We start from the raw sequence: 143,767 nt of genomic DNA, 5'->3' as shown, positions 1-143,767 counted from the left end.
GAGTAAAGTAGAAGTACTCAGACCTTGTACTTGAGTAAAGTAGAAGTACTCAGGTCTTGTACTTGAGTAAAGTAGAAGTACTCAGATCTTGTACTTGAGTAAAGTAGAAGTACTCAGATCTTGTACTTGAGTAAAGTAGAAGTACTCAGTTCTTGTACTTGAGTAAAAGTAGAAGTACTCAGATCTTGTACTTGATTAAAAGTAGAAGTACTCAGGTCTTGTTCTTGAGTAAAGTAGAAGTACTCAGATCTTGTTCTTGAGTAAAGTAGAAGTACTCAGATCTTGTACTTGAGTAAAAGTAGAAGTACTCAGGTCTTGTACTTGAGTAAAAGTAGAAGTACTCAGGTCTTGTACTTGAGTAAAGTAGAAGTACTCAGATCTTGTACTTGAGTAAAGTAGAAGTACTCAGATCTTGTACTTGAGTAAAGTAGAAGTACTCAGGTCTTGTACTTGAGTAAAGTAGAAGTACTCAGGTCTTGTACTTGAGTAAAGTATAAGTACTCAGGTCTTGTACTTGAGTAAAGTAGAAGTACTCAGATCTTGTTCTTGAGTAAAGTAGAAGTACTCAGGTCTTGTACTTGAGTAAAGTAGAAGTACTCAGATCTTGTACTTGAGTAAAGTAGAAGTACTCAGGTCTTGTACTTGAGTAAAGTAGAAGTACTCAGATCTTGTACTTGAGTAAAGTAGCAGTAATCAGATCTTGTACTTGAGTAAAAGTAGAAGTACTCAGGTCATGTACTTGAGTAAAGTAGAAGTACCAGAGTGTAGGAATACTCTGTCACAGTGAAAGTATTCTAAATGTTCCTCCAGTGAAAGTAGAAAGTACTCTCATCTAAATGTACTTAAAGTAGCGACAGTAAAAGTAGTCATTGTCTGATTGGTCCATTTCAGAATAATATCTCTGATATGTTTTATAATGATTGATCATTAAAGTGTTCTCAGAGCTGGTAAAGGTGCAGCTAGTTTGAATGGCTTTGTATACTGCAGGGTAGCTGCTGGATTTACTGCAGGTGAACTACAGTCTGATTTAAGGGAGATTATATTTACCATCATTAATCCTAATCTGCCTAGCAACTAAAGGGATTCAATAAATGTAGTGGAGTAGAAGTAATAAGTAGCATTAAATGGAAATACTCAAGTAAAGTAACTCAAAAATGTACTTAGTTACTTCACAGATTTCTCTGCATTTTTGAAGTAAACTGGTGTGTGTGTTAGTGTCTCAGTGTGTGCTCCTATACAACAAACAATGGTGTCGGTATAAAAAGAGCAGCATGCAGAGAGTACAGTCATGCAGGAGGATGATGTGTGCCAGGGTTTTATGAGTCATGTTTTTATTAACTGGCAGAGATAAGGAAGCTTGTAAATGTATGTGCAGAAGAGCACAGAATCGTTTTACTGCATTATGTATACATGTGTGTGCTGTATAGTGTACAAAATCAGTGGACCGGGCTCAGATGAATTGATGCAGGAGTGCAGTGGCAACGCTCAGCCGCTGCTTCCATCAGCATTAACAAGACATGTCCGTGCTTGCTTGTTTTATAAAAAAGTAAATCTTACGGCTTTAAGGATCTACCGGAAAGAAGAGAAAGAATCCCCTCTGAGACAGAAAACTCCTGAAAAACAAACCCTCCATCTTTAACTCAGCGCCATGAAATGCCACCATTTGCATGTGAGGTGACTGAAATGAAGCTGTTAAGTGAAAGTGGATTATATCTGTACACAGTGACCTTTGGGCCCAGATAAGGGCCCATCAGCAGCCTCCCGCCCGGCGAGCTGTGTGTTTTTAATCTCCCATTGTTTTTCCCAGAGAGAGGGACATTTGCTGATAGACTGCCTTAACCCACTGCGGATCAATACTGCAGGAAGCCTTTGTGATGCATATCCAAGCAGCCCCCACCTATCTGTGTCTGCAGCAGCAGGCCAGAGGGGGTGGGTGAGGCGGTTGGGGGGGGGGGGGGTTTGGGGTGGTTGGGGATCTCAAGACTCCATCAAATCAGCCCTCACTTCCCAACACGGGCATTGTCTCGGCCACTGCATTTATTTCATTGTCTCTGGTTCTTTATGGGTATTTCTGATGGTGGACAATACGCACACAGCATCGACGCGCTTTATGAGCTGTGAAATGAATCAGGGGTTACCTCACCTCCCAGCCCCAGCCACCCCCCCCCCTCCCCCCTAGCTATAGTGGCATTTCTCAACATGTATTTTTTGTATTATTTCGACAGCAGCAGGGGGTTCTCTGGGTTATTGATAAGTAATGAAATGCAATGAGGGCAAAGGCAGCTTCTGTGCACGCCCAGTCATGTGTCGGAGATAAGCAGCATCCCGGCTGTAGACGTTACCGTAACGCTGCATCACAGAAAGGAAGCGATGCACAGGAGCCAAACGTGAACGAAGGAAACAAGTGGAAATTATGCATATTGAGAAATCATCTTGGAGGAAACCCCAAGAGAGGACAAAGTTGTAGACTTTAGTTTATGCAGTTTTCCATGACATATTAGTTGAGAATGAAAGGCTTGCTTTGGGGAAACTTATGATTTCTTGACCAAAATGTAGTCTACTGGAATGCCATCCATTCCCGGAGCTTCTTTAGAGGAAAATTATTAACAGCTGATTTAATTTCTGTACAAATAAAGTCCTTTTTTAACTATCGGTTGTCTCTGGATAACACTTAGCTAGGTGTTTACCCGATTTCTCTGCGGGCATAGAGAGGCCCTATTATGCTTTTGTTGTGGGGGTCTCCCTGTCCTGTAGTGTGTTATATAGGTTTTTGTGTGCATGTAAATGGTCTGCAGAGGCTAAAATCCCAGTGTGCATCCATTGGACTCCTTTTGTTTACTTCCAGAACATAGTGACATCACTATATAACACTTGTGCTTCTATTGGCTAGCCCTCCAACAGATTGTACGTGACCTTTCAGAGCAGGCTGGGCTCTGGTTTCAGACAGAGGGTGAAAAGAGGAGCTGCAGCACAGACAGTATGAGAAGAATAAAGAGCTTTCTGAACATTAAAGCATGGAGACATGTCCCAGGAGAGACACTACATACTGATATGACCCTGAAATGAGTTCATATTTGAGCATAATATGTCCTCTTTAAGTTGGCTGGAGTTTCTGGAGTGCTGCATTTCAATTCCTGTAATTCGTTTGACTGAAAATGAAAACATATACATGTGTTAAGGGTAGGAAATTGTTCCTTGCAGCACATATCTATAGATGGAGGCGGGGAAAGGAATCTAAATTGCATTTTTATTTTGCCTCCACCGTCCATCCTTCACTCCGACGGTGGGACTCTACATCATTTCTGTACACACACGTCTCCCGGAAAATGAATTCTGAAATTAAATTCAGGGACACACGTCCAGCGGCCAGTGTTAACAGATCAATCAGCTGGCCAAACAGTAGGGGGGGGGGGCTCGCCGGACGCCCCTACGGACCAATCAGAGATCACGGTCTGGCCCCAGTCTGAGTCGATAGCTTCGGTGCGGGGTCGCCCCGTCATACGGTCAAGGCAAGACACCCTGACAGACTGATGGACAGACAGCCGCAGTCCATCCCAGGGCTCCGTAGATTAAAGCCAGCTTCTGTGGGTCTATAGTGGAGGTGCGGTGATTGTGCCTGCAGGGCGTATAGGACCCCAGGGGGGGCTGGGCTTCACAGGAGGAGGGGGAGGAGCGAGGGATGCAGTGGACACCCAGCCTAGGGACCGTGACCCCTCTGACCTTGCCAGAAGGGCAGCAAATGTTTCCGAGCTGATTAGCGCTTCCCCTAGCAGAGAACCCTGCTCCCTGTTAACCCTTTGAATCGGGTAGAGGGCAGAGATGTTGGATTAGACCCAGGAAATATGTCAGTCACATATTTCCCAGTTTAAATAAAGGAGAGGTTTTGAAGATTTAAGGGGATAATGGTCATACAGCGTAGTCCCAGGCTCCTGAAACACTGCAACGTACAAGATACCTTAAGACATGAATAAATAAGGAAGGAAAATAGTCAATAAAATACAATGCAATGAAAAAAGCTACTCCTGTTTTACACACTGCGATAAAATAGCAACACACTGGAAGTAACCAGGGTTAATAAGGACTGTATTTAAGGTATTGTTTGATGTACTTTTACTTAGTCTCTTTCCATTTTATTATACTTGATCATACTGCTTCTTAGAGGAAATTATTGCACATTTAGAAACACACTTAATCAAAGAGTTGTACAAAAATCACAGAAAGACATTCAAGTAAAATATGGAAGAGACACAAAGGGAAACACAAGATGTAAAAACATGATTGGATGCTTTATCAGAATCCGGTTTATTGCCAGATATATTTAATCATTAAAATAATGTGCTTTGGTGTATAATGCCGTATACATATGTATACAATAAGAGGAATACAAAAATAATTAAAATACATTTTAAAAAGTAGTAAATACAACAATATTATTTTAGAAATGGTTAAAAATATTATACAAATAAAATAAAGGTTAAGATAAATATTTAAAACTTAAAAAATAACTGACATACTGAGGAATATAATGCTGTATAAATACAACACATAGAATACATGAATAATACAAAATACAGTTAAAAAAAGAAGTAAATATTTAAAGAAATTGTTAAAAATAATTGTAAAAATAACAAAAAATGTAGTCAAGAAATATACATATCAAAAAATGTTATAAATCAAATCATCACAAGAAAATGGTATTGAGGTCGGAAAGCTGTGTCGTTTGTATTTATCTCTAAACATATTCTATGAACTGTTATAAATGGAAACATAATTAGAAATGTGTACAAAGAGGAAAACACCCACACAAAAAAGTCAAAAGTGAAATATGTGTATATTAGAATTCATAGTGGAAAAGCGGTTCAGGTCATTTTGTGTTTTTTTACCTAAGGTTGTCAATACATATAGAATTCCCACATACAGAGTGAGCTCCTTACTGTAACAGCACTGGGTGAATTTACAAGCACTGACGCAATACTGTGAACCACCACAAGGGGGCGATAAGCAGCCATGGAATAACTGCAAAACAAAATGAGGCCTCCACAGAAAAACTCCTGCTGCCTCACGTCAGGACAGAGAAGGCCTCTTCCTGCTCATGCATGCCTTAATCAGCTCGTACAGTTGGCCTCGGCTCTGTACGCAATTTAAAAAGCATGCGATGCTACTGAGCGGCCGACACAAGACACTGTTCAACTTGTCCTCTTTTTGAGAGAGAGAGACACTGAAGCAGAGTCAACAGTATTGATCCGAATAAGAAATGATAAAGGGAGGGGAGGCAGAGAGCAGGTGGTGGTGGGATTTAGTCGCTCACCGGGTACGTATGGTCAACGCTGGCGAGCGGCGAGGGGACCGACACCTACTCCAAACAGATGCTCAAAGCAATGGGATGTGCCCCCATTGTGATCAGAGTGGACAGCTGAATTGTTTACCACCAAAGAGCCCTTTTTCTTCACAATGGGGCCCCCACTTCACTGACATACTGAGGATTTCTAAAGAAGGGGGGGGGGGGGGGGGGGGGGGGATTTTATAGGGTGAGCCTCTGTCCGTACCCCCTTTTTTCTTTCTCTGTGCTCAGATGGACCTCTCTCTGAGCGCCCCCACCCTCTATCTCCTCCACAAAAGCCCCCCTAAAGCTACCGCAGGGCAGGGGTTTAAATGTCACGCTTGGCCATCAGAGCGCCCAGCCCCCGGCTCGTGTCTCCAGGGGGACGCACGCCGAGAGACAGGGAGAGGGAAGCATGAGGGGAGGGAGACACTTGCCCTTGCCCCATTGTCCATAACGATAGGCATGAGCTGCTAACTGACTCCAAATCAAGTGTATCCTCTCGCCACGCGCCCCAGCCCTGTCCTGCTCGTGCTCCAACACAAAGGGCCTCTCTGTGTGTATATTTTTCTCTCCACCGTCCATAGGTGAATAGCAGCTTTGGTCATGGTATGTTTGACGGAGCAGCTTAAAAAGGAGGAGGCTGCGGAGTCTAAATTCAGCTGGCCACCGGGCCGAATGATAAACGCAGTTTGTCATCCAAAGACGCTCGAGATCCGTCCGCATGGCACTCCGTTGAGCTCTTACACGACAAAAATCGATGCTAACTTTTCCCGTTCTCTCACAGAAGGGGGACTTCAAAAATGGGAGAGCAAGAAGAAAAGGGGTGGGGGGGGCTGCCAAAGTGTCAAGTTGAAATACAAGTACAGGACGAAATATACGAGCTGCCGGCCAACTTTATCCCAGCTCAAGGTCCTGGCCCGTACTTAACCAACCCACAAGATTGAGTGTTTTATGTATCTATTTGTTCTAAATAGTGGCACACTTGACCTTGAGTTAGGATGTGTGTGCTTGCAGCCCCGGCCCGGGAATCATCCCTCCTGTCAGAGCGGGAAGGGAGTGACCTTGAACCAGCAAGGCGCAGGCGTAGCTGAGTGCACAAACTCATTTAACTCCCGGGTTTGTTATCGACATGCTGTAATCGTTAACATTATGGATGATGAATAACTACTGACTACCGTGTATACCTGTGCAATTCGTCCGCGTGCCATGCGGACCGGGTCCAGCAGTGGTGGCAGACGCGGCGTGCTGATGGTCAGGTGACTGAGGGGCCACATCACTTAGACTTGTTTTTCCACCCAATCATAGCGGCAACTCATCAAGAGCTGCCAGCAAAGCACAACGAGGTGCTTAAGGACATAGATCACTTCTGTGCTTTACTTTTTTTATACCTTCTATGTGTACTCGGAAACACTTAACCTCCAGCACCAGCTGTTCAGGCATCTGCAGTGGAGCTTTTCTGCTGGGTATTGATCGTTGTAAATGGCTGGATTTACTGTAGTTTCTGAAAACACACAGAAAATGGACAAAGAAATGACTATGGTCACTGCCAGGCATGCATTTTTTAAATGATAGGGTTTTAACACTAAAGCAAGTGAGTTAGTGGTTAAGGTTTCATGAAGGAATTTGTCAGAGGGGCACAGGACGGGCGCTAACATGTGCAGCAACTCTCTGTTGAAGTACACTCAGAGGGCTCGGGAATTAATCTCATCACCTTTTCAAGAACTAAAGTCTCCTTGTTTGAACTTCAAATGAACCGAAGGAACTGTAAACTTTTGCTAACTTAGTCTAGTAATCGATTGAGACGCCATTCTTGAAGTGGCTGGGAACTCAGTAAGCATTTTAACCAGAACAGCTGACCCTACCAGTGTCTTCAGGTCAAGCAAAAAAAAGAACAACGTTTAATTTATGTCGTCCTGATCCTCGCAAGACAACATTATATATTTATCCAAAAGGAGTGAGCATGAGGAAGGGCAAATGTTCAATTTTCACTTACCTGTCTTTAACCTTAATTACAGAAAGGCTGTGACAAATAATCAATAATGCGATATGTCATGATGTGCTCTCCTGTGATATGGCATCGATACTCTGCATGGGTGTCACTAAACGGTCTCTTGTGATGATGGTAATAATGGTTGTGGGTTGGGGGGGGGGTCTTTCTTTCTGTACTGCAGACAATATGAAACCTTCAGGTCAGTTCAGCCTTTAGATATGTGCTTGTTTTAAACCTCTTAGAAAATGAATTCACTTTAATAATGCTGCTACTTATTTCCATGCATTTCTACTGATCTGATTACCTTTTGTGCTTGCCTCTTTGTTTAGTATGTTCCTTTACGTATATTATCTTGCCTTTTATCTGCATTTTCCTATGCTGCAACAACGTAAATGTCGTGATGGGTGGCCAATAAATGAGGATTAAGATACCCTCACACATGTTTAAGACATGCACAAATAATGTGGTTTAAAAAGAAATCATTTCATCAACAAAGAAAAACTTAAAATGGCCTCTTTTTTGTCTCCCTAACTGAACAATCCAAAGACTGCCAGACTGTACTTGATCGACTTTCAAACTGATGTCATATTAGAAAATCCCACTGGTATAAACTGGTGTTAAACTCAGATGAAAGCTTTCCCTTTTAGCAGATTGATGCAAACAGCACAAACATTACACCGTACGACAAAGCTCAAACATCCAAGTGAAAGAACAAAACACAGTTCGGAGCGGAGGGGGGGATTTTTGTAACATTATGTATGGGGTTAAATAAGCAATAAATGTAAAGTTAGAGAACATCTTTGGAACTTTAAATCCAGTAAAGTTTCACACCCTAAACATCAGCACTGAGAGGATGAGGTTTGATATGAAAGGACTAAAAAACAAGGCATTGCACAAAACTAAAAGAGTAGAAATAAACAATTCTGAAACATAAACATATATAACGTATAATGTGAAATGTATCATCATATTCTGACTCTCCTACTGCTATATGTTGAAGTTACTGCACTATTGTATTCAAATGGATCCTATTCTGTTTCATTTTGCACTTTTCTTTTGCTTAATTTTCCTATTGTGTCTTATGTGCTGCAGATAATGTGTTGCATTGTTGGAGGAGTTCAGGACCTAAGATTTTCATTGCCGTCACTACACTGTAGCTGCTGTTGCACATGATAATAAAAACCTTTGTATCTTGCATCTTGAAAGTTCACATTAGTACTTGGTAACCTTTTTCGATTCCACTTCAATCAAGAGCGGAGAGTACGGTGGCCTACAGGTGCAAATGCGCTACAATGTCCAACTTCCAATCAGAGAAACGCGCCGCGCTTTCAATGCAAATGTAAAAACACAAAAATTCTAAAACACAAAATAAAATTTGACAACACATGAGCAGGGTTTACTGAAAGCGCTGCATGAACGAAACACTGCAAATCCTCATAATGGAAATGTCATGGGCCGGGTTTGCACCTTTCGCCACCGTAGCAGAGCACAAAAAACAATCAGAAATCCCTCCTGAAAATCATCATCAGATATCCAAAGTAGTTCTGAATGATGTTAGGTTGTGTTCATGAAGAAACCCAGTTTATAAAAGGAAGAAGAAGAAGAAATAGAACATGCATTTTAATGGCCTTAATGTTTGTGTTGCTGCATTACCAGGCTGGAGTTCAGACTTTAGTGTACCCTGAAAACTTCAAATCAGCTTGACCAAAACTAAATTAAAAAGCAGTCCATGGTGCATCACCTCAGGCTAACAAATAAAACGGCACTGATTCACAGCATCTGTCAGACAAACAAGCGATACACTAAACCCTAATCCAGGTCACCGCATCCTCCTGCCTACAAGTTTACTGTGGGGCTGGATCTACATTTCATATACACTAACTCTCAGCAGGTCTCCGGCTTGACCACACAGACGATCTGCCTTAGGCTAAAACAAAAAGTTTGGTAGATTTTCCTCTTTCTCTCACGGATGGCCTTGGGAGTTTGACTTCTGCCCTGCCAGTGTATTCCTCCTCTCCGGGCTTTCAGGGCTTTTCATCTCGCCAAGGTGCAAGGGCAGCCACTTCTCTCCCCTCCCGGCCCGTCCAGCCTGCACACACATATGTGCATTTCCATTTCAGCTATAGCGCGAGATTAGCAGCTCCACCACCCCAAGGCTGGCTTAAGACAGGAGGGCAGCAGTGTTGGTGGGATGCATGCGGGGGAGAAGATCCCCCAAGACTTGTTTGAGGCAGCTGTGGATCGTATGGATGAATCCTCAAACGTGGTGGTTGAGGATGAGCGGTGTTGTGAGGTGTCAATTTCTTGTCAACTTGATTGCCTCACATATAGCGCTGCGTGGTGAAGAAGGCACATTTTAAGAGGTCTGTACTTACAGGATTCTGTTGAAGTAAGCCATTTGTTTTCTTCAGTATGTCAAATAACACAGCTGCTTTAATCTTCCAAATAAATCCGTAAACATGGTTGGCATTGTTCTTCTTCTTTGAATTAGTACCGTGTAATCTCTCAAACCCAAGTCTTTTGCGTCCTTTTTTTCAAGGCACTATACTCTCTACCTTTGGTCGTCATCGTTTTTTAAACCAAGGACGAAGCATGGACCCCCCTCCTTACATTTAGTTGCATATTAAATCGGCCTACAATAGCTTTGAGAATGCCCTAATAATAATACATTTATTTTACAGGCACTTTTACAGGTGCTCAAAGTCGCTTTACAGAGGTACATAAAAAGACGACAGGTCGATAAAGTGAAAGTCACATTAAAATAGAGCAAGATAGCACGCCTACACCTACAAACTATAACCTGAAATGCATGCTATGTGCTATGTGTATATGTCATATGTGCTGCACAGCAATTTAGCATAGGTTAGTTGCATTGTTTTTGTGGACTGATTTAACTCTGCTGGTGTGATTTTAAATGTATGTTACTGTAAATCGTTTTTGTAACCTTTTGAACAATATCTTTTAAATACTTTAAATGAAAAACAATGAGTCTGCCTTTAGTAAGAAGCCGTGTTGTGGACCCATGAGTTCTTGCCAGTTTAAAGAGAAATGCAGTGGCACAAAATGTCCTTCATTCTGCATTTGATTGGTGCTTCATTGGCAACGTTTAGTCCCCGATGGGCTACATTTCTGAAATGTCTGTCGCTGTTGATACTACCTTCTGTTCTTCTATTGCTCATTCTGAATGAACTGGAACACACTCATCAGAAAACGAAACCAGCTTTAAACCGGATGGAAATGGAAAGCTGCTTTTAGTGACTCTAGGTTTAAAACATATACTGAAAAAATACTTCAAATAAAAGTAATTACATTTCCAAAATCATCTTCATCCTCCGTTTCCAAGATCCGTGTTGCTGTTACTTATCCACAGAACACTCTGTCCACAGCGATTCCTTTGAGCGTCATGAGCAACAATCCTTTAACGTGTACCTTTGTTGTAAAGTTGCAACAGAAGGCAATGAAAAAACAACAATAAAATGAGCAACAACACAATGAAAAGACATTAAGACAATGAACTGGGCGACACGATCCTTTATGTGACTTTCAGATCGTTGCTTTTTTCCCAGAGAATAAGTACAGTTCTACTTGAATGCAGAGAAAACCAAATGAGGAATGTTTCATAACCTATTATTGCTTTTCGTTTCATTGCAAAATCCTTGTCCTGTTCCAGAATCCATGTCCCTTTTACTGATCCAGCGACCTTGCATAACAACAGTGTAGAATCAGCAACACTACATTGAAAACTAACATAACATAGCACATTAGGAGAGGGTATATAGAGGCTTCCCTTGACATAGACTGACCCTTTCAGTTGCTTTCAGAATGATGCATTGTGGTGTTTTAAATGCAGACTTGGCCCTGTAAACAAAGCACTTGTCAGCCTTCAGCAGGCAGTACATGTAGACCAGTAAAACCACAATGCTATAGGACATGAGCCCATTTGACCACAACCCCCCAACAAGCCCATCAGACAGATCCGGCATCCTGTGGCAATATAGCGCCTGTTACAACTGACCCGTAACATGTGGCCCAACTACAGCTAAATTGTGGCTGAATTATTGATACAGTGGCGCTGGCCGCTTTGCAAGTGGGGGCATGAAAGGGAGCCAACATGGGAATGGTCTGCTAATTTTATATGGGAGCCTCAGGGCACATTCCTCCCAGTGAAGACCAAACATATTGACATATGTGTGTAGGGGGAGAAGCTGTATATGATATCAGCCTGGTGCTAGAGGAGAGAAATGGACAATGTGACTCTCCAGACAGACCGGACCTCCGTCTACTTGTGAATTTTTCTGTAAATATATTGAGAATTTGAGCATTAAGGTGATGCATGTGTTGTACTGCTTGGCAGGTTTGAGCTGAATGCTGGGTTTTACTTGACCTACACACACATATAGGACTGCCTGAATGGTCATGCATGGTACAAACGCTGTTGTTATGGTGCAATGACGTTAAATACGTTTGTTTCCATGGAAATATTTCAGATTTAGAATATTTTAACCACCATAAGGAAACAAATGAGGCTGCCCCCACAGTCATTATTGAGATCCCTTGTTGTGGACCCATGCATTATACTGTACACTACTACTAGGAGGGCAAATTAGGGGAGAAAACCTCAAAAAATCCCCAGCTAAATGGTGTGCTTCACATGTTTAACTCGACCTACACACACATATAGGAGTGCCTGACGTGTCATGCATGGTATAAACTATATTTCTATGGTGCTGATAAACATCAGTACAAAGCCATAGCTAGTGTGTTGCTATGGAGAGGAGCAGCACCGAGATATAAAAGGCTTTTGGACATTTCTGGAGAAATTAGCCAGCCAGCTCACTGATGGTCATCCACCTTGGCTTAAACACCTCCTTTCCTTTCCTTTCCTTTCCTTTCCTTTCCTTTCCTTTCCTTTCCTTTCCTTTCCTTTCCTTTCCTTTCCTTTCCTTTCCTTTCCTTTCCTTTCCTTTCCTTTCCTTTCCTTTCCTCTTCTCACCTTTCCTTTCATTTAATTTCCTTTCTCTTTGCTTCCTTTCCTTTCCTCTCTTTTTGTTTCCTCTCTTTCCTTGACTGTCCTTTCCTTTCCTTCCCCTTGCCCTCCCATTTCCTTTCCTTTCCTTGACTGTCCTTTCCTTTCCTTTCCTTTCTTTCCTTTCCTCTCCTTTCCTTTCCGTTCATTTGCTTTCCTTTCCTTGACTGTCCTTTCCCTTCCTTTCCTTTCCTTTCCTTTCCTTGACTGTCCTTTCCTTTCCTTTCCTGTCCTTTCCTTTCCTTTCCTTTCCTTTCCTGTCCTTTCCTTTCCTTTCCTTTCCTTTCCTGTCCTTTCCTTTCCTTTCCTGTCCTTTCCTTTCCTTTCCTTTCCTTTCCTTTCCTTTCCTTTCCTTTCCTTTCCTTTCCTTCCTTTCCTTTCCTTTCTTTCCCTTCTAGCTTCAGTGATGTTAATTAGCACATCAGACCCATGTGTCATACAGTATACGAGGAGAAGAAATTAGGAGACAAAACATTAAAAAAATGGTGTGTTTCACTTTCATTCGTCAGTGTGATATTGGAGAAATGGTGGGATAAATTCTGATGTATTGGGGGGGGGGGGGGGGGGGGGGGAGTGTTTAAGCCAAGGTGGTTGACCGTCAGTGAGCTGGCCGGCTAATTTCTCCAGAAGTGTCCAAAAGCCTTTGTGTCCTCGGCACACTTTTATTTCCACCTCTCTTGGAATTGTGATGACCATGCCTCGGGGCGACAGAGACACCTTGAGGAGGGCCCACCTTTAAATCCTCCGCTCTGCGACTTCAACCATGACCCCTCGCTGGAGGGATCCCCCAGGCCAGATTTAAACGAGCTCCCCCAGGTCCGCCGCGGCTCCTCTTTTCCCCGTCACGTTTCTCAGAAAGACCGGCCCTCCCTAATGGCTGACTGTAAAATGTATTTGAATTAAGGCAAAGAAGATTTGATATGAAATTGCACATATGTGGCTAAATGTGCCATGACATGTATGAGTAAACAGTGGGCCAGGAAGAGGGTGGGGGTGGGGGGGGGGAGTGACTGTATTTGGAAGACAGTAGGAATGCTGAGGGCCCTGCAACTCCCTTTTCCTTTCCTCTCTTTTTGTTTCCTTTCCTTTGTTTTTGTTTAGTTCAGTTTAGTTTTGTTTCCTTTACCGTCCTTTCCTTTTCCTTATTTTGTTTCCTTTCCTCTCATTTCCTTTCCTTTGTTTCCTTCCTTTCCTTTCCTTTCCTTTCCCTTCCTTTCCTTTCCTTCCCTTCCTTTCCTTTCCTTTCCTTCCCTTCCTTTCCTTTGTTTCCTTCCTTTCCCTTCCTTTCCTTTCCTTTTCCTTATTTTCCTTTCCTTTCCTTTCCTTTCCTTTCCTTCCCTTCCTTTCCTTTCCTTCCCTTCCTTTCCTTTCCCTTCCTTTCCTTTCCTTTCCTTTCCTTTCCTTTCCTTTCCTTTCCTTTCCTTTCCTTTCCTTTCCTTACCTTTCCTTTTCCTTATTTTCCTTTCCTCTCATTTCCTTTCCTTTCCTTTTCCTTATTTTCCTTTCCTTTCCTTTCATTTCCTTTCCTTTGTTTCCTTCCCTTCCTTTCCTTTCCTTCCCTTCCTTTCCTTTCCTTCCTTCCTTTCCTTTCCCTTTCCTCTCCTTTTCTTCTCCTTTTTACTCCTTCCCTTTCCTTCTTTCTCCCTCCTTGTTTTTTCTTCTATCCTAAAAACCAGTTTGATGTATTTACATGTCGTCGGGCTCGAGCCGTATTCCCCGTTTAATTCTAATCAATTCCTTTGACTCAAATCTTCTTCTTCTTTCACGTTAAATACTGGCGCTGACATTTTTTACAATCCTCCTCTTTCCCTCTTTTTTCTCTTTTGCTATTATGGAGGACGAGAGGCGAGAAAAGCATACAATATACAGGCTATTGATCCACGCCCATCACTGCAGAAAAAAAGTCAGTTCAGGAGGTGGGGGGAACGGAGGGGGGGACTGGACACGGCGATCGATAACCTACTCTATCAGCCGTTTCCATGGCAACCGGCCGAGCAAGGACAGAGGGCTGCTGCCATGCGTTTTGCACCTGTCTATTTCATCATACACCTATTGTGATAATGAAAGTGTCGGGGGGGAACGAACGGCGTGGGGCGCCGGTGCAGCATCAACTTCCACAATTAAAGAAATTGCATAAAGGTTAAAGGCATGCTGGGGAAAAAAGAGAGGTGAAAAATGGAGTGGAAGAGGGGGGCTGATTTCGGTGGCCTCCTCCTCTGGGTTGAAGGACGCTCGAAGGCAAACCAGGTTGCAGCAAGTCGGGTGCAAATCCGGATGCTATGGGTTCTGGGTTATTTCCAGAAAAAACATGCACTGAAATGGGCGGTTGTTTCCTTCAGTGGAGACGGGGGCCCTTTTGAGGTTGACCCCAATTTGGAGGTCGAGCAAGCATGATCAATGTGCCGACCATGAGCCAAGTGTAGGCACAAGTGCAGAGGAATATGAAAAGGAGTGGGAAGCTGTTGGTCGAGGTTAGCCGAAGCTCAAAACCCAGCGTGCCGAGCCAGACAGACTGTCAGGAGAACTTGACACCCAGACAGATCCCCGAATCTCTGTCTGTCTGAGCGTGGTGAGCATTGAACTTCCCAAAAAAAAACAAAAAAAAACCTTTGAACCCGGAGACTCGTGGGCTCCAGAGTGGTGGCGCTGGGCTGGGTCGGCTCCTTAAGTGAAGGGGATGGATATCATGATCTGGGGCCCGTGTTGATCATGTGCCGTATTGATCGCCGATCGAAACTACTGCTGAAAACGTAGGATTGAGCGGGAAGGAGCGAGAGAGTGAGTGGGAGGAAGGCGATCGGCTGTGGCTTCTCGATACGGTCAGTGGCTGCAGAGGAGGAAATGGCGGTTTTCGGGGAGTGTTGTACAACATGAGTGTCCATCTTGGATGTATTTCTATCAGGGTTCTCCCTCTGTGGTGAAGGATTCTAGTCAGTAGTGTAAAGAAATTAAGTAGACTTACTCAAGAACAATTTTGAGCGACTATTTTAATGATACTTTGTACTTTTACTCCATTACATTTAGTACCTTTAGTTGCTAGGCAGATTAGGATTAATGATGGTAAATATAATCTCCCTTAAATCAGACTGTAGTTCACCTGCAGTAAATCCAGCAGCTACCCTGCAGTATACAAAGCCATTCAAACTAGCTGCACCTTTACCAGCTCTGAGACACTTTAATGATCAATCATTATAAAACATATCAGAGATATTATTCTGAAATGGACCAATCAGACAATGACTACTTTTACTGTCGCTACTTTAAGTACATTTAGAGGAGAGTACTTTCTACTTTCACTGGAGGAACATTTAGAATACTTTTACTGTGACAGAGTATTCCTACACTCTGGTACTTCTACTTTACTCAAGTACAAGACCTGAGTACTTCTACTTTTACTCAAGTACAAGACCTGAGTACTTCTACTTTACTCAAGTACCAGATCTGAGTACTTCTACTTTACTCAAGTACAAGACCTGAGTACTTCTACTTTACTCAAGTACAAGATCTGAGTACTTCTACTTTTACTCAAGTACAAGATCTGAGTACTTCTACTTTACTCAAGTACAAGATCTGAGTACTTCTACTTTACTCAAGTACAAGATCTGAGTACTTCTACTTTACTCAAGTACAAGATCTGAGTACTTCTACTTTACTCAAGTACAATATCTGAGTACTTCTACTTTACTCAAGTACAAGATCTGAGTATTTCTACTTTACTCAAGTACAAGACCTGAGTACTTCTACTTTACTCAAGTACAAGATCTGAGTACTTCTACTTTACTCAAGTACAAGATCTGAGTACTTCTACTTTACTCAAGTACAAGATCTGAGTACTTCTACTTTACTCAAGAACAAGACCTGAGTACTTCTACTTTACTCAAGTACAAGATCTGAGTACTTTTACTTTACTCAAGTACAAGACCTGAGTACTTTTACTTTACTCAAGTACAAGATCTGAGTACTTCTACTTTTACTCAAGTACAAGACCTGAGTACTTTTACTTTACTCAAGTACAAGACCTGAGTACTTCTACTTTACTCAAGAACAAGATCTGTGTACTTCTACTTTTAATCAAGTACCAGATCTGAGTACTTCTACTTTTACTCAAGTACAAGATCTGAGTACTTCTACTCTAACTTAATTACTAGATCTGAGTACTTTTACTTTACTCAAGTACAAGACCTGAGTACTTCTACTCTAACTTAATTACTAGATCTGAGTACTTCTCCCACCTCTGACTCTAGTCTACGCAGACCTGACACCTCTCCACCCTTCACTGGATTCTCGGCCCCTCTGTGGACGACGCAGCGGTTGTCCTCTAACACCAGAGGCCCCTGTGTGTGTTTTGTGAGCTGTGACAGTGAGCTATTGACGGGCACGTGGCTCTGCAGTGTTGTTCAGGGGCCACTGGCCACTCCACTGACCTTTGACCCCCCCACATCCATCCACCGGCCTTATTGTCAGTGTGGAAGGAGGAAGAAGGAGGAGCAGGGAGTAGAGTGGGGGGGAATTGATGACCCTTGGGCTTCTTGGATTCTCCTTCCCCCACTGCCTCACCCCTCCCAAACCCCTCCATCCATCCCTCCCCCTTTCGCTTACACCCCCCCCCCCCCCCCCATACACACTCCACCTCATGCCGATCAATGACAGTTTCATGTGGCTTCTCTGGGCCTGCAGTGACGTGTGTCCTATTGATTTATCGACATTACTCCAGGCAAGCGAACCCAGAAGCCCCCTCTCTCAGTGGGCAGCCAGGCTCCAGCCCGACAGAGGCGTTCCACCCCCACCCCAACCCCCCTGCCCCTGCGCCGGGTGGGCCTATGCCAAGCCATCCAACTGTACCAGGCTCCTCTCTGGAAGCAGCGGCGCATTAGCTGCACACAGCCGAACAGCCTCTCTCTCTGCCCATCTAGTTTATGCCTGTCCCCGCCCCCCCCCCCCCCCCCCCACATGCACACACACTTCTTTTCTCCTGCACTCCATGGGACATGTAATGGGGACAATGAGCGAGACTACCCCGGCACTCACAACACATTTACTGTCGCCTCCGATTTCCAGAGGCGACTATTCCACTTTTATGGTCAAAAGGTTCTTTTCTTTGGTCCGTGTCAATGTCATGCCTCTGTGGCCATGGCCCGTCCTCGTGGCTATTCCTCTCATCTTCCTATCTGTTACAGGGGTGGGGGTGGTGGGGTGGGGGGGGAATCAGACAAGCCCATCCTTTTACACTCTGCCCCCACCACCCCCTACCCCCCCGAGGCTCTCCTGTGTCCAGTGAAAGGCCAGTGGATTCAGGGAGAGGAGGGGTAGAGGGCAGCTGGACACTCCCCGTGGCCTGGCTAGCCGCTGATGTGGGGGTCGTAAAGGAGGGGGAGTGGTGGGGGTGGTTGGGTTGGGGGGGGTCGTGATTCAACACCATTAAGATAGGACTGCAGCGATGGCAGCTGGCTCTAAAATAGGAGGAGAAGAGGTGGGGGGGGGGGGGGGGGGGGAGGCTCAGAGATCAGTGACCTGGCCACAGTGTCCAGCTGGGGGGTCACTTCACAGGCCCACCTCCAGCCACGTGCTGGATGACCATCTGGGGGATCTGCCAAGTCCCCCCACCCCCCACCCCTGCAGCAGAGGGAGCATCATCTTCTTAGTTACAAGGATGACTGACAACAAAAGTCAAGAAATCTGTCGATGGTGGGGGGGGGGGGGGGGGGGTGCACTGCAGCTGCCTGTTGTTTGGCATCAAGCGCGGTGGGCATCTGCTGTTTAATGCAATGCCGGGCAGAGTTTGCTCCAAACAATTGCTTTGCTTTCATCGATGGACTGCAGAGATCTTTCAGGCTCATGTAGTTTGGGCCACGCTGATGATTGGTACCTTTATATATTCATATTTGTTTTTCATGTTATGTTCAGAAAGGAAGAGAGAGGAAAAGAGGAATTTCCGGGGGTCAACATGACAACTTGAAATGTCTTTTTTTATCCACTACCCAACAGTATGACATTTATCTAAATTAGGAAACAGAAAAAGGTTTGTTTGATACGTCGATGAAAGTCTTTCTGTCAATCATTGATTATCCAAACTACACCTGATGCTGTCTCTCAATCCCTTCCCTCCTCTGAATATCTGCTGTACTGTAAGTGGACTCCCCTAAGGGTTAAAGGTGTTTCTAAATAGGATTCCTCCTCTAAAGTGCAGGAGAGCGCGAGGAGGGGGGGGTCACTCAGCAGTCCAGATGGACCACCAGATTCTCTTTTAGCTGAGCCGTTCAGTTTGATGGCCCTGATCGGGGAACAGATTAGCACTGGTTTGTTGTCAGTGCTAACCTTACCCCCCTCCTCCTCCTTCTCCTCCTCTTCCTCCTTTCTTCCTCCGTCACCTCCACCCACTCTCCTCCCCCATCCTTTCATCATCCACTCCTTCTCCCCGAGCCTTCTGTCTTAAACTGTTTAAGGTGATTTTTTCTTACCCTCCTCCCAATGTGGTCGGAGGGGGGATCAAGGGTTGCTGACCCCAGCCTGATTGTAAAGGTTGTCGGGGGGGGGGGACCTCCATAATAAATAGAGGTCCCCGCTAAACAGATCTGACCTTCTGGATGTTTCAACGAGCTTAAAAAATCTAAGGCCTTTATTTTTTGGGCCTGATTTTGTAATCCCTTTAACATTTATCATTGTTCCGCTAATGAAAGTGATCTCTGCGTTCATGTCTGATAGGTTTCTAATTAGATTCACATGTGGATATTATCCAAAGGATGAGCCAAGGGAGGATTGGAGTGCTGGAGTTATTGCTCAGAGAAACTACCAGAGTGCTCCACGATGTGCTGAGAGAAATTCATAAATGTGGCGGTGGGGTGGGGTGGGATTGCAATTGCGCACCAGTGTAATCTTTGGTCAGCACTTCTTCACGGCCGATACGACGATAGAGGAAAAGAAATCCTCTTCTGAAATTTGATTAATTGCTGTCTCTCCGCCTCTCAATCCAAACATTGGTGGAAATGGAGGCCGGTTGACAGGACAGATACATCAGCGGCCAGAGCTGCGAGCCCCTGGCAAGCAGAGGCATTTCTTATCCTGTAACAGGATATCCACATACAGCGAGGTGTGGAAAAGTGAGAACTGCATCGTCTTCATTTGGACATAACGAGGGAGAGGAGAGTGAGGGGTGGGGGGGGGGGAGTAGTGTAAGGAGGCGAAGGGAGGAGAGGAAGAGGGGAGGGAGTCAGCCAGCCAGCCAGCCAGGCAGGCAGGCAGCTCGCTAGGTTGGGCCGAGGCGTATCGATTGATTTCCCAATAGCCTCTGGTCCATGAGCGGCGAACCCTGGCCCCGGTTGCTAGGTGACCACATCATCCAAGATGGAGAGTGGGGTGATGAAGGGTGACAGCAGCTCTGAGGGTCAGCGGGGCCACTGGTCATTCTGCAGCCCCTCTGGGACGCTTCGGACATGCAGATAATGCGATGAAAACTGGACCTCCGCTCGCAGGGAGAGACCGGCGAAAAAGACGGAGAGGAAACACAGCGTCGGAGAGAAGGAGAGAGCCGACCGCCATCTTTGTTCCTCCTCGCCTGTGATCAATGCAGAGCCTGCGCATCGCGGCTTTGTGTATTATGTTTATGACACGCATTACGGCGAGGTGAAATTGGAAAGGGGTTGATGGGTTTTACGGTGGTCATAGTTCGTGGAGATTTTCCGCCAAAATTAGATTCCTTGAGAAATATTTATGACACCGATGTGATTTCAGAGGGGCCGTTGACCATATATGAAGATATTGATTGGACAAACAATGGGCTATTCAAATAGTCATTGCCCCAAAACACATTGCTTTCATTTGAAGATGAGGGAGTTTTTACAATCACGCGACCAAAGCAATTTACGTAAATGAACAATTCAGTAAATTGCAAAAAAAAAGGCTCATCGTTTGTCAAAATAAAAAAAGGCATAAATGACTTTTAAGGTCAGGAAAGAGCTTGCTCATATGTGCCCTTTCATATGAATGGAATAAAGTGCTTCATTCCCATTGATGACATATCCACGCATTCATAAAACTGACACCCAGGGTGACCAAGTGATTACAGCGAGTAGAACATTTTTACAGCTTTTTTATTAAAGTATGACTCATGACAAGACCATTCGTCGTAAAGAGAAATATATTTACGCTCCTATAATGTTCTCTTTTAAATGATGAACTAGTCAAAACCTTCAATCTAAGGGCAGAATAAATCCTTCCCTGAATGCAGGCTTCTCACAAACCGTCGGTGATCTCGCGCCGTGCAAAAAGAAAAATACTGTAAACATGAACTGACCATAATCTATAGCACATATTCCACAATGATACATGATACTGTAGCGCTCTTCTACATATCGATTGTTCCACTGTGCGAGTGAAAAATGATACGGAGGGCAGAAGAGAAGAAGAAGCAGCAGGAGGAGGAGGAGGTGGAGGAGGAAAAGAAGAAGAAGAAGGGTGGAGGGTGGGTGGGGGGGGGGGTTGGATATAAACAGGGAGACATTTGTAAAAGGATCTTCATCACACCGTAAGCTTTGCACTGAGAGAGAGAGAGAAGTTACCAGAAGGCAAAGAAAAGCAGCACAGAAGGGGGTGGGAGGTTTTGTGTGTGTGTGTGTGTGTGTGTGTGTGTGTGTGTCGGGGTTGAGGGTCACGGGGAGAAACCCATCCAGTCGGCCCTGAAAGGCCACCTTGCTTTCTGGCGTTTGCTTGTGTTCTTCCTGTATGAAGGATTTCCCTTTATCCTGTGCCATGCCTCTCATGTCCTCCTCAGAAGGAGCCCGAGCGTTTTCATGTCTGTTGGAGTTCCATATCCCGAGGAGGGAGGACTTATGTGTCTCTGAGAGCACTTGTGTGTGTTTTCCTCCCTCCTATCTATTAATAATATTGGGGAGGGAGAGAGACGGGGAGATAGAAGTGGATGTTTGCTTTGGTACAAGGCGAGATGTTTCTGTGTTTGCAGCCCTAAGCTGTGCGAGTATTCAGCTCTTAAATATTCCCGTCCCCGGTGAATTCAAACTATCTCTCGCCCTCGAGGGCTGCATGGACCTCCCTGGCCAAATATCAACATACCTTTAACAGCAACTGGCAACCGAGGTTTTCAAATGGAAAGATTTAAGGCCTGGACGGCTGGAGAAAGAGGAGATAAAAGAAAAACCCAAAATGTGTCCTAAAACATTTTCTTATGTTTGGCCTCGAGGACTCAAACATGGCAGTAACTGAAATCCTTGACAAGTCTGGCTGAGCTTGTTCCCTCTTCTGCCAAAAAATCTCCGTGTCATTTTCGATACGGATCTCCGCTTTGAGAAGCAAATCTGTTTGACAGTTCGATCCAGTTCAGCTGTGGACAGTTTCCATAATCAACGCTATCCTGTGGCCCCGACATCAGGAGGAAGATATTCACGATTCTGATATTTTTATGTAGTTTTACAGTATATCGGTATTGGTGACTTCTTACTCACACCAAAAGGAAAGATTACATTACCCTTGACTTCCATTTGTGTGGAATAGGTTTCATTTTACATTTGTTTTCTGGTTTTCAAAGAAATCTTCTTACTTTTCTGACCGTTTAAACCCTTAAAATCCTCTCAAATTCTCTCCTTCCAGCCCCAAATTCTTGGGTCTTCTAAGTTTGAGACCAATGTAACCCAAAGGAGTCCTGGTGTGTCCCACATACATGATCAAAACCTTGTTTTCGTTGCCTTCAAAAACAGTAAGAAAGGACTTTTTCAAACATGATTTATATGATCTCAACAACTATTTGGTTAAAGTGTTAAACTTCTCAACCCACAAAACACAACACGCTCCCTCCGCCCCTCTCACTCAAACCTCCTCCACATACCCAGAACCAGACTCAGGACCATGGGAGATCGGGCCTTCTGTGCTGCTGCCCCACGTCTGTGGAGGGCCATCCCTAACACCTTGAGGGCACCGCAATCCACTGACTGTTTTAAAAAAGGTCTTAAGACATTTCTTTTTAGCAAAGCTTTTGGTCCTCCTTTTTTAAAATCTTTTTTATTCTTAAAAATCTTGTTTTTATTCCCTTTCCCTTTTTTGTTTTGAACCTGTAGCACTTTGAGATCTTTGATGAAAAGGGCATTATAAATACAAAGCACTATTATTACTATTATTAATAATAAATCATTGTTCTGAATCAAGGATAAGAGTACATCCCTTCAGGCCTAATGTAAAGGTCGGACAGTGGTCACTAAAAGAAACCACGTCTGACTCTTTGTAAGAACACTTGTGCGTCAGATTGAAACCAAAAAGTCCTTTATGCAAAATCTGACACCTTTTGAATCAGTTACAAGATGACAAAAATTATGTATATGATCTGCTGCCTCGACAACTACTTGGTTGAGGTTAAAGGAAAAAAGCACGTCATGAAGTGTTGAGTATTTATTTGCGTCAGGGAGACGAATATCGTTCTTCTGGTGTAACGTTTGGGAAAGACGGTGGTAATGGTTAACCCACGGAAGCTCCCCTGCACAAGGTTCTGACGCACCTACTCTATTTGAGACTTGATTTCTTCTGAAACGGTTACAAATGACGAGTGTAAGATCTGCTGCCACGACCACTACTTGAGGTAAAGGGAATGAGGCGTTGAATCGTTGTAGAGGTATTCGTTGCTACGATCCGCGACTGTCTTTCTTCAGGCCAAAGGTCAGGGAAGGTCACGGTTAAAAGAAACCAGCCTTGATTGTACATAATGCCGAAGCCTACCAGAACTCCCACGGAGAACGTTTGGCTGCATCATACAGTACTCCCATCTTTGCTTCTGCCATTATTTGCATGGCCACAAGATGTCCTTGTCTGGTGCACAAGGTGTGTGTTTAAGGCATTGCACAGATGCTGCTGTTTTTTTTCTGTTGACGGCAGGCTTGCAGCAAAGAGAAACGCAAGGGGAATCAAACCTTTGCTGTCTCCTGTGAAACAGCCTCTCTCTGAGCGTCGCGTCCTCACTTCAATTCCTCGAGTCCTGCATCCAGTGATGTGTTTATTCCTCTGCATTCTACATCTGTGTTGTTTGTTCTCACGGGTGCTGTTTTAAAATGTGCTTTCTAAATAAAGCGACTTGACTAACTGACCACTGAGGGCCCCTGCACCCATGGCAGTGCTCCAGCTGTGTTGGAGTGTGTGTGTGTGTGTGTGTGTGTGTGTGTGTGTGTGTGTGTGTGTGTGTATGTGTGTGTGTGTTTAGCAGCGGAGAGCGAGGGGGGAGGTGGATGGAGATGGTATCAATCGCCAAGCCAGGCCATTGAATGTATTGATTAGTTACCTTTCTTATTAACATGCTGATTAAAGAGAGAAGGGAGAGAGAGGGAGAGGGGAGGCAGTGAAAGGGAGTCGGACGAGGCTGCACACACTCCCTCGCTTCGCCTCGGATGGACGCCACCGAGAGGAAGCGAGCAGCCGCGGCCGAGCAGGAGGAAAAAAGGATGCAGAGTGGATTTAACAGCCGAGCGGGGAAGGAAAATCAGGGAATAATTGGGAAGAGGAGGAGAGAGGGAAGCCAGATGCAAGAGACGAGGAGGAGGAGGAAGAAGAGGAGGAGGATGATGAGGAGGAGGAGGAGGGGGGGGGGTTTCAAAGAGGGTGGGGGGGCGACCTGACTGGAAAACCAAGGAAGCAAAAAGAGAGAAGCCCTGCTGCCTTTGATCCCCCACCGAGTTACACTGGCTGGAGAGACTGACACACACTTTTCCGGCTGTGAGACACACACACACACACACACACACACACACACACACACACACACACACACACACACACACACACACACACACACACACACACACACACATCTGCATCCTCACTTACACGCGCTGTGAGGCTGACAGGCCAAGGCAAAAGCATGCATTATCGTGAGAGAAAATAGCAGTGTGTGCGTGTGTGTGTGTGTGTGTGTGTGTGTGTGTGTGTGTGTGTGTGTGTGTGTGTGTGTGTGTGTGTGTGTGTATGTGTGTGTGCGTGTGATCAATATGTAGGTGCTTTTTAAACTGCACTTCTATCAGACAGCGACCGTGTTAAGCAGACGCGCGGTGAGGGATTTCTTGAAATGCACGCCAAGGTTTTCCGAGAAAGGCATCTTTTTATTCCGAGAGGGACCGGAAGGTGTGGAGGGCAAGGGAGGGGGGGGGGGGCAGGGAGGGGGGGGGGATGCAGACTTGTTTATTTGTATGTTTGTGTTGAAGCATTTGAGTGGGAGTGTCAGCAGGGTTTTTTTTTTGCATGGCGTAGAAGGAGGGATGTTGGATTGTTTGCAGCAGAGCAGAAATTGTGTGTTCTCTGAGAAAGTACTCTTTAATGAAATGCATTATGTCAACAAATGTCACATGACCGTATTAGGTGAGATGAAGCAATACTATTGAGTTCAAAATGTGTTCAAAACAATACAGTAATGTGAAATCTGTTGACATACGATTACCTAAATTTAACGTCTTAGTTTCATTACAGTCGTGTAATTTGGGGGCAGTCACCCTGCTGTGTTGATGTGGAGAGGGGGTGTGTGCCGCCTGCAGGGATGACACTACAGGCCTGAGAGTGCATGTGTGAGTGAAGGCCTTGTATTGAGCACATTTTAGTTCTTCTTCTAGAATGATGTGTGTGTGTTTTTAATGCAAACTCTCTTTAAATTGGCTCAAAGGATGTCTCACTCTGCTGCAGTTTGACGGTCTTAAATTACAAAATTGTGGCACTTCGATCAAAGCTACTCTTTCCTATTTATTTTCTGCTTTACTTGAAATTAACTGTCTTGTTAAATGATCGAAACATGGGATATTTCCCAAATTCATTTTTTCTGGAAAAAGGAGACAAAATATAAATCAAGAATTCACAATTTGAAGTAGAAATATTATTGTCTGTTTTTTAACAGGTGGAACAGGAGCTGAGTGAGACATCTCGTGTGAGTAATAATGATGATGTTTAAATTAGGCATATTGGCTACCACACGTTTAGTATCTACCTGATTGAGGGTAAAAAGAGTCTCATTTGTTTTGTTATGCAACAGTCTTGGGTGAGCAGCCGTGAAAAAAAAGATGTATTAATCCTAAGGAATTATTTGTATTGTTTGAGTGTTAAAAAGTAATATTTTAGATCAAATTAAATGCTAAATAAAAGAGAAATTTGACAAATCATCCTTAAATTAATACATATAAATAGAAGCTTATTGACTGCTACAGTTCAACAGCCTGCAGGAAAGGTGTCACTGTGAGAAAGGGACGTTTATCTTTCACATTTGAACCCCCTTTAACCTCTCAAAGCTCTTATGCAACTACTGGCTTCATTTACTCCTGGAGAATACTGATTTTCCAACTAGGTAACTTTGTAAAACTTCTAATAAGCCATGACTCCGAGCCAAAACAGAGACAGAGTAGGAAAAAGCAAAAAGAAATGAACTCAGATAAGTTGCAACTCATCGCCCTTTGCACCCCCTTGAGCTTCATTTTGCATAAATTAAAAAGCACTTTTCCTCCCCTGCGCGTCCCGAGCCACCATCATTTCATTTGCATAAAGAATGCGGAGCCAATTATAAAGACACATATTTACATTTTATATGAAAAATAGTTGTAGGGCAAATGGGAAGGCTGTTTAAAATGCACGGATCGATACTCAACTGACGCGCGTTCATGCCGGAAGCGCGCTCTCTCTCTCGCTCTCAGACACACACACATTTCTAAATGAGTAATAAATAATGGGGGGAAAAAACGCTTTTATTTGGATAAAAAAACAAAACATCCCTGCAGCAATATTTTACACAATTAAATATAATATATTCCAAATAATGTAGCGAAATATTCAGAATGATTTCCCCTCATGATTTTTGATTCTTGCAGGTGATTTAGCCTCCAGTTCTCGCTGTGGCGCTTCATTGGCTCATCTGCAGGAGGCGAATCCAGTGAATTCAAGGAGTGCATTTGCATTAATCCAGATATGATCGATAATAACATTATTCACGCTGCGAAGTCAAGTTCCACATCATGGCGTTCACGATCATTACTGCAACCAAACCTGCAAATAATAGAGGAAAAATAATCAGATTGTCATCCATTCACTGGCTCAAAGCTGCAGCTACAGGGCTGCACATTTGGAGGTTGTTTAATTTCATTTATACATTCATTTATTTATTTTTTAAAGAAAAGCATCTGTTTCCAGCATAATTTAACTGTGGAGAAAATGAGATAAAAAATCTGCTTTTTGAGGATTTTTCAGATATTATAATGACTAATAATGCTTTATTCTAATCTAAAATGTAGATATCCTATAATATAAAGTGTGAAGTGAATACCTTTAGTAGCTGTTAACAGTTAGCAGTGTGTGAGTGTGTCTGTATGTGTGTGCAGCAGGCCACACGCTGTTAATGCAGACACAATGAAGGCCTGCTGTGTTTACATCACGCCTTTAAAACAAATACAATTCATGCTAAAATAATCGCAATAATGATGTGTATTTTTATGATGCAAAACACTTTCTAAAAACCCCTTTTTTTACGTCATAATTGCGTAATATTTAACACAATCAATGCAGAGCGCGCGCGAGTCAAAATGTCTCATTTCTACATTTATTATTACCATCATTGTTATTAATATGCTCTGCTTTCTTTCTTTCAGATGTAATCGGGGCAAATTAATTCGGTTATCGATTATTCACATGGCGATCTGTGTAACGCGAGGTCTCGTGCTAATAATTGATGGTATCGATTGGTTAGAGATGGGAGGGAAATAGAAAGGGAGATGACAACAAGAAACAGGAAGAGGAAATCAGAACAGGGTCACACAAATATAATCATTACATATTAAGGGTTATAACAAAACAACAGCTTTTTAAAAACATTTTCCTTTAAGTTTTTTAATCGAAATATAGGCTATACATTTCTTGTAACTAATTTAGATAGTGACTACAGTCTCCATTGCAATATAAATGATAAATAATAGCCTGAATGGTTACAAATAAATAGATTAATGGTACTAATACTGGTAATCTTCAAGTTAAAATAAGGACAATAGTTGATAGTTACAAAATATGCATTTAAATGCCACGAAACTTTGCATTGGTGTTCTTAATACAGATATAGAAATACAAATGCTATAATATCCAGCGTTTTGTGTGGCTGTATAATGTGTTTATACATACAGTTAATGTAAGGATGTTTGTAAAATAATATTTAAAGAAAATCTGACGAATTTAATTTCAGAGTTTAGCTTCACACCAGCAGATTCAACACTGAAAAACTTCCCTTTTTTCTTTAAAGTTTTCTCCTTTAAAAATGCTGAAAACTAAATATATGAGAGTTAACACCTCAGGTTCCAAAGTCAGCCTCATTAAATACAAATCATGAGTAAATAAATACAACTTTAGAGGCTCTGCAAGCGACTGGATTTCCGCTTGACTTTTCCTTATAATGAAAGTTATATTTTTTAAAAAGTAAGAGGCGATGAGAAGGAGCTGAGAAAAAAAATGCTATTTTATTACATCTAGCAAGTTCACACCACATTGACTTTGTTAGGAAACTACACGTGGACAAGAGAGTTTTGCGCGTGCCTTGCTCACTAACAGGTGGAGGGAATTAAAGAGCAATATCGACAGTGTGTTAGCTGTGACATTCATGTTTTACATCATGAGTAAAAATAACCAACCTGCCATATTTCCAAAGTGATCACGGGGATTGTATTTTAAAAAAACGGTGGTTATGGATGACATTCAGAATGGATTATTCAAAGTGGTGTTTCGCTCAAACACGGTGATGGAAGTGACCGTAGTGATAAGTTAAACTACAGCAGTTCATAAAATATAGCATGTAAATGTGACCATGGAGCTCATTTTTAATACTGATGAAAAGCAAACACATTAACGCCATTTCCTGCAGTTTGGAGACGTAATGTAGGATTCACACCTACACTGTGCGCTGGATGTTCTTCCTGCTGACGTTGGTTTTCAGTGTGTGTATTTTGGTTAAATTAAGTTTTGTCCCAAAAGATGTTATATAAGATTAATATTTTTTTAAATTTTAGGCTACGATGTTTTTTTAACATGTTTGCTTTTCAAAATAAGAGCTCAAAATGCTGACTGTCCGATTCGTCCCGTATTCACTGTTCTGCTGATAATAAATACCGTGGTAAATGAAGTTGTGTCCTTCTCGTTTGTTTGTATGATACGTGTGTGTGGTGAAACTGTCCTGCTTACACACACACACACACACACACACACACACACACACACACACACACACACACACACACACACACACACACACACACACACACACACACACACACACACACACACACACACACAAATACAGAGTGAACATGTAGGATTTCAGTTTCAGATGTCATGTTTACCAGTCGTTACAGTGTGTGTGTGTGTGTGTGTGTGTGTGTGTGTGTGTGTGTGTGTGTGTGTGTGTGTGTGTGTGTGTGTTTCCCTGATTAAATAATTCATGGGATATCCAGATTAGATGGAAACAAAATGACCCATTTAGCGTCAGAACAGCAGCACCAGTCTGACATCAGAACAGGACGAGTATTGCTATATTTCTTCAGAGGTTAAACACCAATAATCATTATGTAATCAGTATAATTATACAACAGCTGGATTTGGAGAACCCTCACAGGTGATCAGAAACAGAGAGAAGCTGCTGATTTTCATCCTTCAGGTTTTATTTCTCTCCCAGATGGACGCTGCGTAAAACCCCGTAATGTGGATTATTTTCCACCTTTTTCTCTGCTGCAAACAACGAGTCAATATCTCATTCAAAACTGCATACCCGCGCGTGCACCCCATCCATTATGATTTACCAATAAGTGATCACGTTTACTCGGTGATTAAACAGCAGATTTGGGGGTTGTGTGTAAAGTACAGGATGAATAATGTGGCCCTGCACGTTTCTCCTCCTGTTTCCTGTTGCTGCTGCTGGCCTTCTGTGGACCAGCATGCACTGCACGTCCCTGGCTGCAGAAAACACCACTGCTTCTGCTTTTAGTTTTCCATTTTCTCCTAATAAAATATGAATTTATGAATCTTGACATGTCACTCGTTGACTGCAAACTCATCTGCTCGGAGCTCTCCCTCCTTCCTTTCCCCTTCTCCCTGCAGAAAGTACATTTAGCATTTATATTTTGGCTCATTCTGTTTATTCTCCAGCACATGCATGGTCATTTAAAGGTCACAGCAATGTCACCTGACCCCTGACCTCTTCGCTATTGGCTGCTTGTAATATTGGAGATGCAGGCTTTCGAGGCAGCCATACATGTCCCTCAGGATGAAAGCATCAGCTAAATGGTTAAAATCTAAACACGTTCAATATTGGCTTTAGATTAAAAGCTTATTCTGCACCCACCATATTGAAAGTCACTTTGCTGGAGAGATACAGCTAGAAATGTTGAGTATTCCTCGTTATATTTATAGCTGTGGTGGTGATGGAGGGGCCTCTTCACTGTGAGTCCCTCTGAGAGCATCAGCTAAATGGCTGAAATGTAAATGTTTTGGCTGTAATGTTGCTGATGCTGCTGCAGCTCGGAGGAAAGTGTCTCGGGATGGGAGCATGAGCTAAATGCTTAAAATGGAAATGGCCTCACTGGTTTTCGTTAAAGCTGCAGACACTTTGCACACTTTATAATTTCCTATAGCTTATAATCGGTATATTGTGTACTGTATACTCTAGAGATGTGATTTTCTATGTTGTTTTTATTTTTCATGTATGTGCATTTTTTGCGTGCACCTGTAACGAAACAATTTCCTAATATGTGATCAATAAAGTACCTTTCATCTGATCTAATCTAATATCAAATGGGCTTCTTGTGCAGTTCAAATAATCAGTTACACAGGTGGAAAGTGAATATATCTTTTGTATTAACCCCCCGTTACAGGAATTCAGGATTTTTCCAGCACTAGAGGAAACGCAGAGGTGTAAGACGCACTTTATTTAAGTATGGTAGAAATACTCTGTTACAAGTAAAAGTAGGCATTCAAAATGTTACTGTAAAAGTCCAAAACAAATCAATGTAAGTAGTAACACTAAAAGTGAGTGACATTATTTATTTTTAATTCCACTGATATTTTATTGGACCCATGCCAGAACCAAGCACACTCTTGACGCCCCTTGAGGATGCAGATTCCTTATTTGGGGTATGAGTGTTGTTCAGTGTCTGGGGGACGTTGTTTTATTATTCCAGTGCCACGGACACATTCACATTTCACGTCACTTTAAAGGACCATCAAGTATTGTGAATCTGAATTATGCAGAATGGTTTATTTTACCTCACTGGATTTGTTGTGATGATCATTTTCCAGCTCGATGTGGAGCTCGTGACTTCTCACACTGCAGGTACAGTATCTTTATCCATGTCAATTATATTACTGTATAACAACATGAACCTGCAAAGAAACTGATCCTGTCAACTAAATAATACTCAATAAATAATAATAATAATAATATGAGGATGTTGACCAACTCAGAACCCCCCCCCCCCTGCAGTGTTCAGAGTTGGGGGCCTTGCAGCAGCTCGAGTGTCAGCCTTCCTTCTCGGATTTTTCCGCCACAGAAGGTGAACTTTCACCCCGACCTCCAAAAGGACCTTTTTATTTTCGCTCTGTAGCCGTTGACCATTTTACCTCCAGCTACTCCTCGCCATCCACCCCTCACGCGCATCCCTCCGTGCTGCTGCAGCGCGAGGCGGATCGATAGGGCAGCATCTGCTCCGGGAAGCCGGCGGTCCCACACCGCGCAGCTCCACTGTTTCCAAACGCCAGAACTGCTCATCTCTGAAAATTAAACTGACAGACACGTATGATTAGTATGCGCTCCTGCTCCTGTCTGTGCGCGGCTCTCTGAGACACATGCAGACTACATGTATATTCACCCTTTCATTTCCCTGCTGAAACGTCATGGAGTACATTTACTCGAGTATTTCCATCTAATGCATCTTTACCCTTGTAATCTACTGCAAAATGGCAGCCAACATTGTATTGTTGACTCATTTATTTGCCACTTTTTGTTACTTTATATAGATCCACATTTCTAATACCAAATACAAATCAACACAAAAAACATCAACACACAATTAAGATATCTAACAGCGTGTATACAAATACAGTAAGCTCCACCTTTACAGCTGTTAGAGACACATTAATGCATCAATCTTCATTTAATATATATGATTCTTAAATGGGCTATCACACATAACGAGTTCTTTAATGTGGATACTAAAACGCAAGTAAGAATTTGACAGCAGGACATTTACTTGTAACACAATCTAGAATTTAGTATTTCTACTTTTACTGAAGTAGAATATCTGAGAACCTCTTCCACCACTCACAAATGTGCCCCAAACGCGAGCATACTAAAACGTGCACACAATACAGGCCTGCATGCACGCACACATGCACGCCCTCACAGGCCTAAGTGACCACACAGAGCCTTGCACACGCGTAACACACACGCCTAAATTAGACACACATCCAAGCGTACATATGGCACGCTTAATTGACACAAAATTACATTCATTGGACACTCTAGCACGTGCAAATGAGCACGCGCTGCCAGCAGGCCTGCAGTGTAATGTGTGCTCGTGCTGCAGTAGCCAGCAGGTCGAGGGTCCTCTGGAAAAAAGGGGTCGCATTGATCATGTAGAGGGGACTTTCCAGACTGAAGTGTTGGAGCTGTGAGTGCTGATTAAGAGCTGGGATCAACACGAGCGTCACTTGACAGCTTTTATTCCTGAAAGGTGGCACAAGAGGAGCAGGAAATTAAAAATATATGTATCTAGGATGTTTGGTGCAAAAAAAAACAACGAAATGCAGGATGTGGCCTGGTGTGGAGATGATGCACAGCAGAGTGGAAACGCATAGATTTTTTCTCTCTGGAGTCAATAAGTTAGTGAGGCGATTTACATAATTGCATATTCACCCTTAATTCGTTTTTTAAAATCCCCTCGGGGCCTCACAATCTATTCCTGCACTGGTATTGGAAACGAGAAATGAAAGTACAAGTTGATTTATAACTAAAAATAATGAAAACCGTACAAAAGAAATACAAAGGAACATGTTTGTTATGTCCCTTTTATCTGCATGGTAACGATCATTCCTCACAGTCTTAATATCAGTCCGAATAATCCATTCCTGCACTGATATGATCAATTATAAAATACAGTACAAGTTGATTTAATTCTAAACTATAATAAACATTCAAGAAAATCATGAAATTCCTGTATAGCTATCTACATTATCGACATCCCATTCTATCTCCATGGCACAGAGCATTCTTCACAGTCACAATAGCAGCACTTGTTACATGAAAAAAGGAACAAAACGACATTATGTGCAGCTAGTGAAACCATTAATCAGATACACAATGACCGGGATGTGCGCACATAATTCAGAAGTTGTGCATGCAATCAGCTGCCTTAACCTGCAGTGGGGTTATGAGCAAGGGAGCATCTCCACACCCCCCTCCCCCGGAGAGAAAGGGTTAATTGGAGTAGGAATTTCATCGCACATCTGTCAGATTTTTAAGGCCGTGACGCACTGAAAGCAGGGAGTCAATGTGAGCAAAGGGGGGAAGGAGGAGGGAAGGAGAAAGAGTTGGTGCTGAGATCGATGAAGTGGCAGGCAGAGGGAGGAGGAGGAGGAAAATCTCACGAGATAATGAAAGAGGAAAAAGAGGAGAGCTGCTAGTGTAGAGCAACAAAAAAAAACGAGGCTAGATTTTTTGGAGTGGGAAAACAAAGAGTGAGGACGAAGAGAGCGCGAGAGATTCGTCAGCTAAACCGCAGATGGGTTTTTTTTTTTTTGCACTCTGGCTTCGGTGAATGTAGGACCAATTGTGTGAATCTGCAGGGCTGCTCGGCGACACAATCGGAGACATGCACAGGACGGACAACAGCCGCGGACGCGCTCTCATAAGTGGATAAAAAAAGGTAGGATTTTCAAGCTACACATGTCGAGGTTCCCGTGTCTGTATCGCCGTCGTGTTTGGTAGTTACTTAACGCGTCGTTTGGATTCATTACATGTGGCGTAACAATGTGCAAACGCACCTTATAGGCAAACCTAATGCATGCGCGCTGCTTCTGTATTCATAACTCTGCATGAAAAGGAGAAATCTCATGTTCTAAAGTGATTAAAACACTGATGTGGGGTTTTTTCTCGCGTGTTTCGCTGGATGCGTGAGGTCAAATGTGCTAAAATGTTTCCACCGTTGTTGTTATTTGGGATGCACGAGCGTTAATTAGTGTTTATTACTGATGAAACAAACGTTACTGGGCTGTTTTCCTCCTCTGTAGCGATGGAAGTTTAAATGTAACAGCCTGTCTTGTCTCACGCAGGCACAAAAGCGAGGCATCTGCCGAGGAGCAGCTGAGCACCGAAGAGACAAGAGAGCGGAGTGCTGATGCACAAGTGCGAATGAAATCTCAGTAAAAGCTCCTGATGCTGTTGCAAACTGGTTTTCTGGGAGTTTGAGGGAGTTTGAAGACAGTACTTAACGTTATCAGATAATTAATTAGACACCCCATAAGCCCGGAAATCAATTAATTCACAAATCAATAAATCCATAGTCTGGTGTAACAAGAGAGCTTGCAGACTGTTAGCCCGGCTGTTAAACAACAATAACAAGAAGAGCAGCATTAGCAGGGGCCAGACATTTATTTGTCCAATTTGAAGATGGATGGGGGTCTAGGGGAGATGTCCCTCCACTCGGATCTGGCTCAGGACGGCAGGGCCATGCTGCACTCACGGGACCTCTCAGCTGCTTTCCCCAGGCCCTCCCTAGGGGGCCCCTCCATGTCTCTGGAGCCTGAGCCCCGTCCGCCGGGCTTTGACCACTCCATGTCGGCCCTGGGATACAGCGGTGACTCCCCGTCCAGCTCTGGAAGCACCTACACCACGCTGACCCCCCTGCAGCCCTTCGACGACAAGTTCCACCACCACCATCACCACCACCACCCCTGCCTGCCGGTCAGCAATGTCATCGGCAGCTTCACCCTGATGCGCGAGGACCGGGGCCTCAGTACCAACTTCTACAACCCCTATGGCAAAGACCTGGCCATGTCCCAGAGCCTGTCCCCACCCACCACGGGTTCAGGCCTGGCCACCTCCATGCACGGGTACGGCAGCCTGGGCAACAGCCCCAATGGAAACGGCGGGCAGATGCTGCACGCCGGATACGACGTCCACGGGGGCAGCCTCTTCTGCCGGACGTCAGATTTCGGGCGTGAAATGTCGCCGCCGGGTCTGGGCGGAGGTGACGTGTCGGTGGGGCATCAGCTGAACAAGATGGAGGCTCACCAGCACGCCCAGAGCCACCACCCGCACATCTACAGCCAGCACTACCAGCCCCACCATCACCCGAGCCAGCAGGCCTCCAAGATGGGCGAGCACCTGCACTCCACGTCCTCCGCCCTGTCCTCGCCCAACGAGAGCATGATGGGGGGCTCGCAGGGCGGCGGAGGCGGCGGCGGCGGCGGCGAGGAGATCAACACCCGGGACGTGGCCCAGAGGATCATCACCGAGCTGAAGAGGTACAGCATCCCCCAGGCCATCTTCGCCGAGAGGGTTCTGTGCAGGTCACAGGGCACGCTGTCCGACCTCCTGAGGAACCCCAAGCCCTGGGGCAAGCTCAAGTCCGGCCGGGAGACCTTTAAGAGGATGTCCCGCTGGCTGCAGGAGCCCGAGTTTCAAAGGATGGCTTCGCTCCGGCTGGAGGGTAAGATCTAGCTTTGCTCTATCTGCCTCACACACATGTACACACACTCATACAGAAACCACAACAACAAACACCTTGTTTTCCCCAAACACCTTCCTTCTCCACGTCTTCCCAAAAAAAAAATCCTCCTCTCCAGCAATCAGTATGCAGCTCAGGGTTGAGGAAAAGCATCACACTGATATTTCCCTTCCCCACACCACCGTGCATGTACCACCAGTCCGTCTATTGTCTTGGATACTGAGAACTTAGCAGCACATTGAGGACAGTTTGAGCCAGAAAGGGCCATATGTGCCATTCCTTTGTTTACCTAGCTCCCAAACAGCCTCTATTGATTTGTACAGTAGCAACAATAAAAAAAAGCCACAGACATTTGCCCTCCCCTTAAATGGACCATGAAGATCAGCGTGAGCAGCGGTTGGCAATTTAATCGCTTTTGAGCCCACGAAATAATTTGTGCAGATATGCCACTCTGGAGCGATTGATTAATCCTAGCAGTGATTTATATCTGCTCAGTGTGCGGCTGAAGTTGAGTTGGCAAGGTAGCTGATGCAAATTAGACTTGAGCTTTTGCCAGACGTCTTTTATCAACGTCGTCACCGAGGCAATTACTGCGAGGCTAAATACAAATGTTGTCCTGCTCCGTGTGTGTGTGTGAGGCTCCTCATACCTGGGAAACACGAGGTTACTGTTTAACTGGAGCAGCATCTAATCCTCAGTGCAGCATCGATCAGTCCACCAACAGGGAAATTAATTGACATTTATTTTCATAATCAATTAATAAAAGTCACTTATCCAACACAAATGCAAAAACATTAGTTCGCAGCTTCTCCTGGACTTGCGGCCTTTTTATTATTGGCAAATTCAACAGATTTTCGGGGGTTTCAAAATAATAATTTAGAGGGATTCAGATTTTTACTTTATTTGTAGGTTTATTGGAAGAAAAATCAAGAAAGAATCATGAGTGGCCGGCCTGGTTGAATTTATACAGATTTCACAGGGCTTTTTTTTGAAAGGCACATTGTAATCTGCTGCTTGACACTTAATATTCTTTGGGGATGTGGATGGAAGACACGACAGCACGCTGTACAGTGCCGTGTTACAGTGTTGTCCCTCCACAGGGACCGAGGGCCCATCTGATACACGGAGCACAGAAAGAGATCCAAGTGAACACAGTAATATGAGACGGGCATAGACATAGAGTGCGTGTGTGTGTGTGTGTGTGTGTGTATCTGCGAGTGGTCTGCTCACTGCAGGGGTCTGTGACGAGTACGTGTGTGTGAGCCTGCCCAGTTGATCAGTGCTTTTCGCTCTCTGTCAGCAGCTCGACTGATTAAGCCCAACAACACAATGGAGTTCATAGGTAATGATTGTGCACTCTTGCAATCCCTTCACAATTATTGATCTTTGATTGTTCGGCTCTGAGAGCACATGTGTACATCCTCCATTCAGCAAAACGTTACAGCAATCACAGGCAAAGCTCTTATCTAAAGATGAGTTATCTGTTTGTTCTGCAGTTTGACATAAATGCATCTAATCCTGCGAGGTGTGAGCGACCTGTATGCAAAACGCCTCTTCCTGTCACACCAACAAATATAAAAGAAGCTAATCTTCCTTCGTGATCAAACGGCTCTTTGTTCTTCCTGAGCAGATTTCTTCATCATCAATCATCCTTTCTCTAATTTCGCGGCATCTTTGTTTCCTCATCTTGGTTTGTTTTTTTACAAACACAAACATTATTTTAACGACTCCGAGTCTGAGAGAGCCGATCAATCAGGCTCATAAAAAATTAAAGGCCCTACACAGAGAAGTGTGCTAATGTTTGACAATGCTGCTCTCTCCCTCTCTCCCACACACTCTGAAATTGCATATTTAGTTCTTGGCAAAGCCACAATTTGGACAGCACGGCACTTTTCTACATAACCTACTTTCCGAAGGGGGTTGTTGTGTCCCCCCCACCCCCCCCCCCCCCCTGCATTCACTGGCCAACCCCCTTTTGTTTAATTACAAGCCGCTATTGATTTCCATGGGAAAGAGCAGCACGCCTTGCCCACACACACCTCGGCCGCAACGGCGAATCGAGACTGGAATTAGAATGCGTGGTGCCCCGTGCTCCCAGTCTGAAGATAGCTCAAGTGCTCTCTGCTTCACGCCTCAAGTTTTAAGATGATCCTCCTTAATGCAGCACTCGCTTAAATACAGAGAAGGCCCTTCAGTGTCAGCCAGCCGCACCGTGCTGTTTCCATAACTCTGAAACACACGGCGCTGCAGAGCCTGCACGGTAATCATTCGAACGAAGTCGCTGCCATTTTGTCTTTTCAAATTTCCAATGATTGTCTTCCTGCAGAGACATTTTGCTAAACACGGAGGAGGTGATCTCTGGGATTTATCCGCAGTATCTTGTTTGTGTGTGTGTGTGTGTGTGTGTGTGTGTGTGTGTGTGTGCTTTATGGATTACTGCACTGTATATGAGATGCATCTCCAGCCCAACCTCGGGCTGTGGAGGAGGCAATCAGGATTTAGTCGGAGAAGAAGGCAGGATAAAGACCACACCGCCATGCGCTGACACTTAAAGTCAAGGAGGGGGGGATCAGAGACTATAACTTTAAAGATGATGGCCGAAGCCCTTGACTAAAGGTCTAAATGAATAAGAAAGGTCAATGCGGTTTACGTGTCGGCTCCAGTGCCTGCACCACCCCCACAGTAATGAAAGCCACAAAGCCTCGTCCACCTCTCGCTGCGTACAGTTCACATTCTCCCAGCGAGGCTCAAAGGTCAACGCCGCTTCCATTTGCATATTGGGGGGATTGCAAACAGGCCCGACGTGGCCTTCGCCGCTCAACACCTCGCACAAACACGGTTGTTGTTTTTTTTTGTTGTGTTTTTTGTTTTTTTTATCTGGCTCTTGCAGCTTCCCCCCACTCCGGCGCTGAAGGGGTTAACCAGCCTCTGTGGGTCGAGGAGTCTGAGCTGCACAGATTTAATCAATAATTTCTATCAGCCCCTGGCCCAAGAAATCAGCAGGGGGTGGGCTGGGGGCTGTGGGGTGGGGGCGTTGTTTGGAGGGAGGGGGTTCTGGCTGGGAGGGGGGGGGGTGTAGGTTTAGACGCCGGGGGGTAGGGAAAGGGCTTTCGATCACGTTTCAGCAACACGAGACAGGGGCATACATCATGATTAGGGGCTGTTCCCACGATCATAAGAAGCCTATAGGGGAATATTTATGTCTGCAGGAGTAGCCCCGGCGCAAAGGATTTATAGCATGGTAATTGTGAGCCTTTTACACATGATTACAGCATAAGGAAGCATTTACTTAATGACCGGCGTTATGATCGTCAGGAAGGGAGAGAGCCGAGGGTGGGATGGAAGAGGAGGAGGAGAAGGAAGACACCCCGACTGCAACAAGCCATAAATCCGCGCTACAAGCAAGCTATCATGCACTATCATGTCATTCCTTTCATTACTACACGAGCTGAGAGTGCACCACTGTATACACCTTTTCCATAGACACCTCCCAACCCCCAGCCCAGAAATATTGATGTCGGGGATGGTGTAAGGCCCGTGAAAAATGTAGCATTTGGAGTGAAAAAGAATAATTTCACTTGTAGTGATATTGACATGCCGCTGACATCTAGGCCTGTTCGGATTTTAATGAGACGTGGTTCGATAACTCTCAGAAATGCAAACGAGCTGCGGATGCCTAAAAGCTAACGGGCACCTGTAATCTCCAGTTGACAAGAGTGCCTCGCCGAGTCAAAACACTTCCTTTGGATAATGATTGCACAGGAGAAAGGGGAAATCACAGCAAGATTTATTCATGTCCATTCGAGTGCTTAAGTTTCAGAAACTCAGCTGGACGTCAGAGCAATCAAAGGTGCAGGACACACACACACACACACACACACACACACACACACACACACACACACACACACACACACACACACACACACACACACATACACCGATGCTGTTGTGATGGCACTCGTGTTGGAAAAAGAACGGCAGTAAGGTCACACTTATTTCTGAAGCGCTCTGCTAATGAGAGGAATTTGCAGCTGTGAGTTTGAGGAGTGAGGAGCGGGTCAGACAGTAAACATCAGCCCCTCGCTGTGTGAGATGTTTCTCAATGGGAAGATTTAAGCCAATCAATCCAATGTGTCAGCGTGGTTTTTAGAGCAAAAGGCAGCTTCTGCGGTTTATATAATGTATGTTTGTGGCATGCGTGGGTGTGATTGTGCCTCTGTGTGTGTGAGGGGTTTTCCTGTATGGGATTTCAAGGTTGTTGCTAGCTGATATTTTTATTTAATCAAACCATTTCGGTCAATAATAGAGTACTATAGAGCTTGTTTACAAGTGAAGAAATCTGCCAGAGGAGCAGGATTACTATTTATTTCAGGTTTTCACATAAAGACAGTTTGTTTCAGGAGTTATTTTTTGCTGCAATCTGTTTTATTTCTGTTAAATAATTGAAAAAAGCTCATTTGAGTCGAAAACAGGATCAAATTATTCGAGTTTTCTTGCAGAGTTTTCCATAATTAGTTAGAAAATGTAATAAAAAAATCAAAAACAAATGACTAGTTCGCACGATGATTATTTTTTGTAATTATTATTATTATTATATATTTGAATTATAATTGTACATTCTTTTTTATATGAAGGCTTCAGACCCAGGGTTAAACCCACATTGTCTTTCTTCTGAGGGTTTGAAAGGTCAAATTTGGCCATTATTAGTCACAATTTAAATATAAACTAAATAAAAGACTCATTTTAATACAGAAAACAAAATAATGACCTCATATTAGTTTGAAAAAATAAAATAAAGTACATTTCTGTTTACAGATCCTGGGCTTAAAGGCCAGTGCAGTCCAGCGTACCTACCCACCCTTGTGTGTGTGTGTGTGTGTGTGTGTGTGTGTGTGTGTGTGTGTGTGTGTGTGTGTGTATTTGTGTTGTCTGCACATAGACCAATGCTTACACTTAGAAAAGCATTTGATGCCATCAGCAAAACAGTCGCTCAGCTGCACAGTGCTGATTGAAACGTCTTAAAAGTGTGCATTTAGGTAATTGCACGACTCCCCCCCAAATATGTTTTAGTCCACTTAAGGCTTCTAAACACCCTGCCGACTCTGCTTGTTTCACTCACCCCTGACGTAACCCGCCTTTAATAGAAAATAAATTAGTTCCCCCCTAAAGTGATTATTACTCACTCACTGCCGCCACATGTAAATGACTTTTATGAGAAACTAATGATGTTGAAGTGTCCACTAAGGGAACGGGAAGAGAGGTAGTGGAAGGAGATGGACACAGAAAGAGAGAGAGAGAGAAAGGGGGGAGGAAGAGAGGAGGGGTGGGGAGTTGGCTCGGTACACAAAGGCAGAGGTCGGTGTTGTGTTTCCTGTAAATACAGAATTACAGCGTGTTAGAGGTGCAGGGTTCAGCGATGGATATGCAGAACGGGAACATGCAGTCTGAATTCAAAATGGATCTGAGCTCAACCCACACACATCAGGCGGTTTCTCTTCCTCCCTGAACAAAACCGTCTTCTGTTTTTAAAAAAAACAACATTTCAGACTTTCCACGAGGAGATATTGATTATATAATTGGGCGGGCTGCTGCGGCTACAGCGGTGTTTAACCCGGACCCTGCGTTTGTTTTGTTTTGTGATGTGTGTAAGCAAGACTGGCATCAAAAACACAAATTACCAGAAGACTTTATCATCTTCATCACGGCTTAAAAAGTTATGATATGGCCAGTGTTGACACAGAGCTTCATTTTTCCTCTGTGGTATGAAAGAAAAACTGAGATACAGCACATAAAGAAAGGCAGTGTCCGGGTAAAACGTGGCAGATGTCTCTACTGAATTATTTTAATCGCAGGCACACTCTGATCTTTAGCGTATTGTTTTGAGTCGTTTTTGTTGTGCTTCTAAATTGCAGTTTAATATGGGTGCACTCTTGAGGACTGTAATCATTCTTAGCACACATGAGCTGCACACATTTCATTCCTGGTTCATGTGTCCTTTACTGTGCATCTCTTTATGTGTGGAAATGCTTTACTAATTGTTCTGGAAGACCTTATATCATTGGAAGAAAACACCAGCTTTAGCACTTGGTCTTCAGGCCAGATGCATATTAAAAAATGATGCATTCTTCCAAAAGCGAAAAAAAAGAAAAGAGGAGCGTAATGAAAAGCATGGAGAGCTTTGGCCTGGATGTACTTATCTGGTTTGTCCCAGCAGCCTTCAGCAGCTCACTGGCAGTGAGATGCGAGAGGTGGAACATCTTGATTCCTTTACTGCACAATGAAACAAGTTGCTGATTCATCTCTTTTAACTAATCAAAGTTGCTTAGCTAATCTGTTTTCTTTCAACAAATCCACTTTCCCTCGGCTTAATCCATTTGTCCTAGTTAGCCAGCCAATCTGTTAGCCACCCTTTTCCCCCCCTTTTTCCTTTATTTAACGTATCTTTTTATCCATGTGCCTGCAGCCTGCAAGCGGAAGGAGCAGGAGCAGAGCAAGCTGGAGCGAAACCAGGGCCCGAAGCGCACCAGGCTGGTGTTCACGGACCTGCAGCGGCGTACCCTGTTGGCCATCTTCAGGGAGAACCACCGCCCGACCAAAGAGCTGCAGATCACCATCTCCCAGCAGCTGGGCCTGGAGCTGTCGACCGTCAGCAACTTCTTCATGAACGCCCGCCGACGCAACGTCAACAAGTGGGCAGAAGAGGGCCGTCCCTCCTCCACGGGTTCCTCGGGCTCCAGCGTCTCCTCCTCCGCAGTGTCCTGCAGCACGGCATGATGACGTACCGCTGAGGTGGGGAGGGCGCCGAGGGAGCAAGGGGGCACATAGACTGGTCTAGGCAGAGATCAGCCGTCATAAATGTCCTCCTCGTTATCAGAAGGAGCGACGGAGCCAGCTACTATAGATGATTTTATGAAGATGAAGCATTTTTCCCAAACCAAAGTTGATCGTCCCCTTGGAATAGAAGGGGGCGATACCCAGAGTGATATGATGGCAGGATGTGAGGTCCTGCTTGTACAGTCAAGGGTGCAAAGATGATTTGACTCAAAGAAGAGTCACACCCTTACATAGACGCCATCTCATTGCATTATTTTGATTATCTAGATTAGAGATAATGAGGGTATTACAAATCAGGAGGATGCATATTTTGGTGTACCTTCTAATCTAAAGTCATCTCTCCAAACGTGAAGAATCAAGAGGTGCCGTTCTGCTCACATGTGGAGAGCTCCATTGTGTAATTTTCTTAATCAAAAGTGTCCACCATCATCCAAAGACAGTAATCCTCCCCCCAATGTTCTTATGGTCCTGTCTTTCCTCAAGAATCAAGGTGAACGAGGAAGGAAAAGGCTTTTTTGTTTTTGGTTTACTCCCCATTGTTTTCTGAAGAAACCTAATTCTCCTTCCTTAGCATGTGTTTCCATGGTGATGGTTCCCAGGACTGTATGGCATTGTTCCAAGTTTCGGAGCCTGGATTTATCCGGAAGGTTTCTGTAGCGTCCGCGACTCCCAGCCGTCAATCATTAACCGTCCACAGGAGCCTTTCCTGTGTTTTGTGAAGATGGTCCCGCCTTGAATGAATCAGAGTTTTCGAGGGGGTGCATCTCGCCGTGCGCCAGGACAGAATCAATAGACGCGAGTAGGACGCAGAAAGAGACTTGTTGGTGCAACCCGTCTAGCTTTAAGACTCTCACCGAGCTTCCCGATGAAAGCTCAACAGCCATTTTTTGACTCAAAATCAAGCCAAAAACAACCTTTGAACACAAAGGCTCCACGGGGAAGAGCTACACCTGACACAATGTATAGTGACACTGTAGTATTTTTTTCCACTCATTACCAAACAACTGTACACACCTCTACTCCATTACGAAGTCTTTTTTTTACAGATGTCTAGAAAATGGAGGAATGTGATTCTTTCAGCCCTTTTTGTACAGATTTCAAGCACATCGCTCTATTTATAGAAACACGATGGACGAGTGGGGCAGTTTGTTTCCGCCCTGCTGACGTACAAGGTCATTTTTTTGGTCCACAAAGGAAAGGCTTTAACATGCCTCCTTATAGCCAATAGATAAATCAAAACCAAGAACGTTTCAAATGCAATTGCTGATCTGATCAATGTATTTATTACTGCATTTGTGTATTTATTTTGTTCCCTTTTTATTTCCTCTCTCTATTTATTTGGTTATTTATTTATGCTATCTATATACTGTAAGTATTTATTTAACAATGCTCTGTATGTCTGTGTGAAACTGAAGACTTTTTCTGATGGGCACTTTTAGCTGTAGAATCCCATCGTAATACCAAAGATTAACATTGCCTCCCTGAATGTACGGCCTGAATCCCTAAACCCTGTACCCCGATCCCACCCTGACCCTAACCGGTTCAGCCCGACCCACCCAGTGATGTTGCGTATCTCTCTCTCTATCTTTAAGGCCAGGCCTTTGTTTTTGTTTCGTTTCGTAGAATAACGGGGGATTTCTTTACTCTTGCAAATGTCTCTGCGGTCAGCTCTTAACGCCAAGGCCAAAGCTTGTTTGAATGTTGTGATAATATTTATAATTATTAATACTATGAATAATACCAATAATGATAATAATAACAATGATGTGGCATCCCATTGGTTCACAGGTTGCTTGTAAAGTTGTGTTCAGACCAAATGCCATCTGGCGGAGTGTGTAAAGTGTCTGGGGATCCACTTAAAGCGCCGTCTGAAAGCCTCATTGAGTGCAAGTCCTTCAGGGTCACATGCAAACATGCATACTGTGTGTCTGCCTGGGGAAATGCATGGTTGTGACCCCCCCCCCCCCCCTTCCACGACATCTCCCTCATCTGCCCCCCCCCCCTCCCCGGTGCAGTGCAGACTCTCCTGTCCATGTCCAGCTCAGTGTGATCTCACCGTCCTTCACATGCCAAGCCCTTCTGCCAGTTGTCTCAGTTCCTAGACGGTCCTTAGGGTTCCTTCCTCGACCTGTTGGGTCTTTCAGGAGTGTTTCTCATCTTCTAGGGATGTAGGGAGTTCATCACCGGGGGATTTTAGGGTCTTAGGGTTCATTCCTGGACATTTGAGTCCTTCAGGCGTGTTCCTCTTCTTCTGGGGATCCTAGGTTTTGGTGGCCGGGGTTCCTAAGGTCTCAAAGTTTGCCCCGTGGCCTTCTAGGGTTGTTCCTTATTTTGTTGGTATTCTCCTTTGGATGTGAAGTCCCTTTTAGGCTTGTGGGATGTGTCCCTGGACCCTTATCGGCCTAAGAAGCCAGCCTAATCAGTGATTTTAGACCAGCCACAGCACCTTGCACAGGCACCAGTGATTTTACTTTCCAGTATTTTATGTTGTGGATGATTAAATCCGGAGAAAAACACCAAAGATCTGAATATCTGACACCTGTGTAAATGCTGCCGTGCCAAAGAGGGGCAAGGTTAGCTTGGCTTTTCCCTCCTTCCCTCCCTCTCCCCCTCTCTGTCTTTTAACGGTAGAAGGGGGCGGGTTGCCGGGCCCCCTTCACAGCGTGCACTTGAAAGACGGGCGGTCATGAAAGAGGCCATCGACTTTTTCGCTGACTTCAAAGGGGAGGCTTTTTTCATCCCGTCTCCTCTCTGGGTATCTGGTCTGGGGTCCGCTCTTGGCCAGACCTGTGGGCCTTAGGGGGCATTCAAAGGGGGCGGGGTGGGGGAGAGATCAGAGAGGAGGCTGAATCATCCAGAATGAGGATGGTGGTACTGGTGTTTGTGTAGGAAAGGTGGGAGGGGGGATGTAGGAGGGATAGGAGGTGTTGGAGCAGTAGGGCATGGAGCTGAATTAAACTTTAATGAGCAACAATTGTAAGCATGCTGAGAGCGAAGGGGGGCGGTGGCAGTGGTGTCTGTACAAGGGGGGGAGTAAAAAATAAAAGAGCTCTGAGGCTCCTCTGCCGACCCCTGCTCGCTACTGTCATTGTATCAAAGCTGAGGTGACACCTTTCAGGTCTCCCTTTGTCCATCTGACTGGGAGCCTAAAATGGAGACAGGGCTTTTTGTATTGAGCCACCTTCTGCTTCGTGTCAAGAAGGGAAGCTCTTCCCGTTCTGTACAGATACAGGCGGGAGGGAGGGAGGGAGGGAGGTGGAAGTGAACCAGTTTGCTGCTGCAGGTGATCAGCATTGCCATTTAAGCCTGCGGCACCCCCTAGTGGCTTTTCTAGAAAACTTGACCCTGAAACGAGTCTGGCAGCCGAGGCCATTGCAGAGCAATTGTGAGGGGAGCGTGAATAATGAAATAGAGGAACTGAAAGCAAATGTATACTTTCAAGAAGAAGAAAAAAGAGAAAAAGACCAAAAAAAAGAGGTAATTTTTTGATAATGTTTAAACCAAAAAAACAACCAAAGATTGATGGGTAACTGCTGAATCATTATGTATCATGGGTAGTTTTAGCAGTTCCCTATCAGAGCTACCGTAGCACTCAGAGGATTCAGAAAGCACCAGTGGGGTTCCGCGTGCTGAATATTTATGTTGCATAAAACAGTATTATGTTGAGCTGGAACTGAGAAACTGACATGAGGCAGTGTCTTCAGATGGAAGTCTTTTGACTCTGTAAACCCCAGTGTTCCCCTGTCTGTCCTTACCCTCCTCCCCATGTGTGTACATGAAGACTTTACCCATCTACCTCAACTGTGTGAGATGTTGTGTGGCAAAGATATTCCTTAACCAAAGAATCCATCCTGTCAGGGTGTCTGTCTATCTATCTATCGATCTATCTATCTATCTTGTCTGTCCATCCGTCTCTTTCTTCATGCCTTTTACTCCAAACCAAATGTGCTGGAATCAATCCGTAACAGGAGCCGAACGCGGCCCCCGTCCAGCCAAAGCTTTAAGTACAGTATGCTAGTGTCCCATCGATCCATGTTCTGTATATAAATAAAATCATTCTCAAGACCAAAAAAGAAGGAGGTGACAATCCAAGCAAGGAGGATCTTGCTGTAATCAACGTTGCCTATTCCTTGTTATCCGGAAAACTAGCATCATGTGACTTGCTGTAACAGAAAAAGCCCAAGAATTAAGCGCTCATCCAAAAATAAAAAAGGTCGGAGGAGACAGAAGCTATTTTTCCACATTTGTAAGCCACCCCTCCCACCCCTGTTTTTTCCAAAATGTCTAGTGTAGTTGAAATACTGTTCGATCCCACTGTTGTAAGTAGGAAATAATGAAATCCATACAAAAGCTTTAAACGGGGAAGAGCTGAGGGAAATATTATATTTGACTGAGTCTGAGTTTCCTCAGCTTGGACTCGACCCACCATGCTTTATCGTGCCATTCTTGTCCATGTGTTAGACTTACTAATGAATGTGGCTAACCAACCAAAGGCTTTCAAAAAAAAAAAAAAGATACACAACACTTTAAACGTCAATCATGGTGGGACATTTTGTATCAACAACTAAAGAAAATCCCTTTGAATACCTCATGTGAAAATTGTTTGTTGTGATGTTGCACTAAAAAAATAAAATGACTCATTTGTAACCCAACACTGCATTCTGTTGACTCTATGCTGACCTTCCTGGAGGGATTAGCGGGTGACCCTGCTCGGCTTTTAAAGGCCAATACTGACAATGATATTCTTTTGGTTTCCAATAAGCCTTTTACTGTATTTAATTAGGAAAGTAAATAACGGTAATAAAGTCCCCTCGTAAACCCTGCCTTTAAAGTATGCAGTCTAACATCTGCTTCTTTTAGCCGTCTATGGTCCTGAATAAAACCATCAAACCCTATGCATGTTATATTCCTCAACATCAAAATGCTATTTACTTGGGTTTAAAATTCTCAAATGTAAATTCAGCCTTAATTATTGGTATTTTTGGGTTCAAACAATGCTTCTCAACACAGGTGGTTTGTAAAATGCACTGTATGTATAAATACATGTCTCTAGGGTCACTACTGTCACTGGAGGTATGCTGTTTCTTGCTGTGAAGCCCTAACCGTGAAGTCTGTATGGTAATTCTGAGCCCCCAGAAGCAAGTTAGCTTAGCATAAAGAGCTGCAGTTAACGCTCTGTCATTAGACTGCAGCTCTTTATAGTTTAGTATGTTGTGTTGTTTAGTGCGGTTAATGAAAAGAGACATGCCACGTCATTAGTAAGCTTTTCTTTGTTGGCTAAACCAGATCCTGGAGTTAGCTTCACATTTGAACGACATTAGGAGAGAGGTATTCATCTCCTCTTTTAAATTCTAAAAAGCTTCAAATAACAGACGGTTTTAAATGACTCCTTGGACTTCTTTGAAAACAAATAGACTCAATGTTTGATGAGAGGGTCAGCGGGACAACAACAGCAACAAATCAAAAGGCTGTTCTTCTTCAAGACCATGTTACTAGCCTGCAGGCGGCATTATGACATGCTACACCATCAGCATGTGCACAGGACAGAGATATTTACCAGAGACGTAGGTATTGATTTTGGCTTTCCTTCTGTCGTAACATGTAAAAGCTAAATTGACCAACAAGCCAATTTTCCAAGGAGTCAATGGAATCCTTTCAGGCAGTTTTCATGGCAGATTTAACAGAGTGAAAACCCCTGAAACCGCCGGTGTGAAATCAGATGGCCGCCATCACGTCAGAAGACCGATGTGAAAGGGCAATATTACACAGTACATGTCTCTTTATTATTAAAGATTCAAACACATACAGTGAGGCACAAACAAACACAGAGTAAAGACAACGTTGATTGTTAAAACTGTAGTATTTAAAGATTACATGTTCTTGGCTTTTCCCCCTCAAAAAGGTCTGTTAAATGGAATTTCCCAAACCTGACCAAAGCTGCTATGATCATTATAACATTTTTTTAAATAGTGGATATATGAAACTAAGGCGGACGTAAATTAAACAGCCTGCAGCTACATGATGGGGTAGCAGCAGTACAGAGCGATGCCACACTGGTTCTGCTTGTTGCGTGCCATCCGGACGTAGCCCTGGTCTCCGAATGATTTTCCCCAGCTGGACAGAAAGGACACAGAGACGAGTTCATGAAAATAGGATCATGTTTCTATAATTGAAATCATTGTTGAGTGATAGGAATGTGATTGGAATAAATAATGAGCTTGAAATAATCAAATTAACTAGAGTAACAACTACTTGAAATGACAAGTTAAGTCCTATTGGTTCATTCAACCGATCAGAAGCCGGTGATGTAGCGCCAAATACACAGACACGCTTTTAACTACCTCCTTTTTATTGTGCTGTTCTTTAAAGGTCTCCTATTATGCTATATTTGAACAATATATGGTAGGGCAATATCTTTACAATGCATACATGTCTGTGAAGTGTTTTGCTCAAAATACCAAACAGATCCCCCACTGTAGCATGCCTCACCCACCTCTATTTCAGCCCTGTTCCTGAAGTGCTGATTCTGTGACTGGCGCTTTAAACTGCCACGGCCGGGGCCAGAGGATATTTTCAAACGACGGCTAAGACACATCCTCAACACCCTCCTTCTTAAAACTGAGTTTTTAGTATCTATTATTTACATTTGAGTATTAATTTAATAGGTTTTAACTTTGATTATTCAACACTTCTGTCAGCCACGTTTCCTTTTAAGTTGCTCTTTTAATCTCTTTATGTTTTATCCTCTATTATAATTATGAATAACTTTACATTGTCATTATTTGATTGTGTTTTTATATTGATTTGGTTTTTGTTTTCCTTTATCATACCTTTTACCTCCTTGTGTTTAGACACATTGAAACTGTTGCTGCACGAGTTCAAAAAGCATCTGATCTGAGCTGATTTGTTCTTGAAAGTGCTATAAATAAAGCTTTATGATTATTATTATGATGTAATGCTACGTCACCGAGTTACATGATGCTTATTTCAACAAACCATAATTATCCTTCCAAGCCAAACCCAACCCCAACATACGTGACTCTACATCAAAGATCTCTGCGACTCCGCTTTAACAACAAGCTGCTACACAAAAGGCTTTTATAAATCACAAAAAGACAATAATCTACAGGGAAAACGTTGGCGTTACAGGTGCTTCATGGGTTGTCATTTCTCTAAAGTTAAAGGGCCGATCTCACGGTTCAACAGACGTAGAAAGAGGATTAAAACAAGCTAAAACCTGATGAGGTAGGAAATGAAACTCCCTTTTCTCTAAGGATTTCCTGACGTCGTCTGATTTAGACCTTCATTGCAGTGCTGAGGTAATGTTTGCTCGAGAGGCAGCTGTTTGTGGAGTTTCTCAGTCAACCACTAAACTCGTGTCAGCAGAACACCCAAACCCTTTCTGCTTATCGACACCGTGTACTTTCCTGCACTTTATTGACTTCCCCGTTTCACTTCCCCCTCCATCACACAAGGAAGCAGATGGGGGAGGAACACACAAGAACTACCGTATGTAAGTAAGTCATAAACCGGTTATTAATATGAACTAAATGGGGATTTAGGGAGAGATCAGGGCAGTGAAAAACATCTCACCTGTTCTTGACCAGCCAGTAGTCATGTCCGTTCAGTGTGCCATAGCCCACGGCCAACACACCGTGGTTCACCTTCTGGGAGCAGCCGGAGTCATCATACACCCCTGAAACAGCAGGGGGCAGGAGTGTATCGCGGATTATTGAATTTAAGAAAGAAAACCAAATTGCTTTCCAACTTCCTCAGAGTCTAAACTGTTCAAAAACACAGGACAAACTGTTCTGTTTTCCACAGTTACTTTGGTTGTTGCCACATCTGCCACTTCTCCTAGAGGAGATGCAAAAAGGTACATTTATACTTTGTTACCAGGGGATAACTACTGATAGCTACCTGGGAAAACAAAAACAACCCTCTTCTGGGCTTGGTTTGTGTTGTGAGAGGAAAGTAAAGCAAATGTCACAGTGAAAGGTAAGCTTATAGGGAATCAAAACGAAACTGAGTTGGTGTGTTCATTCAATGTCCGTTGCATTGTGCATTAAGTTCATGGAGATCAGTTAAAAGAGTGCAGGCTGCAGGTCCTCGAGTACACCTGTACATTACTGCAGCAAGGTGACAAGTTTCACCACTATAGGAGCGCAAAAACAACATCTATAGAGGGTCTTAACTTGACTGTTTTGCAAGTATACGTGTTAGAAAATCACACCCCTCCTGTGACCTTTATGCGGCAACCTTTCCCTGAACATACCTGGATCTTTCTGCATCTATTTTCAGTCATTCTAGCAAAGAGAGGAGCCTGTGGAGCTCATGATGTGACACGTACCACTCCTGTAGAAGGCGAATGTGGGCCGCGTGGCGTCAATCGCTACCGAAATGGGTCCAATGGTGGCGAGCGCCTCCTTCAGGGACCCCTCGTCCCCCTCAGGCAGGAAGTTGTAGCTGGAGCAGTTAGCGGCGCGGTACAAAGGGTTGTAGTGGCACTGTTGGTCCTGAAGTCAGAGGACAAACTGGGGTTAAAACTGCTGATTCATACTGCATGGATTATACCTGAGCAACTCAACGATATCACCTGAAGTTGGCTAAACTCTGGTGACGTCCATGTATGTTAAAAGAAAACCAATATGCATCATCTAGCCAGAGCCAGCAATGTCCAATCATTTTCTTGAATCATTTTTTGGGTAGATTAGCACCACAACACCTCTGCATCAGTCTCCTTCCGTCTCCTCTTCCACACAAACAGATGAAGCCTGGAGGACAAACACCCGCTGTCCGCTCCGATTCATTTATCGTTGCTCCAAAGAGACATTAACAGCGGACCGCAGACGAGTGGAACCAGCGCTGCAGTCGACAGCCTGCAGGGGCGAGCTGAACTTCTTGCACGCCCACCTTGTTTTCTCATACAGGAATCTGTTGACTGTGTAGCTGAGTTTGCACTCATGAATGCTTCCACCCAAAACACCAAGTTCCAATGGTCTTTAAAGTTCATTTTCTTTGGGCTGAGGTCTGCATCAACTAGTCTATAGACCCCTGTGGTGTCGAGGAGGTTATTACTAACTGCTATATATACAATAATCATCACACACAGTCTGAGGTTAGGGACTACAAACTAACTCCTTTGCTCCTTTCCTACACACCATTTATTATTTTAAGTTCTGCCATCTCAGTAAAGGTGTTGTTATGTGCTTTTAAAAAGGTATACTTCCAAAGAGGTCCCCCCCCCACAACACCTGGGTTTGTAGGTGCTTCCAAGTGTGTATATTTGGGCTGTCCTTTAATTAATTAAGTGTAATGGCTTTTACAAATCACCTGTCCTTTGTACGGGTAGGAAGCCTCGGAGTCGATGCCCTGGTTGTCGATGATGTACTGGAAGGCTTGGCTCATGAAGCCCCCTTTGCAGCCATGGTTGCCGTATTTGCTGGAACAGTCCACCAGGTTCTGGGGGCTGAGGTCCAGCAGCTTCCCCGTGGTCTTGGCTAACTGGCCCTCCATGGCCCCTGCAGCACTGAAGGCCCAGCAGGAGCCACAGGAACCCTGGATGTTTGGCAGCACAACATGAGTTTGTAAAGACGGAGCCAGTGGCGTTTGAGAGGTTCAATTTAACTCTGCTCACTTTCCTTGTTTGTCTTTTATTTCTAACATGTTGCACAGAACACAAGTCTTCTCCAAAATCAATACCTGAATGATATTAATCTGCACAACAGCACTTCTTTCTCTTCACTTTCACACTAAACACAAATCTGATTGACGTAGTTTAGATAAAATAGACAGACAAATGAAGGTCAGCGTTATATCTATTTTCATTTGGGTTCAAATTAAAGCTGTATGCACATTTCTATGTTTTGTAACCAAGAGTTATTTGTGAAATCTAGGAACAGTAAACTAAAAAGCGACGTTATCTTTAATCTGAAGTAAGTGAAGATACTTGTAAAGTGTGATTGTTGTTTTATTGCTCGATTTCAATCTGACTTTTATTTGTTGTGTTTTTTATTACCTCTGTAAAGTGACTCTGAGCATCTGTACAAGCGCTCACACAATACATCTATTATACTTATCATTATTATACTGTACACAGGCACATTCATCTAAATGTTTTGCACATTTTGTAAAACAGTCATTTTTTATTCTGATATTATGCGCATCATTTATTTTCATATAAACATGCTCATATTCCTGCTGTACTTTAATACAGTTGTATATTTGCTATTTTTTTTACAACCTATCTCCCGTTACTGTGTTTATGTATGCACCATTATAGCAAAAGCAAATCTGGTGTATAATATGTCACTTAATTATGTGTTTTGACTGTAAATTCACCATTCAATGTAAACCAACTGCGGCAGGTGCTGAGCTATAGACCGTGTCTTGTCAATACGTGTCAGGCGGTATATCTCACACAACTTCCACACTAACAACAAAGTGGATGTGGCAAAAAGAATTGCAAAACTGGCAGTTGAGGTGACGACTTCCTTTAAAGTACAACAGCCGCTTCGAGAAGCTAAAGGAGGATCGTGTGGGAGGATGACAGTTCACAGTGAGACACAGAATTCTCAGTTATATGAATCGCTGATGGGAACCAGGGGGAGGTTTTTCCTCACCTGCATCTTGACGTTGGTCACACAGCCCTTGTCTCTCCAGTCCATGGTGTCGGGGAGGGTGGCGCCGGAAGCCCCTCTTAAGGCCGATGGTGCCCTCTGGATGTCGGTGGGAGGAGTGAGCGTGGCGAAAGACTGTAGGATCTCCTCTGCTGTCTGTCAGGAAGTTCATCAAATCAAATGTTATTTATATCGCCCAGTATCACAAATCAGACGTGTGGCGTTTACCTGTGCTGTCTGTGTTACGATGCATTCTTAAATGTTCTTAACGATGTTTGATTTCATTGTTTTTATTAGCATTTCCTGTATTGTAAACCTCTACAGTATGTTGCATTATTTTATTGACTTAAGGGTTACTTTACAACATATTTAAAGGGACTACAGATTAAAAGAAATAGCCTCTTGGATCATTTTCACACATTTACATACATACATGAATAAAGAACTATGTACAAATGATGAAAAATAAACAAACATTTGGTTATTAGAAAGTCACGCATCTGTTTGCAGCTGAGTTTTTAAGTATTTTGAGGGAAAGGAAAAGTTAGATTTTGGTTAATAATTGACACAAGTGATCAAAGTGTGTTTTATGTTTACTACAGCTTCTTTAGTTTAGCTTCTCAACTGTGATCAAGATCAGAGTTTAAATTCTATGAAGCTGGGACTTAAAATGTTAAATGTGTCACAGACCCTCAGCCACGTCATAGACTCTATGCATCACAGAAATGCACACAATAAAGGCATAAACAACATCTTGTTTTATTTCTGTGGATGCATCCAAAACCACCAAGACAAATTCCTCCTATGTGTTTTCCTACTTAATTGAATTCCCCTTTTGTTCTCCGGCTTTCCTGAGCTCTTTGGAAACGTTTCAGATTCTACGTTGTAAAACTCAAACATGGAGTAACTTTTAGAGCTGTGTTAGTGAGAGTTCAGTTCTACGGTACTTTTTGGTGTCAATTACTCCGATTCAGCTTGAATATATCGAAAGACCCTCGGACACGGATTGAGGCGAGGCAGGTTAAAGGACGCAAACCAAACACCACTTAGTTAATATTCCAGTATGCAGCGTGGATTCTTTAGACCCTCATTATGCACCCAGAACATACTGCAGGCTATTCTCCACACGCAGCATGTGCTGAATGCATCCTGCAGGAGCCGTGGATCAGTGGTCGAGCTACGAGCAGAAATCATCTCATTACTTCAGCGGAGACTCAAAGGCCTGAGCCGACGCAGAGTTTCACACGGAGGGAAGTTAGACCAGTGGAGGGGCCAAAGGGTGAAAAGACAAACCTCAGCGGGCAAATTTATAAATTTACATTCCGCCTGTGAGTATTTGTTTCCTGATTATAGGAACTTTTACGTGACTTCAGCTGAGACAATCAGTTAAAGCAGCTTTAATCGATATTGTTCGAATAACAAAGTGTCAAATAAGTGAAAAACTTTTGTCAACAGGCAGAAAGAGTAGACCCATACAAAAATAACCCCCGCACTCTGAGCCACTTGGAGGCTGTAGTGGTGTCTTCTCTTCTCTTGTCATTTTTGAAGGATGTTGAGTGAGTTAACCTCTTGAAAAAAAAAAGTAGGTGTAATGCCACTCGCACCAGGTGCACGATTCAAGAGAAGGCCACGAAAATAGCAAACATAGTACGGTGGCCAGCAAGTGCAAATGTGCCCGAAACGCGCTGCAGCTTCAGAAACGATGCAGATATAAGAACACATATGTGCCAAAAGACCTGCAGATGTAGAAACATCTTCGCCAACTTCACAACACATGCACAGGGAACGTAAAACGAGACGCTGCAGATACCAAGCACACAAAAACACCACGGAACAGCAAAACGTGATGCGCACAGCGGGACAGTGGCGGCTGGCAACTTTATAATCCCCAAAGCGCTCGAGTGAATGCGCGTCAGTCATCACGCTGGGGAAGATGTTTCTTCATTTGCATGTGTTTTCATTTGCCTTATTATATTTGCATCATTTTTTAAACTGTGAGATGTTTCTCCTGATGGAAGATGGAACTTCTCAGCCACCGTAACATTGTGCCAACTCAAAACCTAAATATAGCTAGTGGAGACACCGCACGGATCATTCTGACTCCTTACTAGGGGTTTCATTGCCGGCGATGATCCCTTTTAGAGCAGTGGTTCTCAATTGGTGGGTCGCAGATACGCAAAAACACGGAAAATAGTCAAACTTTTATTTTGAAGGTCGGAATTTGCAGTATAATTACTGCAGTTGTTCAAAACGTTCGGTCGTGATTGATTGACGAAAAAAAAGTGGGTCCTCGACTAGGAACTTGTTTATGAACCTCAACCGAGAAATCCACTCATGCACTAACAAAGTTGCAGAGGGGTTTCATTTATAAAATGGATTAAAAAAGCAGCAGTAGTTTTCCACAAAGCTCACTTAAACAGACACTGTGCATTTGATGTAGGACTGCACAATTTATCCAAATGTTTTTTTGCAAAAATTGCAGCAAGTGCAATATTTGTTAAAGGCTAAATATGTGAAATGAACTGAATGGAGTATTGTGGGGGTGCAGAGACGTCCCAGCGTACAGACGGTATTTTACAGACTTTGTTTGGTACAGATCCTTTAAAGAAAATACAAATCTCACCATGATAATAAATGTTTCAATGATGAAGTGAATAAAGTTTCAAAATCAGTCCCTCTAACATCTGAAAGCTGTTGTAATAATGTAAATAAAGGTAAAGTAAGGATTTCTATATCTGTTTCTTATTTGGTGCTTTCTGTTCCATTCATGGAATTATTGCAAAATACTGCTGGGCCTTCTTTGGAGTCCAGTTGCCTGCTAACTTCCAGCATATTCCACTTTTTTGTTCTGCTCAAAGACTGTCGGTCAACCCTGTCAGAGACTTTATGAGTCAGCCTATCACAACTACTTAACGAGCCTGTCCAACAACATCATCTCTGATCCAAAGCATGTTCTGAACAGCGAAGACTACCATCTAATCGGAGGTCCAGGATCCCGCGATTCAATAAAGTGAAGCACGCCTTTGTGCACCAGTCAATCCTCACAGTAAACTACACGCTAAAGGGTCTTAGAGCATGTTTCTCTCAGAGATTGTGCTGTTAAATGTTTGGTCTTGACATCTGTCCATGTTGATGTTGCAAATGGAGCTGCTGGGATGCAAGTCAAATGTCAGACTTGATCTGATCATTGAAGTTGTATCGTAAAAGATATATGTGAATAAGAGACGAGAAGTTCAGACCACTCATAACCTGCATCCCTCTGACCTCTAACCATTATAAAAACTGTTGTTTGATTAATGAATAAATGTGCAATCAACAAAACAATTCCCCCTTCACTATAAACTTTCTCACCAAGTCTCCCATGTGGTTCATGCTCAGATCGTAGGTGTGCAGCCCCATGGAGGTCTCCAGGTTGTGCATGCTAATGAGCTTCAAGTTTTCCTCCCACAATTCCCGGCGGTGCATATCCTCCACCTAAAAACAAAGACGTGCAGTGGGAGAGCGTAAGGTCAAACACTGAGTTGCATTATGGATTTTGCGCCTACAAACACATTTACATCCCTTTTTTTCTTTGGACTGTACCTCATTTCTGTACTGCTTCTCGTGTGTCTTCTTCCACAGCTCCCAGTGGCCGTCCAGCTGGCTTTCAAACATGGCCGACGCTCCGACACACAGGGAGACGAGCAGAAGGCTCCCCAACATCAGGCCTGCGCACACAGACACGCACACGCACGCACATGCACACACACACACACAAGTCAGGATGTTGCGTGACCTTTTTTCTTGCCAACACGCCGTGAGAACAAACCTTTGAGTCACAAACAGACGAGTGGTTTTCGCTTCTGAAAAACCTCACTCAGAGGATCGAAGGGTTTTTCAGTTATTGTTCCCACAGCGGGGGAAATGTACAACACACACGCACACACACACACACACACACACACACACACACACACACACACACACACACACACACACACACACACACACACACACACACACACACTTAACTTTTTGTATTTTATATCTTTCCTATTCTATTAAAACAAGTTTTCTTGGATTATTTATGCGTTTAAATCTATTTAAATGTCGTGTGTTTTATGCCTAAGCCTTAATGTCAATTCAAAAGCCAAACGCTAACAAACGTTATGAACTTAAGTAGATTTTAAACACGCTATTTGTTTATTCGAGGCCTTGACACATCACCTTTATACCTTCCAGGAATCATGTCATTTCATCTTTAAATTCTCACCTGAGGTTTGAACACAGCTAATTTTAGGGGCAGGTTAACGCATACCAGGAATTTGTCTTGGGTGTTTTTGGGGCATGCATAAAAACACTGATACAAAAACGATTTTAGGAAAATGGTAATATATTCTGTAAGCAATATTTACAGAATATGGTGGAAATGATGGTTGAAATGATGCTATATGAGGTCATCTAGCTCACAAATATCAAAGGGCTGCATATATAGCTTTTATGCTGGCATTTTTCAGCACTTAACAAGCAAGATAACCAATAAATATATTCATTTTAAATTGTGTGTTATCTTAAAAGTACTGTTTCCTATAAATGAAAGATCCCTCAGTTAGATTTAGTGGGTGTTTCTCTACGGTGTGCTGGTGTATATTCTATCTAAACTAATACAATCTAACAAAACATAAATCTGTGAAGCTCACGACGTGACAAATGTACGCATGGCTGTAGTTTACGCTGATGTTCTATCAGTAAGGCGACCCGATAACGCACACAGACTATTAATAGATCTAAACTTCTGCTGAATGCATCGTATGGACTTGTGGTGAAGCTGTTCCTGCAGGAGTAGTCGACGTATTGCTTCTCTTTATCTAAAGCTCTTGAAACCATCAGAAGAGCAGAACTGGAACTAACGAACAAGCAAGACATGTCATATAACCCATCGATGTCTGCTGTTGCTCAATCGAACGATGGAAGAGAATGTTGTTCAGCAGCTTCAGATGACGGGAAGTTTGTGCAGCTAGAGAGATGACTTAACATTTTAAAAAGGAAGTAAAAAGCAGTAAAAGTAGGTAAAAAAAAAAAGAGGATTTGTTTTAATCAGTAATGGGGTTCAGTATCGGTTCGTTTCATCTGATCTCCTGGAGAATGATGACTTTAGAATAAAGTTGAGAATAAAATTGAGATGAGTCTATTGTTAAGGTAGACCACAGTGTCACCTGACACCTGACTGACACACTTTCACAACTAATAGTTATAAAAGCAAAGTATTATATAGCCTTAAACATCCCGTCAATATTCACCATCATCCGAGACTCCTTTAAGCCACTAACATTAAGCTTCAAATAAGAATTATTCAAGGTCTTTTCATAATTAACTTAAGTGAAGTTGAAGTTGAATGCTACTTGTTAGTTAGTTCATCACTGGACCACAGAGAGAAAATGCCCTTTTGTTTATATCTATGCTAATTTCAGAAACACTCACTGCAAAAAGACATACATCAGGCCCAAAAAACGAGTTTTCGAGGAGGATACTGCAACAGAAATGTTAACCACGTTGTTTTTAAATACCCCAGAGCATAATAAGACAAGATGCTTAAATATGTTGGACCCACAGTCCCTGTAAATCACCACATACAGGCCTGTTACTGCAGTGTCACACCTGCAGCCTGAACACAAAATCAACTCCTGGTTAAACTGAGAAACCAAAAAGTTAAAGAAAAGAGAATTTACTTAATATATTTTAGAGATCATTTCATTAATATGAAAAAAACTCAGTAAATTATTAGTTTTTATAGAGTTTTAAGTGTGTCCAAGTTGCCCTAAGGAGCCCCTTTTATAATCGTATTCTAATTTCCAAATCAATAATTACAAAAATACATATTTCAGGTTTTTTTATATAAATGTGTTAAAGGGGAAACTGCTTCAAAAAGAACTTCCGTTTATAGTTACAAAATAAACATAGAGAATAACCTGAGCTTTAAAGTCATTTTGAATCACACTCAGCTTAATAATCTGACAGATATTACAATGGATCTGTTATTCATCAACAAAACCACACCTGCAGCACGAACACAAAGAAACTCCTCTCAAAACAGAAACGAAAGTAAAAGAAAAGCCAAGATGGTATACTATCCATTAATAATAAACGCATGATATTTTGCTAAAAGCTTTCAAACTCGTGGATAAAAAGTGTAAAACTCGCCTTGATCAGTGGGACTCATGGCTGCTCTTCTGTGTTGATTTCACTGACTGGTTTTCCTGGTTTGTTAGTTATGAAGAAAGCGTCACATGGTGTGTCGCTCCTCTTCCTCTTTAGAAACAGAAAGCTGCAACTCGGCGGTGTGTGAAGAAATCACCTGAGGAGACTGAGCAGAGATAGAACAGTAGAAGTGAAACTATAAGAAGGAAGAAAAGGTGATTTATTTATCTCGTTTCACCCCAAAAGCCTCAACCAAAGACGATGCAAGAGATGGCATGGGTTTTTTAAATTCTAAAACACATTACACATCTGTAAAAAAAAAGAAAACTTTTGAAGAAGTTTCGTTGGCGGCCTCTGGCGGCTAGGATGTGAACTACACCTCTCAAACAAACTTGAAGGATGAAACATGATTCAAAGAAGTGAGAGAGCAGTGAAAAGAAGAGAAACTCGATGTGAATTTAGTGATTTATTGACTTTTATCTTTAAAGCCTAAAAGCCATAACCGGAGAGAAAAGACTAGCGGGGTTAAGTGTTCAAACACATTAAGAACAACAACTTTTGTAAACAGTCTAATGACTCGTTAGTGGCCTCTAGTGGCTATGATGTGAACTACACATTTAAATACACATTTATTGGATCAGGATCGCTTTTATTACCAATACGAGGAATTTACTCTGGAAAAAATGGTGTACACAAAAGACAAATAGAAAAAAATAAAAGATATTTAAAAAAAAAAACTATTTTAGGACGGAAACATGATTCAGAGATGCAAAGGTTTTGTTGTCATTTGTAGTTGTAGCGTGTTAAGTTTGAGGCTCTTTCCACAGTGTACTTGGTGTGGCTGGGTGGTGTGTTTGATTGTAAAATTACACTAAATTGTTTAAATAGGTTGTAAGTCTGTGTAGGTTCGTTTCAATTGTTTTTCTTTCTTATTTCTAAATATTAAATAACGTCCCTTCACACTTCTTCTAACATCCCCTGTTGGTTGTACTACATTCACACATTTTCTTGAAGATATAAATGCTTTCTCTTATTATTATTTTTTAATTCAATGTCAATATACAATTATTTTAAAATGTATTTTTAGTGTATGTAGAAATAGTTCTTTATTTTATTGTTTTTTTTATCTATGTTGCTTTTTTTAAATTGATTTCTTTCATTATTTGTCCTATATTATGCTTTTGGGGGGTTTCCCTTCCCTGTAGTGAGTTATTTATATTTGTGTGCGTGTAATAGGTCTGCAAAAGCTAAAATCCCAAAGTTCCCTCCCCCTGCCTGAAACGCCTCGATTGGATTCCTTTCTCTCCTTCCTGGTTCAGTTCCGTATCACACTGACCTCCCAGTGATACGGAACTGAATAAACCAATAGCAGTGTGAGCCGCTCCGTGAAGCCGACCCGAGCAGAGGAACACTAGACTAACATCTAACTAACAAAAGGAGAACTTCAGGATCATCTCTTCTCTAGAGATTAACCTAAGCTTGAAACGCATCAAAAAAAAAGAAGCACACTTGACTTGACTAAACACTCTGAGGCCTGACCGCAACAGGGGACAAACAAGAGGAACTGACACCGGACAGGTGGGGGGGGGGGGGGGGGGGGGGGGGGACAGGTGGAAACAATCAGGGGCGGGGCAGACGCTGACGATGGTGGGAAAACACACAAAGGGAAGAAGTAACTGGACTTGGAATGAGAAACATGAGGCAAGTCCAAAATAGAACCGGAAGAGGAAAACGAGACATGACATGAAACACGGGGGATGGACTAGACGTGACAAACACACTGAGACGGACATGACGTGAATCCATGAGAGCTGACTTGACGTAAATATGTGATTTAATGCCAGACATAATAAATAAACATCACTCACGGATTTGACAACCAGCTGTAGCATAAATGTATGGACTCAAGTTTTAATAATGCTTAGTCCTTCCTTTCCAGGTTTTGCCAAAAGTTTTCACATTTTTGCCTAATCTTTTATTTTTTGAGATTGTTAAACATTTTGAGAACTGTTTCACATTTCCTTTTCAGACTTTGAAATAACAATATAGATGGATAGAAGATAGAGTCAGAGGATGAAACCCTCTTTATTTGTCAGTTACATGCACACAGCAGAGCAGTGGGCAGCTATCGTGCAGCGCCTGGGGAGCAATGGGGAGGGGGTATAGGAGGTGTCCGGTGCCTTGCTCAAGGGCACCACAGGAGGTGAACTGGGACCTCTCCTAGTAGCAGTCCACCTTCCGTATTTCAAGTCGGTTCGGGGACTTGAACCGGCAACCCTACGATTCCCAGTCCAAGCCCCTACTGACTGAGCCCCTGCTGATAGATAATTGAAGTAATCATTATGCTCTCATGCCACAGTCTTTTGATTTAATACTTACTGAAGTTAGAGTAATGTAATCCTAAATTGACCTTTCTATAATATTAAACTTTATGGACTGAATAGTTTAAAATATATAGCATTTTGAATCTGAATTTGAGATTCTTCATAGTCCTTGATAATTGGTAGAATAACTGTTGTTTACCTTCAGACTCAGAATACCGTTACTCTTACAGTCTTTAACATTTCATAAGTTAATGAATGAGATTAGAATTGACTAAGTATAATTAGGGTAGGTTTTGGTTATCAACTTTGATAAAAAGAGAGGAACTGTTAGGGAATATTTAGCTTAGGGGTTTAACCTTTGACCTAGTTCATCATGTTCTCCTTCCTCTGTCTGTATTGCCATGGCAGAGTTTTTCGGCCTTGCAGGTGCTGTTATCTTCATTAAGGAGGGGCAGCCTGGGCTTCTAAAGCCTTGTTGTTCGCACACTGGGTACGAGATCATGCTGACCTAAGATTGGCTTCATTGTTTAGGGAAAGCTGGCACCAGTTTACCTGGCCCCAGAGGCTCCGGTAGACACCTTCTGTGTGACCCAGATGACAGTTTAAGTTAGATGTATTGTCCGAGCTTGTTCAGTCTGCTGCTTGGCTTATGTTGATTACCTATTCGGAACTACGTAAAACCTCTTCCTGTTTTTGAGATCTTAAGAATTGGTCGGGCAACCGCTCTGTCAACTCGTGACTGCAGCAAATGTCTTGTCAATTCTCCGGCCGCAACTCCAAATAAACCCATCAGTGTTTTGCCATCAAAGTTCCTGCTCTCCCCGTGTCTCTCTGGGTTTCGTCTCCATTGCTTCAGAAGTTTCTACCACAAAAAATGACAGGTGAAATAGCCATAATACACATAACAGGAGGACTCTGCACGTTTGTACTAATCCACAGACATTCATTTACACATTTCACTTTCATTTCTATTGATTTAATCGCCTTTCAAAGCAGAGTGGGTTTTTATCCATCCCTCCGTTCAACACTTTGGTGCAAAAACATGTTAGAAATAAGAAATATAGAAACACTTTGACAACAAATATGCAAAACTACACATAAGAAACATTTAAAAAATACAATAAAAACAACAATGAATCAGAATAAAGTAAAATATGAACAGTAAATGTGAGAAACAAGAAACATTTAAACAATAATAGAAAACAACAAATGAGAAACAAAATTCAATTAAAATAAATAGCAGAAATGTAAAAATAACAACTTATAAAAAAAAGACAATTCTAATCATTTTCACCAGAAGATATCTACAGATAGTTTTAGATATTTCTTAAACTCACCATTCCAAGTAAAGTTGCTTTCAAAAACACACAGCTTATCAATCTGCTCTGCTCTGCTCTGCTCTGCTCTGCTCTGCTCTGCTCTGCTCTGCTCTGCTCTGCTCTGCTCTGCTCTGCTCTGCTCTGCTCTGCTCTGCTCTGCTCTGCTCTGCTCTGCTCTGCTCTGCTCTGCTCTGCTCTGCTCTGCTCTGCTCTGCTCTGCTCTGCTCTGCTCTGCTCTGCTCTGCTCTGCTCTGCTCTGCTCTGCTCTGCTCTGCTCTGCTCTGCTCTGCTCTGCTCTGCTCTGCTCTGCTCTGCTCTGCTCCCGCCACACGGTACTGCAGCTTCCAAACATTTCCGCTTCCGGGGACCAAACCGGATCGACTGATTTGCCAACCTTAAATACCTGCGCGGTGGGTGCCTCCCTTCTGATTCTCAGGTATTTAATGTTAGCAAATCAGCTGATCCGGTTTGGTCATCTGAAGGCGTGTCTTTCCCCGGAAGCGGAAGTGGAAATGTTTGGAAGCTGCAGTACCGTGTGGCGGAAGTACAGTAGAGCAGAGCAGAGGGTCGTTGTTGAATTACCGACTGAGTACTTTGATAAGCTGTGTGTTTTTGAAAGCAACTTTACTTGGAATGGTGAGTTTGAAAACATCTATATTTCTCTGTAGATATCTTCCGGTGAAAATGATTAGCTAAAAGACCGGTCTGGTCTCAACATGCTAGCGTAATGCTAAAGCTACACGCTAGCGTAATGCTAAAGCTGCAGGTGTTTTAGCTACCGTTACTTAACGTTTGTTCATCTGGTAACAGTTTGTCTTATGTTCTGTTTTACAGGTTCCTGTGAAGATCCAGTGGAAGTATTGTGAGTGTATACCTGAGAAAGAGGCTACCTTTTTCTTTCTTGCATCAGAGTACAGTGTCCATATAAACAATGCGACTTCCAAACTATGAGTCTCCTCACACTCGTACCGCCAGCCACAGTATTATTGAGTCTTTAATTTAATACTGGAGCATTCTTTTTATTGTTCAGGTGTTCATAGAGTTCCCGACGCAGGTGTTACAGGGGCTAATACTAAACCACCGGCATTGGAGCACCAGTGAGGTTAAGCCATCACATAGCAGCTTTAGCATTGGGCTTAAGCTGCTACATCCATAGATACAGTCTATGGCTACATCAGTTAAAAACCAGCCAGTTGGAACTTTGTTACATTATTTCAGATTCGCTATGCGTGCTAATTAGCATGCTAGCATTAGCATTAGCACCGTGGCTAATCATCGCACATTGAGTCAGGTATGAGCAGCTACAAGGTTTATTTGATAATGTGTGTGTTCACAAAACTGAACAAAACCTTTGGCAGCAGAAGTGGAAAGAGAAGAGACTCTATATTGACTGATTTGCCGGAACTGACTATTTCTATGGACGTGTGATGCTGCATCCAACGCAAATATCGTCACTGGGAGGGCTTAGCAAACTGCCGGTGTTACCATTAACTTGTTGCTCCTCAACTGGTGATATTCTACAATGTGAAGCAGATTTGTGTGGGGGGGTGTACTTTAAGGAACCAATGTGGACTGACCAGGAAATGCACATTTTGATCGTTTTATCTGTGGTTTACATTTCTCTTTTGCTATATTTGTCTCCATAGGAACATATGCTGCTCATTCAGTGCGAATATTTGAGGCCGTGGTAACAATACCGATATCAGGACGCTCACAGTGAGGACTACACGACGACACAATTAGGTGACTGTGTGGTTGCTTCTTCAAAAACGTTGAAAGCTTAAATGAACCATTTAGACCAGTTATTTGTGACAGACTTATTACTTTAAATCGTTCTTAATGTCGTTCTCAAAGCTAATCTGCATTAACAACGATGCACAACTGACAAAAATATATATTTAAATGATTTATTAAAGTTTGCAAGGTGCGAACAGGCATCCACACGGTCACCTACTTTGTCCTTTTCTAGTTCTCACTGTGCAGGGCACCATATCGGCCTCTAACCCACAACCTCACACGTGCTACTGAATGAGCATCAGTGTTCCTGTGGAGGCAGATACACCAAAAGATGAGTTGCATAGCGATCAAAGTGGTGGCTTTTAATGTGCGCAGCAGTAATCCAGAGATAACTTGGTATGTTACATTTCTGCAAGGGGGGGGGATTAATATAAACTGGATTTAGAGACAATATATTTTCTCTAAATCCAGTTTATAATATATATTTCAAAATAGTTTATTATACTTTGTAATTCCAAATATTTGCAATATAAAATGTCAAAATAGAAATATATTTGTTTTTAAATGCGTTTCAAGCTTAGGTTAATCTCTAGAGAAGAGATGATCCTGAAGTTCTCCTTTTGTTAGTTAGATGTTAGTCTAGTGTTTTTCCTCCTTGTGAGCGCTTTGTGTTACTCCTCGATACCTACCCTGAAAGAAGGATCTTTTTGTGTTCATCTTAATTAAAAGATATTTCTGTTACATTCAAGAATGTGTCTCTGGGTCGTGCTTTTGGATGCTCCTGCTTTGAGTCGAGGTCGTGACAAGCTGACCTGTACCAAATGAACTCAATCAATTACTTTGTATTAGCCTTACTTAGCTGAAAATGTACTTGTGGTACTTTGAAAGGGTTTGTGTTTATCTAATGTTGAATATGGAATATCCGTTTTAAAGATGACCAGTCTCTAACTGGAGGATCAAGTATGCGGAGTCATTGTTATATAAAGGATTATCCAGTACAGACTTTAGTTTTCTAAACTGAAATTGTACTTCTGTCTGTGCATAGAACATGTAGAAAGAGTAGTGTTGTTAATCTGGTTGTTAGATGATATTAACATTATCTGTGATATTATTAGAAATATCCTATCATTCAATATCTTATAATCCGGAAACAGTTCATTTATTTATTGTATTTTGAAAGTGTAACCTGATCTGACTAAATATATGAATCACCACTATGTTTGCTCATTGGAAATATAGACACAATCATTCATTGTACTTCTGGAAACTGTGCATTCAATTCAGAGTTCATCTTTGTACGAGAGCTGGAAGAATAAAGTCTCTCCGACTTGTTCTCCTCCTCTCTTTAGGAAACCTTTCTGAGTGTGAGGTGTGTCAAAGCATCCTGATACTGGAGATCAGCACTGAGGTAAGCAACATATTCCCTAACATTTGGGACCAAGTGCTTGCTTATTTTATTATATTGGGTTGTACTTTGTACCACATATTCATTACATACATCATTTGAAATGACTCACACACCAATTTAGTGTCTGTAATCTTTGAGACGACCTAACGTTGTCCATGCTGTACATATTTACAGTAGATATTGTATGTTACAACATTTAATATGCATGTTCTTTTCGTGTTAATTGGCAATTACATTTTTGTGTAGCCTACTTAGCACCGGATATCAGATTTTACTCCATACCTTTCACCAATATGTATGCCCAAAATAGACAAAATAGAGTACAACATTTAGCATTGATCTAGACTTTTAAACATGTTGTCTTTTTTTCGTTGTGTTGTTTATTTCCTGAACATGTGACACACAAACTTCACAAACAACGAACTGCAGCCTGCTTTATTTATGATTCAATCAAAGGGCTGTTGTGTACACTAATCTGTTATCAGACAGGATTCATTATATCATACATATATGATCTATCTGCTGAATCCATTGGACTTCTGTTCAGCTGCGTCAAATTACCACAAATGAATCCAGCTCACTTACAAAGAGTCTTGTGCTATCTGTATAACCTGTAGGCTCCTGGAGAGTCAGTTATTTCCAGCATTATTTATTCTCCATTCCTTCAAAGTCCTGTTGACGCCCTTTGTAGGGGCAGGGATGTGTTTTTTCACTTGTCACTTGGGGTAATAGGTGTGTGTGTGTGTTGGCGGAGCTATGTATGTGTGTGTGGCTGTGGGTGTGTGTCACTGGGGCTGAGTGATTGCCTAATGAATACCACCTGCATCTACCGGGGAATCCGTTTTGTTTGAGACAGGGAGAGAGGAGGCAGGGTGCTGACATTTCTGTTGACCGCTAAACCGCTAAACTCTTTCCACCATATAGTCCAGTACAGCAAGTCACTCAACAATAAAATGTATGTTAGCATGTATGTTTTATTGCAAGGGAAATAAAACATCTTCAACTGCAGTACGGCTTCAAGTTTCCTCCTTGGATTCAGCGTGTCAGGCAGAGCCCTGTGTTCCCCTCTCTGTGACTACTTTAGCGCTTGATAGTCACTGAACACCCTTTATCTGCCCTCTGGATTCACCTCTGAGGAACAGGAGGAGTGATGAATTGTCGAGCTGGCTGTCAGAACAGTTACACTTTGATTATTCTGACCTGGAAATATGGATGCATTTTTCCGTTGATGATGTCCATCTGCACATTTGAACATAACATTTCAGAAGGAAAATAGTGTATTAATGTAAGTAATCAACAGGGAGAGCCCTGCTACTCACCACAGGAAGATGTGCAAGGAAGCAGCGTGTGAGCATAGAATTCTAGCATAACTGAGACCAATGTCTCCATGTAATAAGTGATGCAGCCTACCTGTACCACCCACCATGACAGCAGAGCCGGAGGAACCAAGGGCCACCAGGTGCCTGTTATACTCTGCTGTAATGAGGGGAGCGGTTGGGGGAGGAGTCAGGCCTCGAGCTGCAGTCAAGAGAATCACCCCCTACATCAGCTTCCAGAATGAGATGTAATATCAGCTGATTGGTAACAACTGTATGATAGGGAACCCTTTAATGCACAGTTAACACCAGAGCACTGACCCTTCACACTTTAACTTAAGGACGGGTTTGAATGATGTTTTATTTTCACTCTGTGGTATTATTGTTTTATTTCAATGACTTAGAGAGAGTTTGTTGTAGCTGCAGGTCTATTTCTATCTCACATGGACATGCAGTATGTGTACCTGTACATCTGATAAGGCTGGTTATGAAACAAGGGGAGGAGCTGCAGACAGACAGGGACATCGAAAGTGAAAGTTTGAAGTCAGACTGCATTTTACACCTCGACAGAGCAGGAGGAAAACAGGGTGAGTGTTAACACCAGGCTCTGCTGGGTTTTTAACTCATTACATAGTTACTCTGTTATACTGGGCGTCAGAACATCTAGCTGATTAGAAATCAGCGTCATGGAGTCCAAAGAGACTCCGGCAAATGTCGCGAACGGTTTTTATTTACTGCTTCCTGATCCATCATAGGACCAAACTTCCTCTTTTTACGTCCTGTCCGGAGCGTCCGGGCCCAGACCCTTTACATGCCTATACAACACACTGCAGGAAAGGGAAAAGCCCCAGTGCCAGCTTTCTACAACAGATGGCACACTCTTAAAATAAGGAGTGTGTGGAGTAAAGTATGATATAAACTTTCCCCCTTTGTTTATCACTCTGATCCCGATGGCTTCATTTACACACACACGTCTCCCAGTTGTTGGTCAGTAAAAAGAGTACAGATGTTCCTCAGGTTGAAGCTCTTACTGTAACATGTTCTGTACATGTCGAATATATATATAGTTCCAGACAGGAGCCAACTAGTAGTCCAGTTCACTTTATTAACTGTATTACAACTTCCTGCCTACTTCCTGTATGTCCGTCTCCTAATATGTTCCCTATACAACAGGTACACATCTGCTCTCGCTACATCTCCCCCCTTTAGTTACTTGTCAGATTCTTAAAATAACTTCTTTTGTTTTTACTGTACCTGTAGATAAACTTGACCAGTATAACATATTGACATATTAAACCATTAAACATTCAAGTCCCCAGCATTACTTTTCCTTTCCTGTTTTTTTTCTTCTTTTCAGTAGTGCATAACATCTCCTGTCAACATTAAACATATAGTAGAACACATAATAATTTTCCATTAAGAAATTCTTTCTTCCTTTTTTTTTTTTTCAAAACATAACTCTTTCTTCTCTAGGGGTCGGCGTGGACTACCCGGGTCCCCAAGCTGTGCAGGGTTTATTCTGCCCTGTGAACCAAACCACAGCTTTCTAGCTAGTCTACAAATTCAGCCTGTTTGGTGGTCTTATGGTCCGGCCCAATCTAGTCTCTCTGGTAGTCTCTGGAATGACCCGGATGTGAGATCTGTTCCGCCTGAGAGTTCCTGAGGGCAGGTCTATGTTGTAAGACCTAGGTGTCTGAGCTGAACCACTGACAGTCCCTGTTTCTTTTGTGTTCTTCACCCAGACCTTTTGTCCTGGTCTGAGCTCTTGTCTTGTCTTTGTGTTGTGTCGTTTGTTGAACCAGGAGGCCTGTTGTTCTTTTAAGTCCTGGTCCTTCTTTCTGAAATCCTGGAGGTCAGGCCATCCAGGTTGTAGTTTCTCTTGACTGACCGGCAGGGGTGTCCTGATGTTGCGGCCCATTAGCAGCTGTGCAGGGGATGAGCCGTGTGTCAAAGGAGTGGCCCTGTAGGCCATGAGAGCCTTGTGTGGATCTTCCCCCTTTTTCAGGAGAGATTTCACCGTCCTCACTGCCCTCTCAGCCTCTCCGTTACTTTGAGGGTAGCGGGGGCTGCTGGTTGTGTGCGTGAAGTCATAGTCCCTGGCGAAGGCTGCAAACTCCGCTGCAGAGAACTGGGGGCCATTGTCCGAGATGACAGTCTCCGGGACTCCATGACGGGCAAAGATAGACTTCAGCTTTCCTGTCACGTGGGCTGTGGTGGTGGAGGTAAGGTTAGCCACTTCTATGTAGCGCGAATAGTAGTCAATAACCACAAGGTACATGGCATTGTCCCACTGGAAAAGATCCACTGCCACACGCTGCCATGGCCTCTCCGGCAACGTAGTGGTCAGCAGTGGCTCTGGCGCGTTGTGAGCCTCTCGTGCACAGGTTGCACAGTTTTCCACTCTCTGTTTGATCTGTTTGGTCAGACCTGGCCACCACATTGACTGCTGCGCTCTGGCAACACACTTTGTCATGCCTTGGTGACCTTCATGTATTTTGTTAATCATGTCCTCTTGCATTGTGACTGGGATGACGAGTCTTTCGCCTTTCATCAGTAGTCCGTCTACAACGAGCAGGTCCTGTTGATACTGCCAGTACAGCTGCAGTTGTGGTGGAAGAGCTTTTCTGTTCTGAGGCCAACCTGTTTGCACCATGCCTTTCAGCCTTTTGCAGACATCATCTGAATCTTGTGCTGTCTTGATCTGCACCAACCTCTGCTCTGACGCTGGGAAGTGCTCCATTATTAGGTTGATGGAGACACACACATCCTCTTCCAGCTGCTCGTCCTCTGGTGTAGGCGGGGCTTGAATCGGTGCCCTGGACAGTGCATCCGCTGTGATCAATTTCTTCCCCGGCACATGTTCAATTTTGTACGTGAAGCGAAGCAGCCGCAGCCTGAACCTCAGAATGCGAGGTGGCAAGTCATCTAGTGCTCTACTGCCTAGCAGTGAAATGAGAGGTTTGTGGTCAGTTTGTATCAAAAAGTCCATCCCTATCAGGTAAGACTGAAACCGTTCACACGCCCAGGTCAGTGCAAGCGCTTCCTTCTCTATCTGGGCGTATCTACGCTCCGTGATTGTCATGCTGCGTGATATGAAGGCAACTGGCCTCCATTCTCCAGACAGCTGCTTCTGAGACAATACTCCACCCAGCCCAAAGGACGAAGCGTCTGCTGCAACTATTGTCTCTCTGTGTAGGCAGTACTGTGCCAGTACTGTTGGTGAGCTCAGTTCCTTACGCAGCTCGTCAAACGCTCTCTGCTGTGCACTCCCCCACACCCAGTCTGTGTCTGTTTTGAGCAGTTCTCTTAGCGGTTGTGTGAGCTCTGATATCCGTGGAGAGAATTTCCCCACGTAGTTGACCATGCCAACAAACCTTTTCACGTCTGCAGCGTCTTTTGGCGTGGGCATCTCTGTGATTGCCTTAATTTTTCCTGGATCTGCTTCAATGCCTCCTGCACTGACGATGTGGCCCAGGAACATGACCTTGTTGACCGCAAACTGACACTTGTCGTTATTGAGAGTCAGGCCCTCTTCCTGGAGCCGCCCTAACACTCTGTACAGCCTGTGGTCATGTTGTTCACGTGTTGTTCCAAACACGAGAATGTCATCAGCATGGCATACAGTCCCCTCTAACCCTGTCAGCATCTGTGTGAGCCTCTTTTGAAAATGCTCAGGTGCGGATGAAATCCCGAATGGGAGTCTCTTGTAGCAGTATCGCCCGAACGGGGTGATAAATGTGGTCAGCGGGACTGATTTTTGATGTAGGGGTACCTGCCAGAATCCGGCTGTAGCATCTAGCTTAGTAAAGACCGTTGCACCTGCAAGCTTGGCCAGGGTTTCGTCAACGGCCGGCAAGATGAGTCTTTCTCTGCAAACATACTCATTCAGATGGGTCATATCAGAGCAGATTCTGATTTTTCCCTTGGGCTTTGGTGCCACCACCATGCCTGCACACCAGTCTGTAGGCTCTTCAATGGGCACAATCACACCCATTTTTTCCATTCTTTGGAGCTCCTCTTTGACTTTGTCATGCAGCGGTAGAGGTACACGTCGTGGCAGTGATAATGCGAAGGGCTTGACGTCTTGCTTCAACTTGATTCTGTACTCCCCTGTAAGGCAGCCCAGTCCTGTGAAGACTTTGGGGTATTGTTTCTTCATGTCAGCCTCTAGCTCTATTACACTGTCGACTAAATGCAGTAGTTTTAGATCTGAGATTGCTGGCAGACCCAGTAGAGGAGTAGCTAGCTTTTGTACTACATACACTGGTTGTGTTGTTGTTCTCTCTTTATATTTCATGACACCATGAAACTGACCTCTCACCTTTAGAGGTTCATTGCTGGGTCCACACAATGGTATGGATGCTTTGGTGAGTGGGCCGTGCCATTTTTCTGAGTAGGCATTACCTGGGATGACTGTTGCGTCCGCCCCTGTATCCAGCTTGAAGGTAATGTCTTGACCATTCACTCTTAGTGTTTTTTTCCATGTTTCAGATTTCTTTCCTGTGGACACTGCTCCCAGGAAAAGAGTATCCTCTTCTTCTGCCTCGAAAACTGCCCCTACTCTCCCTGATTTACAAACAGCTGCAAAATGTCCTCTCTTCTGACACTTTCGGCATTCAGCATCCCTTGCAGCACAGTTATTTAGAGAGTGTGGTGGTCCTTTTCCACATCGTCCACAGTTTTTCTGTCCTTTCTGGAAATCCTTTTGTCCCTTTCCATAGGACGTCTTCCCTGTCTGGTACTCTCTGTTTGACTTTTTCTTGAATTTCAGAAAGTCCACATTGGCCTCTCTTTGTTCTGTAGGTTTTGTTTCTCTCACTGTTGGTTGCTGTTTTTTAATTTCTTCATGTTGCCTAATTTTAGTAACAGCCTTTTCCAGTGTTAATTCACTGTCCATTTGCAGCTTTTTAGACAGGGTGTGATGCCTTATTCCTACCACTAGTCTGTCTCTGATCATTTCATCTTGCAGCGGGCCATATTGACAGTGCTCAGATAACTTATAAACTGCAGAGATGAAGGCTTCAGCAGATTCCCCTGGCTCTTGGCTTCTCTTATTGAAACGAGCCCTCTCATATATTACATTGTATTTGCTTATGAAGTATTTATTAAAGGCTTCTTTAACCTCTTTGTATTTCTTTGCATCTTCAGCACTTAAGCCTAGCGTGGACAGAACATCATCTGCTTTATCGCCCATTGCATATACTAATGAATTCACCTGATAATCTTCATCTTTCTTGTCCAGTCCAGCTGCAACTCGGAACCTTTCAAACCGACGAATCCAATTGGGCCAGTTAGCAAAGTCCGAAAAGTCAAAGTTTTCTGGTGGGCTTATGGAGAAAAGGGAATCCATTGTTTCTTTCCTTGTATCGTTGTCTGGCTTCTCTGCGTTGTCTCTTAACGTCCCGTGCCGACAGGCTCCCTCGTTGTCTGTCTAACTAGCTTGCTGCACAGTTTCTAACTGCTGGCTAGCGTTAGCCTAGTTTTTGAACCTACCGCGATTTACGCGCTAATTAATTATTTACCGCAACTTGACGGGCAATTTCTTCCAAGCGACCGTCTGAGGCGGGATTCAGCACGCTTCTGACACCATGTAACATGTTCTGTACATGTCGAATATATATATAGTTCCAGACAGGAGCCAACTAGTAGTCCAGTTCACTTTATTAACTGTATTACAACTTCCTGCCTACTTCCTGTATGTCCGTCTCCTAATATGTTCCCTATACAACAGGTACACATCTGCTCTCGCTACACTTACAGTACAGAGCGACTTGTTGAGTTTTAAAGTGGCTCACTGACCGTGGTGGACCCGATGATGCGTCCACTCCTGGTCCTCTTCAGGTCCATCTCCATGTCAGAGGTCTTCTTCACCAGAGTGTCCATCTGAGGGGGACAGATGGTCCGTGACGACACCCATCATTAAGCGCTCTCAGGGGGGTTTTAGGTGACACTGAGCCTGCAGTCATTCTGCTAGCAAACCCCTCGTCTTTTGTGACCTTTCCTTGTGTTGCAAGTACATTATACTAGATTTAAAAAGTAGCTTCTCACATTTCAATTGTGTCTTTGCTGCCTTCACACATTTTGTTGTTTATCAGGTTCTTTAAGTGGAGAAAGAATACATTCCCAGAAGTCCCAAATGCAATATGGAAAATAAAAACTGTCTTTTCACTTCTTTTTTTTATTTAGTTCTTTCCACTTGTTGTCAATAGGACACAAAAACTTCCATTTGATAAGGAATTGCTTTTCTGTTTTGATTCTTCACTGACAATCTCCACTTGACAAGGTTTCAAAATCAAATTAAGAATGATTCGGTTGAGTTTTATCTGTATTTTAATGCACCCCCCCCCCTCAACAATCGCAAGTTTCCTCTTTTTCGCCACCTCAAATCTGGTCACCCTATCATAGTTCCATAACATGTGTCAAGATGGAGGGCAGTCTGTCTGTAGTCTGCTTTGTTGTATTCTAACCAAGTTCATTATTAAGATGCTTTGTGTGTGTGTGTGTGTGTGTGTGTGTGTGTGTGTCAGACTGGAGAAGATGAGTCATTTAAAAGAGGAGGAAGAGGACAGATCTTCAGTCTCCAGCGGTCTGTCTCTGAAGAGTGACCGGTCTAAATATCAACCTATATACTTCAGTAATGAACCTGGACCCTCAGACAGGAAGTAAGACTCTGTTTCTACTGTAAACTCACCTGAACAGGATTCCGTTTTTATGCTATCTGATAATCTAAACCTTAAATGATCCCAGTTAAGAAACTTAGTAGAGTACAGTAATAAAGCTTAATTGAACTCTTGCTGCGTAAATAATAATCTGCTCCAGTGAAATCCTTCTCTCACTCCACATGTAGGACTTTGTGTCGTGTTCATCAAATAAAATCCAAACATGTGAAACGTTTCCCTCTTGAATTGTGACAGCAGAAACCCACAAGCATGACTCAAAAACAGAACATCAGTCTAAAGAACTTTAATCAGGTGTGTACTGCCCTCGCAGTGCATGTGCCGATGCAAGGCTAGACAGTCAGATAACGGTTAGCTAGAAGCCCTCCAAAAAACCACAAGGCTTGACTTTTCTTGTCCTTTAATGAAGTCTTCTTTTTTCCAACATCACCGTAAAACTGCAGATTACAGAAATAAACACACTTTACTTACTTAAAACACAGTGTGAGTTGGCATAGAATGAGTACATTTCAATTAGCCTCCACAAATGAACAAACTGAGAAGAGTTAGCATGTTAACACAAAATAGCATCTCAGCATGAGCTAACGTTAGCGGAGTAGGCTATACTCATAAAAACACAACAAGTAGGTCTTGATATAAAATACACATTTGACCACTTATAATACTTACAGACAAATATTCTCCAAGGCAAAAGCGTTTGTAACCTTTGACAATATGATTTTAACAGTCTGCTTATCTGTCTGTGCGTGCCTCAGCTCTCCTGAGCATGTAATGAGGAGAACAACCGCGCTGGTTACATAGCTGCTGCTAACGCACTGAGCGCTCACTACGATGCGGTTTCTCGAGACCAAAGAAAAGACCACTCACTCTGACGCAGTTTCTTACAACCAAGAACATACACTTTTTAAATCTACGTATGAACTGATGAATTTTAACTTAACTTATTACTTTTAACTTTTTCATCTGCAAAGGCAGAACAAGGTGAACAGACAGAAGTCAAACGCTGCTCTTTGAATGAACTGATGATGTGTGTGTGTGTGTTGTTTCCACAGACAGAGAGCAGAGTCTCCAGTCTCCAGCTGTCTGTCTCTGAAGAGTGACGGGTCTAAATATCAACCTATAAACTTCAGTAATGAACGTGGACCCTCAGACAGGAAGTAAGAGACTGTTCCTACTGCAAACTGACCTGAAGAGGGTTCAGTTTTTATATAATCTGATAGTTTAAACTTTTCTTCCTTAATGCTATGTGCACAGTGTAGTGCAGAACAAACGCAGTACAGTAAGCTAACATTATTTAATGATATTTCAATCTGCTATTATATTATCATTGAAGCAGTGCCACACAATGGGTTTAAATTGCACATAAAGTGGTCATGTTTATGATATGTATTTTTAAGATGTTTGTTAATAAACAGTCATTCCTGGTGAGCTGGTTGTGTTTAACATTAGCCAATAGAATAGATGTAGATACATGTAGAGTCAATGCAAAGACCCAGACCCGTGCCTGGCAACAGGAATAAAGTGAAGATGTGAAATTCATGTCAGCTGCAGATTCGTGCAACGTTTAAAATCTAAACTGGAGTGTAAAGCTTGTGGAGCTCTGTTACAAGAACCTGTCAGTGTTGAGATTGTGCTCCTGGAAACCATCAGCACCCAGAGCTCTACAGTCCCTCACATTCAATCAGTGTTATTAAGGTATGGGTATAACCCAGAGACTGTCTATATAGTCACTGCTGTCCTGGTGACTAGAGGAAGTTATGTTGAGTGTTGACGGAGCAGCTACAAGGTTAGCCTAGCTTTAATCAAACCAATCCATTCAGAAAACATTTGGAAATGTTGTGTTGGAGACAGACCGGCCAAAGCACTAACTCAGGCTTTTTACAAATCACTCTCTATGTTGTTGTTCTGGCATCCTTTTCATCTGTTTGCAAATTCTATGTACATTGGGTTTATAATGCTGCTAGTATACCAGATTGAAAATAATGAAACCTTGTTTTGATATATAGCACTTTTCCTGGTGCTCAAAGAGGCTTCACAAGCAGGCAGAGGAAATAAGAAGAAGTGCACAGCCAGGTGGAATAGACGCAGCTGATGTGTGTGTCTCAGCAGGGAACACGCTGGGTGCTCTTCTGGGTGATGTCATGACAGGATGCTGTTTGGTTTTATAATAATGTGAAGTGTAAACTACCTGATCACAAAGATATATTTTACAGAGATGTAGAAATTCCCACCTTGGGTTGTAACACTGGTGAAAATCAGCCTCCAGTAATGCAGTGTGCTATAAAGGATGTGTTCCTCTCCACAGAGGGAAGAGGAAGAGTCCTGTTCCTGTGGAGGAGCAGCTGTCCAGCTGTGCTCTGTGTCAGGACGTCCTGAAGGATCCAGTCTCTACCAGCTGTGGACACTGGTTCTGCAGACAGTGCATCACCTCATACTGGGAGCAGCGAGCTCCATCAGGAGACTCCCCCTGTCCCCAGTGTGGAAAAAGATCCAGAACCAGAGCTGGACTGCAGACAGCCAGTCAGACCAGAGCTGTACAGAGTAAGTCTGAACATCTGTCTGCTGGAGTCTTCATGGTTTATGTGATAGGTTTCACAGCAGACTGTTGTTCCCTTTCTATCTTCAGATTCTTTAAACCTTTTTCCTTTGTCCTCTGTTTCCTTCTCTTTGCAGATGGTGGTCTGCAGCAGGTTTTAGAGGACCATAGGATCAGTCTGAGGAGGAGATGTGAACGTGTGACTGAAGGAACTGATGAAAGTGAAACCCTCCTCAACAGGATTTTCACTGAGCTCTACATCACACAAGGACGGAGTGAAGAGGTTAATACCCAACATGAGGTGAGGCAGCTGGAGATGGCTTTCAAGAAGGAGACCCTCCATGAAACTCGACTCAAGTGCCAGGACATCTTTAAAGCCTTAGCTTACCATCAGACCCACATCAGAGTGGTCCTGACCAACGGCGTCGCTGGAGTTGGAAAAACCTTCTCAGTGCAGAAGTTCACTCTGGACTGGGCCGAGGGTTTGGAGAACCAAGATGTGAGTCTGGTGATCCCGCTCTCCTTCAGGGAGCTGAACCTGATCAAAGCTGAGCAGTACAGTCTTCTCAGGCTGATCCATGTTTTCCATCCAGCCTTACAGAAGGTCACAGCAGAGCAGCTGGCTGTCTGTAAAGTGCTGTTCATCTTTGACGGCCTGGATGAAAGCAGACTCTCTCTGGATTTCAGAAAAAGTGAGGTTGTGTCTGATGTCTCACAGCAATCCTCAGTCAACGTGCTGCTGACAAACCTCATCAGGGGGAAGCTGCTTCCTTCAGCTCTCGTCTGGATCACTTCCAGACCTGCAGCGGCCAATCAGATCCCTCCTAAGTGTGTGGACAGGGTGACAGAAGTACGAGGCTTCACTGACGCTCAGAAGGAGCAGTACTTCAGGAGGAGATCCAGAGATGAAGAACTGTCCAGCAGAATCATCTCTCACATCAAGAGCTCCAGGAGCCTCCACATCATGTGTCTGATCCCAGTCTTCTGCTGGATCACTGCTGCAGTTGTGGACCACATGTTGACTACAGACCAGAGAGGAGAGCTGCCCAAGACCCTCACTGACATGTACTCACACTTCCTGCTGGTCCTGACAAAGAGGAAGAAGCAGAAGTACCATGAGGGACATGAGACGAGCCCACAGCAGCTGACGGAGGCTGACAGTGAGGTTCTTCTGAAGCTGGGGAGGCTGGCGTTTGAACATCTGGAGAAAGGAGACATTATGTTCTACCAAGAAGACCTGCAGCGCTGTGGTCTTGATGTCACCGAGGCCTTGGTGCACTCAGGAGTCTGTACAGAGATCTTCAAAAGAGAGAGCGTGACCTTCCAGAAAACAGTCTACTGCTTTGTTCATCTGAGTGTCCAGGAGTTTCTGGCTGCAGTCTACATGCTGCACTGCTACACCAACAGGAACACTGCGGTACTGAAGGACTTCCTGCAGGGAGACTGGGTCGATGACAACAGGTATAGCAGTGATCAGGATTACCCATCCCTGGACGTCTTCCTAAAGAGAGCCATGGAGAAATCTTTCAAAAGTGAAAATGGCCACCTGGACCTGTTTGTCCGCTTTCTCCACGGCCTCTCTCTGGAGTCCAACCAGAGACTCTTAGGAGGCCTGCTGGGTCGCACAGACACCCGTCCAGAAGTCACCCAGAGAGCCATCAACAACCTGAAGGAGATAAGAAGTTCTAACATTTCTGACAACAGGAGCATCAACATCTTCCACTGTCTGACAGAGATGAACGATCACTCAGTACATCAGGAGATCACAGAGTTCCTGAAGTCAGAGAACAGATCAAAGAGACTCTCTGTGAAACACCCCTCAGCTCTGGCCTACAGGCTGCAGATGTCAGAGGAGGTTCTGGATGAGTTGGACCTGGAGAAGGACAACACATCAGAGGAGGGACGACAGAGACTGATTCCAGCTGTGAGGAGCTGCAGAGAGGCTGTGTAAGTCCAGATGTGATTAACTGTATAAATAAGTGGAGATAAGGATTTTAGTTTTTCAAATAAAGACGATACAGCGTGTTGCTGTTGACACTGTGAGAGCACAATTTAATTAATACATTTATTGTAATGATTTCAATAATTACAACATTTTACAGTTCTTTCTTCTCTTCATTTCCTTGTCAGAAGAAAGGAAGGATATTTAATCAGAGCAGCATGTGATCACAGCATGCAGCAGTGTCTCACAGATATCAGTGAATGCAGTGAAGTCATTATTACATGACTGCAGTTTCTTCATCGTTAAATCAGACAGAGTAATATCTGATCGATTTTGACTCTAGTCTTCTCTAGTCTAGAAGGTAGCTAGCAAAGACGTGACAGACATGGGATCAGATCACACTCCATTAAATATTAAACGGACCAACATCCGATGTTAATCACATCATTATATTCTAAATGTGGTTCATCAAATGCATGAAGTAAATATAAAGTTTCCCCTTTTTTATCTTAACAAATCCTGTAATGTGTGTTCAAACAGAATTCCTTACTGTGGATTCCTAGACTGGGAAGTCGTGGCCTCAGCTCTGAAGTCTGGCCCCTCCTCTCTGAGAGAGCTGGAGCTGACGGACAGAGGTCTGGAGGATTCAGTCGTGGAGGTGCTGAGTTCTGGACTAAAGAGTCCAAACTGCAGACTGGAGACCCTGAGGTCAGATCCCTGGCTGTAGTTCATGTGATTTTCTATTTGTACTGTATTTATCATTTATATATTTATAACCCCATCATTTTCTGAGTACAAAGACATTTAAATGACTTCCCGTTTCTTTCCAAACGGCTGAATGTTTGTCAGAGTAACAGCAGAGACAGTGAATGTGTGACGGACAGTGTTTGAGCTTCCACAGACTCTCTCTGTGCTCCATGAGTCAGTGGAGATGCTGTCAGTACTGATGAGCTGTGTGAGGGAGAGGCATGAGGTTGTTCTGATCCATGATCAATGAACTTTTAACTATCTACTATCACATTTATAAAAGTATCTACATCATTATTGACATCGGCATCTCAACCTTCTCCAGGTCTTAAAAGATGAGTAACCTTTGAACTATCTCCAGCAGGACCGTTGTTCTCTGACCTTACATCCTGTGTTCTTTACTCAGACTGAGGGGCTGCTTCTTTGTAGACGTTGTGATCTGGAGTTGAATCAGTTTCTGAGGGGTTGTTTGTCTGGCTGCACATCATGATGTGGATGGAGTTTCAGATGTGAAGTCTCCTCTTTTTATTGAAGTAGAAGCACGTTGTCTTTAATATTAATGAGAGCTCTTTTTCTCTGTCTGTATCTTACAGTTTTTAACCTGAAGGAGTTTCCCCTTTCTAAACTTCTACATCCTCTACTTCTCCAGCTCTGAACAGATGATTAAACCTGGAATATTTGAAGCTGAAACGTTGTTTTCTAAACTTCATCATGTGTTCTTTATTCAGACTGTGGGGCTGCGGTCTGACAAAGATCAGCTGTGCTTCTCTGGCCTCAGCTCTGAAGTCCAACCCCTCCCATCTGAGAGAGCTGGAGCTGAGTAACAACGCTCTGCAGAATTCAGGAGTGGAGCTGCTGAGAGATCTTCTGGAGAGTCCACTCTGCAGACTGCAGACTCTCAGGTCAGTTCTCCATCTCTTACTTCTGTGCTGAGATGAATATGAGAGAGTTGTGTTGACTCTGAGCTGCAGACATCAGGCTGATATTACACTGATCCTCACTGAGCATCTGAATGCTAACGTCTACTTTCTTCTTCTGTGGTTTAGTTCATTGAGTGTGGCAGAGCCATGTTGATCATTACATTAAATATAACAATGAAATGAATCCTCTGCATATTCCCTCTGATCCTATAACTCCTGAAAATTAACATTTCTTTATCATGATTTCTTTATATAGACGATGTAAAGGACAAATGAACACATATTTCTATAAAAAACTATCAAACTCCAAAATATATATTCAGTATTTGCCTTTTCCATCATTTTTATGAAGCAACTTGATGCTTATACTGACCGAAAAGACTTAATAGCAGATGCTTCGAGTTTATGACTCCATTATTCCTGAAATAGAAGAACTTTTATATCTTACAGTTTTTAACCTGAAGGAGTTTCCCCTTTCTAAACTTCTACATCCTCTACTTCTCCAGCTCTGCACAGACTATTAAACCTGGAATATTTGAAGCTGAAACGTTGTTTTCTAAACTTCATCATGTGTTCTTTATTCAGACTGAGGTGGTGCGGTCTGTCAACGATCAGCTGTGCTTCTCTGGCCTCAGCTCTGAAGTCCAACCCCTCCCATCTGAGAGAGCTGGAACTGAGTAACAACACTCTGCAGGATTCAGGAGTGGAGCTGCTGAGAGATCTTCTGGAGAATCCACTCTGCAGACTGCAGACTCTCAGGTCAGTTCTCCATCTCTTACTTCTGTGCTGAGATGAATATGAGAGAGTTGTGTTGACTCTGAGCTGCAGACATCAGGCTGATATTACACTGATCCTCACTGAGCATCTGAATGCTAACGTCTACTTTCTTCTTCTGTGGTTTAGTTCATTGAGTGTGGCAGAGCCATGTTGATCATTACATTAAATATAACAATGAAATGAATCCTCTGCATATTCCCTCTGATCCTATAACTCCTGAAAATTAACATTTCTTTATCATGATTTCTTTATATAGACGATGTAAAGGACAAATGAACACATATTTCTATAAAAAACTATCAAACTCCAAAATATATATTCAGTATTTGCCTTTTCCATCATTTTTATGAAGCAACTTGATGCTTATACTGACCGAAAAGACTTAATAGCAGATGCTTCGAGTTTATGACTCCATTATTCCTGAAATAGAAGAACTTTTATATCTTACAGTTTTTAACCTGAAGGAGTTTCCCCTTTCTAAACTTCTACATCCTCTACTTCTCCAGCTCTGCACAGACTATTAAACCTGGAATATTTGAAGCTGAAACGTTGTTTTCTAAACTTCATCATGTGTTCTTTATTCAGACTGAGGTGGTGCCGTCTGACAAAGATCAGCTGTGCTTCTCTGGCCTCAGCTCTGAAGTCCAACCCCTCCCATCTGAGAGAGCTGGAACTGAGTAACAACACTCTGCAGGATTCAGGAGTGGAGCTGCTGAGAGATCTTCTGGAGAGTCCACTCTGCAGACTGCAGACTCTCAGGTCAGTTCTCCATCTCTTACTTCTGTGCTGAGATGAATATGAGAGAGTTGTGTTGACTCTGAGCTGCAGACATCAGGCTGATATTACACTGATCCTCACTGAGCATCTGAATGCTAATGTCTACTTTCTTCTTCTGTGGTTTAGTTCATTGAGTGTGGCAGAGCCATGTTGATCATTACATTAAATATAACAATGAAATGAATCCTCTGCATATTCCCTCTGATCCTATAACTCCTGAAAATTAACATTTCTTTATCATGATTTCTTTATATAAACGATGTAAAGGACAAATGAACACATATTTCTATAAAAAACTATCAAACTCCAAAATATATATTCAGTATTTGCCTTTTCCATCATTTTTATGAAGCAACTTGATGCTTATACTGACCGAAAAGACTTAATAGCAGATGCTTCGAGTTTATGACTCCATTATTCCTGAAATAGAAGAACTTTTATATCTTACAGTTTTTAACCTGAAGGAGTTTCCCCTTTCTAAACTTCTACATCCTCTACTTCTCCAGCTCTGCACAGACTATTAAACCTGGAATATTTGAAGCTGAAACGTTGTTTTCTAAACTTCTTCATGTGTTCTTTATTCAGACTGGTGGGCTGCAATCTGACAGATATCAGCTGTGCTTCTCTGGCCTCAGCTCTGAAGTCCAACCCCTCCCATCTGAGAGAGCTGGAACTGAGTAACAACGCTCTGCAGGATTCAGGAGTGGAGCTGCTGAGAGGTCTTCTGGAGAGTCCACTCTGCAGACTGCAGACTCTCAGGTCAGTTCTCCATCTCTTACTTCTGTGCTGAGATGAATATGAGAGAGTTGTGTTGACTCTGAGCTGCAGACATCAGGCTGATATTACACTGATCCTCACTGAGCATCTGAATGCTAACGTCTACTTTCTTCTTCTGTGGTTTAGTTCATTGAGTGTGGCAGAGCCATGTTGATCATTACATTAAATATAGCAATGAAATGAATCCTCTGCATATTCCCTCTGATCCTATAACTCCTGAAAATTAACATTTCTTTATCATGATTTCTTTATATAAACGATGTAAAGGACAAATGAACACATATTTCTATAAAAAACTATCAAACTCCAAAATATATATTCAGTATTTGCCTTTTCCATCATTTTTATGAAGCAACTTGATGCTTATACTGACCGAAAAGACTTAATAGCAGATGCTTCGAGTTTATGACTCCATTATTCCTGAAATAGAAGAACTTTTATATCTTACAGTTTTTAACCTGAAGGAGTTTCCCCTTTCTAAACTTCTACATCCTCTACTTCTCCAGCTCTGCACAGATTATTAAACCTGGAATATTTGAAGCTGAAACGTTGTTTTCTAAACTTCTTCATGTGTTCTTTATTCAGACTGGTGGGCTGCTGTCTGTCAGATATCAGCTGTGCTTCTCTGGCCTCAGCTCTGAAGTCCAACCCCTCCCATCTGAGAGAGCTGGACCTGAGTGTCAACGCTCTGCAGGATTCAGGAGTGGAGCTGCTGAGAGGTCTTCTGGAGAGTCCACTCTGCAGACTGCAGACTCTCAGGTCAGTTCTCCATCTCTTACTTCTGTGCTGAGATGAATATGAGAGAGTTGTGTTGACTCTGAGCTGCAGACATCAGGCTGATATTACACTGATCCTCACTGAGCATCTGAATGCTAACGTCTACTTTCTTCTTCTGTGGTTTAGTTCATTGACTGTGGCAGAGCCATGTTGATCATTACATTAAATATAGCAATGAAATGAATCCTCTGCATATTCCCTCTGATCCTATAACTCCTGAAAATTAACATTTCTTTATCATGATTTCTTTATATAGACGATGTAAAGGACAAATGAACACATATTTCTATAAAAAACTATCAAACTCCAAAATATATATTCAGTATTTGCCTTTTCCATCATTTTTATGAAGCAACTTGATGCTTATACTGACCGAAAAGACTTAATAGCAGATGCTTCGAGTTTATGACTCCATTATTCCTGAAATAGAAGAACTTTTATATCTTACAGTTTTTAACCTGAAGGAGTTTCCCCTTTCTAAACTTCTACATCCTCTACTTCTCCAGCTCTGCACAGACTATTAAACCTGGAATATTTGAAGCTGAAACGTTGTTTTCTAAACTTCATCATGTGTTCTTTATTCAGACTGAGGTGGTGCGGTCTGTCAACGATCAGCTGTGCTTCTCTGGCCTCAGCTCTGAAGTCCAACCCCTCCCATCTGAGAGAGCTGGAACTGAGTAACAACACTCTGCAGGATTCAGGAGTGGAGCTGCTGAGAGATCTTCTGGAGAATCCACTCTGCAGACTGCAGACTCTCAGGTCAGTTCTCCATCTCTTACTTCTGTGCTGAGATGAATATGAGAGAGTTGTGTTGACTCTGAGCTGCAGACATCAGGCTGATATTACACTGATCCTCACTGAGCATCTGAATGCTAACGTCTACTTTCTTCTTCTGTGGTTTAGTTCATTGAGTGTGGCAGAGCCATGTTGATCATTACATTAAATATAACAGTGAAATGAATCCTCTGCATATTCCCTCTGATCCTATAACTCCTGAAAATTAACATTTCTTTATCATGATTTCTTTATATAAACGATGTAAAGGACAAATGAACACATATTTCTATAAAAAACTATCAAACTCCAAAATATATATTCAGTATTTGCCTTTTCCATCATTTTTATGAAGCAACTTGATGCTTATACTGACCGAAAAGACTTAATAGCAGATGCTTCGAGTTTATGACTCCATTATTCCTGAAATAGAAGAACTTTTATATCTTACAGTTTTTAACCTGAAGGAGTTTCCCCTTTCTAAACTTCTACATCCTCTACTTCTCCAGCTCTGCACAGACTATTAAACCTGGAATATTTGAAGCTGAAACGTTGTTTTCTAAACTTCATCATGTGTTCTTTATTCAGACTGAGGTGGTGCGGTCTGTCAACGATCAGCTGTGCTTCTCTGGCCTCAGCTCTGAAGTCCAACCCCTCCTGTCTGAGAGAGCTGGAGCTGAGTGAGAACGCTCTGCAGGATTCAGGAGTGGAGCTGCTGAGAGGTCTTCTGGAGAGTCCACTCTGCAGACTGCAGACTCTCAGGTCAGTTCTCCATCTCTTACTTCTGTGCTGAGATGAATAGACTCTGCAGACTCTCAGGTCGTGGGGGGGGTGGGGGTCCTCACTCTGGGGGATCACTACAAGTCAGTGATGTTACCCACTGCCGTTTCCTTCTTTTGTTCAGTCTTCCACAGACAATCTAAGGTAAGCTGAAAATGCAGAGCCTCATTTTAGTTAGTGAGCACATCTCCAACAGACAGATGGGGTTTTACAGAAGAGTGTTACCGTCTGTTTGTTTTCCTCTCAGGTTTTTTGTCTCCAGATGAATCTCTGGTTATGTCCTGTAATGCAGCTGAGAGCTGAGGGCAGTCAGTCGTAGAGTTTCAGAGAAGATATGATGGGATGTAAAGCATTGGATCAGTCAGGACTCTGAAGCTGACTAACTCAAAGAACAAACACTGATTTTAGACTTGATCCAAAACTGTTGGATTTGTTCTTCCCTACAGGATCAATATGGAGACGATCACAGCCAAGATCCAGAAGAACTGTGAGTACTGAAACAAGATCCTCCTTTCATCAAGCTACTAAACTCTGATCTTTAAAGTCCTCATAGGGAAACAGAAACATTTTTAATCCCGTTCTTGTTTTTCTGTCTGCAATCCTTGTGGCTGCTCTCTCTCTTTGTTCATGTTTTATTCTTTTTATTCCTCCTCTTTCTCCTCCTCTCAGGGGACTCTGATGTGGAACAGGAAGTGGAGACAGACAGAGAGGTGAGAGGTTGTACAGTGTGAAGTATTGAGGTTTCACCCCTGAATAAAATGGAGTTATTGCTCTTTGTTTTTCCGGGATTCCAGACAAATGTGCAAGCTCAGGTTTTATCTGCTGACAGTTTATATTGGAGACGTAAAGAGCAGCGTGGAGGCATTTCTGAAGCAGCTGATGGAGCTTCCTGTTGAAGCAGCTATCCTCAATGTTAAATGATATATTTTACATATTAAAAACAATCGTACTTAAAGTTGTTCTTAAAAGGGAAGATTTGTTACCATAACTGGTTTATATCTTCCCTGTTTGTCTCTCAGGTCTGAGAGGGTTACCTGCTGACCCGTGTCCATCTCAACCAGTGTCTGCAGGCATCCCATAATCCTGCGTTTGGGTGTTTCCTGCATTAGGGTGGGATAACGTTCTCCGTGTGATCAAAGCTCTGGGTTCTCTTGGAAACGCCCTCCGACGACAAAGTCAGAAGAAGGAATATTTTTCACCTCTTGATGTTTTTCACTTCGGGCTCCATGTCCAATCAAAAGCTTCCATTGCTTTAAAACCAGCTCTGCCTGGTGTCTTTGAAATGGTGCTGATAAAGGTTTAGGTGGTCTTTATGAAATGTAAGCATGAATCAATGTAACCTTTAAGATGTGTTGAGATATCCTCAGAATGAAATGCATAGCTGTGCAGAGTGGATTCAGTTCACTGTCTGTTGACGGGACGGGGGTCTGTGTGCAGATGAATTTAGTATGTGACAATAAAAGTACACAAAGTATTTACAACGTACATAAACATAGAAATAAACACACTTTCTGTCAAACTTGAAATGACGAGTAAATAAATATAAACAGAAAACAGCAAATGCATTTATTTTAGAAATCAGAAGCATTTATATCTTCAACTAAATGTATGGAGGTAGTACAACCAGCAGGGGATGTGTTAGGAGGTGTGTGAAGTTCTTTACTGGGACTTTACTGAACAACAGGGACATCATTTCATATTTCCTTCATGTCTCGGTGTTGCACTTTGTAGACGGTCCCTGCAGAGAGGAGTTGTGCAGCTCGGAGGACGGTGTGTGTTGGCTTTGTTTGGATAGAAATAAGGTTGCACCTCCTTGTAAACCTTACTATGTTTGTAAGGAGACGCAGTTTGTGCTTTGAGAACGTTTTGTGTTTTAGTTATTGATCCGATATGAGGTAACAAAAAGTAATTGTAGTCATAAACAAATATTGGTAAACATGTTTAACTGTAAACAAAGGCCTGTACGACGAAGCGGGATTTGCAGTTATTATAAGCCAGGTAACTTCAGGGTTAACTCTGGGCTTCCGGTCCTGCTGCTGGTTCACTTCTTACCCGGGTAGATCTCCATGGTAACTTCTGCTGAACACATATAGGAGATCAACTCAAAGCCAGAGCTCACTGCCTGCTGACCAATCAGAGCTCACTGCCTGCTGACCAATCAGAGCTCACTGCCTGCTGATCAATCAGAGCTCACTGCCTGCTGATCAATCAGAGCTCACTGCCTGCTGACCAATCAGAGCTCAGTGTGTGGAGTTATACAGTAAACTGCCGTCTGCAGGAAAGACAGCCGGAGAAAAATCCCTGACTGTGAACATGAGGATTAATTATCCCTGCCTATCTTCAGAGCAAATGAAGTCCAGCACATTCACAAAGAGTCCTGCGCTATTGGCGCTTATTTGCTAAACTTAGTCAACATTTGTTTTCAGTTTCTTTGTATCAGTATAAAGAATCCAAACAATGCATTAAACTTCAAAGTGAAACCTTTATTCATAGAAAACATCAGTTTACAGTTTGATCTTCAGAAAGGTGCTGAACAGAACAACAAAAACAAAAGTAAAGTTCGTAACGATTATAAAGGAACAGACTTCCATCGCCCAGCAATGTTTCGTCTCTGTTTCATTCTCACACAAACTGTGATTAAAGTGTAAGGACCAAGACTGTCAAACACTGCCAGACTGCCTCTGTGTTGGAAGTGCCTGGTGTGTTTGTAAATTCAATTTGGCAGCAAACCAACATATGTTAGGGTTCCTAACACAATGCCCTGAGGTACTAAATCTGAGTGGAGGTCTGCTGCTTGGAAGATAAAACTAAAAAAGTCTAAGGGGTTCAAAGTGCTTCAAATGAGATAACCAAATCTCCTCAAGAAATGATTTTAAGGACATTTGGATCCAAGACTTCACACAACATTTTGCCCTTTTTATCACCGGAAGTGAACATTTTGTGTTGTATTATTAATGGACAGTATGTTTGAAACCCCACAAAAACGTGGTGAAATCTTCTGTTATTTGCTGTAGTGGTGGTGGACATGTTGGGCTAATCACCTGCTTACATTTCCACGTGTGTCTGTTAGTGTGTAGTCTAAGAAAACCCGATTTGTCCTCTCTTTACATGACGGGGTAGCTGGCGAGGTTGGCGATGCCGCAGAGGTTATCACGGTTTCGTGCCATCATGATGTAGCCCTGCTTTCCCCAGGTATCGCTCCAGCTGAAAAGAAACAAAAGGACAGACGTGTGAGAGTCGTAAACATCGCCAGTGGTCATTTCAGATCATCAGTTTGTCATATACTCGGACAGATGACAGGAGGCATCAAATCAGCTCTAACAAAAAAAAATGGTTTCATTTTGGCGCCTTTACGAGCCACCTGATGCCGTTGTGTCCCACCTGTTCTTCACGATCCAGAATTTCTTCCCCTTGCTGTTCACTCCGAAGCCCACTGCCAACACGGCGTGATTGATGTCGTCTTTGTTACAGTTGCGGTCGTAGTAAATACCTGGGAACATGTTGGAGAGGAAGAGTGAAGAGTGCATCACATAGGTGAAAATACATACATGTGAAGCTCATCAGTTTTTACTTGTTTTAAATGTCCTGCGAGGGAAAATGTGATGCTGTTTAAGATCTGCATGTGTTCTGCAAAAGCCATTTAAGGTACTAAGAAGTAAGTTATCTCGTTAAATAGAAATCATTATCGTAGTATCCACAAATTGCGCTCTGGTTTAACATTTGTTGAGAGCCAACCATCATCGTCCATCAGAAATACGTCTATCCATCAACACTACGGCGACGGTGGTCTTTTTTTCCCCTTCTCTTCATTGCATCATTTTGAAACCTGTCAGGGAGTGATGGAGGAAGAAGGCGCAGCTACAGCGGTCTGATAGAGGAGGAGCTGCAGGCGAACAGCTGCACACCTCCTCCATCCATCTCCCATAACACCATTTTCCCCAAAACACACTTATTCAAAACAACAAAAGGTCAAATGTTATTCCTACACCACAACCAACACAACATTGGTTAGATGACTGAGTGTCTGTTGACAGGAAACAGCTGTCAGAGCAGCTCACTGACCTTTCTGGTAGAACTGGAAGGTGCTGAGCCCAGCGTCGATGCCCACTGAGATGGGCCCGGCTTTAAACAGAGCCACAGCCAGCGCCCGCTCATCGCCAACAGGAACCTCCTTATAACCTTTGATCTGGGCGGCCATACCGGAGGAATTGTAGCGGCAAGGCTGGTCCTAAAGACAGGAAAAGGAGGAGGTAACACTTAGATTTAGATATCCATGTTCTCATTGGACTGTTGCTTGGTCAAATCAAGACCTTTTGATTGTGTGTGTGATTGTGAAACATGTGGGAATTCTCATCTGCTTTGTTGTAAAGAACAAATCGGAGATGGAGGTCATTATTATTTGGCAACATGTGCATCATTGTGAAACATGTACACTTCACATGACGTGCCGGATCACAGGTGCAATTATTCACTATCCAAGCAATGAGGAACCAGTAGTTTTTAATCATTCACTGGCCGTTAAACTTCCTTATAGAAACAATAAATGACTTAAGACGAAAATTTGTTTGCTCAGTGAGACAGAGGGAGACTTTTGTTTTGATCATTTCCTCTAAACCACATTTCTTCAGTCAAATGTTTGTGGTGCATAAAGGACCAAACGAAAAAGGAATGAAGTATTTTGTGCGTGTTATTCCATGATTGCTAAACTTGTCAGCAAACAGACGAACTGTTGACCAGTTCTGTTTCACTTTGTCTCGAGGATTTCTATAAGTTGTAGTCAAATCAAACCAGCATGTTGAAGGTGCACTTCAACTCCAGTAACTACTTAGGTTAGCTTTGAATAAAGACTGGAAACAGTGGGATATAGCTAGCCTGCAAGTACTTCTGTACAGATGTAAACAATCCAATTGTTCACAGTGTTGGTGTAGGGCTCCTAGGGGCTCTAGGGGCTAAAAGTCAGCTTCTGACGCTTCGATTTTGACCATTTAATCAGATAAAATCAGTTTGAAACATCCCAAAAGTTAACTGATTGAAGTCCCAATGCTAAGAGCATGCCAATCTCCCAAATCGAATGAAGACGTATCCTGAAGGAAGAAATTATATCCCCAGGAAGACACTGTGAGAACTCCTGCTTGCTATTTAGATTTGTTTTGGTCACACCAATACCAGTGTTGTTAACCCCATGATAACAAACATGTGATGGACTACACTTCCTGTTGATGGCGCTGTATTAATAATGTGAGTTGTTTGGGCTAAACATTGTGCGAGTGAGGGGAAACCCCCAAAGAGTGCTGCGGGACTTAAACCCGGGAATGAGTAAGCATTTTACACCTTATTGGACTTTGAACAGGTTTGGTTAGATGCCTGAAATAAATGAACACAAGCTTAAGAGATCATCACACTTTGTTCTACGACATAAAGTATGTCAGTAAATCCCCCACTGGTGAATAAACGTTGCATAAAGTGTCTCAATGAGACGACTAAACATCATCACTCCCAGCATTAGCGTCCTTTAGCTTAGCGGTGGTGATGTGAAGTCATGTGACTGTGATCTAGTTCCTTCATAGCCCAACGTTGGCTTTTTACTTCTGCCAGTTGCATTTATGCTTCCCATTGTCTTTTTGTAGAGGGAGCCCTTATGATGCTAAAAATACATCTTCCCTGCACCACTCTACTTCATGCATTCTGCGTTGAGGTTTTCTTACCTCTCCAACGTAAGGGTAGGCCTCCTCAGAGTCGATGCCTCCGTTCTCCTCCACGTAGTTGAAGGCGTTGGTCATGTATCCTCCTCCACAGCCGGAGTTCTCTGTGACGCAATCCACCAGGTTCTGGGGACTCAGGTCCATCAGCTTCCCCGTGGTCTTGGCCAGCTGGCCCTCGAGGGCCCCGGCCGAGCTGAAGGCCCAACAGGAGCCACAGGACCCTGTTAGTAGAGGATAAGAGAGGAAGGATAAGAGTGGATACAATTGCCCCAAAGCTACAATAAAAGACACACAATAGCGGGACATTTGCTCTGAGTTCTGACTAAAAGTTGCACATGGTTAGTATAAAAATAAAGGTTGACATTGAGGGAGATCAGACTAAATATTTTAAGGTATTTTTTGAAAGTGAAAATTCAGCACCTTGGGCTTTGGGAACTCGTGATGGCCAGTTTATTTTTCACTCTGGTTTCATTTTATATTTCATCAACCACAGGATTAATAAAACAACTGACAGAGTTATCAATAGTGAAAACAGCATTTTAACACTGTATTAATATCCCATCAGCCTGAGGGGAAATCAGACTAAAATGACATGAAAATCAGAAGCTTGTGTTTCCTGCAGCCTGTCCACTGGGAGGCAGACTGTGACAGCTTTGATTCAAACCATGGTTCTGTACAACACAGGCAGCTGAAGTGATGAATGACAGTGTGTTTAAATAACCAATTAAAAACGCTATGGATCTGTATAGAACAGCAGCTTACAGAGCCACTATCTTTCAGAGTCACTATCTTGCCTGCATGGCTTCCAGTTAAAACCCCCCTCTGCTTTTTTTTTTTTCTCCTCGAGGAAAACGCTGCTCCAATTAAAAACATGTTACCACAGCATTTTACCGGGGGATGTTCTGAAAGCTGCTTATTGGAATTTGCCTCGATCAAACAGAACATCCAAACACAATTCATCTCAAGAGGACCTCAGGAGGAAGCAGGCGAGGTGTTAGTATGCAGAGAGTGAAACCAGTGTGCTGCATAATTCATGAAGGAAGGAAAGAAGACGAGCAGCTCAATAAATCCTGTTTATAGCTGCAGTGTCACCTCCATCCACCAGAGGGCGACAAGAGGCTGTCTTAAATATCATACCAACAACAATAATAACACTTATATTATTAGCATTATACAAATAAAATGTCATATTTATTTTGTCTAACGTTTCGAGCTGTCATCTTTTCATTTCTTTTTTACATTTTATTTGTGTGTTTTTATAAATTAGATTACATTTTAATTATTGCTCCCAATTTGGGATTTCTTTTTTGACACATAACCATGTGAAAAGGAATTGCAAATCAAAAATATGTCTGATAAATATGAAATGCATATAATATAGGATTATTATCTTGTAATAATATTATTATTATACGGGTCTCATTGCATTTATTTATCATTTTTGTTTTCTCATTTGTTTGTTTTTAGGGATTAAAATAATAATAATGCATTTCCAGGCATTTTGGTCATTCTAAGTGTGTAAAAGCATGCATGCAGGTGCATAACTATGAACTTATAACACTAAAACTAAACTTCAAAGTGAATCAATCCAAATCAAACCAACATTACGTGTTTGAGGAGTGAACAATAAAAACTGAAGTATCACTTCAGCCTGCAGCTCTCCATTAGATACCATCCCATCACTCTGCTGCTAATCTGCTGCTAGCAGAAAGAGCAGATGTACACCATGTTGTCAATCCATCCACTTCCTGTCCTACTCACCCCTTGTTTACATGAATAATATCCGGCTGTCTCGTGACTAATTACATTGAATAACCCAAGCCAGTCTTTTGTTTTTGTGTCCATTAGGAGTAAGAACAGGCTGTTTCCTGCAGGTCATGTGATCGCTCTCTAACTGCGATTGTCTGCTTTGTTTACTTTTCTCATTTGTTTTCCAGGTAATTTTCTGAGAGTCGTTATGTAGGACATTTTAAAATCATAGTCAACATGTCATTCTTTTTGAGGTCACATGATGAGAGTGCCTCTGGAGGGCGTCTCTGCTCCAGATGTTGGAGGATGTTTTTGTATTCTCATTCAGAGCTTAATAAAATGTGGTTTCGCTGTTGCGTGGAAAGCTTGCATATCCAGGAAGTGTTCCTGAACTCAACTTATTACATTTGTAACGCCTTTACAAGCCAGAAGAAGACAAAAACTGAAGATAAAGGCAGAAAATGTGGAGCTCAATTGTCTCAATTCAACGTATTTATAGATTGTTAACAATTGTGCATGACTATTTTAATATTTTCTCTAATTGAAATATTTAGGTGTTTACCTGACTAAAATGTACACTTTACTATTTCTTTAATATTTCCACTGTTTCCTTTATACTAGTAGCTGTCTTAGTTGTTATTTTTGCTCCTGTCTGCACCACATTTCCCCTCAGAATTCAACAGTCTTGTGTTTTCTCCTTAGCATTTTGCCTTAAAACAGCCTTAGGAAATCCTGCTTTGCTCCCAAGCAGCCCCTTAAAAAACCCACAAAACTTCTATCTGTATATTTCTATCATGCATTTCAACTAACTACTGAAACAGTAATTAAAAAAAGCTAGTAAAATAACTACAAACTGGCTGTTCCAGCTTTGATTCTTATGAACGATGACACTTTAATTAAAAGCTGAACCTGCTCTCACGTCCCCGTTTGTGTTAGTTTCTTTGCTTGCTGAACATTTCTGGATCATGTTGATTTGTTTTGTTCATTGTCATGTGGGGTGGGGCAGGTTTATCCCAGTTCTTTGGAAACGTATTAACATCACTGTCACTTTTGCAGTGTGTGCACGATTCAACAGGAAAAGAGATGACCTGTTTTTGCAGCATCATCCTGATCAAACCGCATCCATCAGTGAAGACACCCAGTTCTCCTATTTACTGACAAAGCTACTTGAGGTAGTGACATAGATGTGCCTTTACTGAATCAACAAGTTTCTCTTCCTCTTTGAGCTCTAACGCATTCGAAGGGATTTCAAATGGTACATTGATTTTTTACTGTACAAATGAAGGCTTTAAAGCAATGGACAAGGACTACAAACCCAAATCTATGATGTTCCATGTGAGTTTTCCCCCAGAGAGCTGCCCAAAAACACCTTGAAGCTTTCATGAACTGGATATTTGATGTTATGAATCATTATTGAAACAGCTAAATATAAGACAGGTTTCAGAGTGGTTTCTGACCTGGTTCTTCACTGCTGTCACCATGTTCTTCTTGCGGTAGTCCAGAGATTTGGGGAGTTTGGACAGCTTGTCGTCGAAAGCCATGGTGAAGCTGCGCTGGCCGATCGTTGGTGGCAGCAGGCCGGTCATCTTCTCGGTCACTTCCTCTGACGTCTGCATGCACAGAGACACAGTTTAGATTTTACAAAAGGTTTCAGGGATGTTTAGGGCGCTGTACTTCAGAGAAAAATCCAGCTGCAGGTAGATTTCCATAATTAAACACATAACAGGAAATGAAGAGTGTTAAGTCAAGCGTTACAGGTTGCACAACTCTTACAGTAGATGCTATGAAACTTCCCTTGGTTCCTGAAATAGTCACGTGAGGAAGAAATGCTGCTGGACCGGGACAAGTTAGGAGAAGCAGAGACAATTTATTTATAGGCTAAAGACAAGTGAAAGAAGACACATCAGGGAGAGGATTTGATTCGGCAGGGTGACGGAGGATGAAGTGTTTCTGCGCTTTGTGGTTGTCCAAATTTGACACCAGAGGGGCAAAAGTGCAATGAAATACGGCGAAGGATACACAAAACAGTTAAAGAAGAGGCAGATATAGAAGAGGATTTTAAACAAGTGACTATGAAACGTGCTGGATGTCTTTAAGCAACAATGATTTACTCTGTATGATACTGTGTAGAACATTTTAGAGGCCTTATCATACTTTTTTTTACGTAGGAATCTGGAGGGGACTTTGGGATTTTAGCCTTTGCAGACCATTTACATGCACAGAAACCTTTATAACACTCTACAGGAAAGGGAATACCCATAGTGCCTTTTTATGAAACATTCTAAATGCAGTACTATTAGTTGTAATGAAGTAAAAATGTCAAAATCGGACCCCAAAAGGATCCAGATTCTACAAAACAATGAAGTGAAAGAAGAAGCAGAGGAGAGAGTTAGGAAGAAACTGATGCTTATATGATACTGAGCAATATTTCTTTTCAATCTCTTCATTTATTATTATGAGAATTCCCCGGGGCTTTCATTGCAGCTCAGTCTGCAGGCAGAGCGATCATTACCAGAAGAAGTAAACGCCATCTGGTAATTTCTTTCTTTTCAGAATGAAAATGCCTTCTCACACACAGCCTTTATTTCCCGGCCACCTGTTCCTGCAGCAACGTGAATGAGCCATTTATCCAGAATTTGGATGTGTAGTACATGTTCCTGTCTCTGATCAAAGAGCTGAAGCGCTGACGGGTTTTATTAACATTCTCCGTAACGATTTAGTGCTTGTTATAGCCGACATGCAAAAACAGCCATCAGTTATGACCCACACTGACACACACACGTCACTGAAGACAGCTGATTTAAGGACAGCAGTTCTCTGTTTGTTTCAGGCTCTGCAGCACGCCCCACCGACGCACACATCGGTGACGACCGCAGATAAGATGAAGGTGAGGGGAAATGAAGCTCGGACGCCGGTCGCCTTTTAGATGACTTTCACCACAAACAGGTTTCTCACTACTCAATCAATTTTCATTTTCCTACAGTTGCTAATGGCAGCTGTATCTCAGACTGTGGGTCAATGCTGATTGATTTCCACAGCAACAGTGATTGGAGCATTGGCAGAACATAAATTGCCAAGTATTTTTTTTAGAATGAAGACATTTCGTCATTGGCTTCTTCTTCCAGCAAAACACAAAACGTGCCGTGACTTTAAAAAGCAAAGATTTAATGTTGGTGGTAAACTGAATTCTAGGTACCAGTCAAACAAATAGACATGTGTGAGTGTCTGAGCACTATTAGAACTTCACTATAAATTAACCAGCAAATCATTTGGTAATTACAACAATTGTTTGACGATGCCTCAGAGGTATTTTCTATCTGATAACACTCCTGAGGCATTTAAATGGCAAACAGTCTGTCTGGTTAATACTTGATTAACCTGAAACACTTGCCTGTTGTTGACATCACAGCAGCTGAGCACAGCCGGTGATAACATGGTGATGTTGAATGGGTGAATAAATCAGAAATAAGCTTGGGTTAGGGTTAGGGTTAGGGTTAGGGTAAGGGTTAGGGTTAGGGTTAGGGTTAGGGTAAGGGTTAGGGTTAGGGTTAGGGTTAGGGTTAGCGTCCGGTGGAAACAAGTTGGATAATATGTGCAGTCATTTCCTTCTTGTGTGCCATGCTACAACACTGTTATGTCTTTAAGGACAGTCGCTTATTCAAATGAGTTAATTATTGTGCCTGGATTTGGTAAGAAACATGTCAAAAGTGATCAGATACTGTAGGAGAGGCCAGAATCAAGTCAGTCAGAGATGGATATCTTCCATTATTCCACGGCTTAACTGAATACTTGATTCTGATGGGTTGATTTGGACAGTAAGCGGTCCAGAAATATCAGACCGCTGCTGAGGTTGCAGAATCACTTTAGAACGATGTGTGCTCATATCAAGCTCGTACAGAAGTAGGCTTACGGTCAATTCAAGGACAGCAATGCCAAAAAAAGAATAGGTTGTCCTCCGTCAGAAAACGCTATGAAATACTACTTCGGATAATCACCCTGTTGTCCACCCTGGATCAGCCTGCTGCGTATTATCCCTTACTTGTAACAGCCTAAGTGGGTTAAAGCATGAAACAGAAATGTGGCCTTAAGCATGCAGGACGGCGAGACTCACCATGTCTCCCAGGTGGTTCATCCCCAGCTCGTAGGAGTGTATTCCCAGCACCGCCTCCTGGTTATGGGCTTCAATCATCAGCATGTTCTTCTCCCAGATGGCCCGGCGGATCCCCTCCTCACCCTGAGACAAACACGAGCGTGTGCCATTTGGCATGAGCAAAAAAACACAAACTAATTGGCATACAAACGAGTATGAGGATCAGTTTTGTCGTCCAAATTCAGACAGTGGAAGTCTTCGTGACTTACATTTGGAGAGAGTTTTAAAACCTTTCAGTAGTGGAAAGTCTATTTACTAAAGTAGAAATGTGAGGAAGTATTTTCTCTGTGTGTGCCACTACTCAACTACATTTCAAAAGGGAATATTGTGATTTTAATTTCACTATATTTGTTTTACAGCTTTAGTTTCTTTAAAAATGTCGATTTTTTAATTTTAAAATGTATGAACACTTCAAAATATGAATTGAACATTATGTTTAAGTACCTCAAACTTTAAGTGGGTTGATATTTCATTGGCATACATTTGACTCATTTCGAGTCTTTTTTTCTGTGTTTTATTTTCATATAACCAGTGTTTCACTCTTGTTATATTTTTCTGAGTGTACTCCTCTCTTATGGAGTATTTTAACAGTGTAGAATTAGTACAGTTGAGTAAAGGATTTAAATAATTCCACTGATTATGTCTAGAAATGTTGAATCCAGGAAGTCACAAGCCATTATTTCTACCTGATTGGCTTCATAATGAGGCCAGATTCTTGAGTCACCGTTCCCAATGTTATACGTTGCTTCCCTCCCATTCTTCCTTTGGTAACACCTGACAGCTCAAAGAATTAAATCTGGGTAAATAGGGCAAATCTACAATTTAATTAGCAGGGAGAGGAAGCTTGTCTTTGTTACGGCCCCATTTCATTAATTAGGCCAATTGAAGCAGCTGCAATCTTCCCGGCAACAGTGAATGCAGCATCATATCTGTCTGGTTGAATTGTAATTTGTGCTTTAGCTTTTATTTAATTTTTATATTTACATCTCATCGGCACTCTAAGTGTCCATTATGAGCTGTAAAAGAAAGTAGTTTGCATTTCGTCCATCGCAACAAGGGAATAAGATGCAGCTAAGTGCTTTTGTTGGTTAACTAAAAAACATCCATGCTCTGCTTGGTATTCACGGTCATAACAACCATTAGCATAACTGTGATCATTATTTCTATCTGGATATCTGTGCCAGTAATGGAAAATGCAAATGCTGCCGGGACACTTTGATTCTGCTACAGTGATGTGAGCTCGAGCAGGGGAACTGTTGGAGAAACACTGCCTGTAATCACAAAGAGAGGGCCTTTACAGCTGACTACACAGGAACGTAAATAACACATCATATGATGAGCACGTGAACACACACAGCAACACATAAATGCATGCATGTACACACAGATACAGACAAACAACACCAAACGCACTGTGCACGAACCGAAGCACGCTTGCATCTTCACACACACACACACACACACACACACACACACACACACACACACACACACACACACACACACACGCACACACACACTCCGCAGCTGTGTGATGACCTCTTGCCAGAGGTGAAGAGCGGAGGGAAAGCAGATGCTCATTGAGCTCATTGAGTCTGCTCTGGTTTAACACCCACTGAAGTACATCCTCTTACTTCCTTACAGCCAAGAGATGGAATAAATTCATAATATATGGCAGGGATTTTTTGCAAAGAGAAAACTGAACGATGATTGTTGGAAGAATAATGAAGTACAATGTTGATGTACTTTACGTGAGTACTCTCATTTCATGCTACTTTATACTTCTGCTCCTCGACACTCATCTTAAGGTACTAAATATCTAAATATAAATAAACTCATGCATAAACATTGGCATATAAAGAGGGTTAATCCAGTAATGTGATTCTGAATTTTGACCTGGGTCATTAAACACAGTGAGTACTTTTACTTTTGGTACCCTAAATACATTTAATGCCAATACTTTTAGACATGCAGGACTTCAAATGTCTGAGTAAGTCTTTCCCCCTGTGATGCTGCAGTATCAAATCTTAACCCTAACCCTAATCACAAACTTAATTACTCAGAAAGGAGGAGCGTTTATTGTTTCCATCCATTTGATTTCAGTTTATTAACGAGGTTCAACCAGGCAAATACAGTCCTGGTTAAACCTCTTTTAAAGAATCAGAGGTTTTGTTCTCCGAGGTGTTGTTAATTAAAACCGTAGGTCCTTCTCCAGCATTGCGGCATACACTATACTTATACAGATGTACCTATACACAATAATACACGATGAGCAGAAAGGACCTTTAAATCCTGTTAGTCTGAAACCAAACTACGAGAACATCGGTCAACTGCCTTTTAAAATCCTGTTTTCTGAACGACTGAATGAGGAAGATAAAGCGACTGTAACTCCTCATAGTGCACGCCCTGCTGTGCACTATGGTGGTTCTCTGTTTTTAATCTGTCGGGCCAGAACGAGGAAGTAGACCAACCAGTGCCATGCTCACATTTCAGGTTTTCCAGTGGAGCCTATTGTCAGGTAACACGCTGAGTCTCACACACACCTCTCGTAGAAGTTATTGATGAAGGAATCAAATCTTAATCACAATATTTAAACTATCAGTTTAAATGTATTCACATCTAATCATAGTGGTGGAGATGTAAACTCTCATCTTTCTTAACTAGAGCACAACACAAGACATAAAAGAACCACTGACACAACACAAGCAGATCCAGGTTTGAGTCAAATCTGTTGCATAGTGTGGATAAACTCTCATGAAACCTATCTTTTTTTTCGTTGGGTCTCTGTGCATTTGGTTTAATTAAAAAAATGATATGAATATATGATAATATTATTAATATTATTAATAATATTAATAATATTAATAATATTAATAATATTATTAATAATCATAATAATGATAATTATAATGATAAAATAATTACAATAATAATAACAAATAAAATATTAATAATAATGATTAAAAAACATAATAATACAAACATTAATAATAAATAAAAAGTAATAATAATAATGATAATAACAAATGATCATAGTTATCTTAATTATCTTAGTTTATATAAAAATAAGATGAGAGTCTTGTTATCTGAACATGTAGGAATGAATCGTTCACCCTGGAAATGGGTGTCTGTGTATGTATATGTAGAATTTGGTTTATTTGTGTGCGTATTACATTACTGATTTATCATTTTCTTCATCCTGCAACTGGACGACTAACATGAGGGCTATTTTCTGCATGAGCCCTCCAGCTACGCCTAATTGTGTTTGTTCATTGGATTCATAAATTGCCTGTACTACTATTGAATAATAGATATAAATCAATAAAACTAAAACATGTTATGGTTACTCTGAGGGACACAGTCGTTAGGATAAGAGAAAGAGAAAGCAGCAGACACTTCGAGGTTCTGGTAAACATGAAATGAATTCCCCACTTAAAAGGGACTTGATAATCTAAACTGTTTCATCCTTTTACAGTAATGTCAGTCGGATGTCTTTCCCCCTGTCCTTCCATGACTCAGCATTTCTTTGTAAAGCAGAAAAACTAACTTGATGCAATCGCTGAGGAATTTCCAGCAGAGTGAGATTTGTTTGTGAGGATTTGTAAACTTTAGTTGGTACAGATCCGCTCTGGAGTTCAGATGTGGACTGTTAATAAAGGACAAAGCTTCCCCACAAAAGAAAACGCAGAGTCATTGAAGTATGCAGCTAATAAATTAACACACGTCCTATCCTTTTTCTCTGCCAAGCATGAAGTTGTGCAGCATGTTTTCTGCAGTGGAGGCACAGAGGCTGTCCTCATCAGAAGACATGGTGTGTTTTGTTCAGTGTGTTTACTTGCACCACACACAGTACCGACGGGAGACACTCACCAGGCCGTTGTATTCCCTCCGGTGTGTGCTCTTCCAGTCTTCCCACTGGCTGTCCAGAGTGGTTTCATCCAGGTGGCTCAGAGCGGAGGCCGCCAGCAGCAACACACACAAACACTGCAACATCCTGAAACAACAGCACACACACACACACACACACACACACACACACACACACACACACACACACAACCTCATGTTTTAAAGACATCACATCTGAAATGCAATGTTTTCTTTTTTTGCTCCTTCCTAGTGATAAGAGTAGCAATAATTCATCAAATTACAAGGATTAGGTAAAAGATGATAATCAGTTTAACTCTAAATGGAAGAATTATTACATACAATATGCAGAATTACAAATCAAGTTCATATCTGGGACGCAAAACATGATAATGAATGTGCTTCTGAGGAATAATGATGCTCTGTTATACAACTACATCCTACAAGTTGATGTTTAGCAATTTTGTGAACCTCTTTACTTCCCTTCTTCAACATTTCGGATTGTTCTATAGTCTGAACTGCATTTTATTTTGATGTGTTTGCCCTCTAACAATCTCAAAGTTCAAGGGTTTTTATTATCATGTGCACAGTAGCAGTACTTAGGTCCCGAGCTCCTCCAACAATGTAAGACAGAACAAGAAAATACAACTCAAAACAGAGTAGGAGAAATTAGAATAAAACAGTGCAGGTTAATTTGCTGCATAACCTGCATGTCTCGAGGACTGTATGGGTTTTTGTGGACTGGTGTCACTGTCACATGATGCATATTCTAGGACTAGAAACATGTTGCTTTTCATTTTCCAGGAAATCCTCCGGCGGCTGACGGTAGAGATAACACCTGCTTCCTGTCCGGAGGTCAGAGGTAAACGCCTGCTGATCTAAGAGCTTTTTCTAATCTGGTGGGGATACACACTGAATACTTTTGCTTTGTAGACACATTGGGTTAAAAAAGTGTGTTGGCATGAGGTAGTTTATTACCTAGGGTCTGGGGAAAAAAAGCATGCCATAAACGGAGCGTTTGGATGTCAATTAATCGGCATCCATGTGCATCATTTAAAGAGTGAGAGCAACAAAACAAAAAGACGTTTGCGTGATTTAGAAATGAGAATTCTAGGGTTTTCATTTCGTCTTTTTGAGCTTATGTTACTTTGCTAGACAGCAGCCATTTGTTTCTTCTATATTTACATTGTCTGCTGTCTAATTTAAAAAGGGGGGCGACCAGTGTAGATGTCATCGTATGTTTGAAGGTAACAGATAGTGTGTGTCAGCAGCTACATACCAACGATTCCCAGCCACTACAGAAAGACTTCAACTCATAGGTTAAGTTTTCTTGGTAAGAAAGTTTGCAGGTTTTAAAGTCACTCACTCGCCACCTTCTCTGTGTTCTCCCCATCTGTGATTTATCAGCGTCTCTTTGTTCTTCTCTCATCATATGACATCCTGCTCTAATCTGCACCTGTGTTCACTGTTTCCTGTAAAGGCTTTCGACCTGTCGAGGTTAACCAAACTAAGGGCAGAAAATCAACACTATTTCTTTAACTTTCAGGCTGCTGTACGTTGTCTGCTTCCTACACACATTGATTATGTCTGCAGTGTGGCTTCCTGCGTGGTCAGAGGGAAATGCCAGGATTTAAAATAGCATAGTTTTATGATCTATGCAAATCATGTACAGTTAATCTGAAAGAAATATGCACTGTGTTGCTGTATTAGTCATTAGAAGTCTCCTCAAAGAATCATTTGTTTTACATTGGTGACATAACAGCTCCCAGTTTAAGGAGCAACTGGGTCAAAAATCATTCACTAATCCTAATCCTATTAACACTAATTACTTTCTTATAGCTGGCAAACATACTCATGAGTGTGTCTGAACCAAAAGGAAGGGATCTTGGACGTCTCTTTGACTGGGACATGAGTTCCTGTAATGACGATTATTCTCTAATTCAGTTCAGCTCAGTTGGTTTTAGTTTAGCACATAACATTCCTCAGTTTGAATCCCAATCCCAACATGAAACTGAAAGCATAATTTAAGACACAATAAACTTTACCTGAAGTCCAAAAGTAGAAGAGTTTGTCGAAGTTCTGTGAGTGTGAGTCCGTCTTCTTCTGCTGGTAAACTGTGTCAGAGTGTGACTTTATAACGGGGTGGATTTTGAGGAAGTACAATGGGAGCTCCAGGTCAGGGGAGGAGTTTCTTTTTTTTCTTTCCAGGCAGTGGAATTACATCTGGTTTCACTCCAATAGCAAACATTCCTAAAACAGATGATGTCAGGTGTCGAGTTACACACTCGTGCCTGAAAAACTTCACAGAGGCGCACTTCTGCATTCTGGGACACCGCTTTAAAAATGAAGAAGGCTCTTAGATTTTTTATAAAGATGGCTCCTTTAACTTTGGTTCTTATCCTTACCTCAGACGTAACGTTTATTATTAACTAGAGCTTTGTCAAAGCTGAGGAGCTTGGCTTTGATGAAGAAGAGTCATTGTGAGGACTTTTTACTGAGAAGGATAAAGAAGTCTACCTTCAAGTGTATCTGAAATTCTGTATTAGGTATAAATGAACAGACGAACCTTAGAATAGTCGACTTTATTATCTTTGAACAAGCTACCATTTTATTACATAATGTTGACGTAAGGACTTGGAGCTGCACAAATGTTCAACAAGAGGAAAATAGAGGAAGATATTGATGGCACTAAGCTTGCTGTAGGAGCCAGGTATAAGGTTTATATGTTTCTATTTACTACTCGTGGTGGGCGTGCACTGGAGTTTGGGGTGGAGTAAGTGGTTGTTTCACCTGGCTGCACTCACCTGCTCAGTGGGGTTTTATATGTAAGGGAGGGGGTGAGAAACTTCTGTTGACCACGAATGTATGCGGAAATCCTGCAACATTTTCCCACCGCAATATCCTTAACAGTCAGTGATTAAATGCACTTCGATTTATTGTATTTCCGCTCGTTTTTCCTACAGTAAATGGTCAAGGAGTGGTGCAATAGTTTGAGCGTGTCAGAGTGTTTATCTTCCCGTATTTATTACTTGTTATCTGTACTTCTTTTGCTCATTGTTTACACATGGTCATGTCATTCCAGACTACACTTTTTGGGTAAGATAGCAGCATAAAATATCAGACAACAACAATAACCACGAAAAAACATTCAATAAATCCAGTAATTTGTCAAGGTATTGAAATTAAATGTGCACAACACCAATAGGTTTAATTATAATTCTTCTTTTAAGAGCTCTTACATCAGGCCTGAAGTCTTTTTGAAGGCAGTGAAGGGAAAGCAGATTATCATATTGGCTTTTTTTTAAACAACCTAACAAATCAGAAGACATTTTTCCTCATGTTGAACCTTTAACACAGTATATGAATACACTAGGGAGACAAATCTTTATAAATGTCACGGTATAGGGTTTGAAGAACATCTCAAACCATAGAAAAATGTCATAGTTTTTGAATTTGGGATATTTGACTCATCAAAAGCACATTTTAATACAATAGGCACTGGGGAAGTTGGAGTGGAGAGGCTGATGCAGAACGCAAAAAAGGAACATCAGAGTCAGACCTCGATGTGTCAGACACTTATGTCTCAGACACTGATCGTAAACCATCGGTATAAAGCAGTTAGATAGTCTTCAAGCATATACCAATACGAATCTTTGGTCTTTAACACATGCACATTTGTACTGATTGTGGATTTTGTTCTTAATTGAAAGCATGCTGACATTCAAACATGTTGCAGAGAGGAGTTTTATAATAAAAGTGCATGACATATCAGACTGGATCACAAGCCCTAACTTATTCAAATGCTCTTCCCAGGACAGAGCCAAAATAGACCTTTAAAATATTAATTCAGCTGTGTCGTCTAGTTTTTGGGGAAATGTACTTCCTCATGCAGTTAGTCAACAGTCGTATGTCTGTGTGTGTATATATGAACATGTCGTGTGACTCCTATAGTCATACAGCAGTCTAGCACATGTGGTCACCCTCTAAATATAGGAACGTGTACCTCATATGTCCAATGATACATGGCTGTGTTGCGGGGGGGTTAATGGTTGTTAATAGTGTTAGCACATACAACTTATACCCAGTCTGGCTTTTATTCCTATTTATTCCTGTGTTTCTTCTTATTCTGTTTCTGTTATGACACGTGAATTAAAGGTCCATCACATCTTATCGTAACCAAACATGTGATAGGATCTGAATATGCAAAATCAGCAGTTTGTATGGAGTGGGACTAAAGAGGGTTGTAGTGCTGATTATACTTTTACAAGAGCCACTACAACACGGGGAATAATCTAATCAGAACGGGCCCTGAAGTACATGCTTGTATGTGAAGTGCTGAGCCTAGACTGTATATCTAAAATGGGATGTAGTCACATGACGTCAACCATTGGTTTACTGCGGTTTTGAAGCCTGGGAGATTGGCATTTTGGCCACAATTTAGCAGGGAACCATCAGGGACAAGAGTAGATTAAGCAAATTCCAATTGAATGTTTAATCAACACTGTTTTCGGCGACCAAAATATATAAGAAATATCGTATATATGCTGAAAACCTACTGTCAAATAAAACAAAATAACATAAACAACCAGCACAGACAACACAAGATATCAACCGGTCACCCAAAAGGTATTCAATCCCAAAAGCAAACCTTCTTTATCGTCGATTTTACGGTAAATGTAAACGTAATTTACAAAAAGTCCATCATCCTGTATTAAAGACTAGTGATTGAATCCATACATTTGTCAGGAAAATGCTTTTTAACAATAGTTAATCAAGTGGAAAGTAGGGTCATTTTCTCATAGACTTCTATATAACCAGACTTTAAGTTGAACCAATTGGAGTCGCCCCCTGCTGGCCAGTAGAAATAATGCACACAAGCCAATCCTGCCTCGCCTCCTCTGATCAGACATGAGGGTTGGGGCTTCGTTATAGTAATTGTTTGATCATATTGTAATATTTTAGTGTATTTTAGATCTCTCTTCCCCTTAAATGTGTAAAGTAGGTTATATGTTGCAGCTATAATGAACTTTACTGACGGTAAAAGGTAGTCAGTGGCCCTTACAACACGGGTTACGGAGAATTTGGTGCCCTTTATAATCTATTTACTCAAAATGAACATGGTACCGTGTTGACAAAGAATCAAAACGAGCAACTGAGACGACAAACAGGTCGGGAAAATATGTACAGACTTAATAAATGAATTAAAATAAGGTAATTTTCTCATAGACTTCTATCAAATATGACTTATTTATGCAACTACTCGCAGTTGCCCCCTGCTGGCCGTTGATGTATTACAAGCTTCATGCACCAATGTACTATTGGCTTCAGTTTTCAGACCCATGTGTAAGGATCTTTGTGGCCTCTTTTGGGGTATTGTTTGAATCTTTTGGTCCATTTTTCCATTCCATTTTCCTTTGAAGTGTCTCATGTAACACATTGCTGTAAGTCTATGGGGTGATGATACCAGCTGTGTGCCCCCGACAACACGAGTTTATGAGAATTTCACATTAAAGCATTTATCTTTCTCTTGAGTCAGCAGCTTCAGCGGCACTCAAGGTCACGAGCAACCACTGCTGCTGGCTGAGATCTCTGTCTTGTTTAGATCTCTGGTGTGTTAAGTGCAGTGCAGCAGCGGCTGCGGGCTCTGCCTCTCATCACTGACAGCTCACTATCCATCTGATTGAATGAAGATTCTTCGTTTTTATTCTCCGCGTAGATTAAGCTCCTTTAAGACTCTTCCTTCAGGTTCCCCTATGGCCACTTTAGATAATGAGACTCACGGACGATAGAGTCTCGATTGTTCCATCACGCAGGACCCAACCCCCCCTCTCAGCACCGGCGAACAGCAGCAGGTCATGACCTGTGTGTAAATGTGAGTGAGTGTATGTGTGTGTGTGTGTGTGTTTGTAGGGCAGTTTGAAAGGAGAAATGGCTGCAAGCAGTGATAGATTTATAATCCAATATTCCTTACTAAGGTGGTTACCAAGCGGTCGATGGCTCTATTTTTATCCTCAGTGTTAGAAAATCTATTAAAATATTTCTATAAAGCTTACGTAGAGAATGCATTTCTATAATCCAAATGTGCACCGCGGCACACGTTATCCTAATGTTGTGATTGATTTTCTACTCTGACTCTTCATTGTGTGCACTGGAAGGTAATCTGAGGCCCAGTTTCACTCTGACTTCTTCCACCCGTCTCACAGCTGTTTCCCATTTTTGCCGAAGCCAACCACAAACTGCTCGGCTCCCAAAATGCTTTGCTCCCGTCATATGATCAACACTCTGACTCAGCCCATCACAGGATGTCCTTTTTCTTGCTATTAAAAAACTGTGATGGGAAGAAGTGATCTTACATCACTGCAGAGAAAAACGGAACGACATCCCGTTTTCTATATGCATCCCGATCCATACGAGTCCCCGGGGACAGATTACCTAACCCTAATGCCGTTCTCCGTTGAATTGAATTGTGTTAGAGCACTGGAAAACATGGTCGAGATTCTTCTGCCCCTGCCAACCTACTGAGGCTTTAAATCCTGATCTGAACTGTGTGCACTTTTCACTGACCAGTTCAGAGATTAGAGCAGCAGACACCAAAGAGGTTTTAAAGGCTTGTTTTGATTCCAACAGATTAGACCGTGTTGTCTTTTTCCCCCGAATCCACGCTCAGATTGTTCTGTCGAGGGAGAAACATCAAGTGGATCAGACGTGTTCCTAACTGTTACTGGTCTGCAGAGGTGGGAGAAGTACTCAGGTCTTGTACTTGAGTAAAAGTAGAAGTACTCAGATCTTGTACTTGAGTAAAGTAGAAGTACTCAGATCTTGTTCTTGAGTAAAGTAGAAGTACTCAGATCTTGTTCTTGAGTAAAGTAGAAGTACTCAGGTCTTGTACTTAAGTAAAAGTAGAAGTACTCAGTTCTTGTACTTGAGTAAAGTAGAAGTACTCAGATCTTGTACTTGAGTAAAGTAGAAGTACTCAGATCTTGTACTTGAGTAAAGTAGAAGTACTCAGATCTTGTACTTGAGTAAAGTAGAAGTACTCAGATCTTGTACTTGAGTTAAAGTAGAAGTACTCAGATCTTGTACTTGAGTTAAAGTAGAAGTACTCAGATCTTGTACTTGAGTAAAGTAGAAGTACTCAGATCTTGTACTTGAGTTAAAGTAGAAGTACTCAGATCTTGTACTTGAGTAAAGTAGAAGTACTCAGATCTTGTACTTGAGTAAAAGTAGAAGTACACAGGTCTTGTACTTGAGTAAAGTAGAAGTACTCAGGTCTGGTACTTGAGTAAAGTAGAAGTACTCAGGTCTTGTACTTGAGTAAAGTAGAAGTACTCAGGTCTTGTACTTGAGTAAAGTAGAAGTACCAGAGTGTAGGAATACTCTGTCACAGTGAAAGTATTCTAAATGTTCCTCCAGTGAAAGTAGAAAGTACTCTCCTCTAAATGTACTTAAAGTAGCGACAGTAAAAGTACTCATTGTCTGATTGGTCCATTTCAGAATAATATCTCTGATATGTTTTATAATGATTGATCATTAAAGTGTTCTCAGAGCTGGTAAAGGTGCAGCTAGTTTGAATGGCTTTGTATACTGCAGGGTAGCTGCTGGATTTACTGCAGGTGAACTACAGTCTGATTTAAGGGCTGATTATGTTTAACATCATTAATCCTAATCTGCCTAGCAACTACAGGGATTAAATGAATGTCGAGTGACAGTACACCATTTGCCTCTGAAATGTACTGTACATGAATCTGATTACTTTGAAAAGAATGGTTTGTTCTGTTCAGAAAAGAGCAGAAGAACATCAGAAAAGCTTTTCATCCAAAACAGATTAGATGAACTTTGATCCTATGATTACAACTCAGACTGTGTACTAAAAAGATCCCTTAACATCTATTCTGACTGAAAACCAGTTAGTGTTTTAATGCTGGTGCACTTCCAGCTAGAGAAAACAATGCATTAGGAGACTTATTCCAGAGAGCTATATATGGAAATCTGTGACCTGATATTGTAATATCCAGACAGACTTAGGTCAGCACTAGTCTGCTATCAGGTGAAACACAGTCCAACCAAAAGACAGAAAAGGCACGATATAAATCTATTCATTTATATAATCGAGGTTAAGAGGGTTAACGGCCCGTACACACGGTTCCGTTGCAACGCTTGACGTCACCCCATTCAAAGTGAACCGGAAGGTGCGTCGCTTCGGCTCCGTTTCTCGCGGTGAAAGTTGAGAAATGTTCAACTTTTCAAGCACCGACGGAAGCGCCAGCCAATCAAATCCCACGTATGCAAATATGCCGGTACAAGCGCTAGCCAATCAAACCGCGTCTATGTGTGTCCGGGGCGGGAGATGAATGTGATTGGTTGTTGGTCGCGTTAAGCCCTAGCGCCAAACATGCCCAGCGGCAAGCGTCAACGCAACAGAACCGTGAGTACGCTGCGTAAGGGAACTTCAAGTCTTAAAGTAATTGTTAGACAAAAAAAAGGACAAGCAACGAGGACCTATAACAGACAACAATAACACCACGTCTCTGAATCACTGGTACATTCATTTGGATTTGATTTGTTCATATGAAGTTATTTAGAAAGGCACTATCGTGGTTTTGGGGTTTTTCGTTTCCTGTAGTGTGTCATTTAGGTTTGTGTGCATGTAAACGGTCTGCAAAGGCTAAGATCCTGCTTACTTCTGTATCATAATGACATGGAACACTCACACTTTTATTGGCTAGCGCTCCAACACAGTGAACGCGATAGGCTAAGGGGGCGGGACATCTCTAAGCAGGTGACCAATCACAATCAGAGCAGACTGGGCTCTGGTTTCAGACAGAGGGTGAAAAGAGGTGCTGCAGCACAGGCAGTTAAAGACATTAAAGCATGGAGACATGTCCCAGAGACACTACATACTGATATACACCTGAACATCAGCAGGAGAGGACTCTTTAAAGTAGAGACACTACATACTGATACACACCTGAACATCAGCAGGAGAGGACTCTTTAAAGTAGAGACGCTACATACTGATATACACCTGAACATCAGCAGGAGAGGACTCTTTAAAGTAGAGACGCTACATACTGATATACACCTGAACATCAGGAGGAGAGGACTCTTTAAAGTAGAGGCGCTACATACTGATATACACCTGAACATCAGCAGGAGAGGACTCTTTAAAGTAGAGACACTACATACTGATATACACCTGAACATCAGCAGGAGAGGACTCTTTAAAGTAGAGACTCTACATACTGATATACACCTGAACATCAGCAGGAGAGGACTCTTTAAAGTAGAGACGCTACATACTGATATACACCTGAACATCAGCAGGAGAGGACTCTTTAAAGTAGAGACGCTACATACTGATATACACCTGAACATCAGCAGGAGAGGACTCTTTAAAGTAGAGACACTACATACTGATATACACCTGAACATCAGCAGGAGAGGACTCTTTAAAGTAGAGACTCTACATACTGATATACACCTGAACATCAGCAGGAGAGGACTCTTTAAAGTAGAGACACTACATACTGATATACATCTGAACACCAGCAGGAGAGGACTCTTTAAAGTAGAGACGCTACATACTGATATACACCTGAACATCAGCAGGAGAGGACTCTTTAAAGTAGAGACACTACATACTGATATACACCTGAACATCAGCAGGAGAGGACTCTTTAAAGTAGAGACACTACATACTGATATACACCTGAACATCAGCAGGAGAGGACTCTTTAAAGTAGAGACTCTACATACTGATATACACCTGAACATCAGCAGGAGAGGACTCTTTAAAGTAGAGACTCTACATACTGATATACACCTGAACACCAGCAGGAGAGGACTCTTTAAAGTAGAGACTCTACATACTGATATACACCTGAACATCAGCAGGAGAGGACTCTTTAAAGTAGAGACTCTACATACTGATATACACCTGAACATCAGCAGGAGAGGACTCTTTAAAGTAGAGACTCTACATACTGATATACATCTGAACACCAGCCCCTTTCACTTGTCTTTATGACGATTGCATTGGGAATTAGTTATAATATAATAGATTTCAATAACTCCCCCTGCTTTTTTTCCCACAGAACAAGCTGGACAAACTAAATTTGTAGTGCATGATCAAAACGGGAAGCGACCAGGTTGTGTTACCGACACAGAGGGGGGAATTATTCTGTGCGTTAATACAGCATGGGGTCACTAACAGTGCCATGATCATGGAGAGTTCCCGCTCGGCTCCGTTGCTCTCCGGAGGTTTTCATCCTCTTTAAGCTTACAGTTTGATACGTTTGCTTTATGGCTCAGTTTCACATGCCGACAGCAGACCCATATCCTGCTGCAGCAGCATCAAAAAAAGCTCAGATTAACCCACTGTGCACCGACTGTGGAGAAAAATACTGAAAGGAGATGTGGGGAGGGGAGGAGTGAAAGGACACTGAACTACAATCCAAATGAATTCTAACGTTTAGCCTGTTTGTCTTCAACAACCACTGCTGGACACTTTGCAATAACATTGGTTAAAGAAAATCATGCTCCCCAGAGGATGAACTGTATAGAATTTGGATGTTCCCTTAGCTTTCCTCTAGCAGCATTCGGAAATATCAACGTTTCCTCATGCACTAATTCTAGTTTTTTTTTGTTGCAATCTACTACAAAATCCAGTAACAACAGCCATCAGCGGGCACCTGCAGGGCAGAACTTATTTAGGCATCAAAACAACTTGGTTTGGGTAGATAAGAGATCATGGATTGTATTACAATCATCATGGTTGTACATCTAGGCAACAAAAACACCTGATTCAGTTAAAGAAAAGATTGTAATTTGTGTTGTAACAACTGAGGAAGCGGCTTCATTTGGAAGTTACAGCAACAAAAATGTCCTCTCTGGTTTCACAGTGGACCATATATCTACTGTGACCTCCTCCCAAAGTAGGCATTGATGTTCTTTACATAGTCCCACCTGTCCTGGATCATGATTCAATGTAACACCAATTCAAAGTGATGCAAATAATAGTGCATTGCTTTCGATCAGTTTTTCATTTCTGTACATTACAGTAACAAGAAGTTCAAAGAATCAAAGCAAGAATCCTGCACGAACTTTAGCTCTTAGCGTCCAAGCTATTGTAAGTGCCAGTGCATTTGCTTCAAATCAGCCAGTGTGTGTACAAACAAAGTGTATGGCAACAGCCCGAATATATTTAGCACAATACCAGCAACAGTTTTATGGTTTGCGTATTGATTATAAAAGTGTGCTCCTTCTTATAATTCACACCTTGGGTCAATATATCCAGGCTGGGCATCCCGTTTGGTTCTCTTTTTGATCTACGACGCCATTAATCGGTGTCTCCTTCCTTTCTGGGTTTGCTTTGGGTCTAAATGAGAAAAACGTTCTCACAGCGATTCCTCTTCTTAGAAAGGGTGCTGGAAGGGCATGGAGTAAATGATCACTTTTAGGGAAGATTTCTGAATGATGTGTGTGTGTGTGTGTGTGTGTGTGTGTGTGTGTGTGTTGGATGCACCAGCTCATTCAGTTATTCTTCCCTTTTGTATCTTCACCACGCTCAGACAATTATCAATGAATCAGACACCGACAGCATGACTAAGAATCATTCATGATGTCCCGGGATCTAATCTCTGTATACGGTCTGCTCTCATATATGTACATCTGTGCGTTCAGTCAATGCCCCCCCCCCCCTAATCACTGCAATGAAAACCTTATTCACAAACAGAAGCTTCCGTTCATAATGTTGATCCGTCACGTGCAGGTTTGCTCTGGAGGGATTATATTTTAAAGTGCCTCCACCTTTTGTCCTTTAATTCATATTTTTAGATGGGGAGGGAGGGGGGGTTAGCCAGAAATTGCTGATTCTCAAAATTTAAATGAGCTCAAGGTTCGGCGCTCAAGTGACACTCTCTTTATAGCGGTGCCAATATTTTAACCCTAAAGAAAACTCCAGCGCTCCGCATTAGACTCTCATTAGAGGAGGCAACAGCTGAGACTGCAACGTGGATTTAAGAGCTGAAAGGGTTAGTTTGTTCGTGCAGGCTTTAGTCTGCGGGGATAGCATTAGTGTGACCTTCTGAAACCAGTTTAAAGTCCATCACAGCTTCCATTCATAAAGACGGAGATTTAAATCCATGGATTAATTGTCGGGAGCTTCATTCGGATGATAGCCATGTTGAAAAATGTTTCAAAGGAAAACAATGGAAGGGGGGGGGATTAAAAAATGATCCCTTTATGTTGTGTTTCAGCTCACAATGTGTGGCTTGTTGGATGAAGATGATTGAAGGTGTATGATCATTTGATGGTAAGGAACAAGTAGCACATTGTTTTACAGAGTTTAATTCCCAAGAAAAGCCCGTATTCGTCCCCATTATGCAATCTCTCCATTGTACATTTCGTCTGGATCACCATCTGTTTGAGGGAAGTGGCTGTCTGTTGTTTGTTTACCCTCCAACTCATTACAAAAAACATTAGACCGGATGCTTAAAAAGGAATAATCCCTGCATAATGTTCTAGTTATCAGAACAGGCCCGCTCGGGGATGGCAGCGGGATGGCCAGATGTCTCTGGCAGCCATTACAAAAGGATGAGGACTTGAGAAGCACCCTTTTTCGCTCCCTCCCTCACCCCTCTTAAGCACAGTTCCTATTGGCTCACTGTGCACAGGTGTGTGCTGGACGGAAGCTAGTGTTGCTGTAATGATTCAGACATTCAACAAACTTCTATATCGGTGTTTTGTGACACTTAATGGAAAGTGGGTCAGTGTACCTTAGTCAACCAAAGTTTGATGCTCTTGGTTTCAGTGTTTCAGAGTTTTAGTTTTCTCGACATGTTCTATATCCAGCCTCCTAAAAGCTAAGTTCACATGCAACTTAACTGCATACTTTTCTAGGGGTTGTTACAATACAGTCCTTTAGCACTTTTTGACATTACAAAGGTCCAATTTCAAACCACAATGGCTTTTAATACCCAGTAGAACGATGGCGCTTTTATCTTATTTTATTTTATTTGACTTTGCTGTATTCCTGAAATCAAAAGCAAAAAAAAAGGGTTCCCTCCATCAAAAAATAATCAAACACAAGGATGGAAGCTGCTCAGCGACATAAATGTACTTTTGATTTACTTTAGGGAATAAAAGCAACACAAATGAGGACTTTTCTGGGGCAACAGGGGGCAGCAGAACAAGCTGAAACCTGAAGTATAGGGTTAGTAGGTAATGAGTCGAAGGAGCGCTCCTATTGGCTGATTTTTCATAGTCTATGAACACCAAATATGATCAAACACAGGCTAACGATTGGTTCAAAAGCTATTCTGTGTTTGAATCTGTTGCATCAAATCAAGCAGAAAACAAGTTTTATGAGAACTCACCAACAGCAGTGAAAACAGAGGAGGGCACTCGCAGGTAACCAACCTGCAAATTGTTCTCCCCACACGCATGAAGGACACGGCGGACGTCAGCTGTTGATTTTTGTCGAGCAAAGCGGCCTCATGCTGTTGGGAATCTGCTTACGTGCCTAATCATGCAGAAACTGCTCTCTGCAAATTCCACTAATTTAAAAGGTTGGACATGGAAGGGAATTAGGAAGTGCCAAGGAACTGATACAGCTGCCGTTAAGTGTTTTCTGCGGTTTTAGGATTTTGACAGGAGCTCCTTTAAGGGGACAGAGGTCAGGCTTTATGATTCCTTCCTCCTAATAGGCTCCAGTTTCTCATTCTTTGATTTAGCGGTGCCGACTCCTCCCAAACGGACCAAATCTAATGAAACCCCTCTGGAATTTATCCAGTCTACTACTGTCCTCCCAAGAAATTGGACTGGTGCAGATTCATATGTAGATTTTCGGTTTTCCTTCAGGCAACACTGTGCTTTATGTGCTCAGCTCTTGATGAGATGTCTGCACCCTGTTCTCCCCAGGGGTTTACTGAATCTGAAAAACGTCAGGCTCTCAGTCGCTTGTATGTGGATGCTCCCTGTTCCAACAAGCCCTAATTTGCTACTGTGCTGACTGTTGTAAAACTCAATAACCTTTTGCACTTTCCCGGTGCAGCCATCCGAGCCTCCATCCTCTCGTCCGTCAAAAGAGCGGCTTCCTTCCTGGCAGATGCTCCATGTTTTGCTTCAGGGAAGAGAGGAAGTTGCAAGGCTAATCACAGAAGCACAGGCGAATGAGGATTAATTAAAATGGAAAGTGAGGTTGAGCCCCAATCCTGCGTCGCCTCCTGGGAGCCAACACGCAGAACTCAAAGCATCCTGAAAATCTGCTTACGGTCGGAGAAAACAACCTCAGCCGGTGAGGTAAATCCCTGATTGCATAAACCTTCTCTAATGGTACTGAGTGGAGACTTCATCAAAGTGGTTTTCTGGCAGGTGATTGGTTTCAAGCTCAAATGTTTTAATTCAACATCCCTGCCTGGTGTCAAAGAAGGACACCAATTCCAGCCTCTTCAGGAAATCAGCATATTCTGGTGCGATGTGTATGTTACACTTTTAAGAATGACGCTCTGGCCGATCCTTTGTGTAGCACATTGAATTGTATACCTGTAGGAACAGTAACAGAAACACATCGGATATCAGTCCTCAACGTCTGTGTTGCTCTGCATTACTCCTACCGTCTGACGTCTCACTCTACGTTCACCAAAAACAGTCATAAACTTGAATACTGAAATCAACTTTTCCATATAAGCTCTTATTTTGAAACGTAACAGAGAAAACCCATGTTAAATACATCTTCCGAAATGCACGCCGGCTTGGCTAAGGTTAGCATCTGTGTCATTAGCCTTCGCTTATTCACACAAATGAAGCTTTTTAAACCTTTTCACATCATTCATTAGCAAGAGCTAGCCTCGAACTATCATCCCTGTTTGTGGTTTTGTTTACTGTTGCACCTTTCTCACTTTAGAAGACATAGCTCGTTTTCAATATCATTAGCGTCGCCCGCCATATTGAACTACTATTCATCACTATGGGCTCACTCGTCTCCATTCAAAGTCACGTTCAAAATCACTACATGTGACAGTCACAGTCTAAGGCTTTTACACGTTATAATATTTTCATATTTCATTCCGGTTGCGATTTCTGAGCATCTTACCTGTAGGAACAGTAACAGAAACACATGGATATTGTTAGAAATAATCAATATATTGAAACGGAACATTAAAAGATAATTCACTGTTTCTGGACGGACCATATTTGTCCGACTTCCGGTAGTATTACCGGATGTTGTTTTTAGCCTCAGATAGCATATAGCTAATATTGTATTGTATATATGAGTAGAGGGAGAAGGACGCGTGGAGTTACATACTAAACACACCGCCTCTACCTCTCACTCATTGATGCTGCAATGATACAGTTGCCTGTTTAATAACTGATAAACCTCAGAAGGATTGCATAATAGAATATCGTAGGTGACAGCTCCAGGACATCGCTAACAAGATGGCGACGGTGACGTCATACAAGGACCCGCCCCCGACGACGTCAGCCTATAGAAGAGTCCGGAGAACCCCATGTGACAAGCGGCCAACAGGATCCAGCCCCCCGCTACCGACCAATGAGAGCACGAGAGTGGAGCAGGGCTTATTTTGAAGTTGTTTATTGTATGGTCGGAAAGGGGTGGTTCTATAGAACGTGTTTGTATTGTGAAATCGAGGTCTCTTTTGTTCCGGACCGCCAGACAGGAACTACTGATGAGCTCCACTCAGTCAGCGGCCTGTGGACGCCTGTGCCGGGCTATTGAGCTACAGCTGTGAAACTTTTGTAGAACCTACTGCTGCATCCTTTTATTAAACACTCCTTTTAAAACTTATAGGAGGGGCTTCACTTCGTTTCTTTTGAATCGACTCCTGGGCTTCGAATAGAAGAACATTTCTTACGATATCATTCCTCAGAGTCTGTGTTGCTCTGCATTACTCGTACCGTCTGACGTCTGGTGTCAGCTATTGATACCTTATGCACACAGCGCCTCCTGCTGACCAGGTACTCCAACCATGTAAAATGTAACCAGACCAGCTAGATAATTAATGAAATCACACAGAAAATATAAATCGAGTCATTTTAACCTGTTGTAAAGTCCTTAGCTGTTTTGACACTTTTGATGTCTCTGCAAACACTCAGTGCCACATGTGCACTATCCCAAACAAATGTGGTGTACTTAATTGGTTCCACCGTCCAAGTGGAAGATACTGAAAAGAAATGTGCAGAAAATCTCTTGGCGGTCGATAAAAGCATAAAAAACTGCGTGTGGAATTGCTTTGGGTTGATGTTCTTTCTCCGACAGTCTTGGTTTTATATTCCGCCCTCACTTTCAGTCTCTGTTTGCCTTCTTTAAGGTGAACCCGTCTGCTCCTGCCTGACAGGCACACACGCTTAAATCCAGAGGGAAGGTCTCTCTGGATGGGTGACTTTGCATTTCCGCACTGGGAAAATGTCTCTGCATCCAGTGAATGCTTGAATAGTTCCTCTTCAGCCTTTGAGGTGTGTTTGCTCCTATGTGGTGGGTATGTTGGGGCTGAAAACCAACACAGCTGTGACAAAAAACCCACCCGAGCAGTGATGTTTGAAGACACGATGTACCGATGGATCTTTATTCTACAAGGGGTATTTGAATGTGCTTCCACTTTACCATTAGACTACCCTAATAAAGGGTTCACAAATAGTTTGTGATTCATTTATTAATCAGGTTGTGAACACTTTATAAATCATCAATAAGCTTTTATAAGACGAGAGATAAACAGGGCCACTGTGACCAGTGCTTGCCAAATAGTGAGCCCACATGTATCTGACTGCTAAGCCTTATATGGGGGGCGGAATCAACTCAGTGAACAACAGATACCAAGGATGCTGGCTGATGAAGAAGATGAGGTAAGCTTGGTAGCTGATATAAGGCTTAGTCATCTTGCCAAATAGTGAGGCCTGTGTTGAACACTATGTTCGAACTGGTTTATAAATGGTTCTTAATGAGTAATAAAGTGTTTACAACCTAATTAATAACCTAATTATAAACCCTTTATTCAAGGAAAAGCATAGCGACTAGTTTGGAAACAATCCCTCATCCATTTGAAGGGGTCCTATTCTGCTCATCTACTCTCCTGGGACATGTCTCCATGCTTATGTTCAAAAAGCTCTTTATTGTTCTCACACTGCCTGTGCTGCTGGCCCTCGTTTTCACCCTCTGTCTGAAACCAGAGTCCAGTCTGCTCTGACTGGTTAAATGATTTGGTATTCGGCTACATAACTTATCATAAAGAAATGCACTGTTTGTACAGCTTTTGTTTTCTAATCAGTCTCTCTGCTTTCCTTTTGGCCATTCAGAAAAGCTATTGTTCAATGTCAGTCGTCGTCTGAGAACCCTGTGTACCACACGGTCCTCACTAGTACAGTATGAACAAATGAATGTGTGTGGGAGTTTGTTTATGTTCAACGTGAGGTCCATGTTAAACAGGTGAGTTCCCAGCCAGCAGTAAAAAAGTGTCTGTGTTGTTTTGTCTGGGGAGAAAAGGTCAGTCCACCGGGGGGGAGGGAAGCTCAACTAGACGCTGATGAGTCATTTTGTTCGGAGCAATTATTATTTTTCCTGCATCGTCAATCAGAAGACGACTGATAACAACATATGTACACTGTCGGCTCGTTCCCTGCCAGGATGACAGGACTGAACCCACAGGCGCGTGGGATTGTCACTGAGGGCAACGAGGTTTAAAAAACAAGACTTTTTATTTATCTATTTAGTTTGGAGGCTTCATTAACATAAGTGTGTTAGCGTTTCTTGCCAAGGAAGGGGGTAGTCCTCACCTCCACTCCAGTCGTATCCTACTCATCTTTATTGTACCCAGCTGTTCAATCCAGAGATTTGGCTTAGCCGCACATATCTCCCCCACCAAGCTGTGGTAGTAATGTACCGTCCTGGAAACATGCCAGCACTCACTCAGTGTGGCGGATAAAAAAAAAAATCACAAATCCCCTCAGAGCTGACAGCATGGGGATTTTGCCACCCCGTTTTATTATTATGTGCACGTCTCCAGCACCTGGCTGTGTTTTAAGAGTGACTTTGTTGACAGAAAGCAGCTTTGGTCATTGCATTTGGGTCCACAGAACAAAAACATGTTAATCATCATATTTGCACAGCTTTGACATCATTGTTGGTCATGGTATTATACTGCAGCAGATTCATTGATCAGACCTAGGAAAATAGCAAGATAGTGTCAGGGAGAGGGAAAAGTAGGAACCAAGTGAAGCACAAGGAGGTGGAATACCACTTTCAACCAAAAGCGAGCTTTATTATAAACAAAGCTGTCAACAAACATACAAGGCTTGGGAAATCCAGGACAGGAAAAATACCTGACTTGACACATGAAGGAAGACAATGGACTGACTAAGAACACAAGGGAAAGCTGGACTAATTACAAAGACACTAATCACAACAAGCCACAGCTGGGGAGGGGAGGCAGAAACAGAGGGCAACAGGTGACAACAATGAAACAATCAGGCACAAGGAAAACCAAAGACAGGAAGTAAAACTACACCAGACACAACGGAGGGAAAATATTTCAAAATAAAACAGGAAACAAACACAAACAAGGATCATGACAGAAAGCTACAAATATGATGGTTAAATAAGCATCATTTCAGGTAAAAATATGAGGTAAACATACAAGGAAAGGCGGGAAAACTACAAAATACAGCTCATTAATTAACCGTTAGCCTAAGCGAGAGTTATGCTTGATGAAAAATGTAATGACATTAAATACCCTGACTATCAAAAACAAACTAAGACATTCTTCGTCACGACAGCAGTTTCATAGAGAGTTTTCTTAAAATGTTTGCTGTGTCTTTGTTTTTGAAGATGTTATGTAGTTCTCAGTGGTGTCAGTGCTCTCTACAGTGTAGAATAGGACTGGCTGTAATACTGATGTAAAGCTGTTGCCCCTGGAAAAGGAGAAAGAATCCTGGACCCAATAACATTTCGACAGAAGTGTTCCAAACAATAAAAATAGTATATCACATTTTTCCTGTTTTTTGTATGCAAACTGCTGCAGAGGCTGTCAGCTGGGTGACTGAATTTCATTATGCATGAAATAAATGAACCATCCACAAATGATACGCACATCCACTATGCCAAGTAAAGTCACTTATCAGAGATGTGGAAAAAGTCAAAACAGTGCAGTTTTATAAATCATGCAAACTGTGTAGTAGGCTACTCCTACACTGCTCATATTTATCATGTGTGTTACTTAGTGTTCATCCATATAGATGTAATGCAACTCTTTAACTCCGCCTCCTATAAGGGAAAGTACACATTCCCATACACTTCTAAAAGTAGTGGACATGTGTTGATAGGAACGAACAGGATGATGGGATTTGTTCACTATTTATATCCAAAATAGAGTTCTGCCCACTGATTCATGTTTGTGAAAACTGTAGTAGACCCAATGTGCGCGTTACACTACCCGACCCAAGGGGATTTGAGGCATTACGGGACGGCACATGGCGCGGATCCAGCCTGGAGTCTTTGGGATTGTTGCTCCAGCTGAGCGGAGGGACAGAGATGCGCAGGACACAGCATCAGCACACCAGCAGCTTCTCCTCGGCATCAGCACACACTAGCAGAGACACAGTCGACCTGAATGATTTTAGTCGCGCAATTATCTAAAGAACTCCCCGAGGAGTGCGTCAGTGGGAGGACGAAGTGAGGCGCGCGACTGTGATGCGACAGATGTTGGAAAAGTCTGGTTGGATGTAGTCAGATGAGAAAGTGTCCTGAACAGAGATGAACACGTTTTTCTGTTGGCGACGGACGATGAGCAGTAAAGAGGTGGAAGCTCAGGTGCGATGTTTCCTTCTGTGAAAGCTTCAGCTGGTGAGTTTCATCTGCAATTCACCATTTATACATCTCGTCCCCTTTTTCCGAAAAAATCAAACAAATCTCAAACTCATTTTCACTTTCATTTGTTGTTGGACCTGAAAACATCCACACTTTGACTCACATGTCTATATTACCCCGTAATTCGTTATAGCAATCATGTATTCTGTGGGAATAACGACTCCCTGCTGACTTTGTGGCATGCATTGATCCTCATTTATTATTATGCATCACTAAACTAATCCTTGAATGTTCCTATTGGTGCTGCTTAAAGTGTGCCAGTTCACTCTGTGGTCGTATTTACGATATGTTTTTTTTTTTCAATTTAGGGTTACTATAATCCCAGAGGGATGGAGCTCAAGACTTAATTATTTTTCCACTCCAATCTGATTTCATATGGAACTAGAAAAAAACAAAACACAACATTAACAAAATGTGAAAGAAAAAGAACAACGAGTATGAAAAGATATATCTGAAGGTAGTGTTGGCGGTTTTTTTGGGTCCTCCTCTGGGGACTTTATGGTGTTGTAAATAATAAACATGGCCCTAACACTGCTATGATGATGACCTATATTATAATTGTTATTCCCTTTGTCTTTATTAGATCTCTTGAAGCCTTCCTTTCTAAAAACCTGGAAAAAATCCCATTACTATTCAGCCTAGTTGTTTGCGTAAATCCTCTTTTCTGTTGTTGTTTTTTTGTGGAGTTGCACTGTCCTTCTGAACAGTAATCCTCTGGCAAATTTGTTCCATAAATGTGAAAAAGGGCCACGGCTTGCACATTGTTTTAACGGCGGGATTATTGGTGGCTGCTGCAGCCTGATTCTCCCCCTTTGGGACAGAGTGAGGCTATTTTAAATCAAGACGTTTCACGGTGACTCTGATCAACCCAAAAACTCCTCCTGTTATTTCATTATCATCTCACCTGCAGTGTGATACAAGCCAGGATCAGCATTTCAGAGAGGGGTGCAGAGGTGAAGTGCATGGCAGCAAGCTCTGTGTCCTCTCCTCCTGTAACAATGAGGACACACAATGTGGCTCTGGAGGAGCAGATCACCATCAAGGGACAACCAAGGATTTGACGCTTGGGATTCTGCCAAATGGGCAATTTAATCAGAAGGCATTTTATGGATAGGAAGTATGTCAGTCTCCTTGTTAGGGGATGCTTTATCTGGACTGTTATATCGGGCAGCTACTCCAGACTTAAATTGATTTCAGCTTCAGGCAAAGAAGTATGACAATCTTAGACTAGTTTCTTTGCTTTGCCCTCAGGGCCTCAGTGGGAGTAATATGCAGTCAGGATCTGCCGTTTAGCATCTACGCTACATTCTAACTTACACAGGCATGCTGTCGGTACAAGATATGCATTGTTCTGGCAAATATTTCATACTATACACCTTAAAGGGGCCCTATTATTTTATGGGGGGAGGTTTCCATTTCCTGCATTCTTTAGTAGGGTTTTTGTGCTTGGAAATGGTCTGCAATAGCTAAAAATCTCAAAGTTCCCGGTGTGTTTCTCACCACACACTGGAGCACCTCCATTGGACGTCCTTTAGTTCCTTCAGGAACACAGTGACATCACTATGTAACACATGCGCTTCTACTAGCTAGCGCTCCAACACATTGTGTGATAGGCTAAAGGGGCGGGACATCTCTAAGCGGTTGACCTATCACAACAGAGTCAGCTAGCTAACCAATCAGAGCAGACTGGGCTCTGGTTTCAGACAGAGGGTGAAAAGAGGTGCTGCAGCACAGGCAGTATGAGAAAAATAGAGAGCTTTCTGAACATTAAAGCATGGAGACATGTCCCAGGAGAGACACTAATATAAATATGAACCTAAAAGTGAGCATAAAGGGCTCATTAAAAAGTTATCAATGATACCTGCTTTTTTTAGGTGTGCACCCTGAGTTTGTGTTCCCACCGAACAGATCTCAACATGTCTCCTCTACGCAGTAGGTTACCACCATTCAAAGAGAGGCCTGAAGACATGTTGGGATTTCAGTGTGCATTCTGGCACGGCTCAAAGTATCTGGCCAGGTTTGTGGGAATAAATGATGGGGGGATAGCGGCGAAGTCTTTGACATAATATATTGAGCAGCTCTGCTCAATGAAACCGGAGAATCTAAAAGAATTTGAAAATCCTACATAAAAAAAAAGCATTCAATATTTCAGAGTGGATCTGCTGAACACAGATAATTCAGCCTGGCCGGGGAAACCTGAAATCAAATGTAGACGTACGGTTTTTTGTTCCATCATTTAAAAGGGTGTCACTTTGCCTCGAAGAGCAGAAATAACTCCTCAAAGGTTTAGCAGATTAAAGTATTGGCCTCCAATGACGATAGAAAACGTTTTTGCTGGCTCAGTCGATTGCACACTCATGGTCCCATTTGATGAATTGAGAAGAGTGGGTGACAGAGTTTTTCTCTGCAGCTTTGACTTGGTTCCAACAGCGGCTCCTTAATACCAGGCTTAGCCAAAGATGTTGGCGAGCTGTCTGGGAAGAGATGTATCTGAGCCGGGAACAATGCATCCTAAATCAACCCACCACATGATCAGTTTTAACAGCAGTGAGATTAACACCACAGTTATTTTCAGAGCTTCTCTTTATTTGTTACATACATCTACTGCTGAGTTGAGTTGGTGTGTGTTTTTCATCTAAGCCTCAACCAGACCTGCTTTTGGAGGCTTTTGCACACGTAACATCTATCCAGGGCAGAAACTGTGGTGCACAGCATTTTAGCACCCACTGGCACAGAAGCACCATTCAGGCCACAGTCATCTGAAGTCCTTTGAAGATGAATAGGAAGATCAGATGGTTCACTGCTGCTGGAGAAATGCAGTTACGGCATAAATAAATACTCAAATTGGTGCTAGCCCTGGGCTTGTGTCAGCCGCAGCCTTGTTGTTGTTGTTTGGCCCTGAAAAAATAACCTTCTTTATGTTTGAGGGTTTCTTTCATTTCCTTCTCCAAGATGCTTGTGTCCTTTCCAGTTTGATTATATTCAATGCTTCTTGCCTCACAGGCATTTTACATAATGTCCACAACTTGTTCTGAAGTAGTAGTAAATCACGTTTCAGCTCGTCTCTTTTACAGCTTCAATTATGGGGGTATGAGCATCTGCTTAACCATCCCCGTTCAAAGCATATATGGTAATTGTCGTGGTTCTTGTACAGAGGCTAAACAGGCAGACACAATAATACAGAGCAGGTTGACTTGAAGGCATTGACCCTTTTGGATTAGGAGACACGTCTCTGCATCAGCCAATCCGTTGCTAGTCCTTCATCAATACGACTATTTTGCCATTTTTGCTTCGACATGGTGGACCGAGCTCCCCATTGATTTCAGGACCGCACAAAGACAACACAAGCTGGTGAACCTGCATGATTCCTGCTGTTTGGAGTTTGTATCTTTCCCAGTGGAATGCACTTATTGTACGGCGCTTTGGAAAAAAGTATCAGCTGAAGGAAATGTCATGTAAAGGTGTGGCAGGGAGGAACTGGGTAGGGGTTATTGGTAATGAACAGGATACTCTGGGGGCATCTGGTGGACAGGTTGGGAATTATAAAGTCGGTCAACATCAAGTTTTTGTGTCCTATAGAGCAGCTTAGGGATACTTATAGGGATCTACTTTTCCAATTGCTTAACCTTTCAATCTTTAGTGTGCATGCAATGTATTTTTCTTCATCCTTAAAGCGGATAAGGATTTTCTTGAGGTTATGCCCTTTTTGGTCTCCATCTGTCATGCCTTAACTGCCTTGAGAGTGTTCCTTATTTATGCCGCTTATAGATTATTTATCCCTCTAAATGCATGAAAGCAGCATTTAATGACATGATAAGCAGCATATGTAACTCTCTCCCTCCACACCTTGCCAAACAACAAATCTAATCACTTTCTGAAGCCATTTCTCTGGCTGTAGTTCATGCAGTCAGATAAATGGCTCTTTGTGTGTGGGTGTACAGTAAAAGTCAGGTGTTATCATCCAGCTAAAGCTCTCTTTTGTCTAACAGCTACTCCCATCTGTCCTTATGCTGTACAAAAGTGTGCCTTTAACCTCAGTACTGGATTTATTGCACAAAGACTACAAAGACCGCTTTTTTAGAAGCAGAGAGACGAGAGAGGTTGTGTGATGCAACCAGGAAGAGGCCATGTCAGTTGGCGTTGTGTAGCCAACTATAGATGTGTTCGGACGACAAAACGATCCTGTTCTTCTCAAGCGCGTTGACCTCTGAACAACCCTGCCATTCATTCCTCTATTCATTCCAGACAATCTGACCTTGCTGCCATCGAAAACATCCACTCCTTTCCTGCAGAGGACAACATTTACTGGCAGTTCAATAATGATTTCGTAAGCATGTGTCCATTTTCTTCCGAACCCATTTGGCCAAGGTCACGCGGGTTGGAGCCTATTAAGCTTGCTATAGGCAGGAAGCAGAGTCTTTTAGAGGTGGCCAGTCCTTCAGGGGCGTCCAATAATGACTATTGAGAAGAATAGCTAAGTCATTTATATGATGATGAACCACTTATGCATCCAGATGATGTCAAATGATCATTAGCTTATATCGTCAACAGCTCTTTTAGTCTAAGTGCTTGTTCTGGACCCTTTCCCTCCACATGCCCCCTCCCTCTGTGTGAAAACTCCAAGACTATTACCACCACAAACATAGGCAGCATTGGTCATTTGTTTCTAACGCTTGAAACCACTCCTGCTCAAGCGTTCCTGACAAGTGACCTTGTAGTCATTCCGGGGTCCTCTCTCAGTAGCAGAGGCAGAAACAGTGTGAGATTGGAACACCAGCACATCAAATCAAGGGGCCTAAGGATATGTGGTTTAAATGTGTCTTGGCCTTCAAGGGTTGATAGTTGATGGGGGGACAAAGCTTTAGACTAGAAAATAGAGTCCAAGACAGGGGTTCTGTCAATGCTCCATTCTTTGTGCCATGACTTCCCAAAACAAACCATCCCTTTAACAGTAGTTATCCAGTCTTAGCTTACCATATCACAGTCTGAGTCACCAAATCTAACCAGCTTTTATGCTATGTTGTTGAAGATCTTTCATCCTCCGCTCTCAGGGTGTAAATGATCCAATACCTGACATTCCTACTTTTGTTTTTTGTAGAACTTCTGGATATTTGTTGACTAATATCTCATACCACCTAACCAAACGTAATTGAAGCAATTTTAAGAGGCCCTATTCTGCTTTTTACCCTGGTTTTTCTCTTTCCTCTGGTGGGTTTTGGTGCATGTAAATGGTCTGCAAAGGCTGAAATCCCTGTGTTTGCCTCCAGAGGGAGTTTCTCTCTGCCTGAAAAGCCTCCATTGGACTCCTTTGTTTTCTTTCTTACATCACTACGTAACAATTGTGCTGATTGGCTAGCACTCCAACACATTTTACTTGATATGCTAAAGGGGCTGGACATCTCTAAGCGGTTGACCAATCACAACAGAGTCAGCTAGCTAACCAATCAGAGCAGACACGGCTCTGGTTTCTGACAGAGGGTGAAAAGAGGTGGCAGTGTGAGAAATATAAAGAGCTTTTGGAACATTAAAGCATGGAGACATGTCCCAGGAGAGGAACTGAATAAACATAGATGGCGTTACAAATGCAAGAGCGAGAATTAAATCCTAAAAGAAATATATCAGATCGATACCTCCCACATCTTTTGAGTCTCCTTTGTTTTCTGCGGAAAGTGATATCAACCTGCAGCAGCAGAACAAAGAATAACTCTTGAAGGTAGTGGTTGCTCAAAGACACAACGGCAGTGGGCACGTTATCGGCTGCGGGGAAACGAGTCTGTGACCTTCCAGTTGCGGGACGCCTCTTAATCCCCAGAACTCTGTACAGCTCTGACGTCTTTGACCCTGTTTTTTGACTTTGCGTCACTCTGGCTGAGGTAAAAAAAAAAACAGGTGGCATCGTGGATCGGCTCGCCAGCTTAGCATGCAGGTCTGTGATTGTGCCGAAGAGGAAAAGCTCCACGTGCACGGCGGGGGGGGGGGGGGGGGGATTATGGAGCTGATCGCTTTTCTTTGAAATCGCAAAACACAATATGACAATCACAAACGTCTCTCATTTCTAAAAACTTGTAGAGTTATGGAAGGTGTGGCTGTCCTTTAGTTTTTGGGTGGAGTAAAGAATGTGCAAAGTAACTGAGCACATTCACTGACGTCCATTTGTGAGACTTTGTACCTCTGCTTGATTTACATATTCCCTTTTATCCTTTTCTTCCCCAATCTTATTGTTCTAATTATTGTTCTTTTATTGTTTCCCTTCTCTTTCTCCCTTTTTCCCTTCCTGGTTCTTGCTTTTTTATGCATTGTTACACAATTTGCCTCTCAATGTTCTCCTTTTTTGCTTCCCCATTCACTCCTTGTTTGCTTTCTTTCACCCCATCTTTGTTTTGAACTCCTCTTGGCCTTAAGACCTTTGCAGATAGTCTTATTTCCACATAGAGTTTGTACGGTGGCCCTGAGGTCTCAACACCCACACACACCAAATAAAAACATTCCAAGCAAAAAAGAATGTACCGGTTTGACGAGACATTCGCAGAATTGAAAATAAAACGCTTCAGGAAACTTGCAAAATGGAAATTGTTTCCAGGGGACTCTAAAAAGTGATGCACATGGCAGAATAGGGCAAAAGGCTGTAGGTTAACAGCAGATATCTGCAAAAATACATTTGATTTCTTGATAGGTTGGTCTATAAAATGTAAGAAATAGTCAAATGTCCATCCCAGTTTCTCAAAGTCCAAGGAGATGTCTTTGAATGTCTTGTGTGCAGCAAGTCTCAACATTTTAGAGGACAAATACACGTCAAACTTTGACAACTTTGACGCAATTACGTGTTATCTTCTTTTGCTGTTTGAGAACAAGCGGCCGAAATGGGATTTTTGCGCTGGCATCTCCCTTAGGGATAAGGTGAGAAGTTCAGTCATCCGGGAGGGACTCGGAGTAGAACCGCTGCTCCTTCGCGTTGAAAGGAGCCAGTCGAAGTGGTTCGGGCACCTAGTGAGGATACCATCCAGGCAGGTCCAGCTGGGAAGAGACCGCGGGGTAGACCTAGGACCAGGTGGAGGGATTATATCTCTTCGCTGGCCTGGGAGCGCCTTGGAATCCTGGTTGATGTGGCCAGGGAAAGAGAAGTTTGGGGCTCTCTGCTGGAGCTGTTACCTCCTCGACCCTGACGGATAAGCGGGAGAAGATGGATGGATGGATGGAGAACATAATGTATCCCTACAACGTCTATATCTGAGTACTTCTTCTCCTGCTGGATTGAGGGCCTCGTCAAAGAGCCGCTCTATAATGAAACCATGAGGCACATAAAAAACAGTCTACATTTTATAAGGAGTTGAGGTCCACAGTTCCCTGATGCAGCTTGACCAGTGTTTGACCCGTTCCAGGCCCAAGTGTCCCATCAATGAGCAGCTCTTTAATATGTGACCTGCCCTCATCCCTGTGCCGTACGTCCATGTATCCGACAAATCACCGCCTTATCTGAGACGACCTAATTTGTCACATCACATAGGCGCTGCGCTGAGACTAATTCCCTTCCCTCATTTATTCGTGCTATTATTAATATTGCAGACGGCGCACTTTGCGTGACGTCGCCGCACAGAGACTTAACTCTCTCCTCGTCAGAAAGAGAAATCACAGCAGCGTGCGCAGTCTGGAAAACAAGAGTGGATCTGTCACTGTGACCCACTTCCACTGCACTTTACATGGTGTTATTACTCAAACACACACACACACACACACACACACACACACACACACACACACACACACACACACACACACACACACACACACACACACACACACACACACACACTTTTCTCCTACAAACATCTGTTTTGCCCTTTCTTTCTCACTTATCCATGTGCTACATTTCACATTAATACACCTGGGTTCCCAAAATGCATAAAGAGGAAAAGAATAGTGACGCTTGATTTGAAAGCTAATAATATAATTTGGGGTTTCAATTAGAAGATGTTTTTATGCTTCAATGCTCAAAAAAATCACACTGTTTCTCATATAGTGGCTGAATATACATTTATCCACGTCTATCTGAGGATTTCAGCGCTTTTCTGTGTATGCGTTGTGTTCAGACTTGCTAAAAAAAAGTGTGATCTTTCCCGGTATGTCTCTTTTAAAATGCTCACAGCAACAGGTACAGTAAATGCAACAAAAGCAAGGAAAAATAAGAAAAAAATAACAATCCATGCATCTACTCCACACACACACACACACACACACACACACACACACACACACACACACACACACACACACACACACACACACACACACACACACACAGAGACACACACACACACACACACACACACACACACACACACACACACACACACACACACACACACACACACACACACACACACACACACATACACACACACACACACACACACACACACACACACACACACACACACACAGAGACACACACATAGACACACACACACACACACACACACACACACACACACACACACACACACACACACACACACACACACACACACACACACACATGCCATTTCTGCACATGGACACAGGTTAGGTTGCTCTTCAGTAAAAATGACCCCATTTCAGAAGAAGGTACTTCCTGTATAACATTCAGCTGGACTGAATGTGTTTCAAAGGCCCGGAGGCAACAATTAATATAATCCTGTTTGTCACAGACACATTCCCCCCCCCCCCCCCCCACACACACACACACACACACCCTCCCCCCAGTGATATTACTATTCACTGGTCTGCATTTACCCCTCAGTGTTTGAGGTATGGCTCGCTTAACCTCCACACAGTCTGTAAAAGGTTCTGTAATTGGTGCATTTATTACGTAATGTAGACATGAGTTATGCAATGATTTCATTCCTCCGCCACAAACTGGATTATGTATTAACAAAATATGCTCAGTTTCCACCTGTCGACCATTGGGTCATTCACTAAATTTAGCATTTAATGAAGTTAGGAGTGAACATGTGACCTTTTTCTAAAGGATCAGCTTTGCCAATATGATCTCAGTAGGACATAATGTTTCAGAAGCAGTGACAAAGTACGTCAAGATTAAAAGCTTTAAGCAAAGAAGGATATTAAATTACCTTTGGTTTCTTTTTTCGAGACAAAAATGTGTTTTTTTTCTCCATATTTTGACAATAAATGGATTTTTCAAAATGTTAGAATTGTGTACGGAAAGCAGCTCCCTTTTTTATTAATAAGACTCAAACTACGCTAATTAAATACCTTTATTTTCATTGGATTTCAAACATAATATGCTGTTAAATCTGCGGATCAGATGTTAAAATAAACTGTAAATAAATAAATGCATTCTGCAGGTTTTAAGATGAGCCGTCTTTCTTCCATGCCCACGATATCTTAATATGAAACTCCTTACTTTCACCTTTGTATCTGTCACTGACTCGTCTTCTTCTCTTGCATTTTCAGACATTCATTTGTTTATTCAACAGATTTGCGGCTCCCAACACGGTCTTGTTTGTTGAGTCGTGTCCTCGACATACCCACAGGGGGACGACCGGGGGACTCTTGTTTTCCTGCTCTGCACCCGACAGCTGTTCTGCCAGCAAACCTTTTAATATTAGCTGCTCGCATGCAGGTACCAGAAGCCAAGAAAAAAAGAAACCACACACACACACACACACACACACACACACACACACACACACACACACACACACACACACACACACACACACACACACACACACACACACACAGAAAAACACAGTGGTGAAAAGGCACAAGGGTCTCGCTCGGTGATCCCCGCTCTGTTGTTCTGTCCCCGCCGCTTTAATTGGGGATTTGAGCCGGGCTCTTCTCACTGTGACGGACTAAAAATAACTCTGTGACAACTGTCAGGAAAAACACAGCTGGGCTCAGACTGAGAGTTCTCTGTCAGATGAGGCCGCTTGTGTTGCAACACATGGACACAAGGGGGACTTCCATGTGTTGCATTGCTTTAAAATAAATCCCTTTACTTGGTTTTATTCTGGGAAATACAGAAACAGGAGGATGTCACTGCAAACTATAGGCTTCATGTAATGAATAATGCCTCTGTAGACATTCATGTGCATACCTTAACTTGCATTGAGCGTAAGATTTTCAAAAAACAGCTTGCAATTAACCTGCAGAACTTGCAAACTACAATATATCTATCCCTTTTGTTGAGACCTTTAGGGATATTTCCAACATACTGTATTTATGTTCATTCTTAAACTTGCATATCAAAAAGTCAGCATGCATTAACAAACTGACTGAGCTTATTCTTTGGCCAGCTACAGGTGGAACCAATGCTCATATGTATGATGTTGTGACGCAACAATCGGCATCATCTATAGTTTCTTCACTAACATGTTTGTTTTGCACCTTTTATTCATGTTGTTAACACTATGGCTCATCTAGAAATACAGAAATAGAAGCATATCAATGTAACGTAGCCACATAATGTCAGCTGGGCCTAATGAAGGATGCATCTGAAGCTATTTAGAATCACCTTTTTGACCCTTAAGATGACCTTAAGTGCATGTGTGAGCCACACACACTTTAATCCCAACTTTACCTGCTAAATATAATAGTTGCACATGAACATCTATTTGGGAAATGCAGGTTAATGAAATACAACAAAATACAAAAGGGTCCAGCATCGTCACCCTGCAGCCCATTTGAGATCACGTTCCTCAATCAATCAATCAAATGTTATTTATATTTCCAAAAATCACAAATAACACATTCGCTTCAGGGTGCTGTACGGTGTGTACAGCCTTTGTCTCCAGTGGAGAACAAGGAAAAAGAGATTGAGAAACACTTCAAAGACATCAGACAGAAAAGGAGCTCCTTCTCAAAGCTAATAAAAACATGAACGAGAGAAAAAGGCATTTCTAATCATTGCTTATTCTCTGCGGCTGGCCTACGAAAAGAGAATACTGCAGTGGATTCCAGTTTTATGATTGACATTGTGTTTCATCAGAGTGAATGGAGAGTCAGCATCATGTCGTGTTGACACCTGAATAATGTGATTCCTAATAAAATCCTCTGTTTGATCGTTTCATTCATCAATATGTAGTCCTTTCGTAATCCCGAGCATCGAGGGAACATAAAACAACCGCAGAGTGATGACTCAACGTGCAGCCGTGTGCAGCCGGTGAACAAAGTCCTAATTTTAACACGGGGTGGCAACTGTCCTCAGATGGATGTGAGGGCCGGAGCGGGGAGGCCTGATGAGTTTTGTCTGAGCACCGAGGAGAGAAAGCAAAGCACAGTCAGGGGAATCATTTCAGAATACTTTAGAAGAGTTCACCCAAAAGACGGCTAGACTAAAGGATTGCTGAAGAGAGGATACGTCCGATTGGCTGCCATGTTGTGTGCTTTGTTGGCAGCGTGCGGCGGGTGTGTTAGGTAAGAGTTGGCGTGCTTCAGGAGAGGTTTTTTGTTGTTGTTGTTGTTATGCAAAAAAGGTTAGAGTGCTTACAGGGAGATGCTTCATGTTGGTCAACCAGGCCAGACTATGTTGTGTAAGCCAATCAAAGACAAGGTGATGACTGAACTGAACCAAACGGAAATGAGGACCTTTCCGGAAATATTACATGATGAAGAAGAAAACGGCACGTTGAATTTGATTTCCAAACGATTATTTCTTTTTATGTGGCTGGGAAATGAAAGAAGGATTTACCTCAGAATGAAATAACAACAAACAATGTCACAATGACTAATATAATGCTTGATGGCCAGCCCAATACCATCACTTTAAGATGAAATGAAACAGAAATGTGGACAAACGTTCTTATAAAGGATACGCGGGGGGGGGGAGAATAAGAGTGACTATTATTAGAAACTTGTATTAATATTATTTATTCATCATAATACATTTAGTTGATATAGATCTTGTACAATTGTTTAAATCCATTAATAATACCTGGTTAATTAAGTCAGTCACACAATTGGATGTAATTCCATTTAGGTTTATATTTTTGCTTTATTCATTCAGTTTTCTGCAGAGTCCTCCAACCTTTTTAAGCCATACCCAAAATATAAATATAAATGAAGACTTTGATGTTGGAGTTTCGAATACTACTTTGACATTAAGCAGTTGTCTTTGTTACTCCTGAAGTTTGGGATGTTTTGATCTCCGTGTTTCCGCCCCGCAGCTCTTTGGGTACGGTGTTATCCGCTGTGCATCGTGAATAGAAGGCTGTGCGTAATAGAAAATAGTTAGCGTCATTAACACTGAAACAGGACCCTCGTGTGTCTCCGCCGCACGCAGGGTGACAAATACACGATGAAATTACAAATGCATCCATCCCCTCACTTAGTCATTTGAAGGACCGGGTCAGAGCCGGCCGTGACCCCGGGGTCGCGACCTCTGGCTGCTTCAGCTTTATGATGCGTGCAGAGACGCGATGCTGATCCCTGATTGGCTGCACAGCACACCCGCCCGGGATATCACACACCTGCCAGTCTCTGTCTCTCACAAGTGCACCCCCCCCCCCGCCGTTTTGAAGCAACAGAATTGTCTGTGCAGTTGAAGAGCGTTGTAGCTGCTGAGTAAAATGCTTTTCGAGAGTTTCTACTTCAAGGTTGTTGTTGCTTGCACTGTGCCGAGTCTCAGTGGGGGTTGCTGCAGAGAGAAATACTCTACATAATTTACATTTTCCCAGCAGCTGTTTATGCAACCACCAAGGCCAGACACAGGATAAGGATAATGTCATTGTGTAATATTTCACTCTGCAGCCTTTCACATTATTGGGGCTTTGTTTTGGACTTCCTTCCTCACAAATTTGCAGAAACTGGCTTTTACTCTTCAAGATTCAAGATTCAAGATTCAAGATATGCACAGCGAAACACAGTTAGACTGCACAATGAAAACCGGACTTTGCTAGTCCACCCTACGCATGAAAACTCGAAACTAAACTAACAAAGTATTTAGTAGCAGCAGTTTAAAAGATACTGAAATAGTTGTATTGCACATGGTTCACAGTGTACCAGATATTGTACGGCAGACATCAAAGTGCACTATGCATCGTAGGTAGTGCAAATGGTGAGTGTCAGGGTCTGTGTGGCACTCACAGTTCAATCAGTGTGTGTGTGTGTGTGTGTGTGTGGTGTGTGTGTGTGCGGTGCGTGTGCGTGCGTGGGGGGGTAGCATGTTCATAAGCCTGATGGCCTGTGGGTAGAAGCTGTTTGTCAGTCTCATGGTCCTGGATTTCAGACTCCTGGTCTGTGCTGGGGGTGTGTGCTGTCCCTGATGATGTTGTGTGCTCTCCTGGTGACCCTGGTGGTGTAAATGCCCTGAAGTGAGGGGAAGGCTGCTCCTGAGGTGTACTGTGCAGTCTTTATCACACGCTGGAGTGCCTTCCTGTCCTGAGCAGTGCAGTTTCCATACCAGACCTGTGATGGAACTGTCAGGGACGCTCTCAACTGTGCACCTGTAGAAGTTGCTGAGAATTTTGGATGGCATACCAAATGTCCCAATACTGTGCAGGGTGAAGATCATCTTAATGTTTGTTTTAAATTGTGATCTGTCTTGTGACGTTCATCATTAAGGATTTGATCTGGTTTGGAGCACATTGTTCTACTTGCTAACCTCATCTTTCTGTACGCCTTTTAACTGAATAGTGATTTTGTTTTAAGACGTCATTATTCAAACCAAATATATTCTCCGCTACACCTTACTTTAGATTCATAACTCTAACTGTCATTCAGGTTATGCTTTCCATTTACACGCAGTAAATAAAGTAGATTAGACATCCTTTTGTGTCGTACTTACTGGTTCAACACCTTGAAACTTTGAACAAATCTTCATAAACTGCAATGCAATCTTACTTTTTCATTGACGTACCAATTTGTTTTAATCATATAAATGAAATTTAGATTACATCTCTTACAAATCAGCGATCAAAACAATCGGTCGAGTTCAAGAAGTTGTTTCTTTATCCAGAGTCACTATTTAAAACACTTATGCAGTCTGAAAATATAATTAGATAAGAGTTACTAACATTAAGTAACAAGTAGGCTTAGTGAATAAGCCCCAACGCACACGTGTCTATAGAAAGGGCTTTGCAATTCTGAACGCATTTACCCTCAAGTAAACTTTAATTTTCACAATCTTTTCTTTGCACCAAACCTTAGAAATACATGGAGTTTGGATATATGTTCCAGGAAAACACATTTGGAACAGGTTAATGAATAAATGATTCAGATAATCTTTATTTCTCACCCTGTTGCTGGCTCTGGCTCCAGTTGGCGGGCCAGGGGCCAAAGCTGTCTACCCACTGAGGCCTCATCTGCATTATGAGAGGCGTTGTGCGAGAGGCCGGGCGAATAAATACCTTTTTAGTTTTGTTTTAAAGGGCGACTCATATGTGGACACTTCCACTCTTCAGGAGGAGGATCATTCCAGAGTGCAAAGTGAAATGAAGTCTTTTATAATCAGTTAAGTAGGGATTTCAGCTGCTCTTAACATCTGCGAAATCTGCTTCTTACTCTGCTGCCCAATGTGTACTTTCTGCTGTGCTCTGCGTCGTATCAAATGAAAGTATAATGACATCTACCGGGGGAATACCAGAAAGGAACTCTGGGACATTGGCAGTAGTGGAAATGATGTCACCATGTTATTGTCCTTTTGGGTTTTGCAAGAGTTTGATATGACACCCACTGCTGTGTGTTTACTCCTCAAATAGCAAGCTCAAAACACAAGAAACAATTATAAGCAGCTCGTCCTTTATTGGTAGCCTAGTCACACAACTAAAGACCCGCCAGCACAAAATGAATAACTTAAAAACTCGGCAGGACCAACTACTCAGAAAGTAGAATCTTTCTATTAATCTGCTTATGGTTTTTGATATCAGAACAAAAAGAGGTTGCAATACAAAGCTTTCACAGTTTTCTTATTTCAATTGCACTAGTAAGACACATTTCCTGACACGACATTGCAAAAATGATTGCAGGGGGGGTAAATAACCCTAACCCTAACCCTAACTCTAACCCTAATCTGAAGGGGAACAGTGGTTTGATGTCATATGCATTTGTGTTTATTCTTCCTTCGTGTTTGGATTTATTTCTCCCTCTCTTTTTGCTCTCTTTCAGGCAACTATAAAGGGCATGTTATTGGCGGAACAGCATCTCTACCGAGGACTTAACTAAAATATTGCCTGCCACTGGTTATGAGAATCTGCACTACGAGACTGAAACGGTATGTCTTGGCACTCGTTTAATCTAAGTGAGGGAAATGAATGGAATAAAGACATGTCTTTGTTAAGTTCTGACACAAAATATCTCTATAAAACAATCCTAAACCATTAGAGCTCATTTATTTATGTGCGTGTTTCTTTTCCAGGCTGGGGGTAAGATGTTTGTGGAGTCAATCGTGCGATGGGCGGCCTGGAGCATCGTCCTCCAGTTTGTCCTGGGTGTATCTGCAGGAGGCTGTCCCCCACGCTGTGTGTGTCGACCTGAGGCCAAAGAAGTGATCTGCTCTGGCAAACATTTGAACTCAGTGCCAGAGGGCTTTTCCGGCGATGCCAGGCGTTTGGATTTATCCCAGAATAAGATTAAGACCGTTGGGCGCCGCCAGTTCTCCGGCCTCCCGCAGCTTCAAGAGTTGGATCTCAGTGATAACATAATCTCCATGATGGAGGTGGAGGCTTTCCAGGGGCTGCAGAACCTCAGGACGCTTCGGATTAAGAATAACCGACTCAAGATCATCCCTGTCGGGGTGTTTTCTGGCCTTTCCAGTCTGCGCTTCCTGGATTTGAGCCAGAATGAGATTCTCGTCTTCCTGGACTACACCTTCAGAGAAATGGTGAACTTGCAAACGTTGGAAGTCGAAGAGAATGACTTGGTCTTCATCTCCCAGCGGGCTTTTTATGGTCTGCAGAATCTGCAAGAACTCAATTTGGACCGCAGCAACCTGACGTCTGTTCCTACAGAGGCATTGTCCCAGCTCCAGAGCCTGGCACGCCTTCGCATGCTACGCCTTACCATTTCTACACTGCCTAACAACGCTTTCCGACGACTACACCGCGTGCGTAGCCTCATCATTTCAAACTGGCCTGCGTTAGACACGGTGGCGAGCAACAGCCTGATCGGACTGAATTTGACCACGCTTGTCGTCAGCAGCTGCAACCTGAGTGTTGTTCCTTACTCAGCACTCCGTCACCTGGTGTACCTGCGCTACTTGGACTTGTCCTACAACCCCATCACTGTTATCCAGGGTAATCTGCTAGGGGACCTCTTGAGACTCCAGGAGTTACACCTAGCAGGGGGGAGTCTGCTAAGAATAGATCCGGGGGCCTTTAGGGGACTGGCCTACTTCCGCATGCTTAATGTGACGTCCAATCAGCTCAGTACTTTAGAGGAGAGCGTCTTCCACTCTGTGGGCAACCTTCAGGTGTTGCGGTTGGATGGGAATCCCCTAGCATGTGACTGCCGGCTTCTCTGGGTGGTCCGTCGACGATTGCGCCTGAACTTTGACGGACATCAGCCCACTTGTTCGTGTCCTGATGCAGTGAGACAGCGGGAGTTCAGAGACTTCTCCGAGAAGGAACTCCCAAGGCTGTTTACCTGCCGCCCTGCCCGTATCATGGACCGCAGGCCGCAGGAGGCAAGAGTAGAGGAGGGCACTACCGTCCTCTTCTCCTGTAAGGCTGATGGGGATCCGTTCCCGTCCATCACCTGGATCTCATCCCATAAGAATGTGGTTTCTCCAACAGGGCGAATTAGAGTTTTGCCAAATGGGACTCTGGAGGTTCGTTTTGCCCAAGTTCAGGACAGTGGCACATATCAGTGCCTGGCGGGCAATGCGGCCGGCAATGACAGCCTAACTGTAGGCCTGTACGTGAAGGGGCTCCCTCGGAACCGAACCATCCCTTACTTTTCCGAGGAGGGCTGGGATGAGCCTTTGAACACGCAAGCTGCCAACTCCTCAGCTCAAATGGCCAAACCGTACCCATTTGACGCGAAGACCTTGATCATCGCCACCACCATGGGCTTCCTGTCTTTCCTCAGCTCAGTGGCCATCTGTTTTGTCTTCATGTTTTTCTGGAGCCAAAGCAAAGGTCAGATCAAGCACACAGCTACCATTGACTTTGTTCCTCGCTCTTCAATGGGTGGTGGAGGGGAGGGAGGAGACGGTGGAAGGTTCACCATGAAACTTATTTAAAGCCGAGGTGGAGGTGAAAGGGGCTTCCTTACCGACTGAGTTCTTCTGAACGATGGACCCCTGTTGGGACACTCAAGGAGAACTATTTTCAAAGTCCTATTTTGATAGACAAATCAGAGCCGGTTTATTGGGCCTGTGCTTGCCCTCGTCTAATTTTAGAGTCAGCACTGACTTCACTTACGAATGAACCTAGCTTAGAAAGTATGTTTTATGTAAGCATGTAATTAAAAAAAGGATTTCACTTCCACTCCGTTTAGGATGAACACATGAAGACAGCGGAGCTTTGACACAGCCTTGTCTAAACATATCAGGTGCTTGTTTAATCATCCATATTGTACAAGTGTGCTTGTATTGCCAATACAAGCCGAGTACACACTTGCCCTTTTGAACCCCAGGTTGCTATTTCTGCTTACACACAGAAGATCAAGACTGCAAATTCAGCATTGGCTCTAAGCATATGTGACTGCAAAGCTGTTGATACTTGCAATAAATATATGGAATAGACTAGCCAAATAATCTTTTCGATCCTCAAGTTGTGAAATTTTGGCCATTTCGCAGTATGCTGCATTGGAAATGTGCTTTCTGTTGTGGGTACTGCTTACTTTAAATGATCATGTAACAGAGCAAAGGGACTGGTTGCATATCATAATGTAAGTAGGAATGCAATCCTTTCCTATTTAATACTTAAAACACACCTATCAGGTCCAAATTGGATCTTTGTTTTGTAAAATATCGTGTCATGTAAGTACAATCGATGACTTTTTTCTCCCGCCAACAAATACTATGATTTCTTTCCTTTTTTTAAATATAAAAAATACCACTTTTTTTTATTTTCAACAACACGAAACATTGACTAACATGTGCCTCAGCAACACGTTCACCGTTGACAGAGAGAATGCTCACCTCATCATCGTTATCTTGTAAATATTTAGGTCAAGGGCGTTTGTGTGCGCTGGCTTTATCTTATCATTTTATCTAGTTCTGGGGATTAGCGTCACTCAAATTTGGCACGATTGTTTGTGTTTAGCGTAACTGTGTAGATGCACTACGCACAGAGCAATGCTTTAGTGTGCCAGGAGTTGATGATGCAGACATTCAGCATGGATTTGTTCATTTAATACCTTGAGACTGATTTTTTTTTTTCATTTTACTTTATTAAAAACCTATATTGAAACCCGCCTTGTGTGTTTATTGTAAAACATTTTGAAATGTGATCAAATGGGGTAAACTGATCCAATCATCTCAAAACCAATCTCCGTCATTTCTGCAATGAGTCGATAGTTGGGAAATTGGCAAGAGGGACATTTTCTTGCATAACCAAAGCATTTAATCTGTGGTATTTGAGTCAATTGTGAGGGCGCTGTGTTTCAATTTGAGACGGAAAGGGACATTATTGCCTCTCACTGGCATTTAGCCACACAACTGTATGACTGTCTTCTTTTTCCACCGGATTAAGACGGAGGGTTTCCGGTACAAAGTGGCGGTGTGTTTTCTGTCAGAGCCACGTGAACCCCTGCTGAAATAAAAATGAATCTATTTAAATATTAACTATCAGTTCCTGTCTACCCAGCTGCCTTTCCTGTTAACAAAACTGAAAGGGAAATAATATGTTAACCAGTGGTTTACCCTTTAGCTTGATTCCAGTACAGACGTGTAGGGCTCAGAGTGGGTCCACTGGTTTCCCAGAATAAATCATTAAAAGAGAAAACTGATAATCACGTGTTGGAGCAGAGATTAAAACCCCTTTTGGATTACCTCTGCATGCCTCAATCTGTTACATAGGTCTGTCTGGCAGGTGCTACCCTGCAGCCCAGCTTGGCCGGTCATATTATCTATTTTTAATACAACTATTTGCTCCCATTGCCAAAAAGGTGCAGATTAAAATGACGTTTATAAACCACTGCCTCCCCATGACTGCCATGCACACACCACCAGGAACATAATGGTCTCTTCAAATCTGCTGCGGTGTTAGCTTCTTCCTCTGGACTGATGGCATTTCTATACAGCTTTCACGTTGGCATTTGGCTGACACCGTTATCAGGGGTGTATGCGTGATAAGATGACCTAAATTACAGACAGCTAACAGAAAGAGAGGTGCTAGGAAGCTAGAAATAAAATGTCAATCACAACGCATAACTTCCTTTTTCTTCAAGGTCTTGGATTATTTCTTTTTCTGTTTGTTTTTTGGGCAACCAGTACCTTTAATACAGTGACAGTGCCGTTCAGAAACGGGGAGACAGAGGGGAAGACGCGCGGCAAAGGGACTCGAACCTGGTTCCACCGCGTGGGGATCAAACCCCAGTAAAAAGCGGCCTGCTCTACCCACTGAGCTATGCGACATGTAGACCTTTCTGAAATCCACTTTGTTTTTATCATTCATACTAATAAGTAGAATCGAAGAGTTGTTTTCTGTTCCAAAAATGTCTCTTTCCTGCACTGGTTCGTTGGAATAGAAGATGACAGCTCAACGGTTCTGGATGTCTGTTCATTCTTAAGGCCTTTGTCATTACTGTGGTGCCTGAAAATGTCTCCATTACCCCGGCCTGCAGCTCTCACTTTCATCTGGTTCTGACTCAGATGATGGATGACCCGTGCCGGACAAAGATGGTCTGCGCAGCCCTCCAGCGAGCAGATGAGCGGTAATGAAAGGTCCTTGAAAAGATGAGAGAGAGGAGGGAAGACCTTTCTAGCTGAATTACCATGACACAAGTGAGCATGCCTCTATGTATTAACTGCAAAAACCTCATCTCTGTAAGGGCTTTCCGTGGGGGTTCAGAGAGCCATGTTTGAACAAGAAATACTGGAGTCCTGGAGGCGTTGAGATGCATCTTTCAGGTATGCTTTGAGTCCTAAAACTACTAACCTCTGATTGGCATTTTAAATTAATTGGAGCAGTGCACTAAATATAAATGATAGATGGATGGAATTACTTTATTGATCCCAATTTGGGACATGTTTTCGTTGCAGCAGCATAAAAATAAAGCAATGTAATTAAAATAAAATGTAAAATAAAATACATTTGGGACAAAAAATAGATACAAGAAAAGCAAACAACTATTTTAAGTTAGCCGACAAAGAAGCTCTTCATTTATCACTTCCATCCCATCCTTTGATTCTAATGCTTGGATCTTTTCGCCATCTGAATGAAGCTATTGATTAGTAGAAGTGACGTGAAGATGGTCGGCAAGTATATTGTAATGTACAGTATTTGATCGTTTGGTTTTGCTGTGTTCAAGTGCAAATTTGTGGCCAAAGCGCAGATAAACAAGAGGCTGCGTCACTACCAGTTCTTTAAGATTGGCTTGGTGTGTCAGAGCCTGATGACATACCAAAATTGGGTAAAAAAAACAAACACATTTGGATCCGCTTGGGGTTCAGTGTCCTCCGTTGGGGCGATTCAACTCGTAGATTGATCATCTGCCCTGTGATAAGTGGATCAATGTACCTCAGTCAGGCTTTTCAGGCGTTATTCTAGCTTTAGGGGTTTGTAAATACATCCTGACGACAGAATTGGAAACATTGACCCCGTTGGTGACCGCCGATCACCAAAGACAAGTGGAATCCTTTTCACAGGTTTGGATTTCTCAGTTCTTGAAATGTACATCACATCCCAAACGAAACACCACTTAGCGCGCACAGAGCTCCTTACACGGCCTTCCTCATTGTCTATTGGTCTATTACATTGATTTTCACCAGAAAGCGTTGCTAAATTGCATTTAACAAGCATACACCAATTTGCATGAATTATCTTCAAGTGTTTCGTAAGTTAATCAAAGTCAGGAAGGATCAGCTCGAGATACCTTCAGCCTGATTGGGTTTGGATAACAGAGTAACAGCCTTAAGTTAATTAGAAAGAAGAAGGGTGTTTCTATCTCTGCTCACACACACACACACACACACACACACACACACACACACACACACACACACACACACACACACACACACACACACACACACACACACACACACACACACACACACACACACACACACACACACACACACAGCTATTTAAATGAGTCGTATTAAAGGCTTCATGGTTTTTTTTTATCTACCCTTCAGACGGTTCATCCCGTTGATTGTTATTCATTCCACTTGATTTACCTTTTTGAAGTAAACAAACATGTTACTATTAGAAACAAAATCTATATTAGATGCTTTATTCATTGTTTTATTCCCAAGTCCAGCAGTGTCTCAGTCAGTAGGGGCTTGGACTGGGAATCGTAGGGTCGCCGGTTCAAGTCCCCGAACAGAATTGAAATATGGAAAGTGGACTGCTACTTGGAGAGGTCCCAGTTCACCTCCTAGGCCCTGCTGTGGTGCCCTTGAGCAAGGCACCGGACACCTCCAATCCCCCCTCCCCATTGCTCCCTGGGCTGCTGCTCCTAGTACTAGGATGGGTTAAATGCAGAGGACCAATTTCACTGTGTGTGCTCTGCTGTGTGCGTGTATGTGACTAATAAAGAGGGTTTCATCCTCCCATTCTCTAACAAAGCAACATGAATATATATATATGACATAAAACAAATAAAAAAACGTGAAAGAAATAAGTGAATAAATTCAAAATAGTGCAAGAAGAAATCTATATACATGTATATGGAATATGATATTCACAAGAAGAGCATGTACAATTAAACAATGTACAGTAGGAGGAAATTAAATACTGTTTTAAAGACATATATTTAAAATATAATACACTCTGGTTTGTCATATGTTGTCATATATTCATTGTTGTACATATTTGTCTTTATTCTTTTTAATGCTAAATGCTAAATGCTTCTTTAAAATCCTTCCTTTTTATTATTTTCTATCTTTGACCTCCTCTTTGTTTATGTTTACACCAAAGCAAATTCCTTAAACGTACCTCGCAATAAACGTGATTATGACTCTGACATGTTAGTCAATTAAAAAGTCGAGATTCATTTGGAATAGAGATTTTTGCCTTCAGTCATTAGGATAAAAAGAGAAAGAGAAGAATGACATTTACTGCAATGTGAAAGTGGTATTGCATTTAGTAATCTTCCTCTTGTTCCGCTGAAATGAGACCTTAAAGGGAAATAGCACAGCAGCTGATTTTTACCATAAACCCTCCTGCCAAGGACAGCTAATCAGTGCAGCATTCTGCTCAAGGAGACAGAGCTCTGCTGCTGTAATGATTAAGGACGAACAATCATTAGCTGAGAGAAACAGAGATTGAAAATCGTACTTCTGCTGCCATCTTGTGGTTGAAACACCCCCACGCAGAGTGTTGCTCAGACTGCATGATTTAATATGACATCACTGTGGACTGAGGTCATACTGCATGTGCAACAGACTGAAAGAGCAAACACAGCGAGGCTTACTCACAATTCAGGAGGATTTCAGACTGATGTAAGAGAAGAAGAGGGTCTGAAAACATCTCTGAAACACACTCACCCAGCCAATTCATCACACGTCTAAGCAGAAATTAAACAAAATTGAGAGAAACAGTCCTGTGGTTTAATAAGGTGACACTTAAGCCCTCCTTACAGTTACACAAAGAGTTAAATCCGAGGTCAAATGGACTTTAAATGGTCTTGAACATATGTTTCTGTAGTGACTGTAATAGTAGGTTAAATGTAATGCATCTTTATATTTGCCTTTGACATTTTTCCTTGCATCAAAGCAGCTCCACGTGCAGCTCCAAATCGTGTCATATTGGGGCGGCAGAGGCTCAGTCTGTAGGGACCTCGGTTTTGAACCGAAGGGATGCCGGTTCACGTCCCGAGCAGAAAAGAAAACAAATACGGAGTGTGGACTGGTACTGGAGAGGTGTCAGTTCACTTCCTGGGCCCTTCTGAGGAGCCCCTGAGCAAGGCACCAAACTCCCAACTGCTCCCAGGCACTGGTGAGACTGGCAGCCTTAGCTCTGGCACCTCTCCAGATGCATGTGCATGAGTGCAACCTACAAAAAAACAACAACTGTATAGTGTGTATAAATTGTGTGTGTACTAAAAATGCATGTGCATCTTTGCACCTACCTGTGTGTTAATGTATGAATGCAAACTTCTTCTTCTCTTCTCCTTCTTCTTCTTCTTCTTCTGTAACCCGGGTGTATGTTAGTGTGATAATGCAGTGAATGGGTGTAGTGATGGAGGTATGATTACAGGTCATGTATATTTTACAAAATATCTTTAAGTACTTGCCCATTAAAGGGTTACAGCTTTTATAAGTTTTACCACAGCTTTGAATACGCTCTTGACTTTCTAAGTAAGTGGTTGCATCGCTGTCTGAACTGCGAGGTGTTTTTCTAAAGGGGTAACATTAAGGGACGATTAAGGTGTTTGAAGTGTGTTGAATAAGCCAAATTGCCCCCAGAGTGGGCTGTTTTTTAAAGGTTTGTTTCCCTTGAGGATGCACCTTTGAGCAGCATCTGACTTTGTGAAGTACAGGAATGTCTCTCTTTGTTTTTTCTAAATAGCCTCATGCTGATTTTTCTCACTGCTGCTACATTTCTCATAGAAACCCGGATGACGCTGGGAGCAATCTCTCCTGCCTGAATGGCTTTTTTAGTGGAAGCAACTAAACAGATGCTTCCATTTGCAAGAGTGATTACATTTTTTCTCACATTTGAGTCGATGAACTTCACAAATGCAAACGCAGCAGGGCCAAAGTGCTGAATCATTCCCATCCAGGCACTCAGGCACAATTGACACAAATGGATTAGACATTACAGTAGAAGCAAGGGCTGAAGCAATATCATTATTGGATGTTGGTGTGAGGGCTTGTGTGCAAACGCAAAATGGCCCTGAGGCTCATGTTGCATGTCAAAATTCTTGTGGAATCAGAAAATGGAGTCATTGGGCTCATGCATGGGGGGGTTGATGGTACACTATGGACTGATCTCAGTTGCATTACAAAAACAAGACATTTATAGACTACATTTTTAACAAGCTTGAACCTGCTTTCGATGAGAATGTGTTGTACATATATAGCCAGGTGATTAAA

The 143,767-nt window shown here is 42.5% G+C and overlaps 6 protein-coding genes and 2 long non-coding RNA genes across 17 annotated transcripts; 4 read left to right on the top strand and 4 right to left on the bottom strand.

Moving 5' to 3' along the window:
* Positions 1-33,991: 33,991 nt before the first annotated feature.
* On the top strand, positions 33,992-41,828 carry onecutl (one cut domain, family member, like). The gene is made up of 2 exons (XM_063880372.1): positions 33,992-35,033; positions 41,518-41,828. Exons 1-2 carry the CDS (start codon positions 33,992-33,994, stop codon positions 41,826-41,828), a joined length of 1,353 nt encoding a protein of 450 aa, XP_063736442.1.
* A 5,821-nt stretch (positions 41,829-47,649) lies between these two features.
* Positions 47,650-58,852, bottom strand: LOC134862287 (cathepsin S-like). The gene is made up of 8 exons (XM_063880132.1): positions 58,688-58,852; positions 56,090-56,214; positions 55,859-55,981; positions 52,511-52,663; positions 51,222-51,446; positions 50,239-50,404; positions 49,482-49,584; positions 47,650-48,002 (listed from the first exon to the last, which is right to left on the bottom strand). Exons 1-8 carry the CDS (start codon positions 58,704-58,706, stop codon positions 47,903-47,905), a joined length of 1,014 nt encoding a protein of 337 aa, XP_063736202.1. The 5' UTR covers positions 58,707-58,852; the 3' UTR covers positions 47,650-47,902.
* Positions 58,853-62,810: 3,958 nt separating this feature from the next.
* LOC134862315 (uncharacterized) lies at positions 62,811-64,815 on the top strand. Its single transcript, XR_010165490.1, has 2 exons — positions 62,811-62,963; positions 63,162-64,815. It is a non-coding gene; the product is annotated as an uncharacterized LOC134862315 (long non-coding RNA).
* A 2,498-nt stretch (positions 64,816-67,313) lies between these two features.
* LOC134862238 (NACHT, LRR and PYD domains-containing protein 12-like) lies at positions 67,314-85,798 on the top strand. Of its 9 annotated transcripts, none has more exons than XM_063880013.1 (16): positions 67,314-67,375; positions 73,316-73,450; positions 74,518-74,622; positions 75,771-76,006; positions 76,139-77,948; positions 78,484-78,651; positions 79,419-79,592; positions 80,196-80,369; positions 80,973-81,146; positions 81,750-81,923; positions 82,527-82,700; positions 83,304-83,477; positions 84,081-84,254; positions 84,719-84,759; positions 84,942-84,982; positions 85,292-85,798. In XM_063880013.1, exons 2-16 carry the CDS (start codon positions 73,326-73,328, stop codon positions 85,295-85,297), a joined length of 3,750 nt encoding a protein of 1,249 aa, XP_063736083.1. In that variant the 5' UTR covers positions 67,314-67,375; positions 73,316-73,325; the 3' UTR covers positions 85,298-85,798. The 9 variants fall into 9 exon arrangements, with proteins under 9 accessions (XP_063736083.1, XP_063736088.1, XP_063736086.1 ...); XM_063880014.1 differs by lacking the exon at positions 67,314-67,375 and adding an exon at positions 72,714-72,732; XM_063880018.1 differs by lacking the exon at positions 79,419-79,592.
* Positions 68,344-70,947, bottom strand: LOC134861670 (uncharacterized protein K02A2.6-like). Its single transcript, XM_063879065.1, has one exon. It carries the CDS (start codon positions 70,945-70,947, stop codon positions 68,344-68,346), a length of 2,604 nt encoding a protein of 867 aa, XP_063735135.1.
* On the bottom strand, positions 73,849-74,450 carry LOC134862316 (uncharacterized). The gene is made up of 2 exons (XR_010165491.1): positions 74,135-74,450; positions 73,849-73,902 (listed from the first exon to the last, which is right to left on the bottom strand). It is a non-coding gene; the product is annotated as an uncharacterized LOC134862316 (long non-coding RNA).
* Positions 85,799-86,734: 936 nt separating the features above from the next.
* Positions 86,735-101,952, bottom strand: ctsk (cathepsin K). Its single transcript, XM_063880169.1, has 8 exons — positions 101,786-101,952; positions 99,744-99,867; positions 95,835-95,957; positions 93,159-93,333; positions 89,978-90,195; positions 88,335-88,500; positions 87,654-87,762; positions 86,735-87,476 (listed from the first exon to the last, which is right to left on the bottom strand). The coding sequence occupies exons 2-8, from the start codon at positions 99,864-99,866 to the stop codon at positions 87,377-87,379; spliced, it is 1,014 nt and encodes a 337-aa protein (XP_063736239.1). The 5' UTR covers position 99,867; positions 101,786-101,952; the 3' UTR covers positions 86,735-87,376.
* Positions 101,953-119,368: 17,416 nt separating this feature from the next.
* lingo4b (leucine rich repeat and Ig domain containing 4b) lies at positions 119,369-137,921 on the top strand. Of its 2 annotated transcripts, none has more exons than XM_063880067.1 (3): positions 119,369-119,595; positions 134,725-134,830; positions 134,975-137,921. In XM_063880067.1, the coding sequence occupies exon 3, from the start codon at positions 134,987-134,989 to the stop codon at positions 136,796-136,798; it is 1,812 nt and encodes a 603-aa protein (XP_063736137.1). In that variant the 5' UTR covers positions 119,369-119,595; positions 134,725-134,830; positions 134,975-134,986; the 3' UTR covers positions 136,799-137,921. The 2 variants fall into 2 exon arrangements, with proteins under 2 accessions (XP_063736137.1, XP_063736138.1); XM_063880068.1 differs by lacking the exon at positions 119,369-119,595 and adding an exon at positions 130,882-131,037.
* Positions 137,922-143,767: the final 5,846 nt, after the last annotated feature.

Source organism: Eleginops maclovinus, chromosome 3 (genome assembly GCF_036324505.1).
Source record: "Eleginops maclovinus isolate JMC-PN-2008 ecotype Puerto Natales chromosome 3, JC_Emac_rtc_rv5, whole genome shotgun sequence".
Taxonomy (NCBI): Eukaryota; Metazoa; Chordata; class Actinopteri; order Perciformes; family Eleginopidae; genus Eleginops; species Eleginops maclovinus.
This window is presented reverse-complemented; position numbering and strand designations above follow the sequence as displayed.

What these genes read in the sequence shown, in the direction of transcription:
- LOC134861670 (XM_063879065.1), bottom strand. Translation starts at nt 70,947, where the DNA reads ATGAAGAAACAATACCCCAAAGTCTTCACAGGACTGGGCTGCCTTACA.
- lingo4b (XM_063880067.1), top strand. Translation starts at nt 134,987, where the DNA reads ATGTTTGTGGAGTCAATCGTGCGATGGGCGGCCTGGAGCATCGTCCTC.
- LOC134862287 (XM_063880132.1), bottom strand. An exon ending in TGACCAACGTCAAGATGCAG is followed by an intron (nt 51,447 to 52,510) that starts GTGAGGAAAAAC and finishes CCAAACATCCAG; the next exon opens with GGTTCCTGTGGCTCCTGCTG. An exon ending in CCTACCCGTACAAAGGACAG is followed by an intron (nt 50,405 to 51,221) that starts GTGATTTGTAAA and finishes CTCTGACTTCAG; the next exon opens with GACCAACAGTGCCACTACAA.
- LOC134862238 (XM_063880013.1), top strand. Translation starts at nt 73,326, where the DNA reads ATGAGTCATTTAAAAGAGGAGGAAGAGGACAGATCTTCAGTCTCCAGC. An exon ending in TGCAGACTGCAGACTCTCAG is followed by an intron (nt 79,593 to 80,195) that starts GTCAGTTCTCCA and finishes TTCTTTATTCAG; the next exon opens with ACTGAGGTGGTGCGGTCTGT. An exon ending in TGCAGACTGCAGACTCTCAG is followed by an intron (nt 80,370 to 80,972) that starts GTCAGTTCTCCA and finishes TTCTTTATTCAG; the next exon opens with ACTGAGGTGGTGCCGTCTGA.
- ctsk (XM_063880169.1), bottom strand. Translation starts at nt 99,866, where the DNA reads ATGTTGCAGTGTTTGTGTGTGTTGCTGCTGGCGGCCTCCGCTCTGAGC. An exon ending in GGAGGGAATACAACGGCCTG is followed by an intron (nt 95,958 to 99,743) that starts GTGAGTGTCTCC and finishes TGTTTGTCTCAG; the next exon opens with GGTGAGGAGGGGATCCGCCG. An exon ending in CAGAAACCACTCTGAAACCT is followed by an intron (nt 90,196 to 93,158) that starts GTCTTATATTTA and finishes CTCTACTAACAG; the next exon opens with GGTCCTGTGGCTCCTGTTGG.
- onecutl (XM_063880372.1), top strand. Translation starts at nt 33,992, where the DNA reads ATGGATGGGGGTCTAGGGGAGATGTCCCTCCACTCGGATCTGGCTCAG. An exon ending in GGCTTCGCTCCGGCTGGAGG is followed by an intron (nt 35,034 to 41,517) that starts GTAAGATCTAGC and finishes ATGTGCCTGCAG; the next exon opens with CCTGCAAGCGGAAGGAGCAG.